Raw genomic sequence first — 144179 nt, 5'->3', positions numbered from 1 at the left:
ACCTATCATCTATAATAAAAATTCCATTCAATCAAGAAAATAACATCAAAATAGTTTCCTTCCTATAATACCAAACAATAGTATCAGAGTATCCTTGTCTTCATAATTCATTCATATACTTTAATTCATTCATAATACTTAACAATAACAATAGTCGAATTTTGTACACGTCTGCTTTTTAACATGTGTTCCATTATACAGTTAATAATTCCTCATCTTCATCATAACAATAAAACGTAAACAGTAATCATTCATCTCCCTCACCTCGTCAACTTTGTTTACAAACAAGGTTACTACTTTTTGTATTATTTACTTCATTCTATTCTTATTATTATTCTTCGTCAATATGTTGTCGTAAGTACTTCCACACAACTTACTGTATATCTCTAATCCATTGTCACTAATCCTATAGGTCAGTCGCAGATGATTTTCTGATGACGAAGGATTGCATTGTCTCACTGCGAGTAGCAAAGATTTTACTTCTCTCTCTATCTGTTTTGAAGGCTGATCTTTCGTCCTCGTCAAAAATCTTCTCATTCAACTAATATAACTACATAATTCTATTCTAATTCATCATCTGGCCAATACCTACTTATAAAGGTTAATTCATGACTCTCATTCATGATATAAAGAAAGACAATAATTGTATGAAGCTTCTCTTACTTTACCTGTGTTCTGAGTATTTCTGTATCTGTGTTCAGAGTATCTCTGACAGTAATAACATTATCGGCATCATGATTCAGAAGACATTGATTATAATAATATGTCTAGTTGATCAGTTAAATGTATGCTTATATTTAAATGTCGGAGCCTATTGTACGATTTGTATCTAATTGCGAACAATAATTATACTCTAAAGTGTGCAAAATTATCTTTGTCTACAGCCGAACGGTATAACCTTGAGTAGAATCAGGAACGTTATAATATTAGGTAGAATCTGTGGAACAAATCGTAGCTGAAAGCTTCACGAGTTCGGCGTTACAGTATGTTTCACTGTGTTTCTAGTTTGTGTAGTTGAAAATGAATAAGGAAAGACGAGAAGAGAGATGCTGTTCCTTCAAAACACCTCGAAAGGGGACCCTTCATTGACAGCCACTCTGTTAATTTATTGCAGTGTTTTCGCTAACCGTTCTCATCCCATCTCACTCACATCTCCTTTCAATCTAGCACTATCTCACTCCTTCTTAAAAAACCTTTCACTGAAGGGAGTGATGCTGACTGCAAAATACACTAAAAGTAACCCACTAACTTGTGAACACTCGGTAACAGAAATGATTAGATTCACGCTGGACAGCAAACACCATTATAGCCGCATTATTTAATCGCACCACTGTCCTACCAATGAAAAATACATCTCAACTCTTAACTTTAAAAGTAAATAACTTCAAACTAAAACCTCCACCACTAGACAGTGGTGAGCTCATACTCTATTCCATTAAATGTTCATACTTATTGCATCTCTGGTTCCTTTTCCAGGGAAAGGAAATAGTTCAAAATATTCTCCCAATCCTTTGATTGGAAGTAATGATAGAAAAATGCTGAAAGCCTTTCGAATTCAGCGACTAAAATTACTTACTGCGCAGGATGTCAAAGTGCATGAGTTATTTTCAAATTGTGGTCCTCAAAAGTCTAATCATCACACAATCTTTCAAATCTGAATAATCAGGTGGAACAAGCATTCTTCCTACAAAAAAGCTCAAGATCAAGCAAGAGCTTACTCATTTTCTATCCATCACAGTCATGATAATTGAAAAATATGCTCAAGATCTTACTTATTTTCTTCCCATGTGAATAATGATGATATAATATACATCGTATTGCTTGAAGTTGAAGGTGCATATAGGTATATTTTGTCGATCATGATTTTAATATCTGTTTTAGTTTCTAATTACAAAGAAATGTCTAGGTTTTCTACCCACGCCTAAGGGTGGTAGGCACAAGGTGCAAGGCTCTGGGGCATGCATTAATTAAGTGGTCGATGTTCTGCACAGCAGCACCACAGTCACAAGCTGGGGAATCAACCCATCCCCATTTGTGTAGGAGGTCAGCGCATCTGCCATGCCCAGTAATTAGGCGATTTCGACGATGATTAGAAAATATAAGATCATTTTTTATCTACACTCCTGGCTTGTGTGTAAGACACACAATTACAATCGGACAGATTAAAAATGAAACAAATATGAATGAATATTCCTATATTATACTCTCCCTGGTTACTACAATCATACTATCAACACCTCAATTATGAGACTATGAGTAACTTCATTATTACCATTAAAAAGGATCTATATCATAATATTTATTCTAATTTGTAATTCAGATTTGAGAGTTTTTAATGGTAATTGAATAAATTTATACCGTACAAAAATTATTGCTTGAGTCAATGGGTTTTATGAAACGTAGGAGATGCAGGCATTAATTAATTTCTCTATTCGGGAAATTGACTGCGATCACCAGTAGTGTGAAATTCTTACTACAGTCTTCTAATTTTTAAACGTGAACCTTCAACCCTGTCATACATTGTCTCAAAGATCCATCCACATACTACGATGTATATTTCAATGCAAAGATTTTGTTCAGGTAATAAGAGTTGAATGGGATAGGGAAAGAGAGAGAAAGGAGAAAGAGTCGAGGAAAGAGAAAAGGAGTGAGAGAGAGCGTGGAGAGGAAAGAGAAAGAGGAAAGCTGTTCTCCTGAAGTCGGCTGTATCAGTTTAGCCTCTATATAGCACTAAAACCCAGAAAAGTTGTTCTTTGTTGCTAGAGCTTGTCGAGAGGATGCATAATGGCTTATGTGTCGGCAGTATCACCCTTAAAGTCTTAAGAAAATTTTGGCAACAAAGACTATACGTGGAGAACAGTTCTATTGACCTTTCTGGGAAGCACGGACCTATTGAATTTGCACCTTTGTTGGAAGGAGTCGAGATGTGGCAAGGGTATCGTAGCTTGGTCTTACAACATGTGTGTCTGTCACCAAACAATGATGTATTCTTATTTCAGCACCAGAGATAGCTTTCAAACCCATGTCAAATGCAATGAAATTCGCCATGCTCGAAACTGAAGGCCAGAGTTAGTGATGGGAATATGTGTGATAGAAAGCAGGGATTGGAATGTTGAATTCCAATACAGGAGTTGAATGTTGAATTGAATAATATAGCATAGTTTCATAGTATTTTGATAGAATATTTATAATAGACCTATTGTGAAAACATTGACAACAAGAAGTTTATCTAACTCGACTAAGACAGTGGACCAACAGAAAGTCAAGGGCTTTAAAATCACTTTCCGCTGCTGATTTAGAACCACTCTTTCTCACTCTATCTCTCTCTCTCTCTCCGCACAAGCTTGCAGCTTTTAGGCTAGCCGCATTTCGAGACGCACGTGACGTGACACGACATGACGCAAGTCTGCTAGATGAGTTAATAGCATTTCATCATAAATGTTCACATTAAGACAATGCTAGCAAGTGTCAACATTATAATATGCTTCAATTCTGCTTTCCAATACGAACTGCTTGTTGATGATCACTTTTTCAATATCAGCCTGAAAAATATCTACTGATGACATTGTTGACTGCAGTGTTGGGTTGGGCATGGCGTCCGAAAGCGCCCCACAATGTGAGTAGAAGCTAATATCTATCTATTTTTCATTAAAATTCAAACTGCTATCTCGTATTGAAAAGGTGATTATAATATATGATCATAATTATATTAACTTATCTAGCAGAATCTCGTGTGATGTCGCGTCGCGTCTCAATTAGCGACAGGCCTAAAGCCGCGTCCACACTTGGAATCGCAGTGTGTGAGTAGGCAGTACAAATCTCCACTAGACTGCCACCAAGTGGTTTTGAATATCTATTAATAAAGTCGGGCCTCAGATAGCCAAGAAGACAACACAATCGTTCGCTGCTCGTGCTAATCTTGCTTTTCACCGTCCACACTACGACTGCGAATCCCTTTGTGTTCGTCCGGGAGACCGAACGAGCAGTTCGGCGACAGTGTCCACACTGCGGACGAGCAGCGAACAAACAATCCGCGGACTGTCGTCCACACCACGAACGAGCAGCGAACGAACAGACCGCGGACTGTCGCCACACTAAAGACGAGCAGCGAACGAACAGTCGGCGGACTGTTCGTTCGCTGCTCGTTCCGTAGTGTGGACGCGGCTTTATATGCATAAACCTCAGTAAAGCTCTCGAACTGTTCTAGTTTTATTCAAGATTTAATGGAAATTTGTCAAATTATTTCTGGTATTTCCACAGGTTACAGCGTTTTACTAGATTTTTTCTGGGGAACAGTTTATTCCAAATTATTTATAAAGGTTCGTTCACTCCACCAGTTTCTATTGAAGTTACATTTTGAGGTTGGTTACATATTGAGTTTACATATTTCTATTGCTACTAAAACTAGACAAAAGCTTAGAAGGAAACAATCGTATAATAGTTTTTTGTGGCAAAAGTTAGCGCACCAGATACTCTCTATATACTTTCCAGATTTTGATGATACTTATGTTGATGTTTATGATGATTTGAGGAAGAAGTGGATTGATGAGAAATGCTGAAAGTTCAAAGTGATTACTCACTAAATAAGATTGTAAAGTTTGTCTCATCACTTGTATATCTTAAATATCACATAGCATAGAAAAGTTTATTGCCGAAAAGAGTTTTGGTAGTCGAAAGTCGATAACATGTTTCAATTGAAGCCAATTTCACAGCCAAACACAATAGTTGACTAGAACTATCAACAGAAGGGAGACAAAACAGCTTGTAACGGCCTCGCAGTACATTATTTTCAGTGAGATTCGCTTCAAGCTTTCAGCATTTCTTATGAATAACACCATTCAATACATGTTGACAGCTTCAAGTGAATCCAACCATTGGTGTGTTGTGGTCTCTACTGGGACTGCTGTGACAAGGGATTTGAGTTAACTACCAAGTGGAAAAGCATTGAGGTGGTGTTTTCATTGACTAGCACCGCGGAAACAGGGCTTCTTTCAACACTCCCCAACCCTCCAAACAGTGAAAGTGATAGAGGAGAAACATATTGTGATCTCTTATTGTGTCCTAAAGCTGTACAAAATGTGCGTCTATAAAAGAAGATACAATAATTATTCCAATTTTCAAGTTGGGCTACAACCAACTTGATTAAGTATAAGTTTAATTACATAAGTTGGGTTACATTTATAATCTTTCCCACACAAATTCTTCGTTTTGTTAATGTTTCAAATTAATTCTATTGAAACAAACCTTTGTGAACCGATAGGAATCTAAAAAGAAGGAAGAAATAGAAGTGCAAATAGATCTTATTCGTATTGAGAAGAAGAGATAAAATCAACAGGAAGATAGCGGACCTGCCGAAAGATCTCGTTGTCACAGTAAGTGAATAAATTCATTTATTGGAAAAATCGAACTGCTATTTGTTCTTTTTAATAACAAAAAAGTGATTAAATAATGAGCAGTTCGTGATGGAAAACAACATTGAAGATAAAATCATTCATGCTATACTGTAACGTTGAGTGGTAGAGTGAATATTACTGTCCAGACTTCTCTACGTCATTATCAAAGATATTCACAGTATAAAGAAGTGCAAGTCAACTCAATAATTTTGAGTAGAATCACAGTGCAGTCTTGCTTTCTGGCTACTCGATTGAAAAGTGTTGTGATGTGATACAGTGGTGAAACAAGCATTAGTAGATTCTTCACATAAGATAAGAGCAGTTTGCTTTGAACACCTGCAAAATCTTTTTTTCTCGGGTGAGTCACATCTCACATACGCAGTAGGGTGTAGAAGCACTAACAGCTTGAAAACTGGAAGTTAATTTCCTCTTTATCTGCCAGCATCTGAGGTGAAAGATTTTCTTGAAACAACTGTTCCATGAATGCATTCGATAGAATGCTAGAGGCTAGTCGCTAAAGACAACCAAGAGTTTCCAATTATTTGTAACGAAATTTTTTTCATTTTTCTATGAGCAATATATTTCCTTGCTTTTTATTGATTGAATTCCACTCAAATTGATTGAATTCCAATTTTTATTGATTCAGTTCCACTCCGACTGCCGATGAAGACGGATCGTTTATCTTCTTGATAGCGATAGCGTGCCTACCTGATCGATTTATTTCTAACCTCTATTGAAACTTCTTTCGCGTACAATATTAAACTTCAATTCAAAAACTTTTGTTTACTATTTTGTGATTCATTTTTTTCATAATGTTGTGCGGAAAGTGTAACACGGACTGTTCAAATAATCAGGAAAGTATCAAGTGCTCAGTTTGTAAGGAATCATTTCATCCGTTATGCAGACGCATTAAAACAGTTGATTACTTCAAGAAAATGAATGCAGACACTAAAAAATCGTGGAAGTGTGATGAGTGTATAAGCAAACCGAAATCATTATGTCCAGAATCAGAATCTCAAGTTAGTGATTTATCGTTAATTCTCAAAGCAATCGAAGGCCTGAAAGACGACAGTCGTGACATTCATACCAGTTTGAATGATATCACTATACGTTTAGATTCTCTTGATAATAGCATCGCTAGTGTGGATAAGAAGTTTGAGGCTTTAAAAGTCGATATTGATAGTATTAAAGAATCTCAAACTATTAGTGACGAAAAAAATAAAAAAACTGGAATCTGAAAATGAACAACTACGTTCTACAATTAATAATTTAAATAACAAAGTCCTTGAGCTGGACCAGTTTTCTCGTGTGCATAACAGGTTGATCGAGGGCATTCCCCATACACCCAATGAGAACCTACTGTTCATGCTGGGTCGCATATGCGAGGCTATTGGATTGGCGTGGTACCCGAGCGTGGTGTCGAAGGCGCACCGCCTGCCACGGAGGACCGGCGACGGCAGGCCGCCGACCATCATCGTCCAGTTCGTGAGTCGCGCCTCCAAGGCGGCGTGGATGGCGGCCAGGCGAGGCACCCCTCGCCTCTCTTCTACCGTGCTCGCCCCTGGCCTACCCGAGCACCCAATCTATTTCAACAATCATCTCACCTATCACACACGCACAATTTTCAACGCAGCTCGGCAAAGTGTGAAACAGAATATACTATTCTCTGTGCGAATTCGTGATTGAAAAGTGTTCGTCAAACGTAAAGAGGGTGAACGTGGTTTCATTGCACGATGTGTAAAACACGTTCAAAACGAAAATACTCAACTGTGAGCTAGTTCAAGGTGGCATTACATTATACGTAGATGTGAGTAATCAACAATCGAATGACTCAAATTTTCTATTTTTTTTATTTTTTTTCTCTCAAGTTCATTTAGATTTCTCCCAGCTTTCTCTTTTCATGGTACTCAGCTTGGTGGATGGTAACAATCCTTGCTATAGCAATTCCAGTCTCTTCTTGCATGAGTAGGCTACTTATTGTACGATTTTGTTTTTATTAGCCTACCTCTTTATCTATTGTAATACTCAATACCTTCGTTAAAATGTTCTTAATTTACTTTTCGTGTTGCATTGTATCTACGAGGCTTATCTTACAATTTCGTTGAATTTTGTATTTTCAATGCAGTTTCGGCTGCTAAGCTCTCCTCATCGTTATCAGCTCTCGAAATGAGATAATCTATTTTCTCTTTCTTACCGTTATCTTGCATGGACTACTACAGAAACTTATTCTTGATAGAATTTTTAATTATAAGTAGTAGAGGTATCTGGTTAATAGGTCAGTATATATATAAATTATTCTGCACAACCTACAGTAAGTAATATATTAAAAATTCATATATAAATATTATTCATTCGGATTTCGTAACATTTTCCACATTCAATTCCGGATAACGTTATCGATTTCGTTTCAATATACTGAGCTATTCTGATTAACGCTGTTTTAATATTATGTCAGAGATAGGTATCTGTTATATTTTTCCCACCATTGTTATGGTTATATTGTTTTTTTTAATTATTCATTTTATGCCTTACGATATCTATTACGATACCTATTGGTTTAATTTTTATATAAAAAGAAACACTTTTATTTCGTAATGAGTTTATATTTTATTTGGATTTCCTTGTTTTTTTTTTGTTTGAGCGGGTGGGCTACGTTTTTCTTCTGAATCATTCGGTGAGATGGATGATAGATCTCTCTGATGAGTTAGCCAATTTAAGAAATTTTAATGCAAGAGCATATGAAGATATAGGAAAATTTTCATTTCTTCTCAGAAGATCAGAATAATTTGGAAAACATAAATATATTAAGTCTAAATATTAGAAGTTACAATAAACATATTGATGAGCTTTTTGTTATTTTGAGTAGTTATAGTAAGAAATTTGATATTATTGTATTAACGGAGACATGGATGGATGCTAAGGGTGTAACTGTGAGTATGGATGGGTATGATGTTTTTGTGAATGAGAATAGTCGTAATCAAAATGATGGTATGATTGTGTATGTAAATAAACGCTTCGGTGTCAGTCATGAGGAGGTAGATCTCTATGGTGCAACATGCCTTAAATTAGACATATCTTTTGGTGGTAAGAGGCTGTGCTTGCTCGCTGTGTATAGAAGTCCCTCGGCAGGGCTTGAGCCCTTCATAGAGAATCTTGAATTATATTTTGGCTAACAGAAGCAAAGATCGATCTCATCAGCTTATGGGCGATATAAATTGCTGCATACTTCCAGGAAACCAGGATCAGATGTCTCAGAGGTATCTCGATGTTATGTACGAGGAAGGTTTTGTGAGTTGCATTGATTTGCCTACTAGGGTAACTCCACAGACTGCTAGTTGTTTAGACCACATTTTCACATATAGTAAGAACATAGATTCAGTAAGGTCTGCTGTGTTAAGATGTGACTTGACAGATCATGATCTGACTGTTTGCCAAATTGGACAAGAGTATTAAAATTGTACGTAATGTGCAACAAATAAAATATATTGATGAAAATTTGGCATCTCAACTCATATCTGCTGATGATTGGTCAGATGTAATGAACAGTAATGATGTTAATGCTAGTTGTAATATCCTCATAAATAAATTAAAAAATATATTATCTCAATCTATTAAAATCAAGAATATTTCTTCAAAAAATCTCAAGGTCAAACCCTGTATAACTAGTGGACTCATCAAATCAATTAGACACCGAGATAAATCAAGTATCAAAGTGAAAAACAACCTTTTAACATTATTCTAAGAAACGAGTTTAAAAATTTCAGGAATGTTCTTTCTAATTTATTAAAAAATGCTAAAAAGACCTATTTTCAAAATCAAATTGAAGATGCACGCGGTAACAATAAGAAACTATGGAAAAGTATATCTGAAATCACTGGTTTACACAGGAAAGTTGAGGGGTTTCCTATCTCTAATTTTTTAGATGGTAATAAGAATATTGAGCCTAATGATATCTTACAAGCCGCCAATAAACTCAACAATTACTACGTGAACGTGGGGGCCAACCTCGCCAGAGCTGTTCCCCATGTAACAGATGAAGTAATCAATGACCTTGATTTCAGAGTTGATGCACACTTCCATTTAAAGCAAATTTCTGTTCAGGAGGGGGTCCACTTAATTCTTGATCTTAAGGGGGGATATGCTCCAGGAATAGATAATATACCTGCCTCAATCATCAAGAGGAATGTGGACATTCTTAAAAAACCTATTCAACATAATTATAATTAATTCAAGTTTTTCCAACAGACTTTTTTCCAGAAACATTTAAAATTGGAAAAGTCGTTCCAATTTACAAAGCTGGACCAAAGAATCAATGTGTTAGTTATAGACCTATAAATCTTGTTAATGTTATCTCAAAAATAATTGAAAAAGCTGTTAGGTTACAGCTTGAAAAACATTTAGTGAATAACAAAGTACTTTTTGAAAATCAATTTGGATTTAGAAGAGATAAAAATATTAAAGATGATCTTTTCCACCTAACCAAAAAAATGCAAGAAGGAATCGAAAATAATAAAAAGGTGCTTTTGGTCTTTATCGACTTGGCCAAAGCCTTTGATACAATTGATAGGCAAATTCTTCTGGAAAAAATGAAATGCTTAGGCATCCAAGAAAAAGCTCTGACTTGGTTTGAGAGCTACTTCAGCAATCGATCCCAAGTGGTATCAATTCTTGACCAGGTGAGTGAGTATAGGAACAGCGAATTTGGAGTGATTCAGGGAAGCACACTTGGCCCCTTGCTGTTTCTCATATACATAAACAGCTTGGGTAAAATCAAGATTGATAATGGTCACATCTTCCTATATGCGGACGACACAGCGCTCCTCTTTGAGGGCGATAGCTGGGGTGAGGTATATGGTACAGCTGAGCGGGGTCTGACCCTTGTTAAGCATTGGTTCGACCAGAATAGACTCACCATGAACCTAAATAAAACAAAATGCTTACCTATTTCTATTCCTATGGTGATCCAATTGATCAATGCTTGAGAATGCATAATTGTCACACTCCAAAAATGATTGTTCTCAATGTGTTTCTATCGAGCGTGTGTCGGAATATAAATATCTTGGTGTAATTTTTGACAGTAGACTAAGATGTAACTCACACATTCAACAGGTTAGACATAAAGTTGGGAAATTCATGTACATTTTTTCAAACCTGAATCAGATTCTTACCCCAAAATTAATTGAACAAGTCTATTATGCCTATATTCAATCACTTCTGCAGTACGGAATAATTGCTTGGGGGTGCATTTAAGACAAATCTTGCTCCTTTACTTATTGTACAGAAACTTATCATTAAAATAGCATTGAATAAGCATAGAAGGTACCCCACCGAAACCCTGTTTAATGAATTCAAAGTTAACAATATCAGCCAAATTTATATTAAAGCCTTGATCATGTACATTTTTAAACACAAATCAACTCTGTTTACGGGTATCCCTCACATGTATCAGACCCGTTCTGCTTTAAATACCGGTACCGTTGTTCCTCGCTTACTAAAAACAATCACCTCCACATCATCCCATTATAAAATCTATATACTTTTTTCCAAATTACCTGAAAATATAAAAAACCCAGTAAATAGAAGAATTGGTCATTTAAAAAAAAATGTTGATGAGTGGATCTCTAGTATCAGTTGTAATGAACTAGAAGATTATGTCATTTCTACATATGTCAATAGATTATGAGTTGTGTGTGTGTGTGTGTGTGTGTGTGTGTGTGTGTGTGTGTGTGTGTGTGTGTGTGTGTGTGTGTGTGTGTGTGTGTGTGTGTGTGTGTGTGTGTGTGTGTGTGTGTGTGTGTGTGTGTGTGTGTGTGTGTGTGTGTGATATGACCTTGAGAGGTTGTGAATGAAAGTACTACATAATTTCGCTCCTGGGTTTTGGAAGATCTTGTGTTATAAATAGTAACGGATAAGTACAAATTTTGTGTTTATTTCATTATTAATTGTTTCTTGATCACGTTTTATCATTTTGTTTTAGATTTTAATTCTTAATTCTATTCTAAAAAGCCAAACACCATTTAGAGGTTAGTTTGAGGTTAGGTTTTCGAGATTTAAAAATAAACATAGATAGTTTACTTGACTAAAATTATAACCAAATTGAAATCCTATCATTTATAAATCAATTATTATTATTGCAAGTAATATAATTTCTTAGATAGGAAGATGAGCTCAAGTAAAACACCGAAGGTTAATAATAGAAATGTAAACATAGCGAGAGTACTTACGCGTTCCCAAAACCAAAATTCAAAAACGCCAAAACCAAAAACCCCAGTTCTTCAAACTACTTTAGCCGAAAAAGTTGCTCAACTACAAAGTAGCCACACTAATTTAAAAAACCAATTAGAAGTAACTTTAAAAACGTCTGAGGAAGAAAGGTTAGGGATGGTAGAAGAAATTAAATCTTTGGAACTGATTATAAAATTACAAGATGAAGACCATAAAAAAGAAATACTAAATCTAAAAAATCAATGTAGTCTAATGTCGGAGGAAATAAAGAAACTAAAATCTAAATTTGATAATACTAAATGTATGATAGAACCTCCGTCCAAATGCAAAAAAATAGAATCTAACCTAAATGATGGGAAATGCTCTGAAAATGGTCGAAATAAAACGTACAGTGAGGTTTTGAAGACAGCAACCAAAAATATAGCTGAGGGAAATAAAGATAGGAAAGGGAGAGTTCTGCTACTGACGTCCAGTCATGGACGTGATTGCAGTGATCTCCTTGATAAAAGATTAAAAAATAAATTTGATGTCCAATGTTTTTTCAAGCCAAGTGCATCAATTAATGCAGTTGTAGAGTCAGCTAGGGAACAAACTAAAGACTTTGATGAAAATGACTATCTAATTGTACTGGGTGGCTCAAATAATATAAATGAACCTAACTTGAATCATCTTCCTCAAGTAACAGAAAAAATCAAGGAAATTGTGCCACTCAGCAAAAAAACAAACTTAATAATAAGTACTATTCCTAATAGGTTTGATAGGCCAGAATTAAATGAAGCAATCAATTCGACAAACAAATCAATCCATAATACAATCAACAGCCTAAAAAATAAGAATTCTAAACAACTGGGGATTTGTTTTCTAAATGAAAGGCTGAAAAGACATAACTTCACTAATCATGGGTTGCATCTAAATCGATCTGGCAAAGTAATCTTTTGTAATAGATTGGCAGAGCTGATTGAAAGCCGTTTGCAATCCTCTGGTTTAAAAACAGTCAAAAAACAAATAACGATTTTTTAGTAAATTGGCTCAAAACAGTGAAAGGGAAATAGCTACAAATGCTAGAGATAGAGTAGCACAAGATGGTAAGGTTTTTAGTATTTATCATCAAAATATTCAGTATCTTCGCAACAAAATTGACAGATTAGAAGTATTTCTTAAACAGGAGGATCCTGACATTGTTATTTTCACAGAGCATGGCTTAAAAATAAAGGAAATAAATCAAGTTAGGATTCCAGGCTATTCACTGAGATCAGAATTTTGTAGAATAGCTCATAGAAGTGGTGGTGTATGTATATTCACTAGCAATGCTAAACATACCCAAACTTATGAACTGGATTTTGTTAAGAGATTTTCTGTTGAGATGGATTTATAGGTGACGGGACTAAGGTTAAAAATTGATGATCGATTTGAGGTAGCAGTGTTAGGTATCTATAGGTCACCAAATGGAGACTGGCAAAAATTTTGTGAGCTGCTCCATACACTTTTGGAAATTACAACCGCTCGTTTCACAAATGTTATAGTAGTAGGAGATTTCAATACCGATTTTGCCAGGCAGGATAAAATGACAGAGGATATCAGAGATATTATTAATATGAATAATTTAGAAATTAAGGTCCACGAATATACAAGAGTAACTCGAACTTCACAGACAATTATTGATAATATCCTCACAAATATAGAAGGTTGTAATGTCAGGTTAGGTAGCTCAGATCTATCAGATCATAACTATCAAATTTTAGATGTTAAGTTGCAGGGCCAGAATCCAAGCAGAAAAAAAACTTTTGTGAAAGAAATTCAGCAATATGAGCTAGGAAATATAAATTGTTTGAAGCAGGAACTGCTTCAAGAAAATTGGAGTAGTGTTTATAACAGTTGTAACCTAAATTACAATATAAGCAATTCATTGATACTCTAAGATTTCACATTAGTGTATGCTGTCCGATAAAAAAAGTCAAAGTAAAAAGTAAATTAAACAAAGTAGATGAATGGATAACTGAAGATATCCTTACTCAAAGAAATATTGTTAGGGAAGCTTATGAGGAATTTAAATTAGTGAGGGATGTTCCGAGTGAGGTCAAATACAAATGTCTAAAGAAAAACTATGCAAAAGAAGTGAGGAAAGCTAAGTGTAAGAAAACAGCTGAAATATTAACAACTAGTACCAATTTTAACTCTGCTGTTTGGGAGGTAATTAATAGAAATAGGAGAGCAGCTCAAAAGGATACAGTTACTAATGTCCCTAGGATAATCGATGAACATGGAAATTATATGGATGATAGTATAGACATTTGTAACTTTTTCAATAAATATTATCAACAGGTTGCATATAATCTCCAAAAGTCACTGAACACTAATACTTATAATACAACTACATTAAATGCTGAGCCAATTGAAAAGGTATTTAAATTTCATCCATTATCAAGAGATGAGTTGTCAAGAATAATAAAAAATTTGAATAACAAAAAAACAGTAGGATTGGATGGGGTCTCAAGCAAAATTTTAAAAGAATGTGAAAATGAATTACTGGACCCTTTATTGCATCTCCTTAATACTTCACTAGAGCAGGGTATTTTCCCTGATGATCTGAAACAAGGAAAAATTTTGCCAATTTTCAAGAGCGGTGATTCTGAAAGAGTTGAAAATTATAGACCCATTAGTATTCTAAATGTAATAAGTAAAATTTTTGAAAGAGTAGTTTTAAATAGGTTATTGATGCACCTGGAAGAAATTAATTTCATATGTGATGAACAGCATGGGTTCCAGAAAGGGAAATCTACTAAGACTGCAATAGTATCCCTTGTTGAAAGACTAATAGATATAATAGATTCAGGTGAGAAGGCAGCCGCAATATTTCTTGATTTATCCAAAGCTTTTGATTGTGTGAACCATAGAATATTATTGGAAATACTAAAAACTGTAGGTGTGAATGGTATAGAACTAAAATGGTTTGAATCATATCTCATAGGTAGAAACCAGTGTGTTGAGCTTACCAAGGTGGATGGGAATGAAATAGTAAAAATTAAATCTCAAAAACTGGAGGTCCAGGCTGGAGTACCTCAAGGCTCAATTCTGGGTCCCTTACTGTTTCTGTTGTATGTGAACCAATTACCAAAAGAGTTAAAAGATCACAGAGCTCTGTTGTTTGCTGATGACACATCGCTTATCTTTAACAATTATTTATTAGATAGTCTAGAAATAAATGCTTTTACTGGAGTACAGTCAATTGTCCAATTCTTGAAGCAAAGGCAATTAACAATAAATAGTAAGAAATGTCAATTCCTACAATTCAAAAGTAAATATAATTCAGTAGAGGATAGAGAAATAAATGTGTTTGTAGATGAAAATGAATTAGACCAAGAAGAGAAAGTAGCATTCTTGGGAATTTTATTGGATAGGAAATTAACATGGCATCCTTACATTGAGAGGATATGTAATAAGATATCATCTGGGGTATTTGTCCTGCGGCAGCTTGCTAGGCTGAATGATAAAAAACTACTGTTAACTGCTTACCATGGACTAATACTATCTCATATTAGGTATGCTATTTTAGTATGGGGTAATTCATCTCAACAAAATATGGACAGAGTGTTTAAGATTCAAAAGAAGGCACTCAGATGTATAGAGAAAGTGAATAGGTTAGACTCTTGTAGGCCTTTATTTAAAAAGCTTGGTCTATTAACTGTGCCATCTTTGTATGTATATGAAGTTGTAATGCATGTGAAAAAGAGTGGTGTGATCCAGAATTCAGATGTTCATGAGTATAATACGCGAAACAGAGCAGATTATCATATAATGGGTCACAATAGTAGGTTATTTGAACAAAAACCAGATTATATTGGTAGGAAATTTTATAACAAGCTACCTTAAATCTTGAAAAGTAATGATGATTTGAAGATTTTCAAAAAACAAATGAAAAAATATTTAGTTGATAAAGCTTTTTATAGTGTACAAGAATTCCTTTCAAACCTAAACTAGGTTGAACTACTTAGTGTTAGAATTATTATGTAATAACATGACTTGTCTTATACTCCATGACTGGAGTCTTTAGGACGTAATCTAAAAAAAAAAAAAAAAAAAAAAAAAAAAGAAAATTTACAGCATTTAATTGGGATTAATAATAAATAGGCCTTATTGTCTCAAACAAATCTTTTGCATAAAATTATATTGATAGAAGTTGGAAATTTTTTTATTCAACATTTTGAAGTCCTGTCGTGATCTACTCCAGTACTCAGTAGAGATTGTAAATATGAACTGAGTGAGTTTGAAATTTTCTTCCATCATTCGAATTGGCTTATTTATCCTTATTAGATTAGTGACTGGCTGACTTTACAAGTGATACAAGTATACTACGTTATAAATGGTTAATCATTGTCTTTTAGAAAAAGAATTTCAAGTAGGAATATAGACTACGGTAAATGAGAAAATGGAGATTGCATAAAATGTTAAATCTATTCTTTAAAACACATATAATAAATGCGAATTAGCAGTAGAAATTAGGAGTCATTAAGTTCATCCGTTTTTATTTCAATGAAGCAAACTTCCAGCAAAGAGGGTCGGAAAAATTCACTCTACTTTGGATGCCAATGCCACACTACTTCTTCCAAAGAGGATCAAAGAAGGAAGTCTTGATTGAGATTGAGACCTTAATTGAGTCATTTCATTTAGCCCTCTCAGGATAGTAATTACATTTTTATACGGTTCCTATAGAAATCTTGAAATCTTGGCTACGCTACTGTCCTAATTTCGTTATGAGAACTGGAAAAGTTGTACCTAGGATTTTGATATGTCCATGAAAATGATAGAATTAACAGAATTTTTGCGTATCTCGTTTTATCGATACGATCAGAATAAAAATGATCAATCTGTTGAACTGATTACAGATTCAACTAAGGGCTACTTGAAAGAGATTCTTTCACGAGGTAATGAATAGGCTATTATTACAAGATCATTGCGATTTATAGTTTTTCTCAATTGCTTCATGTAGGCCTACTAACTTCAATCAGGCAAAGAAAATAAGTTTTCGATGGAAAATTTTTAGGAGAAACTATTTTCTCCTACATAGTTCTGAAAAGTTAATATGAAAGAGAGAAAACATCTCTCACTCACACTCTCTCTCTCTCTCACTCTATCTCTATTACTGCAGCATCGTTTATAACGACATTACTGAGGAGCTGAATTTGAAATTACAACGATCGCTCAACTACGCAATTCGGTTTATTTTTGATGCGAGAAGAGATGACCACATCACTCCATATTACAGGAGGTTAAATTGGATGAAGTTGAAGGAGAGGAGACAATACTTCATGTTGAGTCTTGTTTATCAGCTGATTGTCAAGGGGAGAGGTCCTCAGTATTTGAAGGAAAGATTCGCACTCCTGGCTCGTATTCACAGCAGGAACACGAGACAGCATGAATACTTCCTTCAGATACCTCGTCACCGCACAGTTATGTATAATAACTCATTTACGGTCACGGCCTCAAGACTTTGGAACGATCTGCCCAATGATGTTATTTTTGCGGCAACCTTGGGTACGTTCAGGTCCAGGCTTGTTGCTCTGTTGAATGGGAATACATAGATATGTTTTTAGCCACAATCTATTTGCAGATTTTATTGGAAATTTGCAATAATCGTTGTACAGTAACAATATTATTTTGCTTGTTTTGCTGGAGTATTGGAGCGTTTGATTGACACCTACTAATACCTGTAAATCATAATATCCAATGGCATTTTATTTTTGTTTATTGTATGTATTATTATGCATCTTACATTCTTTGTTAATTTTTTTAGAGTTATATAGAATTATTATCTATGTATTATCATATCTCTTATTATTATGAGAATGTAATAGAATAATTTATGTTATGTAGCTGTGTTATCATTTAAGAATTTGTAATTTTTTTTTTTGTAAGATTTGTAAAACTGTAATTTTGTAACCATGTTACCATAGGCGACAAGCCTAGTAACAATTGTAAAATAAAATCTATCTATCTATCTATCTCTCTTTATCTACGGTTAAGTGCTGAAGGGGAGAGTGTCTTCGATATCCTCTCTGAGAATGGACTTCTTATGTTCCCAACTTCACTGTTTCATGTGAAAACATTACAGAAGTACCTAAGTGTCACATATTCTATCATTTTTCTTGCTCAATATTATTGTAGAACTCATTAGTTTTATATGATTCACCATGTTATTCTACTGCTACTGGTATTTATTTTTAACGCTAGAACGTAAGTTGAATTTTGTATTGTTAAACACATGAATAAAGAAAACTGAATCTGAATCATTCTCTCTCACTCTCTCTCTCTCTCTCTCTCTCTCTCTCTCTCTGAGCGTGTGAGAGAGTCCAAGTCCAAGATGAAGGATCTACTGCATTACAAAACTTGGAGGGAAAACAGGAAACAGCCATACGTTTTTTATGTGATGAGTGAATCTGGCAACACTGTAGGGCTGAAGGGAGCGGGGTTGGTAGGGTTGTGATGAGTGAATCTGGCAACACTGTATGGCTGAAGGGAGCGGGGATGGTAGTGTGAGAGTGAGAAGTGAGAAGCGAATCAAGAATCAAGACATACTTTCAGAGATTGTATCCACATTGCTAGTATGTAGCAAAACCACACTGCTCCGTATCTTAATTTGCTCCGTATCTTTAGATGCTCCGTATCTAATGGGTAGGCCTATAAGTACAGAATCTGGCAACACAATACAGTAGTTCTTTTTCTTTACTCCGTGGTATTACTAGCATGCTCCTCTAGATACACAAACCAGTTCTATTCTATGAATCATTCTCTATTCTGTACTATTCTTATCAAAGTGTTGTTCCTTGCATATAGGAATCACCCTTGCTGTGTAAGTGGAAGTTGTATGGTACCTACTGCGCATGCGTGGGCCAGTTGTAGTGGGGATTCATCAGCGCTCTTGCTTTTCTTTCTTTCTTGTGGCGAAGAAAGAAACTTCGGTAGAACCAGCTCGCCAGCTGAGCCAGAGAGAGACAGAGTTCTGGTTCAAGTGTACAGTGCTCCAGGATACTGCAAGCCCTGCTGACTTCTGTTCTGTTCTTCCTTTCCGCTCATCAAACGTAAGTTTGAAATTATCATAATATCAATTATTACAATTTTAGAATTGCAGTAGAGTATCGATCATCTAAACAGGTGTAGATTTTGGATTCTTGTTTAATAATCATGAATATATTATAGGCCTATATTTTTTGGCGTCATCAAAGAGACCACTGCACTAGTCTTCATTGAATGAAAATAATACCATTTTCCCTAAAAATATATTCTGGATGCTTTTAAATTGTATAAAAATAAAAGCAAAAACTGATTTACTTTTGACATTTTAAAAGAACCAAAATGAGTTTAGAAATAGAGCCAACATTACATTTTCTAAACCAAACTTTTATAAAAACATTTTGAGATACTAGTTTCTGTTGTGGCACCATTTCTCTTGAGTTGTAACTCATCTCAAGTAACTGGTTTGCTATTTTATTCGAAATTGACTATCTATATCATTTTTTATAATAAAATCAATGCTTTAGACTATTTTAAATTTTCAGCATTTATTTCCAATGACCAGGCATTCCTGGATAGATCGATCGCGTCTTCAGTTATAGGTCATAGTTGACTAGGCCCAACTATAGGCCCGTCACAAAGTAGACCCATGCTAATCAATGAAAAGCAACCCACGGCGTGGGATGTTTTGTAAACCATTGCTAGGCTTCTCCAGACATCTGTGTAATACATGCAATGAATAATCCACTTGTCAGCTGATTGATTATGAATAATTCTATATCAATGGTTCTATATACAAAACATCCCACGGCGTGGGTTGCTTTTCGTGGATTAGCATGGGTCTACTTTGCGGCGGACCATATGAGCGTATAATAGAGGTACTGTAAGATATACGCCATACGAAAAACCAAACATGGTGTATTTCAAATCAAAAATTGGTAGATTGTTTGGTTTTTTTTATTAAATTCCAATTTTCCAAAGATTAACATCAACATCTTCAGGTGCTCTTAGAAGTTATAGAAAGGAGAATTAATCAGCCAAATATATAATCATATGCAAATATAAAAATACCTCTTGAGGAGAAAATACTTTTTTCGCCCCACTTGGATGTAATGAGCTGGTTTTCATGTGTCATAAGGAGGCCGAAAATGATTGTTTTCCGACCAGGCCGGTAATTTTTACGGCCCTAGGGCTGTAAAATAACCTTGAAGTCAGCTGATTCTGATTTGATGTGAACGTGTTTACAAAATAGTTTATGAAACGGAATCAGTTTATGCTTATAGAATTGAATAAGTATTCTGCAATAAGACACTATCATTTTATTTGGATGAATGAAATAAAGATAAGATATATATTATGAATGTAGAATATTAGAAATAAATGAGTCTCAAAGATTAATACTCAACGTGTGTAATCTCTATTAAAACATGTAGGATAGAGTGAATTCCAATCAACAAACTATTAAATATTATAACTGATTTATGTCATCTGTTTTGCATAACATCTGGTTTCTGGTATAATACATCTGGCGTGCAGCATACTGGTCTAAAGCCAACTGGTTCAAAATGGCTGCTACAAAGGAAGTGTCACAATGTGGCTTGAATACACAATCTCCACAAATTCCCATTCTCATAAATATTCCCATTCTCATATAACTTAATTACCAAAAATTGAGTAATTGTACATAATAACTTTAAAATCTAAAAAAATAAAAATCTATTTGATATGAAAAATATGTTTAATAGCAATTCTTGTTCAAATTTTAGTTCACAGTTCATTTACAGCTTTCAGCATTCAATTCATTCCAAAACTTGAGAATTAAGTAAAATTCTTATCACATTCAATGATTGAACTATTACTATATCAAATTATTTCATTATAGTATAATATTTGTGAATTATTAAACTTCATTTTTTTAATGAATTGCAAGAAAGAAAAAGTTTACAGATCAGAAAGGCATTAGCATTAGCATTAGCAAGTCCTACGGCCTAGGACTTGAAAACAATTTTCGGTCCTAGGAGCGAAATATACTATTTCATTCACTAACTTTAATTATTTTTATTGAATTCCATACTTTAAATTTGAAGACAGTGGATTTTTCAAATAACAGAGAATGAGAATTCATTAATTTCTAAAAGATACAAATGATTATATAAATTGTGGAAGTTTTATTCTTGTGACAAATTTATAGGACCGACGGCTTATAGAGAATAATAGATTATATATAATATTATATTGAGAACTTACCTTACTGGAATAAAACTAATATGAAATTAAAATTTATATATACAACACTTTTAATAAAACTAAACTAATTATCAATAATATAAGAAAAACTACTTTAAACAACGAAGCAACAACTATGATGAAACCAGGACCAGGAATTCTATGATGATCAAACTTAATTTTGCAACAAGCGAAAAATAACAGAGTAACAACTGCAACATATTGCATTGGTGGTAAAGGTAAATTTTTTCCCCTTTTTTCCCCACCGCTAAAGCTTCAAACATCACTGTGAACTGGTGTTCAGACCATTTTGAAGTTTATCAGCTGACTTAAATTGCTTTTTCCTCCACCTACTGTCTAAAGTACTTACTTTACTCCCTGAAACCTAATACTAAAGTGTCACTTTTTCGCTCTCGGTAGTAAAAAACAGAAAAACTCCCTAGGGAGTAAAAGTGACTCCATTTAAATAACATGGGGAGCATCTCTATTCTGAAACCTACATTGTAATAGGTTAGAAGGTCTAAGCTCAGATGAGAAAGCATAATAGAGGTGTCTGTCATTGAGTCAACTGAATTCAATACCACAACCAGAAATTTGATCAACTCATGAATTATTATATTATATTCTTAATATTAGTAGACGATAAAAATTTATACAATTTTTAAAATATCTTATTCTATTCAAAATACCAGCCAACAAATATTTTTGATCTGCAATTCAAATCTGAACCGCGTGATCTAGAGTCAGCCATTTTTGGTAAACACCCAGCTGATATAATTTAAAGTTACAACTTTAGCCGGTAGATAGCGCAATCGGCAGTGCCAATCAGACGGCCAGTTTTTAGGTTTTAGATTTTAGGTTATGTTGTTAGGAAACATTGTCACCAATACGTAAGTTATTAAAATGATTTTATTTGCAGTTTCTATAAAAAATGTAGATGGAGGAAAAATTTTGTGTACATCACGAGTGAAAAATACTTTTTCTCCCTCAGGAAAATTGTTGCCCTCGGCTTCGCCTCGGGCTTCAAACTTTTCCCTCAGGGAGAAAAAGTCGTACTTTTCACTCTAGATATACAAATAACTATTTCGCCCCACTTGGATGTAATGAGCTGGTTTACGTGCGTCATATGGAGGCCGAAAGTGATTGTTTTCTGACCAGGCCGGTAAAATTTTTACGGCCCTAGGGCTGTAAAATAACCTTGAAGTCAGCTGATTCTGATTTGATGTGAACGTGTTTACAAAATAGTTTATGAAACGGAATCAGTTAATGCTTCTAGAATTGAATAAAGTTTTTGCAATAAGATACTATCATTTTATTTGGATGAATGAAATACAAATAATGAGATATTATAAACTATTCAAATTCAATTTTCAGAGTATAATAGAATCTAACCTCAAACCTCCTAGTACAGCGTTTATCATGGAACATGGTGGATAAACGGAATCATTTTATGCTTTTAGAATTCAATAAAGTATTCTGTAATAATATACTATCATTTTATTTGGATGAATAAAATACAGATAAGATATATATTATAAACTATTCAAATAATTCTATTTTCAGAGTAGGATAGAACTTCTAACCTAAACTTGCATTGACATTCAGATTGGCCAAATTTCAAGTGTGCTAAAACAGCTGATCAAAAACTTTCCATTGACATTCAGATTGGCCAAATTTCAAGTGTGCTAAAACAGCTGATCAAAAACTTTTCATTCTTTGTGTTTATCATTCAATAATCAAAACATTTATAATAATATCATCTTATTGTCATTTGGAAGAATAAAAAGTATAAACTCAACCTCTTACATATAATTGAACATAATCTTTTAGGTTATTTAGACAAATCAGAATAAAAAATAGAAATACTTGGACAATTTCTTGATATTCAGATTACCTCAGATTTGCTAGAGCTATGACCTTCCACTTTTGCTTTCGGAAGTGCTTATAATAGACAATTATTCTCATATAATATATTGTTTATTTTCCTGTGTGGCAAAAAATAACGTTCTCACCATGGGCAAAAATGTTTTTTCCGGCTCTCAATCTTTTCTAGTCCTCGGCCTACGGCCTCGGACTTGAAAACCGATTTCGAGCCAGAAAAGTCCCATTTTCGGCCCTAGGTGCGAAATATACTATTACAGTTTATAGGTAGGGTGTTTCAGAAAAAATCGTCCCCTTCGCTGCTGCAAGCTGAGCTACCTCAGCTATAATACCTAGGTCTAAAGTTTTTCAACCAGTGCTGTGGCTGCTTGTGCTACAGAATGTGTTACTTGCATTCTGCACAATTCAATAATCATCTTCATGTTTGTACAGTTTCGACAGGATCTTCTTCTACTTCTTCTTATGAGTATGGTGGATTAGTATTTTTTGATTCTTTGCGGAATTGTAGGTATGGTACATTTTCAACGTACACCTACTTTCATTTCATTTGTGATTTTGAACTATTTTTTGTATTTTCATTATAATAGAAGGAATTAATTATTTATGAAACTAGAATGTTATCATAATCTGAAATTTTAAATTATGAAGTGCTGTAAACTATTTACTTTGTAATTTTACTTTATAATCCAAAACAAATTTGAATTTGAGTTAAAGTGAAGCACGTACAGTAGTAGTAACCTTACTTATCAAAAGTTTTGGAACAGTGAATACGGTACATATAGTCAAAAATTGAATTAAATTTTCTCAAAATAATAATTCGACGTCATAATTATCACAAATTTTGAATCCAAGAATATTTCTACTTGATAATAGTGTCCGGTCCAGAATTCAAAGCTTTCTCCAAACATAATGTAAACAGGTTGGCAGTACCAATGCTAATGCAAAAGAACAAGAGGTGACAGAAGAGAAAAATGGCTGAAAAAAGAAGATGGCCGTCTGAACGTCTGATATTTGTGCGTTCGATCCTTTCTTTATTGTTTGCCGACTCATAAAGGGAATCCTCCCTCAGCGAATACTCTTTTTCATCTCAACAGTAACCGGAATATCTGCATTCTGAAAAGGTTGAAGTGAAGAAGATAGTTTAAAGAGGTTTGTAGAAATGATAAATAATGTGCTCAGTATTCCAGAACCGGTCCTTCAACCCTTTCGCTTTTCGCTGTCAGCCAGCCCTAGGTCCCTTGTTTTGGATCCTTATGTTTGACTATTCATCCTTTTCTACGTCTCCCCCTCTTCAGTTTTGCAGGACCCTTCAGCAGCTCCTGCTTTGAGAAGGCCATCTCTGTTTACAGTCGATCGGCTCTCCCATTGAACAGTAGATGTTCCCCCGATCTGGTGGATGAACTCAGTGGGTGCTGTGTGGGTGCAATTTCATTTTTTCAAGTTTATTCAAGGTTTTAGGACTTGCAAGATAACTTTGTTTAGAATAATGTTTAGTGATTGACGTACCGATGTGTTTCAAGCTTGTTTTATATAGGCCTACAGATTACCTGGAACAGGTAGGCTAGGATTCTTTTGTTTTAAAGCTTATTTTATTTTATTAAATTTATCATCAACTATTTGTTCAAACTTTCGAGCACGATTTTATGCTTTTTGCAAATTGTTTTATTGAGAGAAGGCTTTTTGTTTATGGTAGTTAGATACATTGAAAACCTAACCTTCATTTTTTTATCTTGTTGGAGCATTTGTATGAAAACCAGAATTTTGTGTTCACTTTTTTTAGATATTATTCAAAAATAACATTGCAATATAACTCTCTGACCGCGTATTAAGTATACTGTATTCACTTTTATTCTCATCAAGGATTTTATTTACTTGGAAATTTCGCAAAGTAACCAATAAAAACTAGGCTATTTGCAATTTTTTAGATCTGACTCAAGGATGCTTTTTATTGATAAACCATACTTTCTATTATGAGTAATGTAGGTATTGCAACTCATGATGCAATTCAATATAAAAATCTTTACCATCAAAATTTATTGTAAACTTTGAACCCTTGAAGGCTTCAACGAGATTAAATGAGAAATTCGAAAAAAAGTCCGAAATTTTGGGGGTGAAGCCGCCTTCTGGCATGTCAGCAAATTTCGGATTCGAATTCAGCGCCCAAAAATACATATAGAACCGTCGAGATAAATTCTTTCGGGGCTGTTTCCTGAAAAACGACCATTTGACTGGACTATAACCTCTACCTCCATAAACAAAGCCATAGTGCATTCTAGTGACGTCAGCACAGTTAGGGCTCACCACCTCCTTCACCAACAAAAACACTACCGTGGCTGATATAGATCAGCTGAAATCAACAAAAAATGTGAGTTAGTGTTTTTATTGGTGTAGGAGGTGGTGAGTAGCCCTACCTGTGCTGACGTCACCAGAATGCACTATGGCTTTGTTTACGGAGCTAGTGGTAGGCCTATAACTGGCTTGAGGGTACAAATAGAACTGTCAGGCCGATATGAAATTTTCAGCTCCCTATTGAACTTCTATATCTTTTATATCTATATCAATGGCTGCAAATGTTTTTATCATTGTACAGCTGTTTAGTGGCATCGATCTCCACCGCGACTTACTTGTTCTAGTATTAAGTTCTTTTCGCAACTTAGTATTTCTTTCATACGTTGAACACTCAATCATAAAATAACCAAACGTGTTTGAATTGAGAACATATAAAAGCAATTTTATGTATTTTCAGTCCTTATTTCTGCAAATTTCTTAATTAGCATTATTTTTTTTGTTCGTATTATCAATTATTTAAAATGTATGATGATTATTCAATGATAAAACATTTAATGCACTACCTATGCACAATACATGTCAAATTTATAGATATTTTCAATGCTCATAAGGTACAAAGTGTTTTATTAAAAAGACTCATATCATTTACCTTGTGTCTCTTTCGGTTGCAATATGCACTCCTGAGATTAAATTAGAATATCAAATAAGGCAGTAAATTGAATTTATAATGTTATACGTTTGATAGGCCTACTAAGGTTTTATATAGTTTGCTTTTTGAAGTACACAGCTCGAGTGCTAGAATAAAAAATTGTTATTCATGATGTAGTCGAATTTGAATTTTATTTCCAGTCTGGGTCTATTAAAATCAGTATAGTTACTACTGCTTGAAATCAATAAAGTGTGATACCATTGAGATAATTTCTTATATTACTGTTTCAAGTGCTTAATAATAACTGTATTGTTTCAGGTTGTTTAAGCCGAAATGACCTCTAATAAAACTATTGGTCGCAAGCCAGCTGTGTCTTGTAAGTATTATTCTCAGATGTTCTCTTTCTGCTTGTTTCCGCCTCAACTATGAATGTTTGCTTAGCATGCTTTAATCATGAGTTTTTTTTTATTTGCACTCATCAAAATCAAAGAGGAACACCCCAATAAAAAGTTATATTCCTAATTAAACTAACTTTGAATTCCACATTAGTACTTTAATGTTATTCACATTTGACAACTATCGGAAACAATTCTTTTCCCGTTACAACAAATTTATGAATAGTTCGAAGGGTTTTTGGCTCATTCCTCCATCGACTAACAATTACAATCATTTTCTATATTGTTCTATCTTTCAAAAGTAGCTTTGATAGGGTGTGTACTTTTCAAAAAAAAAGTTTCCAAAATCGTATAATTGCTCTCATTCAAGTATAAGTATTTGAATAATCATGTTTGCATTTTAATTCAAAACAACCTGACCTTGGGGCTTGATGCTCTTTAATGCTCATGCGCATCATCAAATTGATATAGTCAGACAGTTTCTATGCAACGAATTTATTGTTTCTTCATCAAGCAGCAAATGATTAAAATTGAAGATTTTTTCACATTTTTAGAAAATAAAATGTTTTAAAGATTTAACTCACATAAACGAAATATAGCCTACTACAATTAGAACGTTCAACCTAGATAAAAATCCAATAATTATAATTATAATGTAAATACTATTATCTGTTGTTCCTCTGATTCATCTTCTTAATTTTTCGTAAAAAACATTCATCACAGGATTTCTGGCCATTTTTGAACCTAATAAAATTATCATTAAATAAAAAGACTAAGAAATTGTCATTATTCAATAAAATTCTATTTCTGTCTATTAATTTTTATTTAATAATATGTATGATCTCAAGGTTATGCTATATTTCTATAATCTATCATTCCTGTTTCTATCTATTAATGTACGTAGCTACTGTTTATTTTCAAGAAGACATTTTTGTACTATCAAAGTGGAAGATTCTCTTTAATATCAGTATAAGATTAGTATGAATAATAAGCTGTGATTTTTGCTCTAGCTGGTGGAGATCAGTGTCCTTCGTCTGCAGAGACCCAGGAAAAAGAATCACTTGAAGCTTCCAATTATACGGCAAACTTCAAAGACAAAACACCCATGTGCTTGGTCAATGAACTTGCCATGTACAACAAGGTAAATTTACTATTTTCGTGAAACATTTTTCAGTTCATATTCTACGTACATGATGCTCATGAATCAATATTGTGGTTTCAACTCTATATTATTTATTACATCCCATTTCATTCATAATAATTATTATATTTTATATATTCATGTAAAAATTGATACGTGTAGCTCTTTGGTTGTAGTACTAGAACTTGAAAACTACAATAATAGGTAGTACAATACCTATTATCGTAGTACTGAAATCTTCATAATTAGCAGTAGGCAAATTTAATATCTCTGAAAACTAGGTATTCGCATATTCATATTCTTTATTCAAGTAGAACAATACAAATTTGATGTCTGATAGGTTAGGCTTTAAAATAATTGTATTATTTAAAATTACTGAAATGGATCTTGATGGCATTTATTATTTTAAAAATACCCCATCGCAATAATAACAATTCGGAATGAAATCCTGTTGAGGTTACCCATCTAAATAAGAGTCGAATATTCATCTGAAATTGTTAACAATATCCAATATTGTTTAAGTATATTTAGAAGTTGTTTGTAATTTATTATTTCATCCCATATAGCTTATTTAATTTAATGCATTTCCTAATTTGATCTGTCAGACTAGCGTCGACTGTTTCCGTTCGAACCGAACAATCCCCAGCGTAGATATGAATAGATGAGTGTCTATTAGCCTACAGCAGACTTTATCGGCCGTATCTTTTGAATGGGATTACATCAGCTCGTCAAGTTTTCAGTTCGACAAGTCCCTATCTCTCGAAAAATCCACAGGTCTTTCTGAAAGCATCAATAACTTGATGTACTGAAAACTGGACGTACCGAAGTGTCCTACCTGGGCTGATTATTGATCAACTGAATTTTAAAATGAATGTCACCCTTTGAATCGAAATTGATCGTTTGAAGGATTTTCTTGTGTTGTATTGAATTTGTCTACCAAGGCTGGTTCCTGATCAACTGGATCTTCATGAAGTGAATGTGAGCTTTTGAATGGAAATGGATTTTTTCCTACTAGTATTAATCATAAAAAAGATAATATTACAAGGTTTAAAAACAAACTGAAAAAGTATATTGTGGAATTGGAATTGTACAGTTATGAAGAATTTTGTTTTTTTTGTGTAGTTGAGAAGTTGATATTGTAGTAATTATTCATATTGAATGAAAAAGACTAAGAAATTGTCAAAAAACCACTGATTTATTGATAATTAGAAAGACCGGTTTCGGTTATTACACCATTCGTGTAATTATTCACCATGGTTTAATAACCGAAACCGGTCTTTCTAATAATTATCAATAAATCAGTGGTTTTTTGACAATTTCTTAGTCTTTTTCATTCAATCGTTATGAAGAATATTATAGTGCCAACTCAATATGTATTTAAGACTATCTATTGTTGATGTATTTCTTTTTACTTTTATTTATTTTATTATTTTGTTGAAAATAATAAATAAAGAAAGACGCATTCATGTAAATTTTTATGTATGTTTTGAAGAAAGAGATTGATTGATTGTGTTGTTTATGTAGATTTCACACCAGTACCGACTGACGGACGAACAGGGCCCGCCGCACCAGAAGCGGTTCATGGTGACGCTGAAGCTGGGCGAAGAGGAGTATGCGGCCGACGGAGCCAGCATGAAGAAGGCGCAGCACGCCGCTGCAAGCAATGCACTCAAACTCACCAAGTACGACCATCCGCCGCCCAAGGCATTCAAGTCCAGGCTCACCAAGGGTCAGTACACCTCCAATCAACCAGTCTCACACATAGGTCTATGCTATGAACTTTTTAAAGGGTCAGTACAACTAACTAAATCAAGACCAATGTCCATCAACGATTCTTAATAGGAACTTTTTGAATTTAGATAAATCAACCGTGAAATATTCATATTAACTTGATTAGAATGAAAAATGTGTTTGTTTCCCTTGAGTTATGAAGGTTATTGAAATTGTTGTTATGATGAAACCGACTTAGGGCCGTTTGCACTGTGAAAGCTTCAACTGAATTGAATGCAACTGAACTGAACTAGTGGCTGCAACTAAAACACATTATAACAAACGTGATTTGATATGAATTTATTAATCCAGTTTAAAATGAAGTTTCGTTAAGTTTCAATGCATTGTAGGTTACGGCTTTTGCTATTGGTTGCTATAGTGAGGTCCACGTTATAATGACAGTATTTGATCAACTTTGGTTTTGCTATCCTTGTCTATCATTCGACAAAGCCGGTGGTACTATCCTTTTCTAGGTCCACAACGATACCAATTATGTTTTTGACAGTGTAGAAATATAATTAAATAATGCAGCGAATCGGCATCGCTATTCTTCTATCTTTATCCACTGTCATTATAACGTGGACCTCACTATAGGCAACTAGGCAGGTTAGATCGTACTTGAAAATTGCTTTAAATTACGGTCTATTTTTGTGAACAACATTCAGTTTGGTTGGTTTCTTACCATTTGAGTTGTGTTGTCCTAGCCATGTTGAAGGAAAACTGCTACACTTGCAGTTTAGATATGGTTGAACTGAAATCAACTCTGAGACAAAAAGAAAATAATATTTTCAATTTAATTTATTAATAATTGATTAGTAGATTCATTGATCAAAATGACTTGTTGGATGTCTTCTTTCAAACGTGACACTCTGTGGCAGGATGCTTCCAACGGAGCTAATACAACTCGCCTTCATAGGTCAGCTATTTTATTTGGTGTTTTAATGATTATTGGGAGTGAGTTTTCACAGAAGATGGTGTACCGTACCAATTGTTACAGGAACTGGTCATGTGTTCCCAATTCAATGTTTTTAGAATTAAAATCAGTTGAAAACATGCATTCTAGCTTTTAGTACCTTCATACTTCAAAATGAATGTCTTGATTATGTGTTTCAGGTAATATAACGCCGACGGTAGAGTTGAATGCGTTAGCGATGAGGAGAGGGGAACCGACTGTCTACACAATCATTGAACCAGCTCCGGATGCCCGCTTCAATCAGTACCCTTATGATAATAGAGGATTCTACAATCAGGTAAGCCCTCTACTGGCCATTCATTTTCACTATTTTTGTACTGTAGCTCAATAGATAGTCTAGAAATAAATGTTATGATCGTCATGCTTTTCAAGTCAATAAAGATTGAAGGTTAAATCGATAGAGGAAGTAAGTAAATATTCAACTAAGTAGAACGTTATTCAACTGATTCATCTTTTGGAACTTGAATGCTACATTGATGCAATTAGAGGTGCAATCTCATCAACCTGAAATTATTGTTTATCAACCTTGATTCACGTCCGTGCAACATTTTCTAGAATTCTCCAAGCTCCCTGAAATATGAATATGGATATTATACATTGAGAAAAGGAAGCCTAACATTGTTGATCAAATCAAATTTATCTTTTGTTAATCTCTAATTACTGTGATATTGCTGAAAAGTGTTTTTGTTTTTTTTAATGTCAATATATTCCTGTTTATACTGGATTCACACTCTGACAATGCTAATGTTTATTTATTTAGGTATCCACTTATTTATGTATATTTCTACTTTTTATCGATTTAGTTACAATTTCTGAAGGAAGCAACAGGTAAACCCCAAACGTGCTTCCTTAACATTAACAAAACATACAAATTCAATTCATATTCAAACAACAAAAAATGCATAATCTATGCATAATCTATGCTATCAAATGCATAAATCTTGGATTCCTGATGGGTAGCTGTTTTTGTGTTGAAAATTGATAAAGTCACAATCTGTTTTGTCTTATGATAATCTCAGTATGTTCATCTTTAGGCTACATTGATGCATTTCAACTAGGGATGTCAATCCCGGGACTGATTTCCAATCCCGGTATTTCGGGATTATCCAATATCAATCCCGGGATCCCGGGACTGATCCCGGGATTGGCGAAAATCAGTTTAATTCATTTTTTACCAATTGTTCCTCCTCAATTACATGTTCAGTAACAGTGTGTGTAGATGAAAAAGGGCCGATTAAAGAGGGAGAGGCTATCATTAAAATGAAAAAAAAAACTTGGGAATAATATTAAAATTGAACATTCTATTTCTATAAATGTTTTCAAGATTAGGAGCAACTGTTATATTCCATGTCCTACCTTAAATTTGCTGTATCCTAGATGATAGTGAAAACTGAGGAAAGCAAGATAACTCATCAGAGTCTTTTTTATGTAAAACAAGAGCATTTCTATCCTACATCAGGACGGGATAGAGCTCACACTTTAATTACGTCAAATACTGTAAAGTGAATTAATATCACTTGGATTAATAATATTAATAATAAAATAGAATACTTTTTGTAAGACCATAACGCCATACCGACCAAACAACGCGAAAGCTGCCACTACACTACTAAATGAAATTTCGAAGAGCAAACTAAAATATTTACTTGAACTGGATATTCTACTTATAATAGAGGAAGAGAAGAGGAGAGGAATAATTAGACAGAGAGTGAATCGTTTAGTGCTTTTTTATTTCTGATTTCTGAAGTCTTTTCAAAGTTCGGAATGCATTTCAAGGAAATGCCATCAGCACTATTGCAAATATTGCACCGTCTAGACTGGTAATTGTGGTGCTGTGTAAACAAGTTTAGAGACAACAACCATTCTGCCAATCATGCGAACTGATAATGCGAATTCTATTAAGCCAATAAAGAGTACAGTATACAATCAATATTATGTATATGAAACTGTAGGCTGTGCCTGTAGAATTGATTAGTCAAACACTTAGAACAATAAATTAGTTATAAAAACTCATATTCATCTAAACGAATTCAATATTGAATTGTTTTTTGGAAAAATATGATTCACTTTTTCAGGTTTACAATCCCGAAAATCCCGGGATTGACGCTGAAAAATCCCGGGATTGTTAGGTATCAAAAATGGACCGGGATCCCGGGATCCCGGGATTGACATCCCTAATTTCAACCAACCTGTTCACTTTTCTCACCAATTTCTCTAGAATTAGAAACAACTTTATTTTGAAGAGTTTGAGATTTGGGCTGTGCTTCTTGTTTCTCTCAATCATTGCAACGATTTGTTGATTATAATGTTGAATACATGAATTAATCAATTATTTTGTGGCAGAGGGCGTTTGGAAGGAATGGCGCGACCAGTTTCCGTGTGAGCGTGAAAGTTGGCGAGCGAACGTTTGAGGGCGAAGGCATAACTGTACAGGCGGCCCGCCACGACGCTGCCTCCAAAGCTCTCGACGAACTGAGACATTTGCCCGTCGAAGAGAACCGAGTAGCCAAAGGATCCTCGCCTCTATCTGAATGTGAAGACTCTGGTAAGAATAACTTCCATTTATTACGTACTGATATCTATACTGATTCTATCTCAGATTCAGATATCTAACCTCAGAAGCTGTTACAATAATATATATTCTATTATATCTAGCTACGATTGTCCGCAATCATTGGAGATAATGTTAAAAACTAGTTTATTTTAAATTGAAAATGGCTATAAACATCTTTTATTCATGTATTTATTCAATCATTTAGAATATTACACAAGTTGCGGTAGCTTGCCCAAAACAGTTTCAATTCTAATTCATACAACAGTCGCTACAAATGTAGCGCTAGGTTATGTGTCACTTTCACATTTTCCAATTACACACTCCATTTTACAATCCAAAATAAACAAGAAACATATTTTAATAAAAAATAATACGGCTAAAATGAATTGAAACAATTGGAAAAGTACAAACTTTTAAAGACACTTGGAGACCAGAAAGACAAACACACTATTTAGAACTTACAAAGCTTAATATTTCAATAACTTCAGCATGAGTTATATTGTTTAGTAACATGTCCAATTATTAATTCCATGATTCAAGCAACACCCGGATCTCCTTATTGAATTAATTGGTACTTTTTGAGAGTGCTGGTTAGAATACGTGCTGGTAGATAATTAAGTATCTCCTGTCTGTACTAGAAATACGTGCATCCAACCCATGAGATGAAATGAATTATGAGATGCTGTTAGAATTATGAGAGTACTATTTAGGATACTTGATGATCGAATATCTCTTGTCTGTGCCAGAAATACGTACCAACCTATCCAATCATTTAGATGAAATGAATTATTACGAGATGCTGTTAGTATTCATTTACTAATAAAATCCAAAATCATTTTAGATGTCATGTTCATAATGACCTACCATTACTCGAGATGAAATTAATTCGTGTATCGTAAATCTTAGAATTAAGAAAAGCAAGCGTTCCACTGGATAATTTGGAACAGTTTTTAACGCATTCTCAATATTTAAAAGTAAATAAATTATTAAATTTTCATTTTAAATAATAAAAATTATGCCTTTATAATGTATAGTTTATCTTGGGGTTTCTATTCTTATACTGAGACAATGATTCCCCAGTTATATTTCTATGTAGGCCTACTCATATATGTATTTATTCATTTATTTATCAGGTTAGCACAAACAAATATAAATTCATTAATCAAAAAATTCCAACTGTGATAAACTTGTATGTATATTATGTCCTCATTTACACCCATAAGAACCTATCCTTTCTGCAGTTAAGAAGTGATGTTCATTCAATTAACACTAGGTACAGAAATCGCATTGATATACAGCACCAAAGACTGACAAAATCTTTTAATAGTTTTGAGATCACAGGACAAAAACTGTTCAACAAACTGCCTTCCCATTTACATAATGTGTCACAAAAGATATTTAAACAAAAGATATATAGTTGGCTAGTATTAAACCCGTTTTATAAATTGACTGAATTCGATGAGTGCCTAGTAAATATATGTTAGTAAATAATTAGTACCTGTCTATAAGTGTTGGTTAGTCTGATTATCTTGTTATCTAAATTCAACTTCTCTTCATCACTCAACTGTGATACTATAGTAGAAACGTCCAAATGTAAATATTGTTGTTGTTATTCTATTTGTTAATATTAACCATCATTACATGAGCATTGTGTTATACTACTGTAGAAGTGTGTGACTTGAACTTATCGTTGTTATGTTATATATTGACGTTGTCTATGCTGTAAAGGCTTTTCGACAATAAAATTTTGTTTTCCTCCACCTACTGTCAAAAGTACTTACTTTACTCCCTGAAACATGATACTAAAGTGTCACTTTTTCGCTCTCGGTACTAAAAAACAGAAAAACTCCCTAGGGAGTAAAAGTGACTCCATTTAAATAACATGGGAAGCATCCCTATTTTAAACACTTACATTTGGAATAGGTCAGAAGGTCTAAGCTCAGATGAGGAAGCATATAGAGTAGTCATTAAACCAACTAAATTCAATACCTCAACCAGACATTTGATCGATCTATAAAATTTATGTTTGTATGCTGAAATTATTATTACAAACTTCATATCACTATACTAAAAAATGTATATATTTTTTTCTTTTATTCCATGTTATCCAAAATATCAGCCAACGAATATTACTTATTAACTAATCAAATTTGAAACGGGAACTTCATCATAGCTGTAGTTTTGGCTGTCATTGTTGTTACAACTTTAGCCGACAGATAGTGCTGTCGGAGGAGAACTGTGATTACAAGCCAGCTGTTTCTGTTTACTTTTTAGATTATGTTGTAACACATTGTTTGGTCACATACGTTTTTAAAAATTATTTTATTAGCAGTTTTTATAAAAATGTTGTGTATATCACGAGTGAAAAATGTTTTTTCTCCCTCAGGAAAATTGTTGCACTCGGCTTCCCTCAGGGAGAAAAAACAGCACTTTTCACTCTAGATATACAAATAACTATTATTTATTTTTTTATTTAATACAATGATCGGAAAAGAAATAGGCTAAAGCGTACGTCCAGTGCCAAAATACCTGTCATCAAATTTTTGGTTGGAATCGATTTAGTATGTCATTTTTAACACAAAATCACAAGAAATAAACGGCGGCGACTCATCATAATTTTTTTAAAAATAATTTAGTTTTACTAACCTCACTTTGTTCAGGACATTTCAAACACCTCTAATATATTATAGTTAGGAAAGCTAAGGTTAGGAAAAGCTTAGGTTAGGAAAAGCTTTAGGTTAGGAAAACTTAGATTAGGAATATCACAATTTGATGATTTCGATAATTAAAATGGCTGCTACTTATAGGTTAAATGCATGTAAAATTGTGCCACTTTGAACTTAGTTTATTTTAAAAACAATAGTGACCGCCGTTTAATTTTTGTGATTTTGTGCTCAAAACACATACTAAATCGATCCCAACCAAAAATTTCATGACAGGTATTTTGGCACTAGACGTACACTTACACCAAGAAAAAACAGGCTATTGCCCAAAACTTTTTCAATTTCCTAATTTAGTTTCAAATTGTCCAAATATTATACACAGGTTATGTCCATTTCAATTTTCTACACCAAATCACAATGGCCCGTTCTGTGTACATGGAATGTGGTAAATTGTCCGATTCACAATTTACCAGGTAAAAAGTTCCGCGTTTCATGGGAAGAGTTTTGACAGATTCTGTACCAGATACCAGTTCCAGTTCCAGAATTCTGCCCCACAGGTCAGTCGAAGCGTGGTAAATTGTCCGACCTGGTACAGTTCCAACTATCTGAGCTCTCATTGGTCGATGATTGTAGTCTGCTTGCTTATCTGCGCATGCGCTGATTGTTTGTTTGTTTACCATAGCATAGCCATAGAATACATAACCAACAATATAATGTTTGATAACCATTCATTAAATGAATCTTTCTCTATAGAAAATTTTAGTTTGTAAATTTTTTTCTAGACGGTAAGTTTGTAAAACAGCCTTTCTTCATTCACGCAGCTAGTAAACGACACATTTTAGTGTAAATTAACTTTATATGTGCGCGCCAAAAGCTTGAACCAACGATTTTGAAATGGCGTTCCATGGGAACATTTTGCACTAGTCACGTAATGCAACAATTTACGATTAGAACTGGAACAATTTACTGTACACAGAACGTACACAATCTGATAAAATAGATTAGAATAAAACAGTACATTTTAAATTTGAATAGATTGATAGTAAAACTTTTGTAAAAACATGAAACAAACTTTAAATTCACAAAATAAAGATTAAAACCACTTAAATTTTGTGCTCGAAAATATCACGTTAACCTTAGCTACATAACAGCTGTTTCATGTTGAGATAATATAAAATATTGTAATTTTCTGATTGTTATCATTGTGCTTCATACTACAGGATCCTGTGTTGAAAGTGATTCATCTTCGGACTTGAAATCGCCAATCTCACTCGTCCATGAACTGGCGTTGAAGAGGAATTTAAGCGTCAGGTTCCAAGTGATTGACGCAAGTGGCCCTCCACACATGCGCACCTTTGCCACACGATGTCAGGTGGCCGACTCATTCGTCACCTTTGGCGAAGGAAACGGAAAGAAGGTATTTAACATACAATATCATTCAATGCTCTCATAGAATTGACAGTTTGAGATTGTAAAGCATATTCATTTTTGGCTGTGGACTTGATGTGTGCCATGAGATTTATGGTAGTCATATTGATCGTTTGAAGGGTTCTTGAAGAACAACTGTTAGTTGCTTTTCACTACTGACATATATCATTTGTAACTGTAAGTTCAATGTAACAAATATTATAAGGTTCAGAACCCCGATATTTATTCATTGAATGAATATGATATTCATAATATGATATTTATTCATAAGCACAAAATATACCAGGCGCACACCAACGCGAAAGTTTTGTTGCGGTGCAAATTCAATTCGCAGAACTTGCCGTGCGGAAATTTAATACCATTGCGGTGTAGAATAGAATAGAATAGAATAAAATTGTTTATTGATCAACAAATATAACATAATATATATGGATCGTGTCAAGTTAAAAACTACAAATAAAAAATAAATAGGCTATAATAGGTACAGTCATGCCATGAGAAAATGTCTTAAATTAGTCGCGACAGTAAGTTATTCCGTACAAGCAGGCAAAACAAGGTGAGTAGTTCATTCTCATTTTAAAGTTAACATGTGTAAATTTAACATTGCAATATTTGACTATCGAGATATTCCTCTATTGTATAGAATGCGTTACGTCTCAGCAGTTCTTTTACTATTCTCTTGAATTTGCTGCTTGGAAGACTTCTAAATGTTAAGGGAAGTTTATTGAAAAGAATAACCTGCTGGTATTTATGGCTTTTATAAGTCTTGTGCAGCCTTATAGAAGGTTTTATCAAGTCAAATTTATTTCTTGTGTTGTGATCATGATTTTCTTGCTGTTTCATAAAGTTATCTTCATTTTCCTTCATGTAAATTAGATTTACATAAATATACATACTAGCAAGGGATGGGACGCTAAGTTTCTTGAAAGCATCTCCACATGACTCGTTGAATTTGAGTCCTGCAATGCATCTTATGGCTTTTTTCTGCCATAGAAACACTCTGCTGGCAGAAGAGCAGTTGCCCCATAAACGGAGACCATAATTTAAATGTGAATGGAAGAGACCGTAGTATGCCATCATCAAAACTCCAGGGCTGACTGATAGTTTAAGTTTACGTAGAAGAAAGGTGACTCTTGATAGTTTTTTACAAAGAAACTCGATATGGTCTTCCCAGCATAGCTTACTGTCCAGCATTAAGCCCAGCAATTTGACCGGCTTCGTGTAGTTTTTTAGGCTAGAATCTATTCTGCTCTTCAAGGAAAATAATATCCTCTCAGTTTTGGTCTCATTAAGACGGAGGCTGTTGGCATTGTACCATATTTTTGAGGTTTTTGTTGAAATGTCAAGGTCATGAATAAGATTTTCCGCATTCGCACCAGAATTGAGAATTGTAGTGTCGTCGGCATACAATATTGAAAAGCATGGTATATTACAACTGAAATCATTTACGAACACTAGAAATAAAAACGGCCCCAAAACAGACCCTTGAGGGACGCCTGTTTTCACGGCTTTTGGGCTAGATAGTTTATTATTTACTTTTACCACCTGTTGTCTATTGCTCAAGAAGCTTTGAATCAGAGTCAGCTCGCTACCTTCAATACCATAGTATCTCAACTTTTCAAACAATATTGAATGTGACATGGAGTCAAACGCACGACTCAGGTCCAGTAGATCACCAGCAACCATACATTGGCTTTCAAAGCTCTCAAGAATGTAGTTGACAACCTTTTCAATCGCCATAGTTGTTGAATGATTTGGTCTAAATCCAAATTGATTGGGGTTGAGCAAATTATTTTCTACAAAGTACTCATACAGCTGTTTCAGTAGACATGCCTCAATGATTTTACCTACGATCGAGACTATTGCTATTGGTCTGTAGCTTTCTGGCAGTTCCTTTTCACCTTTTTTATAGATTGGATTTATTATCGACATTTTCAAGCATTCAGGAAAAGCTCCAAGTATCATAATCAAATTAATTACACATGTCAGTGGACGGAGAATCGAATCGATAATGTTCTTCACCGTATAATTTGAAAGACCAAAGGTATCCTCACTTCTTGAGGAACTGAGATTTCCCACTATGGACTTCACCGTTTCAATGTCAACCTCTTTCCATGCAAATCTTGGTGCAGCCACATTTTTTAAATTGATGAGATTACATTTTTCCAGCATATCTTCCATTGTAACTGATGTAGAGATAGACATATCCTGAGCATGAACTCCTGCACTAAGAAAAAAATCATTCAGTTTCTCAGGAGGAATGTTGATTGTAGTTGATGACTTATTCTTGTGTTTAGATTCATTGTTGATGATTTTCCATGCTGTTTTACATTTATTGTTAGATTCTGTCAACAGCTTGTCGTTGAGTGACAACTTTGCCCTAGCAATCGCTTCAGTGTAAAGTTTTTTGAAATCTTTGAATCTCTCTTTGTCTTCATTGGCACCTCGGATCTTCCAAATTTTATACAAGACTAACAGGTGGTTCTTCATGGTCTTGAGTTCAGGAGTGTACCAACTATTAACATGCATGTTTGAGTCCTTGGCTCTATTTTTGTGGGTTTTCATAGGGCAAAACGTCGTCAGGTATTGAGACAGTATATTCATAAATTTTTGTACTACCTCGTTCACGTCCCATACATAGAATATCTGTGACCAGTCCAGACTTGAAAGGAATTGACTTAGGTTGTATAACCTACTAGGAGACACTACTCTTATTAAACAACAGTTGTTTTCGTCATCCTGTCGGTTAGGCCCTTTGAGAAGAAAATCATCTTGACGAATATGAACCAAAACTCCGGCATGATCTGATACAAGGTCTTGCTTATAGATTTCACAATCATATGAATTAGTATCAATGTTAGAAAAAATATTATCTATACAAGCATGACCTCTTGTTGGATGAGAGTGCATGCTATACAAATCAAACGATCTTAGAACATTTATAAATTGCTTTACGTCTGTCTTCTCATAATCAGATATGTTAATGTTCATGTTGAAATCACCAGCTAAGACAACATACGAATATGGTTTAGAAGTAATATATATTAGTAGCTCCTCCAGCTTGACAAGGAAATCCTTAACATTGGAGTCTGGTGCTCTATACAGACATAGGATAATACAATTCACTGGCAATAATTTAATGGCAGACAATTCAAAGAGGCTGTCTGATGTGAAATCTGATACGTCCATTCTCTTGAATCTCAATGAGTCTCTAATCAAAATAGATGAGCCACCATGCGTTTTTGTATTCCTACAATATGAGTCGGCCAATGTAAAACCAGTGGGCACATAAAATGATACTTCATCTTCATGTAGCCAATGCTCGTTTATGCAGAGGATGTCAATTTGTCTACTTTCAGCTATCAGCTCTATCTGGTTTACTTTGTTCCGCATTGAACAGATATTAATAAGAAAAAGATTCATGGTAGAACTGTTTCTCAATTCTGAACAAGTAAAATCCACTCTGAGTCATTCTTGTCTGTTGTCAACGAAGTGTTATCGTCAAAATCAAGCTCTATGTTCAATTGATTGTCGTTTATTGATAACTGATACTTGCCGCCATCCATAACAAGTGAGGCCTCATCATTTAGAACAGTTTCAGTTGCTTGTCTAAAAGAGGCAGCTTTCAGCGAAGCCTTGTCGTTTATTTCAAGTTTAAAGGTATTGAATCTTCCACTTCATTGATTGCCTGCATGGATGCTCCACTTATAAAATCAGATATGTAGCGCTTTCCCAGCGAGTTGAGGTGTAGCCCGTGACGTGTATGGAAACGCCGACCTATGTTACTAATATCTAAAAGCCTAACATTTTTGAATTGTCGACAAATCCTAGCTATCTCTAAGTTTGTTCTCTCTATTTGATGATGAATGTTAGAAGAAATTGGAAGATCATATCTACGAGGCACATTCATGAGTATGATATTCACATGCGACAGGTCATATAAACATTTTTTTAAAGAACTTAGAAATTTTTTTGCACCAAATTTTTCCATATCATTTCCTCCTCCCATCAGGACGACCAAGTCGCGATCTGACATATTTTTGCTCTCATGCTCACAGCTTGAAGCAACATCTTCGAATTTAGCACCTGGTTTTATCATTCCTGTCACCTTACAGTCTACTCTTTTTGCCGTGAGATTCACTATATTTTTACCATGACTGTCCGCAAATATTGTTATTTTCTCGAAATTTATTTGACTTGAGCTGTTTCTAATTGCTACTGGGGGTGACGTAGTTTTGTGAGACAAGAAACTTGAATTTTTGAAGTCTCTAACCCGGTTTTTCACAAGACGATGAACTTTGGCCTGATCCGGACGTGAGTTTGACACATTGAATAAACTTCTTCTATTTTGTTTTATAGTTTTGTATGTGCTGGCGCAAACCAATGCGTTGCGAAATATTCCCTTGCGAATAATTCGCAGCTTTTGGTACATGCAGCATTTGCAGCGCTTTTTCGTGTTGCGAATTTTGTGGCGAGTTCTGGAACTACACTAGTTTCGTCTGCCTTGTAAACAACATAAGTCAACTCGAATATTCCCGCGCTCCACATTGCGATTATTTCGCTTCCCAGTGTGCGTGCCCCAATATTTCGCAACGAAAACTTCGTTTGGAAACCGCAGTCTGAATTCTTGAAAATTCCGCAACGAATTTGTACGCATCGGTGTGCGCATACCTATACCCTGTACAATTATTAAAAATCTGTTTATTAAGTAACTAATGGCGAAGGTACATGACGCGTTTTTCCAGGCGTTTTAGGAACTGGCGGCGGACAGGTCTGCAAGGTAGGAAGCTCTACGATTGGCTGATTATCAGCTGATTCCCGAACACCAACTCAATCAGCTGATTATCAGTCAATCTGAGATTTTCCTGCCCTACCGACTCATCCGCTTTCATTGCAAACACGCCTGAAAAAACGCTTCTTGTGGTTTGACCCTTACATTTCTTTTAAAATTAACCGCACTTATATTGACCCAATATTAGAGAATCAGTGTCTGGCATTATCTTAGTTTTGTATTTCAATATGCATGAAGAAATTGCCTTATTGGATAAAAGGACCCCTCATATTTATTGGATTACGAGTGTTGATTACGAGTGCTGTTTGAAATGTATGGTAGCGAAATCGCACTATGTCCGACTTAGTGAAGCCACCAAGTTTTCCTGCATCAGAGCAAGAAGAAAGGGAAGCCACTAACGAGAGCATGGACACCAACAACATGGCAAATACACCAGAAATCCAGTGCTCACCGGATCAATACATAAAAGCAAATAAACTCAAATCTTCAGCCGAGCAGGTACTTTTCATCGCCTGGAAGGAATCTGATGAGAAGAGGAAGGAGCTAGAGAGAAGCAACGCCGAACTCTTGCAAAAAATGCAGGATTTGGAAAAAAGATTTCTCAATATTGAGAAAAAGATCCATAGCCCACAGCCTACTAGCTCAGCAGCCGAGAACTACTCGACAAATGAAGAAGAATGGGCTAAAGAAACTGAATGGATCAGAACTCGTACTAAGCGGGCTACCAAGAAGAGGAAGCTTAGCACCCCATCACCAGAAATCAAAAATGAGTCTGCAAAAAAGAAGCAACAAAATTTGAATAATAAAATCACTCCTGTGGAAAAACCAATCAGTGAGGAGGAGAAGAGGAAGAAGAAAGAAATGCCACCACCGCCAATCATTGTGGATGGTATTAAGAATCTGAATGTACTTCTTACGAGTTTGAAAAAAGTGTCACCAGCTGACAAATTTAGGATTAAACTGTTAAGTAAAGAAACATTTAAAGTAAATGCAGTTGATTCGGAAACTTATCGGAATATTACCAAAGAATTGATTAAAGATGGGCTCAACTGGCACTCCTATGAAGATAAACAGTCGAGACCAATAAGAGTGATGATTAAAAAGCTTCATCACTCTTGTAGTACAGAAATGATTCTGGAAGATTTGAAAGTAAGAGGATTGAAAGTTCTAGAAGTTGTAAACAAGCTGAGGTGGAAGACAAGAGAACCATTAGATATGTTCATGGTATCATTCAGCGCGGAAGAAGATATAAAAACAGTATTTGAATTGAAAAATATACTTGGCTGTAGAGTGGAAGTTGAAGCATTGAAGAAGGCCAATCTGATACCGCAATGCAAACGTTGCCAAGCATACGGCCACACTCAAAAATATTGTAACAAGGAGCCTAGGTGTGTTAAGTGTGCAGGTAAACACCAAACAAAGGAATGTTCGAAACCCAACGATGCTCTACCAAAATGTATTCATTGCGGTGAAGCACATCCAGCCAGCTATCGAGGTTGCACTGTTGCAATCGAATTGCAAAAAATCAGGAATTCTACTAAAACAAAAACTATTGCAGATTCACGAAAGAAAATCATTCAAAATATCCCACCAAGAATCACGGAAAATACAGAAGCTCACAATCTAAACAATGGTAGTGCAGTTAAGAAATTGACTTTCGCCCAGATTGTCTCAAAAGAAAATAGATCGAAATTGGAAGAGCCAAAAAGTGAAGTAGAAGAAGGCACCAATAATATTTTGCAGCTAATCTTGGCAAAACTGGATAGACAAGAGCAAATAATCACCTCACTACAATCTAAATTTCAGAAGTTAGAACAGAGTAGACTACTGAAATTCAAATGATTCATTCACTAAAAATAATGGAATGGAACGCGAATGGATTGTTACAACGGCAACAGGAGTTAGAAGCAGTTCTAGACATAGAAAAAATAGATATATGTCTTATATCTGAAACTCACTTTACAAATCAATCGTTTATCAAATTCAAAGGCTTTAAGATCTATCATGCTTTACATCCCAGCAATGTCGCGAGGGGTGGGAGTGCCATCATTATCAGAGACAATCTACAACATCATGAAGAAGTGAAACATGAAAGTGATAGAATTCAATTGATAGGTGTAGCAGTTCAAGCAGTAAATTATAACTTTGTTGTTGCAGCTATTTACTGTCCTCCCAGATATTCCATCAGAAGAGAGGAGTATTCGACATTGCTTGATATGTTAGGAGAAAAATTCATTCTTGGTGGTGATTTCAATGCAAAGCACGTGCATTGGGGATCGCGCTTAACAACTCACAAGGGAAGACAGCTCTTCGAAGCAATGAAAGAGATGAGGTGCGAAGCTCTTTCAACTGGTAAACCAACCTACTGGCCCACCGATACGAGGAAAATCCCAGATCTCATAGATTTCTTCCTGACAAAAAATATATCAGTTAATTATTTGCATTTAGAGGATAGTTTCGACCTTAATTCCGACCACTCACCCATCATTATGACTCTGAGTGATTCAATTCTACGGAAGGAAAATACTTGTCCAGCGTTAGCAAATAGCCGCACTGATTGGGATGGCTTCCAACAGATGCTGGAGGAAAGAATAGAATTGAACTCACCATTAAGGAACGAAGAACATATTGATCGGGAGTTGGAGAAGTTTGTGACTGATATCCAACAGGCAGCATGGTGTAATACCCCACAAATCAGAAGAAGAACCACTGGAAATAATTACCCTGCGGAAATCAGAGAATTGATTGTTGAAATAATGCTACTGAAGCCAGGTAAAGAGCCACATGAAGTATCATCATATAGGCCAATATCATTGTTACCGGTCCTATCCAAGTTGTTTGAAAGGATTTTACTTAGTAGGCTAAAACCAATAATTGAGAGACAGCACATAATTCCAAATCACCAATTTGGCTTCAGAGTGAAACACTCAACAATAGATCAAGTGCATCGGATTATAAATGTAATAGAGAAGTGCTTAGAAGAGAAAAAAATTTGCTCAGCAGCTTTCCTTGATATAGGGCAAGCTTTTGATAAAGTATGGCATGAAGGTCTCATTTTCAAGCTCAAAAAAGTGCTACCAAAGCAATATACAGATATATTACAATCCTATCTCACTGACAGATACTTTAGGGTCAGGCATGAAAGTTCATATTCTGATTTGAAGGAAATTAAAGCAGGAGTTCCTCAAGGCAGTGTTCTGGGACCAGTTCTTTACCTACTCTATACCAGCGATATTCCCAGCCTTGATGAGAATACTACAGCAACATTTGCAGACGACACAGCCATATTATCAGTAGACAGTAATATACATATTGCAACAGAGAAACTACAGAGATCCATCAACAAAATTCAAGATTGGACTAGAAAGTGGAGAATGAAATTGAATGAAACAAGTTCGATTCACATCAATTTTACCAATAAGAAGGACCTGCCCATACCAATAACTATCAACAACCAAGTTGTACCATATGCTAATGATGCCAAGTATCTAGGTATGACCATGGACGCAAAGCTTCGCTGGAAGGCCCATGTCAAGAAGAAGAGAAAGAGCTTGGAATCAAATATAAGAAGCTGTATTGGCTGATCGGAAGAAACTCTGTCCTTTCAATCCGAAACAAAGTACTTCTGTACAAACAGATATTAAAGCCAGTATGGACGTATGGTATACAACTTTGGGGGTGTACCAAAGAAAGCAACATCAATATCATTCAACGTTTTCAAAACAAAGTGCTAAGAAACATTGTGGATGCTCCTTGGTATGTCAGGAACAGCGATCTTCATAGAGACCTTCACGTCGATCTGGTGTCCACCGAGATCCAGAGGCATGCGGAGAGGCACGAGGGGCGACTGCACCAACATGACAACGTTGAGGCGATCCAGCTGCTAGACAATGGAGGGTTGGTGCGGAGGCTCAAAAGGAGGAAACCGTTTGAACTAGTGTAGTGCTTGTTCAAGTAGTGTCCAGTGAAAGAGCAGAGCAGTGATTGAGTGAATCTAGCTTCTATAGTGCAGTCAATAAGTGTACATATTAATTAAACAATAGCAGTAAGAGTTTCTAATGAGAAATTCACTGTTCAATTTTTCAAGTAGTAATTTAGGATGGAAAAAATTAGCTCATTAGTCTTTAGACTAGATGGCTATAGTATTGACCAATAGAATGAGTGTATCCATGAATCGGATGAAGAGGAAAACAAAACCAACCAAAAAGAAATCTAGGAACCTCATCCGAGCTGTCAACCCTACCACAACTCAGGTTACTATTTTATTGACTTCCTATATTGGAATCGTTACTGTTCATAGAACAATCCTTGAAAATAATTAGAATAACCATATTCCAATTATTAAGGCTTCTTTTGACATAAAGCTGTAAACCTCCATATGTTGTAATTTTTCTATTGATGTAATAAATAGATATAATGTAGAAATGAAATAGAATGTAGTCATACGATTTATTTTCATAGAGAGAGTACATTTCTCTCGCAAATTTTCATAAATTTTCAGTTATTCCTGTAGACATTGTAATATTATTTCGCAAAACTCATGAACTGTTTCTCAAATAATGCACACGCATTCAGAATTAAATGTGGGAATGAAATATTCATTTGAATTATATTAATTCCATTCAATTAAATCTGGCCATGCTTATTATAAAATAGAAAAATTAGTTTCGTTTGAAAACATGATCTAGAAAATCTTGAATTTTCTCTATGTAAAGTTTCAATTTTCAAAGTTTGCCAAACTGCTTTCTAAAATCTGTATTAAGTCCCCTTGAATGTTGATGTGAAACTGTGTAATAAAATGCCTAATAATTATTTTATATTTTCAATCAGGAGAAACCAGAAACCGAAGTAGCGGACGAGATAAATCCTATTTCAAGACTAATTCAAATACAGCAAGCGAAAAAAGAGAAAGAACCTGTATTTACGCTGAAAGAAGAAAGAGGAGGACCTGAGAAGAAGGAATTTGTTATCGAGGTAAATTACTATCAAATCATTTTAATACATTGTCTAGTAGTCAATCATAATTATTTTTGTCACGTATTTCAGGAAATTTGAATTGATCTCAACTCAATGTTATACTATACAGTTTTTATGATTTTTTCTTCAGAATGTCCACATTCTAGCGTATTTTTCCATTACTTTCCACTAAACTTAGTTAAACATGCTAATATACTGTGAACCATTTCATAGTACTAGGAAGTCAAGATATCTTTCTTGCTACTGAAAACAGAGATTAATAGAAAAGTTATAGATAGTCGGTGATGAGAAATGGCTTTAAATTCCATGCGTCCTTATAAGCGACTCAACCATCTTGAGCTGTATGTAAATATTCTGTTTTACCAAGATAGTCTGCTTGTGAATAGCTGGTTGCAAGGTCAACATAGATAGTGAGAAATTCATTTTAATTTTACGAAATTTAATTTTGTGATATGGAACCCACAATTTGCAGCTAGCAGGTGAGATATAAGATACTCAATTTTTTTAACGATTTATGTACTACCCTTCAATTATTATTATTATTATTATCATAATATATTTCAAGAAAGCAGAAGGAGTTGGAAACATGAAATTAACAACATTGATCGGAATAATTAGATATTTTTTCTAAACCTCAGAGGAAATAGAACCTCTATAGTAATAGAACTAGAAATAGTGCCTCTTGCTATTAGAAACATTCTAAATAATTTCTAGAATGTGTTGAATTTAATGCGATGTGTTGCAGGTGTCCGTTGGAGAGTACTCTTACAATGGAACGGGTCCTAACAAGAAACTAGCCAAAAGGAATGCCGCTGAAGGATTATTACAAGAAATGGGATATTCCACTCCAACAACGCAACCTGGTTATAAGAAAGTAAGTTGAAGATGATTCCACAAACCAAACGTTTTCGAATGTCAATGAAAGGGAAAAATTTACACATAATGATGACAAGGTTGACCGAAGCGAAGCTGAGGTCTTAGTTTTGACTCGATCGGCTATTGTCTGTTTGTTGGTTTGTTTGTACCGCAGTTACAGTCGCAGTTATTGTCCGATTTGGATAAAATTTGGTATACAAGTTCTTTGAAACAAGGCGCAGAAACGTATGTGTAACGATTTTTGATAAGACCTCCGATTTTTTTGTAATTTGAAAAACCGCAGACCAACCTCCTTCCAGAAAGCTACTTTTTCGTATCTAGCGCCGTTATTTTGCAAGATACAGCAATTTTTATTCTTTTCAAAATGAAAGATCATTGTATTTACAATATGTTAAGAGTAAATCTTGTCCAAAATAAATATAAGTAAAAAAAATTGGCTCTCATTTTTATAATAGAACTTGTGCCGCTCTAAAATGTGCTGTATTTATTAATTGTAGAAAACGTCTCGCTTGACTGCACAATTTTTTCCCTTTCCAACACGAAATTTCCCTGTTTCATAGACGAATAGTTTCTGGAAAACTATTAGCTTTTTTTCCTTCTAGTAAGAGATCGGAAAGATGGAAACCGAGTTGTGAGCATTTAACATTCTGCTTCACAATATACTGTACTTTCATAATGGCCCTTCTCATTAATTTGGAAGTTGTATTCATGAGTAAGGTCTACTGTTCGCAGAACTACTAGTTATTATATATAATTTTTCTCTTGCATTCAATAAATTCAATCATTTATATATTTCACTCATCAACTTGAGTTATTTAGAATTAGAAAATTAAATTGCATTATATAATTATAATCATATAATTCAAAGTACCGAACGCTATTTTCTATAATGCTTTATCCTTTTTACTTGAAAATGCTTATTACCTTAGGACAGCAGGGAGACACAAAATGAGCGAGTCGCGGGATGTTAGCTCTTATTGCGCTCGGAACACCAGATTTTGACAGCCACAAGTGCCTCAAATGGGTCGTCAGCCCTACATAATACCTTGCTGGTGTCCCTGCTTACTTTACACATATGGACACCACTTGTGTCCCACTGGCAACCCCGCCTTGTCTCCTAAACTAATATGGGCCTTATTCTACTTCTATTCTATTAAGTTGTACAGATAAAATTTATGATTAGTTGATATTAACTTTCTCTTTTTAGTTGCCTTGCCCTATTACCATAGGTAAGGAAAGTATTGCTTTCCGAAAAAAATTAAGGTACCCCAATTTCTAAATTTCTATACGTTTCAAGGTCCTCTGAGTCCAAAAAAGGGGTTTTTGGGTATTGGTCTGTATGTGTGTGTGTGTGTGTGTGTGTGTGTGTGTGTGTGTGTGTGTGTGTGTGTGTGTGTGTGTGTGTGTGTGTGTGTGTGTGTGTGTGTGTGTGTGTGTGTGTGTGTGTGTGTGTGTGTGTGTGTGTGTGTGTGTGTGTGTGTGTGTGTGTGTGTGTGTGTGTGTGTGTGTGTGTGTGTGTGTGTGTATGAGTGTATGTGCGTCTGTGTACACGATATCTCATTTCCCAATTAACGGAATGACTTGGAACGTAAGGCCCTTACAATATAAGGATCCGACACGAACAATTTCAATCAAATGCGATTGAGGCTAAAATGGCGAAAATGTTGTCAAAAACAGGGTTTTTCGCGATTTTCTCAAAAACGGCTCCAACGATTTTGATTAAAGTTATACCTGAAATAGTCATCGATAAGCTCTATCAACTGCCACAAGTCCCATATCTGTAAAAATTTCAGGAGCTCCGCCCCATCTATGCAAAGTTTGATTTTAGATTCTCAATTATCAGGCTTCAGATACAATTTAAACAAAAAATTTCGAGTGGTAAAGATTCAGCATGAGAATCTCTACAACTAATGTTCAGTAACATTTTCACCTAAAATTGAACGTAAGCTCGAAATTCGAGAAAATGTGATTATCCAATTGCGAACTGTTGGCAACTGTTGATTCTATTAAATGATCCACTATGAAGATATAGCACACCTCGTGTGTCTTCAGCGTTATTGCCCTGTCACCAGCTGGCTCAAATCTTTGAATAGTAGACTTGAGATGCGCGGGAACACTAGCGTCAGGTGATCAATTTCCATAACGGCAAGGAAAGTTGTGTGAGTGCGCCACACCAGATTTTTATTTAATGTCATGTGCTAGGTGACATTGGTTGTTCAAAAGGTTGACGGTGAATTACAGAGTGATATTGAAATTGCCAAACCCTAATGATTCGACACTATCCCATCTATATTTTTGTTCCATTAAAAACGGTATGCTTCAACTATATTCATTATTGGAAGTTCCGGATTTGAAGTGCTTTTTCCACAATACTTTACTGTCATCAATATACTTCCAAGCTATCAACTGTTCAAACGGAAATATATTAATATATTTAAATGGAGAATCGCCAATTGAATTTCACTCCATTATATAAATGACTGTTATTACTTTTTATATCATGTAGTCAACTAAAGCTCCTGGAACTTGTCTTTGCAGATGAACATGTATATGAACCAAGAAAAGCAGGACGGGTTCATGAATCAGGATAAGCAGAAAAGCGAAACAGCTGGAGGGAGTGGGGGTCGACAGTTGGTGCCGGGAGTTCTTCTCATGACTGACAATACTAGAAGTTCATCCACTGGCAGCAACGGAAAATCTGGTTAGTTTATTCAATTTTGATTATTCTTTATAATTAGTCTATTTATTAACAAATGAATTTAGTCCAAAAGATAGATTTATTGAAAAATAAGTGGTGTGAAAGCTGTTGTGTCAAACTTTTTTGACCTATTTTTTTACAAACCTCACCTCTTTTAGTTTGATAGATGAAACCTTTCCAATTTAAATAAAAAAGAAACATCCAAAACAACTTTCTTCAAATGTGTACGCAGTTAACTGAATCATTTTATAGTTTCATAATATTCATGAAGTTTATTGTTTTATAATCTGTCACAGTATTCTTGAATGATGATAATCAACAAATATGGTGTATTTTTCGATTTATGAATTCATTACTCAAGCCTCCTCCCTCAAAACTTTTACAGCATATGCCTGTTTGGAAAATCTACTTTATCAATCCTCCTATTTTCGATTATTCTTTGAGTACCGACTTACCGACACTATTTCAATGTACTACCTAAAAATCTACAATTTTTCGAATTTTTCTAGTCCCAGCCATCCTTTTTTTGACGTTCTGTCAACTCAGCTTTAACTTAGAAGACGGTAGAGGTCACTTTCATATTTTCATCCGTTCATTCATTTATTGTTGAATTGATACACAATTATTCATTACATCATTAGAATGATTGGGGTAGGACCAACAGGCACAGCCCAAAACTGTCCCTCCCTCGAATTTCGATTCATACTGGTCTTATAAGTAGGTTAAGCCTAGGTTAAAACTATATTTGATGTGTTTTGACTTAATTCCACATTTAATCATCTGTTTTACATTAAAGTAGTTTGAGCCTATGTCTATTTCGACTATATTTGATGTGTTCTGACTCAATTCCACATTCAATCATCTGTTTTACATTAAAGTAGGTTGAGCCTATGTCTATTTCGACTATATTTGATGTGTTCTGACTTAATTCCATATTCAATCATCTGTTTTACATTTAAGTAGGTTGAGCCTATGTCTATTTCGACTATATTTGATGTGTTCTGACTTTATTCCACATTTAGGGCCATTTGCACAGACAAAGCTTTAACCGAATTTGATCAGCTGGTGGCTTAAACTCGAAATGAATCACATTATAACAAAAGAGACTTGATATAGATTTAATTTAGTTTAAACTATCACTGTGCAAACCGGACTTAATCATCTGTTTTAAATTGAAACTCTAATATATTTGCTAAATGGAGTTTGAAAGCCCAATTGGTTAAGGTAACATTTAAGCAATATTACTGATCCATTACCAATTCATTCCAGATCACTAGCGTGTATTTCCATTTACCGTAAGTCAAGATATCCTGTTATCCGCAATTATTCGTGGGTATGTTGGATTTTACAATGCTCTTGTATTTTTCCAGGCTCCTCGAACCTACAAACAACTGCTGCCCTCGCCAAAGAGTACATAAATGGAGGCAATCAGAATCAAAATGAAGTTGGAAGTAATTCGGGTGATGGGATGTCAGGCGTCAGACCCAAGGACCAGCTCACGTATCTCGCCAAGCTTGTGGGTTTCACCGTTCAGTACTCGGATTTTCCAAAGGTCGGTTGTCCTTCTCTTTCAATCACTTTCCATTCATATTTTGTCAAGTCAAATCAAAGCATGATTTGAGTAATATACTACTACTTGAGTAATTCTGATAGCTTCTTATTCTTAACAAATCGACCTAGGTATTTTTGCCTGTTATTAAAGAAAACTGATATGCTAATTTTATCAACCCAATTCCAATTGTTGCCTTCACCGCTATTTTTTATTATGAACTCTGATAAGTTATTTAAAGTTGAAATAATTTTCGTACTGTTTCATTCCTCGCCCACATCACTTTTAATATTGTAAAGTGTAAATCAAAGTTATTTATCTATCTATCTCTTCCTATCTTTACAATTTGTGTTGGCATTATTAGCTGTTTGCAATTTTTTTTGTATACATTCCAATAAAGCTTACGACTTGATATTGTTTGCTTGCTTACAATTTAATCATTGTACTTTTCAACTCCAAGAGCAATAATGCAATCTGCAACGTATTAATAATTTTCCAATTCGTATCTGTTCACCTAAAATAAAATTGTATTTTTACATGTATTTTATCTTTGTTTTTAGGCTGCTCTAACAGCGCTAAGGGCACTATCGAAGATGGGACTTGACACAGTCGCTCCAACCAAGAAAGGGAATAATATTCAATCTGGAGACGGGTAAATGTTATTTTACTTTTTATAATATAGCTGTTATTTGAAGTTCAATCATTAGAATAACATTCAAGTTTACTAGAATTCGTCAATAAAAATGACTAAATCCAGTTTTCAAAATAAAAAATTAACCAACAATCGCATTAGTTATTTGCATTTCTGTCCAGTCACTATTGAATAATTAGTCTGTTGCAAATAATTGATGTTGTTTTCCATGACGAAACACTCCTGACAAATTCAACAGAACTCTTATAAACTTCAACAGAGTTATTTAAAATAACGTCATGTTTATTCATCAAAAGGAATGGACGATATCTTATCCCCTAAATGAGTAAGCATCAGAGAATTTGCGATCATGCTACCGTATAAAGAGAAATTAATTTAGTCAAGTCTACCACTAAATCGCCACCTCATGCTGGGATGCACCAACTAGGATCAACTGTCTTCAATCAGATTTGGTACTGTGCTCCGGTTTCATTGACAAGGGTTCAATCGATATGCATCTATAATTGAGAGCATCCTCGAAATTACTTTGTATAATATGGACTGTTGATGTCAAAAGAAAAAGCGTGGCTGCCTTTACGCCGCTGCAATTAATTTTTTTTTGGGTTGCTTAACAATCTTTATCATTCAACTTTTGGTGATTGATATCAAAGAGTGACATTGGTCTATTAATTGTTAATTCGAATGGAATAGTTATTTGTAGAATCTGATATGGTCGATTCCAATATGATCGTGGTCAGTCTACTCATTTTTCTTAATATTCTTGAGGCATTTTGAAACCGGTCTTCAATTGTCTTATTTCTTTTGTTGTAGACTTTTCGGATCGAATATATCTCCTTCAGCGGAAACAAAAACCAGCTACGTCAATGGAGCATCTAGCAAATAAGGTTCTTTCTCAAAGAATTGACGAGACGTTCACGTTTATGCAAGTATGAAAAATAATAAGTTTGTTGTACTTGAAGTTTACAAAAGATGCATAACTTCAATTTACTAGAAAGTTGAGTAACACGACTACTTAACTAATAGAAAAGTCACGGAAAATTGTGAAAGTTTGTTATAGTATGGCGTTACTCATAAATTATTACAAAAGCAAAATTGCTATCAATTTGTCATGTTTAAAAAACTATTTCAAATGATTAATAACATTTAGCTGTCATAATTTTATCTTTGTTATACTGATACTTATTCATTACTACTAGTCAAATAAGCATTTTGAAATAATAGCAAATAAATATGTTCTTGGAATTAAGAAATCTTCATTTGCTACTCTTCTAATAAGCTAATGTTATTACATCATGTTTTTGAGCTTGTAATGATTTTATGAGTGTGAGTTGAATTTTTATGTAAGACGCACTTGGATTAGAATAGTTGTATATTTAAGCTTCACCGATAAAGCATAACATCGTATTATCGCAGTGCTAATGCCCTAAGCCCTAATGCCGTGTGATGTTAACATGGAATTGATTTTAACAATTCACACATAAATTTTGGCTTTTAAAGAATTACTACTTTACTGGTGTTGTGTCTGTTTAAACTATTTATATTGAAATATCTCACATACTTTTAAATTTCTATAAGTTTGTTTGTATCTGTCCAATATCAATGATTCACTTTCTTCTCTATTAGAATGTCTATTAATTGAATGATAACCAATAGAATACCTAAATGGATGGAAATTCTTGTATAGGTTCATAATAGCGAAGAGAGTTTAATATATTTTATGAAATTGGGATGAAAAGAAGTTTTGGACTGTAGTCTGTTTCTTTGTCCTTAAGTTGATTGTAAATGATAAATACATAAATAAATATCAATGTGTGACGAAGGAATCGTTCATCATTTTAATGAAAATCAATAGTGAATACTTATAAATCATCACAGTAACATTTTCTTCCAGTTCTTACAACATTTGTCAACTTGTATTTGAAGTAGTTCTAATCTTATTAAAATAATAATTTTATTCCAGAATTTGTAATAGTTGGATATATTTTGAATGTTAATGGTTTTTTTAGAAGATCGAAAATCGTAGATCCACTTGAAGAGTAACGGTTTTTTACTTCTTGATGTAACCGAATTTTAAAATTGAAAATAAACCTCTTGGATAGTAGCTGTTGTCAATATTTGCTGTAGCAGAAGTCTTCGGGGTGGTTTGCAGCATTTGATTGCATTTTCGTTTAATAATTTAAAATACAATTTATTGAAAACAAGAGTATTCTAGAAAACATATTAATACACAAACTATAAGGATTATTTAATATTATATTATTCATTTAATGTTAATAGCTTTACAGTCCTATTATGAAGGCTGAATACCTATTTGGTTATGTACTTACTGCATCTATATCTCAATTATTCTGTTATTGATTTTGTTGAAATTTGAAAAAATCTGAAGTAATAGACCATTTAACCTTTTATTGTCTTCTCCACCGTGCCAGAAAATGGAAATCATTACAAGCCTAGTAATCGTTCCCTTAACTGCAAATAGGTTGCACTGGATTCAAAATGGAAACAATTTTGGTGATAACATTTTAATATCAAGTAGCATTTATATTGTGCAGTGCAGATTATCATTTCAGCCTGTAAAATCATTGCGAACTAAAGTTTTATTAAGAAAAAGTTCTCGACTTTTGAGAGCATTTTTTCTCAGTTCAGACTGACCGATTTTATCTTTTGTGCAATATTCACCATTTTACCCCTACCATATTTGGCTGTTATGTTTGGATTTGTTTCGCGAATTGGATAAATAGTAGCATAACATTATTTTATATTTACGAGTTGGAAAGACTTGTGAATGAAAACGATTGCCGACCTTATCTTTCACTATTTTCGACTTGTGAATTGAAATTAATTTCAAAGGAAATGCCATTTAACTGAAATTATCGTGGTTTGTTAGACTAATTAATGATATTTTTGGTTTACTCCACTTCAATTCCCAAGCTTCAACTTCTATAATATATTGCCTAAATATTCTGTACAACATGGAAGCTGAAAGTGACTTTAAAACTTTTATTCAGGTAATTTTTATCAAACCTGATGAATTCAACATATATCTTGAAATTTATAATTTGTTGTTCAATGCTTATTAATTTCTAATATTTCAATTTTTCTATTTGTATCTTTCTTCAAATTCACAAAATGTTCAAAATAAAATTACTAACCTAGTTAGATTTTAAAATTTTTTCAGGTTACCTTCTCCATGTACTAAAATTCTTCTTAGAGTTAGCTTAATATTTTCCAAAGTTCTCAGACTGATTCATTTTTGTAGATCCCTTTCGTGATATTTTATTCTCATATTAATAAAAATCATTGTTATTAAAGATCGAATTAACAATATCAAAGAAGTATCCAATAATACAATATTATAGGTTTTTTTTCTATTTATACGCAATCACAGAAAAAAATCATAAAAATCAAGTTTTTTGATCTTTTAGTGATTAATGGCTTTTGTTTTGATTTTTAATCAATTTATCTTTTGTACCTTCTCAATTGCATGGCAAGATTGCAATGGCTTGATAAAATGGATAAAGTTTTAGTTTATTTATTATTTATTTGAAAATATACATACTTGAGGCTTATTTATTAAAAAAATACCAGTTACAAATTTGTCATTTAGTGGATCTGGCCACAAGCGGTCATCATTCTAATGGGAGTGGAAGAACACGCCACCCATTTTAATTGAATAGATTCGTCCACTTTTTAATGTATTTATTTATTTGTTAATACAATTACAAATCATATGAATATGATTGGGAAAGAACAACTGGCATAGGGCATAGCCCAAAACTATTCTGTGGCCAACAATAACACCTAATGATAGATTTTATTAAAACCTCACTCAAGAGAGCTTCAAATTGAAACACTATGGTGCACATAACATTGGGTGCACCACTATGGTGCACATAACATTGGGTGCACCACTATGGTGCACATAACATTGGGTGCACCACTATGGTGCACATAACATTGGGTGCACCAATAGTGCGCTTTCAATTAGTCAATTCTTGATTATCTTGCCATGCTTTTATGTTTTTGTATTCCCACTTTCTTTCAGCTTTGTTAAATCTTGAGTCACTTAACAAATTTTTGAATATTTTTTGTTTAAAAAATTCCAGCAGTGTTTGTGAAATGAGACCATGTCACACCAGACATCTATGTGCGCAGTGCATTTTTTCCAGTAGTATTGAGTCCAGCATGGTGTGACATCACCCTAGATCGCGTTTGTTCAATGTTACTTCATGCTCGCAGTGCTTACAGTGAAGCAACCTTTTGCCAGAGAAAACTTATACGATTACAATGCAAATGACATTGAAAGATAAAATAATAAGATAGTCCTTGTGCTATTTTTCTTCCAAATTTATAGGTGAAAAAGTCCGAAATAAGGTTAGAATTTCACGTGTACAATTTTGATAAAATTTCAGTCCAAAACAAAAATGAAAACTATAAATTTTGAATTTAGATGGCTTGAATTAATAAATTAATTAGAAATATTACACTCAATTACCACTTGTAACGAATAATATTGAGTTATTTAAGAAAATTTGGAACCATTCAAGCAACACAAACTTGTAAACACTAAAGCTCAGCTGATAATAAGATTTATAAGATTGTTTTATTTTCTCTGCTTTTGCTTGTAGCGCGTCTGCCGCGGTCTTGCTATAGTTAAATTCACTTCAAACAGTCAGCATTCCTCTATTACCATCCTCGGTTAATTAAGAAGTATCTATATGAAGAATTTCAAGTTAATCAGTCCAGTAGTTCAGATGTGATGATGCGTCAAACATAATTTTCCTATCAAGTTCTTTCCTATATTATAGTATAGATTATGAGTAGTCAGACCAGCGTTAAAGCTATTAATTCTTCGAGACAATTATAATTAGCATATTCACATGAAAGTTTGAAAATAATTAATAGCAGAGGCTAAAGATAAAGAGGTTGTGGCTAATAATGTAATACAAGCAGAGGCCAAAGAGGTTGGGAGTAATAATGTAATACAAACTCTTTGTGACTAATATCACAGCCTCCTTCAATAGAACGCCACGCCTTGGGAGAATGACAACGTTTCAAAGGTTTAACTGGTCAGCCAGAGTTGGAAGCAGTGAAAAGTCAGGAGAATAGAAACAGCTGATTGATTTTGATGAATTCTATAGTCAGCATTGATTAATGGGAAGCGATGACGCTATTATAATAAGAAATGATGACACTTGAAAGTGAATCTTGCTAGCAAGATTAATTTTTATATCACCGCTTTCCAGTGATGTCAAATTTTTGGGGATAACATTAGAGGATGTAATAATATTATGTTATATAACCTCTTTGACAGAGGGAAAACTCAATCCATCAGAGCATGTTGAATCACAGATTACAAAAATCAATTCTTGGTTTTTAAAAATCTATTCATAGTCCAGTCAAGGAAAGGTTATAGAGGGAAAAGTTTGGAAGACAATTTTTGACCCCTCAGTTCTGTTTAGGGTAGTAAGGAGTTAAACATGTCAAAATTCCCCACCCCTACCCATTGTGCTAAGAGGGTGGGGGTGGTTCAAAGGTACCATTTTTTGGTTTCTCTCATATAACTCGAAAACTATGTATTTTACGGACATAACTGTTATATACAGAATTAAAGCTTACTTACATAATTTCCTGCAATATTTATCTCACAACTTTTTCTATATCTTCTCTAGTTTTCGAGATATCCGCTCTTAAAGGTACGACATTTTTTAAAGAAACACGTTTGCCTCCATTTTTTTCTATTTTTGCTCTTATAACTTTTTAAAAATCGATGGAAAAATCCATGCTGATTATGAGCTTGTAGAGCATCTAATTCTCTTCAATTTGATGTATAATTTCACACTTATACGCATTTCCCTACAACTGTTGCAGCAGACTTAAGTGTTGAGTGTGAAAACTCTAATTTTGCAACAATAGACCAATTGACAAAGGAATTTGGAGGGAATGTTTTGAACACAATTTTTGACTTTGCAGCTTTGTTGAGACTAGTTAGGAGGAGAACATATCAAAAGTCCCTATCCCTAACTCATGTGCTAAGGGGATGAGGGTGGTTTAAAAGTAGCATTTTTTAGCTTTTTGCTTCCACGCTCATATCTTGAGAACAATGCGTTGAACCCACATAACTAACATCTCCAAAATGAAGCTTGCTGAATTCTCTACACTTTTTGTTTAGTGTAATTTTGAGATATTCCCAACAGTTCCCGAGATACTCGCTCTTGAAGGTGTGTAGGTAATTGTTAAAATAACAGGTTTTTATACCATTTTTTGCTCTTTCAGGGCTTATAACTCCTCAACAATGCATCTTATAAATCAATGCTTATCGTAGGTTTGTAGAGCATTAAAGTCTCTTTGAAATGATGTATTATTTCACTATTCCAAGTTTTCTTTTCATTTTTATAGCAACTTTGGTGTAGTTGGTGAAATTTTCAATATTGCAACAGTTGATCATTTGACAATGAAATTTGAAGGGGTGTGAAGCTTGAATTCTCTACACTATTTGTTTAGTGGAATTTTGAGATATTCCCAACAGTTTCCGAGATATTCGCTCTTACTACTCCTTACTACCCTAAACAGAACTGCGGGGTCGAAAATTGTCTTCCAAACTTTCCCTTTTATACCCTCTTCCGAGCATTGCCTGGACTATCAGAAAACTACTGGTGATAGCTTCTGTGATAGTTTCTTTTGCTCCTTAGCAACGTAAAGAGTGCTTGTAGCTTTGCTATGACCGCTCTATCAACACTCTGCATACCCACGCTCATTTAACTTTGTATGTTCTAAAATAGCAACTTAAGTTCAAGTGGCATTGCTATATATGATTCAGTCACAAAGAAAGGTTGGCTGGAGTGTTATCGATGGTTATGTCACGAGAAAAAAGGCTAGAGAAGAGGACATCACATTGGTTGGACACCCTGCGGCTAGTGCAAAAAGATTACAAGAGAAATAGAGCGCATGCGCAATAAGCTTCACGCCGCTGCAAATTCATATTTTTCTCTTCTCATCTCACTAGGTTGCTCTATGTATGAATATTGAATACTCAGTCTAAAGAGGAGCTATCAGAACTAAGCTCATTGAGTACTGCTGACCAGTAACTTAATTTCAGAGAATATCTCAACGAAAAAATTTAAATCTTGCACAGCAAGTTAAAAATTAGAATGAACTTAGCATTTATGAATTGGCTACTTTCACAGCGGGATTGATTATTTAGGTGAAGGGTATTTAGGTCAGCCAATCCACCGATTCACAGTTGTTAGATAGAAAACTGTGTATTAAATTATAACAGCTACGAGGATTATGTAATGATTCACTCATTCAGAAGATATCATCTTAAAATCCATTTCGTATTCAAGTAAAAACAATACAAGAGTAAAGTCGAGTAAAACCAATACAAACAATTCAATTTAAACCAATACGAGTTATAATCATATTTGATCATGATTCGTATTTGTTATGATCATGTACCATAATGAATTTGCATGAATCGATAATTATCGATGATGCCCTTGTCTACGGCAACATTATTTTATTTATTTTGAATAGCCTCGTTCTGGGAAAAATATTATAGACTTTCTTCACTCTCACACAATCATCATTTTATTCATATTAACGAATCGATTTGACGGTCATATCGAAGTATATTATTGTTATCAAGAATAAAATAGAGCGTATAAATAGTAAAAAAAATATAAAAATATAGATTTTATCGATTATTACACCTAAGATCGATCACTTTTTCCTACCAAGAGGAATAAATTCACTAATTGATTCTAGTTCCCTACATCGTTGATCCAGTCGCTTATAGAATTTAAGTACATCAGGATTCGCCCAAATTTTCTGGATATCAAAGTCGATGACCCGCAAGCAGTCGAGACTCTTGGCACGGGAGAGCGCCACATACGCCTGCCCAGCTTCGAACACTTGAGACAGGTTCATTTCCACACAGTCCAGCGTTAGTCCCTGTCAAAAAATTAATATAGAAATTGAAATATAAAAACGAAAAACTCAATAAATTGTCTAGGCATGATAATATTATTAGATAATAATCCATAATCTAATTGATGGATATTTTTAAATACCGTACATTCATCTAAAAGAAGTCAATGGGAATGATAGAGATGATTTAACATTTTAACCAAATTCAAGCACCTGTGCAGTTGAAAGTAGTCTCACGGCCAAAAACATGCAATTATTTTTGTTTTTTAGTAAAAAATCTCACTCGATAGTAACTGCATTCGATATGATAACATTCCCTCGGACTAGTATTCAGTATATCACAATAATATCAAATAGGTACAAACATTGCGAGCGATGTCCCCGCTGTTCAAGGCCCCCGCTTCACAGACAGTTTTTACTGCATTAATTAGTCGGAGTTTTACTGCAGATAATAAGCTGTGCGATAAAGGCTTCAATTTACTGCTCAATATGTGCAGTAAAACTTCTTTCATGAAGCGCCGCCGCACATGTAGAAACAGATCGGCACAAATTTGCTACTCGAAAAATCGGACCATTTACAACCGCATGTCCTTGACACTGTCGAGTCTTTTCAACTGTTGCCGGAGAATCACTGCACATCTAGCCTCCTTTCATTCACCGCAATAGGATCGATCTATTTCTAGCAGTAAAACTCCTGCCGATGCAGTGAATATTGCTAGTGGAGCCGGGTCTAAGGCTATAATATAATCTAGCGTCTAGAACCAACCATAGACTAAAATTACGAGCATTCAATGAAATATCAGATGGAACAAGTTTCGACTGATAGTAAGTTAACTAGTTAGCTAGTGATAATTTGGAATAAAAACAATTTATTCCACTCATGGGCTGTTAATTGGTTGTTAACGATTAAAACAGTGATGGACGGATGCCTGTTGAATTTTCTCGCTTTATCTGTATCAATTAATAAAATAATGATAAAGACGGATCGTTGGCAATTTGAAATGGCTTTAGAATATACTTAAAACAAATCTACTCCCAAGACTCATTCAAAGTAAGAGATCGTCCAATTTAATAAGTTCCACCACCACAACTATCTCTAGGAATGCTCAAAGCAACGAACTGGCAACGCTCTTCACTAGGTCTATCAATCCATACTGGGCCGAGCTTCAACTTGTCTGCTAACCAAAAACCTAAACTAAGTTGAACCAAGTTCGGATCTAAAGAACATCATTGCCGGTACGTTGGGCATTGCATTCCTAGAGATGACTGTGTTGTACTGTACTGTGTTGATGAATAGTACTGTAATATTGTACCTGGGATTTGTGGATGGAGAATGCCCAGGCTAGCTTGAGAGGCAGTTGAATCCTGGTGAGCATCAGACCTCCAGCTGCGCGGACAATCCACTTTTCTTGTTTCACCGTGTATTCCACTGACAGAAATTTCACTACCGGTAAGCCTGCAAATAGATTCAGAATAACAATTGAACAAATAACCAGATTCATTTGAATAACAATGAATAAATTGGTATAAAAGTTCAAGGAAAAAGCTTACATGAAACATAAACATGGATATTTCTATAGATTGTATGTTAAAACAGTTACTATTAATGTTGAATATATTTATAGTTATTTATTCACAATGACATACACACAATCATAGAAGGAATGGACTTGAAAATTGTCATACAATCCAAATCGATAACACATATAAAAACAATTTGAATCAATAATTCTATGGTGTCTTATAACTGCCACCATACCAGCTAGAATGCTAGATGCATTAACTTTCATAACTCTTGAAATGTCAAGATAAACAACTAAAACTATTTAAATTTTTGAAACTATTCTATTTTAAGCGAAACTTCACTTCAAATTGATCAATTGATTGACATGACAGACTAAGCACCAGGCTTAGTTTGAAAAAAGTTATTGGCTTCAATGTACAAGCAAGATTTGGTGCTAAATATTTAGATAAAAAAATACTAAGAAAATTAATAATTGAATAGTAGCCTACAAACTTAATTTTATTTCATTGTTTCCTAAAACTTTATGTATTGCACTTCGACTAATGAAAAATGTAATTGTGGAAATAAATAAATAAATAATGAATAATTACCGCTTGAGAACTTAGTGACGACTCCTCTGGCACCATTCACAAGGCCTTTGCTGACGTTGATATTTTTGACAAGCATCACTTGAGCCCCGACTTTCAAGGAGATTGTATTTTCGACCGGAGTGTATTCATCGAGTATCTTGCTATTCCCTTTGTCGCTGTCTGACGCTTCAAAATCTTTTGATTCCCCTGCAAAATGTAGTAATATGTATAGGTATTATGTGTGATCAGGAGACCTAAAGTGCATCAGAATCATTCTAATAATAATAAAATGGAGGTGATCAAATCTAGAATAAAATGCACACTCCTAATAGTATAGTAGAAGGTAATTCAAGGGAATATGGACCATATCTCTCAAAAAAGGTAAGAACTTTCAAGAATAGGCCTATACTGTAATTATTGTGAATTAGATGAAATAGCCCAAGGTTTGTTGAAATTTTTTTAGCGATGCAAATCCCGCCGGAAGGCATGGACTTTTGATCATTTCATCAATCACCCAGCATTCCCATTGTCCACTACCCTTCCCATTACCCACTCACAGGCAAAAGCCTATGTGGGCATTTATCCGCATTAAAAAATCTATATAGAAAGGTTTCAAATCAATTCAACATGAAACTCATTTTTGGAACGCTACAAATTTTTCTGACTATTGCTTCCAGAACCCATGTTTTGCACATCGGACCAAACACGAAGCTTGTTTTTCAATAGTATTTATATACATAGATGAAGAAAATCTTATGAGATTAGATAGCTTTTATTATATGAATCACAAATTTTACACGAGAAATAGTTCAAGAATCCCTCATTCCTCGAGAATGATGAAGAATATTCCTTGATAACCCTTCAAATCCAGAAGCATTCTCAATTTTATCAGAAAAACTAGAACTCTGTATCATTAAATTTATAAAGCAAAATAGTAGACCATACAGTACATGCCAGTACCGGCAAGGTTTTCCAAATTAGTTTTGTTGATAGTATTTGCTTCATTGGTGTAGCAGCACAATCTGGTCGCCTGAATGCCATTGCCTCCAATCACCTGACTTCTCGTCAAATTCAGACGATCTGCAATCTCATTTGTTACTCTGCAAACAATAATACATTTATGAATCTAGTTAATTTCTTGAAGTATGAAAATGAGACATCATGGAGCAAAACCAATTATTGTTATAAGATTTACAGGGTAGTAGAGCATTACGCATAATGTTTATTCCCTTATTTATGGCACTTGCAAAGACAACACACAGTTGTCAATTTGAATATATCCAGCCATATGGGCTTGTATGAAAGGATTGAACTGTCGTACAATTTTGGCAACACAAATATTTTCTCCAAGTTTCAAATTATTTTATACAAACTATTTATCAAAATACTTCACTGTGAACTGTGTCACGAACACGCAAATTTCGCTGATGCTGTGCTTATTATACAGAGTGGGTGAAAAGTCCGAGAACGGCTTAATATCTCATACACAAAGGTAATTTGACGGTGGGTGTGATTGGGGATCCTAATTGAAAATACTACTTTACTATGACTTTAAAAATATGGTCCGCCATCTTGGATCTGCCATTTCGAATGTAACTTTATTTTTTAAATAGGAAGGTGGTCATGCGATACACGATTTCGATGCGGAATTTCAAGAAAAAATGAATGACGAAAACCGCACATCGATATCTCAAAACGTTCAGAAGATATTCACATTATTAATCAATACCACTTATGTATTTCATTTCTGATATGCATGATATTGATTAATAATGTGAATATCTTCTAAACGGTTTGAGATATCCATGTGCGGTTTTCGCCATTCATTTTTTCTTGAAATTCCACATCGAAATCATGTATCGCATGACAACCTTCTCATTTAAAAAAATAAAGTTACATTCAATATGGTGGATCCAAGATGGTTGACCAGATTTTTAAAGTCATAGTAAAGTAGTATTTCCAATTTGAGTAGGATTCCCAATCACACCCACCTTGGAATCACAATCTTTCATGAGATACTAAGCCGTTCTCATACTTTTTTCTCCTCTTTCTGCTTTGAATAGTATTGATTAATAATGTGAATATCTTCGAAACTTTTTGAGATATCGATATTCGGTTTTCGCCATTAATTTTTTCTTGAAATTAGTATTTTCAATCTGAGTAGGATCCCCAATCACACCCACCGTCAAATTACTATGAGTAATTAATTACGTATTTTTTTTAATATACACGAGTGTAGAACCTGTGACACGGGGGACGCGTCCCCCCCCCCAATATTTTATGGCGTATGCTGTGTCCCCCAGAAAAATTTATTGAAGATTCAAATTATGGCTGGTAATCGAAACAAACAATACAACTAATGCTGTTTTATTATGCTGGTTTTTTTGTAAATAATTTTCATCTAGTAAAATTAAGACTATTAGGCTAACTCAGAATTTTATTTATTTGTCCACTAATTTACCACTGCCGAATAAGAGGATTTAATACAGATTTGAAGTGAAATATGCTCTAAAAACCACCATTTTAATAAGCTATTTTCCAAAAAAACCTTTGCTTGGGGGCACTCCCCAGACCCCCAGTACGTCCCCCCAATGTCAAACAGCAATCTACGCCAATGGTTGAGGCTGTTTTTATTCATAACTCAAAACAAAATCAGAATTCTTTTCAGTTTTTACGTGATAAATTAGTGTCATAATTTAAAAAGATGAGATATTATGTTCTGATAATTAAAGATTATCGGAAATAATTTTGTTATAATAGATACTAAAACAGCCTTACTACTATGAAACAAGCGCGAAAAATTTACTTCGATTATTATTTTATGGTATTTTGAATTTGAAAATGCCGGAATATTTGAGAAAGTTCGGAATTTTACAACGAATATTTCAGAAATGTTATCCAGTGATGGAAATATTAGGCATAAGGTTCTGGTTACATCCTGATCATACCACAAGCAATATTTCCCTATTTTTCAATTCAACTCTGAATCTTAATGAGATCAATAATACTAATATAACATTACAATGGTAGGTAGTATACGTAGAACATGCTCAAAAATAGCCTGCTATTCTTCCTCACCACATATGGCTCTCGAAATTGAATTGCAGATTTCGAGGAGGAGAATATAATTGAAAAGTTACTTAGATGAATGGAAATATTCTGTAAGGCAATCAATAATGTAATGTAAGATATGGAGCGAATGAAGCAATAACTCCATTCGTAACACCCTGCTGCTAGAATATCACAAACAGCTCAAATTGGCATTCAAAATCGACTATACCGATAGAGAATTAAAATAATGGGCGCTCTTTGGGTGATAGAACTCTTTAAACTGAATAGAACTACTTGCACATAAGAACAAAATGATATTTTGTTATATTTCTCTAAAAATAAAAATTATATTCCTACAAGTATTTCTTTAGTTTTTATTGAGTAACCAAAGAAGAACCGAATGTGATCCAACGGGATTACACAGATGATTAACACACATCTGGATTAGCAAATAGCAGTATCAGTTTTCGGGTACAATCTAGAACTCGAAAATTCTTCCTATCTCCATTGAGTACTAAGAAGACCAGGCCTATTCCCAATCGTCACCGTCGGTCGTCACCGCTGAGTGGGAATAATCCCATTGGGAACAAACCATATTTTGACTGAACTAAACACGGACACTGATACTGATACGAGAGAATCTAGCTTTATTTTCTCTCATTTTCTCGTTAGCAGCTCTCTTTAAAAACTTTCACAAGATACCTAGAAAGGAAACACATCTTTCCGTTTTTTTTGAACCTATAATAGTTTCTTAAAAAAAACAAACTTAATAATAAGTACTATTCCTAATAGGTTTGATAGGCCAGAATTAAATGAAGCAATCAATTCGACAAACAAATCAATCCATAATACAATCAACAGCCTAAAAAATAAGAATTCTAAACACTGGGGATTTGTTTACTAAATGAAAGGCTGAAAAGACATAACTTCACTAATCATGGGTTGCATCTAAATCGATCTGGCAAAGTAATCTTTTGTAATAGATTGGCAGAGCTGATTGAAAGCCGTTTGCAATCCTCTGGTTTAAAAACAGTTAAAAAACCAAATAACGATTTTTTAGTAAATTGGCTCAAAACAGGGAAGGGAAATAGCTACAAATGCTAGAGATAGAGTAGCACAAGCTGGTAAGGTTTTTAGTATTTATCATCAAAATATTCAGTATCTTCGCAACAAAATTGACAGATTAGAATATTTCTTAAACAGGAGGATCCTGACATTGTTATTTTCACAGAGCATGGCTTAAAAATAAAGGAAATAAATCAAGTTAGGATTCCAGGCTATTCACTGAGATCAGAATTTTGTAGAATAGCTCATAGAAGTGTGGTGTATGTATATTCACTAGCAATGCTAAACATACCCAAACTTATGACTGGATTTTGTTAAGAGATTTTCTGTTGAGATGGATTTAGAGGTGACAGGACTAAGGTTAAAAATTGATGATCGATTCGAGGTAGCAGTGTTAGGTATCTATAGGTCACCAAATGGAGACTGGCAAAAATTTTGTGAGCTGCTCCATACACTTTTGGAAATTACAACCGCTCGTTTCACAAATGTTATAGTAGTAGGAGATTTCAATACTGATTTTGCCAGGCAGGATAAAATGACAGAGGATATTAGAGATATTATTAATATGAATAATTTAGAAATTAAGGTCCACGAATATACAAGAGTAACTCGAACTTCACAGACAATTATTGATAATATCCTCACAAATATAGAAGGTTGTAATGTCAGGTTAGGTAGCTCAGATCTATCAGATCATAACTATCAAATTTTAGATGTTAAGTTGCAGGGCCAGAATCCAAGCAGAAAAAAAACTTTTGTGAAAGAAATTCAGCAATATGAGCTAGGAAATATAAATTGTTTGAAGCAGGAACTGCTTCAAGAAAATTGGAGTAGTGTTTATAACAGTTGTAACCTAAATTACAAATATAAGCAATTCATTGATACTCTAAGATTTCACATTAGTGTATGCTGTCCGATAAAAAAAGTCAAAGTAAAAAGTAAATTAAACAAGTAGATGAATGGATAACTGAAGATATTCTTACTCAAAGAAATATTGTTAGGGAAGCTTATGAGGAATTTAAATTAGTGAGGGATGTTCCGAGTGAGGTCAAATACAAATGTCTAAAGAAAAACTATGCAAAAGAAGTGAGGAAAGCTAAGTGTAAGAAAACAGCTGAAATATTAACAACTAGTACCAATTTCAACTCTGCTGTTTGGGAGGTAATTAATAGAAATAGGAGAGCAGCTCAAAAAGATACAGTTACTAATGTCCCTAGGATAATCGATGAACATGGAAATTATATGGATGATAGTATAGACATTTGTAACTTTTTCAATAAATATTATCAACAGGTTGCATATAATCTCCAAAAGTCACTGAACACTAATACTTATAATACAACTACATTAAATGCTGAGCCAATTGAAAAGGTATTTAAATTTCATCCATTATCAAGAGATGAGTTGTCAAGAATAATAAAAAATTTGAATAACAAAAAAACAGTAGGATTGGATGGGGTCTCAAGCAAAATTTTAAAAGAATGTGAAAATGAATTACTGGACCCTTTATTGCATCTCCTTAATACTTCACTAGAGCAGGGTATTTTCCCTGATGATCTGAAACAAGGAAAAATTTTGCCAATTTTCAAGAGCGGTGATTCTGAAAGAGTTGAAAATTATAGACCCATTAGTATTCTAAATGTAATAAGTAAAATTTTTGAAAGAGTAGTTTTAAATAGGTTATTGATGCACCTGGAAGAAATTAATTTCATATGTGATGAACAGCATGGGTTCCAGAAAGGGAAATCCACTAAGACTGCAATAGTATCCCTTGTTGAAAGACTAATAGATATAATAGATTCAGGTGAGAAGGCAGCCGCAATATTTCTTGATTTATCCAAAGCTTTTGATTGTGTGAACCATAGAATATTATTGGAAATACTAAAAACTGTAGGTGTGAATGGTATAGAACTAAAATGGTTTGAATCATATCTCATAGGTAGAAACCAGTGTGTTGAGCTTACCAAGGTGGATGGGAATGAAATAGTAAAAATTAAATCTCAAAAACTGGAGGTCCAGGCTGGAGTACCTCAAGGCTCAATTCTGGGTCCCTTACTGTTTCTGTTGTATGTGAACCAATTACCAAAAGAGTTGAAAGATCACAGAGCTCTGTTGTTTGCTGATGACACATCGCTTATCTTTAACAATTATTTATTAGATAGTCTAGAAATAAATGCTTTTACTGGAGTACAGTCAATTGTCCAATTCTTGAAGCAAAGGCAATTAACAATAAATAGTAAGAAATGTCAATTCCTACAATTCAAAAGTAAATATAATTCAGTAGAGGATAGAGAAATGGACAATAGTGTTTGTAGAGGAAAATGAATTAGACCAAGAAGAGAAAGTAGCATTCTTGGGAATTTTATTGGACAGGAAATTAACATGGCATCCTTACATTGAGAGGATATGTAATAAGATATCATCTGGGGTATTTGTCCTGCGGCAGCTTGCTAGGCTGAATGATAAAAAACTACTGTTAACTGCTTACCATGGACTTATACTATCTCATATTAGGTATGCTATTTTAGTATGGGGTAATTCATCTCAACAAAATATGGACAGAGTGTTTAAGATTCAAAAGAAGGCACTCAGATGTATAGAGAAAGTGAATAGGTTAGACTCTTGTAGGCCTTTATTTAAAAAGCTTGGTCTATTAACTGTGCCATCTTTGTATGTATATGAAGTTGTAATGCATGTGAAAACGAGTGGTGTGATCCAGAATTCAGATGTTCATGAGTATAATACGCGAAACAGAGCAGATTATCATATAATGGGTCACAATAGTAGGTTATTTGAACAAAAACCAGATTATATTGGTAGGAAATTTTATAACAAGCTACCTCAAATCATGAAAGTAATGATGATTTGAAGATTTTCAAAAAACAAATGAAAAAATATTTAGTTGATAAAGCTTTTTATAGTGTACAAGAATTCCTTTCAAACCTAAACTAGGTTGAACTACTTAGTGTTAGAATTATTATGTAATAACATGACTTGTCTTATACTCCATGACTGGAGTCTTTAGGACGTAATCTTAAAAAAAAAAAAAGTTTATAGTTGTTCAGAAATAGCTATCAGAGAAAGCTTTTGATAAATATTCCTAAATCTTGTTAATTATTTTTCCCATACATGGTATGTTGCAAAACAAACATTCATCAATTCAAATGAATATGTACTGAGTTCATTAAACTACAATCAACAGACAACCAAATCATAAATTACAATTCAATAATAAGATAGTGAATAGAATTTCAAGTAGCTCAGAAGAAGAACTGCTGAACAAATAGAAATGATGCAAATATTATGTATACCTGTTTCCGAGTTTGAGACTTTATAAGTTTCTTCCTCGTAAAATAACGTGCCTTATAAATAAAGTCTTTAAAATAATATTGATTTGAGAACTTTTGCTCTTAGTCCAGTCAATGAAAGACTATAAAAGGAAAAGTTTGGACCAACATTTTTGGGCCCGCAGCTCTATCAAGGGGGTCACTATAGGGGGTAAATATCAGTTTTTGACTTTTTACATATATCTCGACCAACATGCGTCTTAGATTAATTTTCATCAAATACGAAATAAAAGCTTACAAATTTGCCTACAAGTTTTATCTGTAACGTTTTCTCATATCCTCCATAGTTTTTTAGATGTAGGCTCTCGAATATGTGACATTTTAAATGGCTCCGATTTTTCATCTTTTTGTTTTTATAACTTTTTTACGATAGATTTAAAAAAAATCCATGCTAATTATCAGCTTATAGAGTATCAAATTATTTCCAATTTCAGGTATGTTTTCATTACTTACGCATCTCTCTACTCAAAGTAGTGCTAACAGTTGCAGCAGTTACAGTGTTGAGTGTAAAATCTTCAGTTTAAAAAGAATAGATCAGTTGACAGAGAAATTTGGAAAAAGGGATGTTTGAAACACAATAGTTGACACCTTAGCTTTTTTTGGACTAGATAGAAGTTAATCATATCATAAAATCCTCATCCCTAGCCCTTGTGCTGAAGGTTGATGTAGGTGGAATGAAGGTGGTTTAAATAGTGTGTTTTTTCATTTCTGGATTATACGCATTTTTATCGAAAACAATGCTTTTCAGCGACATGACTAACTTAACAAAAATGAAGCTAAATAAATTTCCTACAAGTTTTGTATTAATTTTTTTTTTGAAAATTGAAGAATCAGAGAGGTATCATTCTCATGGAAAAAAGCCGGAGGGATTTTACTAGAGGAAATTAAAAAAATCATTCATTATTTTCAAGTAGTCGGCTAAAATAGTTGACTGTCTATCTCTATTAAACACACAATTCAAATGCAACAATAACTTGAAAAATACGATGTCATATAATAATTTCATTTCTAGATTTAAAAGATCTCCACAACGTTTAAAATGATAGCATTGATAATGGTATTAGCCAGCGAGCTAGCCAACGTTATTGTGATCAAATTAATGTGAGATCTATTAATAAAACACTTGAAAGAGTGGATGATTCTCGGAATATTTATTATAAAATATCTCAGATTATCTAAAAATTCCTACTAGATCAATTTTTCAAACTTTTTTTTTAAAATCAAACTTCTTAGTTCCATCTTTTGATGGCTCTTATGTGATTTTCCAATTTTCATCAACAGGATAAATATAAATGATTTCAAATAAATCTCATGGGCCACCAAATTTGATACTTTTTTGATGTATCTCAAAAATGTTCATCCATTTGATTGTGATTATATATTCATCCAATTCGTGAAAAACATGTTTAAAACTTGAGCCGTACCATAAATATCAATTTAGAATGGTCTCAATTTTAAAATTGAGTCACCCAGATAAATAAGAAAAAGAGTAATATGCATTGATTATTGCTGGAAAACATGAAGAAACTTACGAAAATGAGTGAAATGATGATGAATCTCTAAAAACATGATTCAAATAGAACAGAAAATGATAATAATATAAATGAGTACAATAAGAAAAACAAAGATTCAGAATCTGTAGATCTTGCTGAAGAATCTTATTGTGTATGCAGAATAATAATGTGCTTTTAAGATGCTATGAAACGCTCTTTACTAATGTTATCGAATTTGAGCATATCTTCAACTAGAAATATACAATTTTGATCGTCTACATCAATCATATTCGAAAATGAGCAAAAATTTCCAAAAAAGCCCATATGAATCAACTAATACACTAAAGACAACAGGGGTTACGCATAGCAACAAAATAGTTATTTGTATATCTAGAGTGAAAAGTACGACTTTTTCTCCCTGTGGGAAAAATTTTGAAGCCCGAGGCGAAGCCGAGGGCAGCAATTTTCCTGAGGGAGAAAAAGTATTTTTCGCTCGTGATGTACACAACACTTTTCCTCCATCTACATTTTTTTATAGAAACTGCAAATAAAATCATTCTAATAACTTACATATTGGTGACAATGATTCCTAACAACATAACCTAAATCTAAAACCTAAAAACCGGTCGTCTGATTGGCACTGCCGATTGCGCTATCTATCGGCAAAAGTTGTAACAATTATATCAGCTGAGCAGCTACCAAAAATGGCTGACTACAGATCACGCGGTTCAGAATTGAATTGCAGATCAAAAATATTTGTTGGCTGGTATTTTGAATAGAATAAAATATTTTAAAAATTGTATAAATTTTTATCGTCTACTAATATTAAGAATATAATAATTATCATACAAACATATATTTCATGAGTTGATCAAATTTCTGGTTGTGGTATTGAATTCAGTTGACTCAATGACAGACACATCTATTATGCTTTCTCATCTGAGCTTAGACCTTCTAACCTATTACCATGTAAGTTTCAAAATAGAGATGCTCCCTATGTTATTTAAATGGAGTCACTTTTACTCCCTAGGGAGTTTTTCTGTTTTTTACTACCGAGAGCGAAAAAGTGACACTTTAGTATTAGGTTTCAGGGAGTAAAGTAAGTACTTTAGACAGTATAGGTGGAGGAAAATATAATGATCTGGGGTTACGCGTTAACCCCTGTTGTTTTTCTAGGGCCACCCTAGAATACGATACTTGTAAACAAGTATTGTAACCACTTATTGTACACAAGAAGATGATTGGATATCATAAATAGAAATAAATAAAAACAAAAAGTCCATTAGGCTCAACGCAAAAGAGAGTTATTTTAAGATTGAAGGGAAAACAGATCACTAATACTAACCTGTTCAACAGGTTAAGTTGTCAATATTTGCTGTCGCATAAGTCTTCGGGGTGAATCACAGCATTTAATTTGGATTTTCATTTGATAATAATAATTAATTCATTATCATTTGAATAATTGTAATATCTCAGTAATTTCCATCTGTGCTTTTGATAGGTGAGGAAAACTCTAATTACAATTTCAAATTTATTAAAATTAATGGATTGGTAAGCCATTGAATTTCTTGAAGGGCTAAAACAGATTTTAAAGGGGCTATAGACTGTAGGGTGTAGGACTTTAGGGTTCTCCTATAGGGTCACAACAGCCCCAAAAGCCACGCCCTAGGTCTATCAATTTATAAGGGCAGGGAAAGTGAGGAAGGGGATAAATTGGTCTTGCGCTGTAAATCCCTCTCCCCAAAGCGTACAGCTCTCTCTCTCTCTCACTCTCTCTCTCTCTATTGGTTCTCCATGGACTTAGTTGAAAGATTCGAGTTAGAGGTTCATTACTCAGCTTTAACTACTAAGGCCCTGTTGCACAAAATCAGGTTGAATATTAATTTCAAGAGAACCAATCAGAGAAGGTTTTTTCGACAACCTCTCTGATTGGTTCTAGTTGAATTAATCACGATTAAAATTTAACAGGCTTTTGATTGTTTGCAGTTTGTGTATGTATGGTATATGTGTATGTATAGTATGGTTGTTTGTGCAACCGGCACTAAATGGCTAACTTTAATAATAATACTGAGGGTGATGCCCACGTAAGCTCTTAGGCTGGTGCGTGAGTAATGAGTGAGACGGATGATGATGAGAGATAAAACTTCTTCTTAGGTAGTCGGGACCGACAGTTTATCGTCTCCTCCGAAAGACTTGGTGCTGTTTGCACAGTCAAAGTTTAAACTGAATTTCATTTTAAACTGGATTAAATCCGTATCAAGTCTTGTTAGTTATAATGTGTTTCATTTTGAGTTTAAGCCACCAGCTGATTTAATTTCGTTTAAGCTTTGACGGTCCAATACACAGGCGATTTCGTAACATAAAAAAATTGAGATGTAACCTAGAATAAACATAATAAATTCAGATGTTGTTCATCCATGTATTTTCTCTTCTGTAAAATATGATATACTATATTCTGATAATTCTTAAAAAATATGTTTTATTACAAATAGTGAGTACTGTAATCGATTTCTACTAACAAAGAATCTTTAATAGTACTGTATAGCACAAATTATAGATGAATAGCTTTATGGCAATCAACATAACATTATTTTTACAGATATATTATGATTCTGAAAATTATACAACCGAATATGTGATTTTATTACAGATCTCATTAACTACCTACCTTATAGCATTAGCAATTTGGAACTTATCACCACTTAATGGCTGTGGAGATAGATAGGACAACAGCGTTGTTGATTCTCTGCCTTGCTATTGCCGTCTATAGAAGACAGCTGATACCTGTACATCTGATGTAATAGTATTAGCTGTTCATTCTTGTTTAAAATAATCAATTATATCTTATTTGTCAATAGAAGATATTATTCTTCAATGATTAAATAATTGAGATTGTATTTCTACATTGTTAAAAAACGATCTGGCAACATTGCAGAGCCAGAAAAGGACAGCGCTACCTGCTTTGTCGAATGATAGACAAGGATAGCAACACCATCCATCTCTAATCAAACATGGCCTTGTAGAGCCTTGGCCTCCTCCACAAGCCTTTTCCATGAATGTGTGTCCTGTGCTGGCTGTCTCCACCTTGTGACGCCCAAGGATTGAAGGTCTGCCTTCACGTCGTCCAACCATCTCTTGAGTGGTCTTTGTCCCCCTGGTTGCTGATACAGAGACATACGGGTTTCCGGCATCCGTTCCACATGGCCCAACCAACCACTTCTAGCTCTTCTAATTTCAGTAACTATGCTCGGTTGCCCTAGAGCTCATCATTTTTGCTGAGTCACCACCTATCAGCCTATAGCACTGGCCCATAAATTCTTATTAGGATCTCCCTCTCCCATCGATTCAACAGCATCTTATCACTACTTGTCAACACCCATGTTTCACAAGCATACACCACCACTAGTCGCAGCACTGTCCTATAAATGTTAATTCTACTGCTCCAGCTTAACAGCCTTGATCCAGCTTTCTGTAGGCTGAAGTATGCCCCATTTCCAGCGTTCAATCTCCCCTCACTATAGTGGATTGAATTTCTAATTTGATTTGAGTAATGGAAAATTTCCCAAGCACCACGCCATATCGTAGATTAAATTTTTTTCGTAGATTAATTATTATCTTTTGAATATGTATTTATTGTATGGCAAATAAATGATTCGATTTGAAAAAAAATCACGAGCTCAGCTGTCTTCAAAGCGATCACGTGATAAGCCGCGAGGTCGAGGTCGAAGTAGATGTACCTCGATGTATTTGTGGTACATTGAGGCATAGAGAAAAAATGGCATAAGTAGATATCCCTAAATTTCTGACCGAATCAGGATAGAGAGGAGAAACAGTATAGGGAAGAGATTTGTTTCTGGGTGAATGCTAGCACGTTGCAACTCACAATATTTAAGTGATGGATCTTCAGGAGAAGCGGTGAGAATCTCTTCGTTCATTTAAAACCTGTGAAGTATCTCATTGATTGGTCCAAGACAAGTAAGAAAGCTTGAAGCGGTTCCTGATTAACTACCAGATACATCCGAATTTTGTATTCAATGCATGAGGTCCAGAATAAAATTTTATTGTGGCATGCTACATAAAGTTCTACATAATGGCTTCATAAAGTTCAAGTATTGATGAGCGAGTCAATTTGGATCGTTCATAGAATTCTTCATCAGCCAACCTCAAATTTGAGAGATGTTTAAAGTAATCTGCATTTGAACTCACGTCAGGTTGAATACAGGTTATATTTGACAAAATTGTTGCGGTAGTATTTAGCTTAAAATCTTGATGCAACTCAGAAGGAAAACACACATCTACGGTTCCATGTATATTCGTTGACTTAGTCTCAATTCCGACTAGCCTTCTGTTGAAAGTATTTGGTTTCAGATGAAACTTATTCACAAGTTCTTCCCTAATAGCGGTTACTTGTGATGCAGAGTCAATAAAGGCACGAGCGGTATGAGACAGAGAGTATAGAATGTAACATACAATATGTTAATGTATACAAAGAGGGCCGTATATAATGTTGTATTCGATTTTCGATACTCTCTGGTGTGAGGGCGTTTGCGTTTGCGTATATCATAAGGTGCGTACAGATATACGCTCCGCGAACATGAGCAATTCACTTTTAATCAGCTGATTATATCTGTATTTTTACAGGAACGGTAAGATACAGATATAAATTCCACGAGAACCAATCAGAGAAGCCGTCTTATCAAAAAGGTCTTCTCTGATTAGTTCTCGTGAAATTAATCACGGTTAAAATTCAACCGGATTTTGTGCAACCAGGCTGTAAATACAGTGTTTCGCTGTAAATGCGGAACACATCAAGAGAAATGCAAAACTGTCAACTTGAATCTTGGACCTCACTTCGCTCGGTCAATGAATAATATTTTATAGTCTCATTATTTCTTTGATCAGAAGTAGATGATGTGTATAGTGATATTGGAGTATGAAGGGTTTCACTAAAATTACTATTGCCCAGGTCAGTAAAATCATTGAAAACGTGAATCTTTTGCTTTGATTGTTTTTTATTATATGGCAACAGGAATTTATTTTGGTTGTTTCTCTATAAATTTTTTTTATTGATATTACTAGTCTATATATCAATAATATTTTTTATTGATTTAAATACTATTTATATCATTAAATATTATTTATTAGCCCGACACATTATATTATGATGAAGTGGGGTATCATTTTTCTAAGATTGTGCAAAAACAGTAGGCCTAAAACTTTTTCTGATTATTACTTTTGTGAGATAATGGAATAAGTAGGTAATCAATAATTTTAAATATAAATAAAAATACTAAAATTTTTTTTTTTTAAACAAATAACTTTTTCAAAAATTGATATTTTTTGAGAAAAATTCTCTATTCAAAAATACCATGAAGAAAATATCAATTTGAGTCCATTATGTCTGATGTACATTTACTGAATCAAAGCTCGTACTGTATATGTCCAATCACATTTTTTATATCACTTGTGGCTTCAGTTCCATAATGAAAAAATGAATTCTCTATCTGACATTGCAATTGGATTATAATAATGTTGTTTATCCAAGTTAATAAACATTTGGGAAATATTTTGAAAAGATATTAGGGAAATAATTTGGGACTGTGACATGATACACACCACAAAATTGAAAATAAACTTTTCATTTTTTTCTAATTTTCTAAACATTATTATTACTGGATTTTTGTTTTGTCTTTTTTATTCATTTTTATTCATTTTCATATTTAATTTTACATACTGCATTGACTTATTGATTTGATAAAAATTGATGAACATCTGAAAACAAACTACTCTATTTCCTTCTTAAAATTTTCATATTATTGCATATAATTTTTGTTCTGTCGTTTCTATAATGAGACTCTTCCTACATTTGTTTCTTACAAATGTTGATAATGATTGTAATTTTATGCCTTGGTATTATAATATTACTCAAGAGAATATACAAAATCTATCTGATTGTTTTTTCATACTACATTTTTTACTTATTTTTGGAGGAAAACATAAATATCTATTATTCTGATTTTAATTTTATATATCATTGACTTATTCCTGGAAATAAAATAAAAATGTATTATGCTGAATTTATATTTTTCAGCTCATGATCTTGGTACCTGATCTGATTTCCCAATAGTAAACCGTTCCTAAACTCGTTATGTCCAAATTACAGTTCCAAAATCCATCAATCCAAACTATTTTTCTATTTTCTCACAAAACTCGTGTCACTAGATTTTCACTTGAAATTTTTTGTTTAAATTGAATATGAAGGCTGATAATTGAGAATCTAAAATCAAACTTTGCATAGATGGGGCAAAGCTCCTGAAATTTTTACTGATATGGGACTTGTTGCAGTTGATTGAGCTTAACAATGACTATTCCAGGTATAAATTTGATCAACATCGTTGGAGCCGTTTTCGAGAAAATCGCGAAAAACCCTGTTTTTGACAACATTTTCGCCATTTCAGCCGCCATCTCGGATTGCTTTTGATCGAAATTATTGTTCGTGTCAGATCCTTATAGTGTAAGGACCTAACGTTCCAAATTTCAAGTCATTCTGTTAACTGGGAGATGAGATATCGTGTACACAGAAGCACACACACACACACACACACACACACACACACACACACACACACACACCACACACACACCACACCACACCCACACCCACACCCACACCCACACACCCACACCCACACACACACACACACACACACAACACACACACACACACACAACACACAACACACACACACACAACACACACACACACAACACCACACACACACACACACACACACACACACCACACCACACACACACACACCACACACACACACCACAACACACACACACACACACACAACACACACACACAACACACACAACACACACACACACCACACACACACACACACACACAACACCACACACACACACACACACACACACACACCCACACACCACACACACACACACACACACACACACACACACACACACACACACACACACACACACACACACACACACACACACACACACACACACCACACACACACCACACCACACCCACACCCACATCCACACCCACACACCCACATCCACACCACACACACACACACACACACACACACACACACACACACACACACACACACACACACACACACACACACACCACACACACACACACACACACACACACACACACACACACACACACACACACACACACACACACACACACACACACACACACACACACACACGGGTCGCTAGAATTGGCTAACTCGGGACTTGCTGACTCAATGTTAAATCTGCCATATGAAACTTAACTGCGCTGATCGGAATTGACTAACTGTGGAAGTGGCTGTTTCTGCATCGACCGGAATTCGTTGACTGAGAATTCACTGACTCTCCCTCTTTTCAACAGCAGTTGACAAAAATGGCTAAGTCTGGAACTGGCTAACTGAGGATCCACTGATTACTACGTCGTCTGCTTCGTCTGCTACTCATTCCCTCGCACTCGGTCCTGTTCACTCTTTCACACTGGGACAGATAACAGATTGCGGCACACTAAGCTCGTATATTTTTTGGTAGCTTATTTCGGTATATAAATGATTGGATCTTATGTAAAATTTGCTAATAAATCCAATAAAACTAGTAAGTGGTTAGTAACTTTGATGGTTATTGAAATAACAGGCATAATATTATGCCGAAAACCATTATTTTCTCCCGTTAAGAGTTGTTCAACTTGATTATTTGATTGTTGAACCAAGTATTTGAATTGGATGAAACTTAAATAATGAATATAACATTTTCATTCACCCAATAATAGTTTGAAATGCTGCAATACTTCCATACCTCAGGAATCAGGATTGAAAGGAGGCAAAAAAGAAAAAAATACTATCAATTTTGAAGAATCAGTGTTTTGATTAAGCCTCGTTTTTACTATTTAACTGTTATAAAACAATTTTATATCACAAAAGTTACAAAAAATTATATAACTTTGTTATAAAATAAAAAATAAACATTCTCAAACAAATAAATATAATATTGTCATATAACATTACTGACTCAGAGTCTCAGTCAAGATGGATTATGGACTCAATGTAGTCTCTCATAAGAGTATCTAGTATACCCATATCCGTTCACAGTAGAATTTTTAGTATGGCATATTTTTCCGAAAATGAATTGCTACAAGAATAGAACTTTCCACTATGAATTTACGCAATCCAACACCTGAAAAGTGAATGTAGCCTATGCAATCATAAGGGGAAATTTGTTTGAAAATGATCTGTATATAACAGAGTTTTCAACATTCAAAAATACAAACCACAAAAAAAACTCGTTACATCATAAAACAACAGACGATGCAAACTATAACACATTTGTGTAATTCAATACTAGTCCAGTCAACGAAAGATTATAGAAGGAAACGTTTGGAATACAATTTTTGACCCTACAACACTTTTAAGGATAGTAAGTAGGTAAACATTACAAAAGTCCTCACTCCTACCCCCTGTGTTAAGTGGGTGGGGGTTATTTAAAAGTTCCATATTCTGGTTTTTTGCATCTATCTTAAACAAATTCGTCTTTCGGAAATTTTTGTCTAATACAAAATTAAAGCTTACGAATTAGCCTACAAGTTTCATCCTTAACATTTTTCCATATGTCTCATAGTTTTCTACTTTCCTAGATATGAGCTCTTGAAGGAGTCACATTTTTAAGGAAACCCTTCCGGCTCAGATTTTTTTCATCTTTTTGGCCTTATAACTTTTCCACGATTGAATGAAAAAATCTGTGCCAATCATGAGCCTATAGAGCACCTTATTCTCTTCAATCTCATGAATCTTTTCATTATTTTACGCATCTCCCCACGATTGTTGCAGCCATTATAGTGTTGAGTGTGAAAACTTCACTTCAACAACAATAGATCAATTATTGACAGGGAAATTTGGAGGGAATGTTTGGAACACAATTTTTGACTTCGCAGCTTTGTTTTGACTACTTAGAAGGTGAATATATCAAAATTCCTCATCCCTACCCCTTGTGCTTAAGGGATGAGGGTGGTTTGAAAGTTTGGTTCTTTCATTCCTGGCTTACACTCATGTATCTTGAGAATAATGCATTTCAGCGACATGATTTACGGAACAAAATTTAAGCTAGATAAATTTCCTACAAGTTTTGTACAGTGGAGTTTTGTGATATCTCCTTTAATTTTTTAGATATTCGCTTTTAAAAGTGTGAAATCCTTGAAAATACAGTTTTTCTTACAACTTTTTGCACTTTCAGGGCTTATGACTTAACAAAAATGCATTGAGAAAATGAGTACTGAACGTTGGGTTCAGCACATCTCAAGTCTACTATTCAAAGATCTGAGCCAGCTGGTGACAGGCCAATAACGCTGGAGACACTCGAAGTCTGCTATCTCTTCATAGTGAATGATTTAATAGAATCAACAGTTTGAAATTGGATAATCACATTTTCTCGAATTTCGACCTTATTTTTAATTTTAGGTGAAAATGTTACAAAACATTAATTGTAGAGATTTTCATGCTCAATCTTTTCCACTTAAAATTATTTGTTCAAATTGTATCTGAAGCCTGATAATTGGGAATTAAAAACCAAACTTTGCATAGAAGGGGCGGAGCTCCTGAAATTTTCACAGATATGGGACTTGTAGCAGTTGATAGAGCTTATCAATTACTTATTTAGGTATGAATTTGATCAAAATCGTTGGAGCCGTTTTCGAGAAAATCGCGAAAAACCCTGTTTTTGACAATATTTTCGCCATTTTAGCCGCCATATTGAATTGCATTTGATCGAAATTGTTCGTGTCGGATCCTTATAGTGTAAGGACCTGAAGTTCCAAATTTCAAGTCATACTAACTTGTACAAAGACGCTTTTGAAAAAAAATCACTTTTTTGAACTCAGGGGACCTTGAAATGTGGATGACATGTCAATAACATTCAAAGATTGACAAGATTGACTAAATTCTATTGATGCCAAGTCAATTGTGTCAGTTATTGTTAGTAGGGACACATTTTTATCTAAGCTTGAAAGGCGGGCGACGTGAGTGGTAGAGTTGTTGAAAGGGAAGTTTCTTCTACTCTCTCAAAATTCAAATTCAAATTTATTTCTTCAAATTGAAAACAATACAATGTAGACTATGCATCATAAAAATAATAGACAAGCAAAATTCCAATAACACATAAACTCTTAAATTAAAAATAACTCGTATTCAATCTGTCTAAGCCCTAAAACCTAGGCTCTCCTTATCAATGTATCTCAAAGATGTTGTTTCTAATATGAATTTCTAAAATAATAATCTCCGTTTTTTTCTGAAGTATCTGAAGTGTTGGACCTCTAGTTGATCCAGCTTGTCCGACTAGACTTCCAACATTCGATCCAACATCCAAAAAACCCTATTCACGGAAAATAAATCGGATAGTGAATGGCCTCAGTTAACAGTTGTGTTGAGTGTGATGTGGTACTTTCCATCAGCTGATGTGGCTGGTAAAGCACGAAACCAGGCTCTGTCTACATTATAGTATTATATAATTATAAAAGTGGTTGACAATATATTTCAATTTGTGTTTTCAATAAGTGAATGGCCTGCTTCAGATCAAGTGTCTCATTAGATTAGATTTATTGTAGAATGAGAATCATCTTGTGTTTCACATGTATAAATTCAAGAGTTTGGATGTGATTTGTAAGATTGAAATTTATTTAAAGGAGAATAATTGTAATCAGGCTTAGACATTCAGTGGCATCAAATAAAATATTCTTCGAGCCTGGAACCAAAAAAGGTTTCAAGTGATAAGAAATTTTTCAATTCAAATACATTGAAGCTTGAATTGAAACTCCATAAAACAAGTCTGACTGATATATTCTATTTTGTCGGATTTAGGATCTGTAGTACTTCATCGAGATCAAATAATTGAATGAGTGAATCTTGTAGAATCTCTTGAGGGATGAAACATAAATTATTCTTGCATTAAAATGTTTCCTGTTTGCTGTTTGCTTAGATAGTGAATTATTACAATGATACCGTTTGATATGACAATGATTTTTACTCAGTCTTGGTGATATAATTACTGATTGTAAATTTTGGCGATAAGTCTATCTCTTCTTCTAGTATCTACCATGGCCTACTCAACTCATGGCCAGTACATACAGCCGATCAGCTGTTCAAAAGCGTACACTTCAACCCGTGTTTACATTGAAATCCCTATGTCGAATGGAATTTTTCATGAATAAACGTTAATAATTCAACTGATAACTACTTTTTCGAATAAAGGGTTGTTATTTTATTTTACCAATACAATTTTTATCTCTCATCATGAATTTCAAGGGTAGTAATCATTGAGTTCTCTTAATATTCTTAGTTATTGGTTAACCAAATTGTAGGTTACCCATGTTTTAAATTAGCTTTTTCAAATTCAAACACGTATTTCAATTATTGTAAAAAAATATAGTAATATAGTGTAAAGTTGAGTTGCTTGAGCTTTGAATTAGGCCCACCTATTGTTTTTTTTCAATTTTGATTACAGTATTGCTCAATTTCTACGAGAGGAATTACAACCACAGCTTTTGTAGTATGCTAATATTTATAGCTTTATTAGATTTAAGGAATTTTTAGATTGAACATAATTTTTTGAAAAGGTAAATTGGTAGGCTATCACTCTCAAATCATAACAAGAATGGCTTGAAATAGAAAAATTTTGCAGTGTAGGTTATCTTTAGTATTAAAACAGAACATACATTACGGTATCTCTAACAATATTATTATAAACGAATATATGTGATCAATGATAATACTGCTAGCTTACTCAGTAAAGGATTTCAATATTCAGCCTGATCCAGTAACTTACATGAATCATTTTTATCTAATCTGTTTCTACTCTTAACAAAGTGAGTTTGACACAATTTGAAAATTTGACGATTCCCCGATCCAGGACCGTGAGGAATACAGTACATCTTACTCATCGGAAGTAAGTACTGTACCGGTAAGTAAGTAAAGTGTTCTTTATGGGTTATGGCTGATCGATACAGTGTAAATAATAATTTATTGCAGAGTGAGATATCAGAGTTTTTATATTTATATCATATGTAAGACCATGTCATATCATGAAAAATCTATGCATATTCTTCGATAGCGCTAATGATATGTCTATTGACGCTCTGGTAGGATACTACTTGAAAGATTTATTCTTGGTCACAACAGTAATAATATGAATAATATCCTGATACATGAGAATAATTGTATGATCACATTGAATGGATATGTGCAAATTTACGTAGAATCATGCATGACCCAGAAAACAAAATTTGAAAAGTGCTATTGAAACAAGTTGTTTACACTTAACGCAACCAAGCACGCTTTCAGTGTGAGCTAGTGTTCCTTTTGCTCTTTTCAGATATTGTACGTTTCTTGTCTGCACGCTTGGTTATGAATAATTAAGCGCGCTCTTGCACAAATTATATTAATATTCATGATGGTCTCTTCTAACATGCAAATGCTAGAGTCCCCCAGCTGAGTTAAGATTATCTGCTAAATGGCAGGGGAATCATAGCGCAATTAATAACCCAATTCAGTGTTGCTATAAATTTGTCATTTTATTCATTGAACTGTTATTTCATATGCTAAAAATGTGTATAAAATTTGAACATTTTCTGCTCATTTGGTTTTGAAAATCCTGATAAAACACAGATAAACACTGGAAACGCCAATTTCTAGCACACCTTCTAAGCCCTTTCAATAGCCTACATAACTAATACACCTCAAGTTACCTGAAATTTTGTACCAAACGTAAGAATTTTCTCTTGAAAGCTAAGAAAACGCTGGTAAAAGCAGAAAAATCGCCTATTCTGGGCGATATAGAAGTCAATAAGGTTTAGTTATTTTAAATTTCTAGACCCTATAACTGAACAACATTAACAACATTTTTCTGTCAATTCTTGAAAAAACGCATACCGTATTGGTCGTCTTTGAAATTTTTTTCAATTACGGTCTCAGTCACTACACCTCCGAGTTTACGGAGGTAGTGTCTTAGTGCGCCACTAGAAGGTTGAACATTAACTATATTTCATTTTGATAACTTTAAAGGGAAAAAACACTCACATTCTTTTGGTGTGGCGACGACCGTTTCGAGTTTCTGTTTGGCTTGAGAATGTACAACACCAGCACTAAACGGTCGTCGTTACACCAAAAGAATGTGCTTTTTCAGTTTAAAGTTATCAAAATACAATACATTGTAGTAATAAATATGGATAATCAACAACGAATCAACTGAAACACGACTTTCTTACTTATCCGGGTGAGTAAATAGATTAATGGGTGAAAGAATGAGTGTCATTTTACTTCTACCTAATATATATTAATATAAAATATAATGTCAAAAACTGATATGTTCATACTTCATTCAGTTTTGAAGCTCTGCTATTTGAATTACAGCACGATCTTCAATAACTTCTCCTTTATCAATTACCCACAGTTGTGGGGTCAGAGGAAACACATACCGTAATCCAAAACACTACTGGCAGTTTAATGATTCTAAACTTTGAAGAAAGTATAGGTATATACAGTAGTTCAATTGAAATATTATTCATGATTGTAAATGTCATAATTTCAATAAAAAAATTACGGTGTTAAACTATACAGTTAATTTTGTAGACCTACCAGGGTACACTATTTTATAAATTGTAACTCATTCTCTATTAAATGTATGCCAGCCATGAATCATATAAAGTAGAATTTATATTCCAATAATAAGCTCTATAAGAAAAAGAAATACTTATTATATTATATGATGACAAAAAACTTACAAATTTACTTTCGCCTTACTTTCTAATAAGACTTATTTGTGTATTTCATCTGAAAAGTTATGAAATCAAATAAAGTTAGATTGCCATACTACAAGATTTCAAATGGGGAGTCTGAGTTCCTCTCTGGAAATCAAGGTGTATTGTAATAAAAATAAAAAAACAATCTGTAGGCCTAGTTCTTAAAACTTTCAGCAACTCAACTATAATCTTTATTTCATGACAATAAATTATTAGACTACGTGTTTTGAAATTTAACGTGATTATAACTCAAGTACAAATAACCTACAAATTTGTTGACTAATAAATAGGAATTTTGTGAGAACTCAATGATTGCTGCCCTTAAAATTAATGATAGATGTTGAAATATGTATCGGGAAAATAAAATAACAAGCCACTATTCTAAAAAGTAATTAACAGTAGAATTATCAACGTTTATTCACGAAAAATTCCACTCGACATAGGGATTTCAATGTAAACACGGGTTGAAGTGTACGCTTTTGAACAGCTGATCACCTGAGTGTTCTAGCCTTGTAGTTCCGTAAGCAACGTATCTACTTATTAGTGTTAAACAAAGGCACATTCGAGAACTGGTCTTTCCACACGTTCTTTCCTTGAAAAGGTCGTTTGAAATAGACGCTGGACCGCCAGTCCCATTCACCTCCAACACAATACACCTACTAGAACACAGTCATCTCAATAGTGAAAATATTTTTAGCCTGTCTGTTCCTTTTGACAGATGATGACAGTCAGAGAATGTAGAATGTTTAGGTGCGTACAGATATACGCGCCGCGAACATGAGCAATTCACTTTTAATCAGCTGATGCCAAGCTTTTTATATCTGTATCTTACCGTTTCTGTAAAAATATAGATATAATCAGCTGATTAAAAGTGAATTGCTCAAGTTCGCGGCGCGTATATCTGTACGCACCTTTATATTCTATACTATCGTACATCTATTCATTCGATGACAGTATTGTAGTTGTATTTCAGCATCTTTAGTTCTACTTCAACCAAAAATCAAAAGCATTCCTTTCACGCATCCTCTCTATCATTTTCATCAAACATCTTCACCCTTGCTCTCTCACTCTGTTTCTCTATCCACCCTTTCTCTCACACACCTTTCTCTGAAGGGGCTCATGCAAGGCCACTCTAGATGAACTAGAGTCACAGAATAGGTACAGAATGGAAACTTGTAATCAATCGCCTATCTAACCAATGCTTTTTACATGACGCAATACTAAACACGTCACGTGACCTTGGGAAGTTCCAATCCTGGTCTTCTGATTGGCTCGTGGCAGTGAATGAGATCAATTGATCCGGATCATTAAAGTGATCCGAACCTACCATCAATACTATTACAATGCGGCGCTTCCTAACAAGATGGCGGATTTTAGCGTTAGGGTACTAGCCAAGTTTCCATACTGTATGTATAGGCTACTGTGCTAGAGTGGCCTTGGCTCATGAGCGGGAAGGGGAAGCCATTTCACCGGTTACTACAATGAGGGAGGTTTGATCATGCATTGCCAGTTTCCGCTCTCTCTCAGTCAGCAGTTTACTTACTCTCTCACTCTCTCTCTCTCTCTCTCTCTCTCTCTCATACTCTCTCTCTCATTTTTTGCTCTGATCTGTTTTTTGCTTTTGGCCTTGTCAATTTTTGGGGTAGAATATTTCTACTCACTTTGACTTGCAAAATAATTACTAAAACTAGAACGATTCCTTATTCTACCTGTACTTACCACTCATCCTCGGCTTTGGAATATCTTTTCAAATTAGATGTATTCAATGTATTGAAGTAATTAGATTGAATTCAATGAACATGATAATTTCAAGTAGTGATACTATAATATTATAATACACAATATTATCAATAGAAATAAAAATCTCAGTACCCTTTTGAATTATTTAATCACAACATGTTTCGGACATTGATGCCATTTTCAAGTGATTTTTATTTGAAGGTACTGAGATTTGTATTTCTATTCATATTACAAGTAGCCCTAAACAGAAAAGATACAATATTACCATCATGATTGACTTGAAAATGTATATACTCTTATTGATTGTTGTTGAGATCTTACAAGTAATGAAAACATGATGTACAATATCAATATATCGTATACAGAGCCGTGGGGTCCCATCTGACCGAATCCCAAAAGGTCGAAGAGTATAGTTTCCCATATAGTCGAATCTCATCTAGCCGATGAGATTCGATCAATTGCGACAAACTACAACATTTTTCTATCAAATGGGATTCGACTGTATGAAAATCGGTCAGATGGGAAAATCAAATTTTCGACCTTTTGCGACAGTTGAGATTTTTGGCCAAATGAGATTACTATTAAAACTTTTCGATCATTTGGGATTCGACCATTTGGGAAAGTACAAGTTTCAATTCTACCATTTGGGATTCTCCAATTTTCGATCTTTTGCGACGAAAAATATGATTTTCCCAACTGACCGATTCCTAAATGGTCGATTCCTATTTGGTAGAAAGGTTTTATAGTTTGTCGCGAATGATCAGATCGAAATCGGGATCTACTGATTGCGCTCACAATGTGTTGAACTGCGCCCAACTGAATGTAGAAGCCCATAGCACTGACTAGGGAACTCCGACGGCTAGATTCGTAGTTCAGCCGCAGCAGGCCTTTGCTCCCGGCATCCTTCAGTCTCCCTTCTCGGCTTTAGGGGTTGAATTTTCTGGCGCTCTCTAAAAGTTGTTGAGTACTGTATATTTGAATACTGAATAATTTATAAATTAAAAATTTTATTATAGATATTTTAAAAGTAGGCTACTGTAGTCATTTTTAATGAGAATTTTGTTATGAAAATACTTAATTTCTGAATAAGACTATGAAAAATTTTAAATTTAAATCGAATAAATTTAATTTTAAATTTAATTGAAAGTTTTGAATTGAAAAATTAAGATTATAGGTCCTTATCATTAATAAAAAAAATTAAATTGAAATATCTTTTAGTAGAAATGTGTCTATTCTCCACTTGTGGGATGAAGTAATATATTTATTACTAGCTGGCCCGGCGAACTTTGTACCGCCAAATAGTTGATGCATCTCATGACAAACTTTAGCTGGATGCACACCTCAAAATCTATAACCCATACAAACAATCCTCAAATCTAGACCATCCTATAATTTTTATTGACCAAATAATCAGTTCAGCATACTCTACCATGTGCGTGTACGATAAAATCATAACTGACAGATTAATTGATCACGCATATCATTAGCATATAATCGACGTTTCAATCACGCATTTAAACATTTGAACATTAAATCATTTAAATATTTAAACATTTAAACATTAAGAAAAATTCCAAACCGTCGACTTGAATCTTAGACCTCACTTCGCACGGTCAATAAAAGAATAATCCACTACTTCATGTAGGGAATTAGAACTGTGTGTTTGAACTCAATGAGGCATTGCAGTATAAGTTATGTCTGTGCTACTATGAAACTCAAAACATCTGTTATGTTTTCTAGTAGTATGAGAACCCGGATACTGGGAAGCTTTTTTATGACTTTTACCCCCTCCCCCCCTCCCACCGCACCCATCCTACCTTCCCCCCTTCCCCCCGCACCTCTACCACTCCTCTCCCGCCCCCGCCCCCTTAGAAGAACCTCACTCTCTCTCTCTCTCTCTAGAAGAAGAGGAAGAAGAAGGAGAAGAAGAAGAGGAAGAAGAAGGAGAAGAAGAAGGAGAAGAAGAAAGAGAAGAAGAAGGAGAAGAAGAAGAAGAAGAAGAAGGAGAAGAAGGAGAAGAAGAAGGAGAGGAAGATGATACTCTCTCTCTCTCTTGTCATGCTCTAGTTAGAAGGAGAGGAAGATGATACTCTCTCTCTCCCTCTTGTCATGCTCTAGTTAATATAGTCATGGCTAATTACATTCAGTCATGCTCAATTACATTTAGTCATGGTCTATTTGATGATTAATAGTAGAGAGAGAGATATGTGTGAGAGAGAGAGGCAATCTACTGACAGATTCAAGTGAAACGAACTTCTGTCAAATTTAACTGAAACATGTTCTTGACAATGGGTTGTACACACAACGAACACTGCCAGATTTAAGTGAAACGAACTTCTTGTGAAATGAATATCTTACTCTCAGATTTAACTGAAACATGTTCTTGACAACGAGTTGTACACACAACGAACACTGGCAGATTTAAGTGAAACGAACTTCTTACTGTCATAAATTCTAGATGTACTTGACAACTAGGATGAGATTTTATCATTCTTCCAAGAATATATGTCCAGCAGTAACATTCAAATCCCATCTTTTCAAAACTCTTTATGTGCCAAGCATAGTTGAATATTCTTTGGAAGAATAATAGTGAATTCAAAGTTCTTTTCTGAATCTATATTGATATAAATCATTCTCACCAAATCTCACATTCTTAACATATTATCAAACTGAAAAACATTGTCATTTCTTGTTGTAGTTTTCACAACACTATGTAGCAACGTTTGCTTACCGTGAGACAACCTTGGGCGTTATCATTACGCACCAATTCTGCTCTTGGTTGATGATTAACATGTTTCAAAATTTCACTTCAGAGAGCTTACAAGGACGAATGCTGTTGCGGTCTAATTCAATACTTGACTATTGTCACGTTTTGCAATTTTAGTTCACATAGCTTACAAGGACAAATGCAGTTCCGGTCTAATTCAATACTTGAGTATTGTCACGTTTTTGCAGAATTCACAAGGACGAATGCATCTCTGTTCTAATTCATCTCGAATTCGAGCATTAACACGTTTCATACATAATCTTGTTTCAGCTTGGAAAAATGCATGTGAACGTTGAAATAGAATGTAGCTATTTCTCCCAAGCAATTTGCATAGTGAAAATCGGTTAAAGATTGATATGATCCTAACTTTAGGGTTTTAGAACATCGGCGTAGATACTTAAACCCATCTTATCGGTGATTGAATCACCTACTTGATCTTCTGTCAAATTATGTGATTTCGCCTCAATCCAATTCATATGGAAACTAACTTTTGCATAATTTCGCACTATTTGGTATGCTATTCGATGTATAAATAAAGTGAGATAATCGGTGAATGCAGCTGAACATTGTAATCTTGTCACTTCATCATTCTCTGTATTTTTAATTGAAGTTGCTATTTCCTCACGAATTGATTTGAGTGTAGCTTGTAATTCATCTTTCTTAATAAATGCTTGCATTTCACTACTCAGATCATTTTTCAATACATAAGTTTCGCTAAACGTAGTTAGCAATGTATTCAAATCGTTTTTTGAAACAAATTGTTCAATCCCCTCCATAAGATTTGTCTTTATCGTATTAGTCATTGCAGATAATTGATCTTCTAACTCTTGTTTTGTTATAACAATGTCATTCAATGCCTGCACAGTTTTATCCAAATATTCCTTATCAACCGATAATGAATAAGTTTCATTTACTCTAGTAAAAAGTTCTGTGCTAAGCTGTTTCAATCTGGTATTTAGATAATTTCTATCTAATACTTGCAAATCTTTAATCTTGTCTGAGATAACTTTCAATTTCTCATCCAAATAATTCTTGTCAACTTTATTATCGTTTATCGTATTCAAGTGCGATCTGAATATCTCTGTTGTTGATTTGAGATCATGAAGAGAATTCTCCAAATTGATAGATTTCTCTTTAAGTCCCCTATCGATATTGTCAGATAACTGTTGTAATGTACTGAAGATGTGTTCCTTTTCGATCTTGTTCAATCCAATATTCTTAACTATATTAGATAATTGTTAATCTAAATACGAATGCAGAGTTTCACTAACACCCTGTTGATTAATTGCCTGTATTATTCTCTCACTAAAACTGGTAAGATCTGGTCCATTCCATACAATGTCTTTCTTCGCAGCGACTCTCTCGCTTTTACCTCCGAATCTGTGCACACTCATTCTGCAACTAAACAATAATTTTACCTTCACGCAATTCCTCTATAATTGATGCAATCTCAACATCATGAGCTGAGTGCCCAGCAAGTTTTGATGATTTTAATAAATGAAGTATCTGAACCAATTCGTCATAGTTGTCATAATATTGGTAAATTCTATTGCTAGAAGTATTTTTTGCAAATTTCAATAACCCAGAACCTCTCTTACTTGTTTTTTTAACAGGAAACAGCATTTGAATTAAGCGAGACTTTACACCACTGTTACGTTTCACATATCCTCGTCTATCCAAATGAACTTTTGTTATTGATAAAATCTTCTTGTATTTATTTAGATCTTTTTCATCAAAGAGATATGAATTGGTCTTTGCGCAAATAACAGTTCTAATAGTCCATGTGTAATTCGGAATTTTTCGTTATCAATATAAAAGAAGTAGTTATCAAAGCTAACAACCATCTCACCCATAAAATATAATTTTCGGTCAGAATCGTAGGAAATTCCATAAGGAATCGAGTTATCCAATTTTTCACTATGAAATGTATACAAATATTGTGCAAGCACTTGATTCTTTATCTTCTTTATTTTGCCGCTTGTATCACTCTCAAGCCTAGTTGAATTAAATATACTTGATTCGTTCATGCTTAGATCTTTTTCAGCTGCTGATGGTGATGCAACTTCTATTGTTTCATCATCATGTTTTTCTCCCAATTCCATACTTTCGTCTTCTTCTTCTTCTTGTTCCTCCTTTTTTGGTATAAAACTCTGATCAGAGTGGTGAGAAGATTTAGTTTTCCCCATTTCAACTAAAGGTGTGATAATCGGTTTAAAAAGTTTTTCTCTGTAATTGTCAGATTGCTTTTCAAAATGTACAATGCTTCTATGTTTATCTCTAATAACTTTCCTCAATTTCTTAATCTTATCGATTAGAGCAACACTAGCGTTTTGTCTTCTACGAGACATCCTCATTCTTTCACTGCTACTCACTCTCTACTGAATGTCAATAAAGTTATCCAGACCCTGTCTATATTTTCCACTATTAGCTGTACATTCGGTCATAATAGTAAGAAAACTATGCTTCTTAGAATTCCACACATTTGAACACAATTTACTGAAATCTCTGAAGCAAATATCTTCACCCACATAGTCTCTATGTATTAATTTGAGTGATAATTGATCAATTTTGAATATAACAATCATATTTGCATTATCTCTGGTGAAATGTTTTTGTGTTGCACCATAACTTTGAATTAAATATGCTGTATCAATATTACGATGTCTACCCATAGTAAAATAATCTCTTATTTGAGGTGTGTGACTAAGTTGTAAATCGTCGAATATGACAAGAGAAAATTGTTGAATTTTATTCGGGTGGAGAATTCTCTCAGGAATATCATTGACATGAAATTCAATACCTTTCATTTTTGAAAAGACTTTTCTTAAAAACAAGTACTTATCTTGATATTGGCTTTTAGTATTTAAATAAATATGTTTAAATCTCAATCCATTTTTGGAAAAAATCAAGTTGAACAATAAATTCGTTTTACCGCATGCAGACGGGCCTACAATGAGAATTCTAGCGTTATGCGGTATCAATGTACCATTCTTACACCATACAGGCTTTTCCTCTTGTGCAATTAACTTATCGAAATTTACAATGTCGAGTTTGTTCATGTTGAGAAAGTGAGATATACAAACAGAACTGTTTCATGTGTCTGGTTCACTCGGTAATGAAGCGTTTCTAGGTGACTAGATGTACTCACCCATTCAACATCTAGTCACCTTGTGCCACATGCTACTAGCACTTCTCTATGACAAAAATGAGAAATGAAAGAGCGAACATTCAATTCAAGTTGTTTTTATTTAAAAAACACACAATGTAAAGAATATTACAATGATTATCATTGGTGTGGATCGATAATGTACATTATTTACATCATATGATCTTACTCTAATTATTTACAACAAATGTGGATAGATAATGTACATTATTTATATCATATATGATCTTACTCTAATTATTTACAACAAATGTGTTTCGATAAAATTATACCATGTGATCTTACTCTAATTATTATTATTTACTCTAATAAGTTCTCTCGATTTATGAATGATGGTTGTGGAAATCCAACCCATTTCACAAGCAACTTATCCTTATCTCGTCTCAATATTTTTTCTATCAAATAAACATTTCTTTCAGATTCATTCAAAAGCGTTTTTTAATTTCTTCTTGATAAAACCTACCCTGTATTATCTCACCACTAAGATCTTCTAATGAGTAAGTGATAGGTCTTGTGGGATGTATGCTCACAATTCGGAAATATTCGGATGACCAATTCATTAGATATTTTTTATCAAATATCTGTTTCTTTTTAGAAATTCTCACAATATCACCTAGCTTATATTTTGGTTTCAACACTTTTAATTTGAATCGTCTATTACATAAATCTTTCACATGCTTATTAAAATACTCCTTCCCTCCATCTGTCTGGAAAAAACGCATATGTTTATTCTTACAAATAATGGGTTCGAGTGCATTATAAACACTTTGTGCAGTCTTATTCTTTAAAGGTATACAATAAGCGTACTTAGTAAAACAATTAATAACAACTAAAATATAACGATATCCTTTATTGAATTTAGATAAGCTACCCATCTCAATCAGATCTGATTGATAAAAATCGTTCTCATTCTTCAACTCATATCTGCGTGTGGGGTAATTTACACGTGCAGCAGAGTGAAGCTCTGCTGCTAATTTTGCTCTAATATTACTCATTCTTCTTCTTTGTGTGAAGACACGCTTGAAACAGAATTTGATGTGTTGGTCACTAGCTCGTTACACACACACTGATCTGTGCCATCAGTTTGCTATTTTGTAGTGACCGAATGGTAATGTATCGATTCCGTTCTCTGCAATAAAGCGCTTGTCATCGAACGGGCTTAAACAAACCTTTGCGCATTCAATTTGATGCATGTTATGATTGAAGGATCTCAACATATTACATTTTTCTATATGTTGGCATCGTTCAATCAAACATTTCTTATACAAGTCAAAACTAAGTTTTCTATTTTTCACATGTGTCTTCACACCTTTTGCTACACACTTATTTACAGTTTCCTCCTTCTCATTATTTACAAGATATGAATATAATTTCGCCCGTAATCCCAGAAAAGATTTTAAAGGAATTGAAGCTGCCTCATCCTTAAATTTCCCTACAACTTTATTCCTCTCATTGGAGAAGCATTCGTGCTCAGCTGGGTAATTTGAAGTGTCAAACAATTCTAGATTTTCTCTTATCAGTTGGTAGACGTCGGGTGTCTCCAATGATAAGAGGAAGCTATCTGTATCAGTCATACAGAGCTGGATGCGTTGCCATGGTATGATTTTTTGCAATTACAATAGAAAAAATCATACATGTGCAGTTTACTCAAATCCAGGATGCAGAAACCTGAATAGATTGGCTTATTCATTTTTAGTTCCAACTTTCGCGAGAAAACCGCAATCACATCCGAACTTATTATCTGCCAGCGTTTACATAGGGGATTTGAAATGTACTTATCTAGACGCTTGGCGTCTGTGATAATTTGAACATTACAATGATGACGAGTATTCTGTAACGACTTCCCATAAATTAAGTTACTCATCTGTTTAAAGAAGGAGACTTCAAATTTATTTTTCGCGGCTTGCCTATTACAGGTATTGAACTCAATGTAGTTCTTCAACCAAGGCGATTGGGAAAAGCTAATGACGCGATGTACCTTTGTTAATTGCAATCCGAGTTGAAGGTACAGTTTCAAATTCATGTAATGAACAATGTACCTCTCTCGATCAAAAAGTGTGTTCATGAGTTTTTTAGTCAGAGTTTGACCGTTCTCATTGGTTTGGTACTCGGAGAACAATTCGCTAGGAGGAATTTGATGAAGTGGAGCGAGAGGGAAATTGGCATGCATATCATGTAACTCCTGTGGGTACTTGAGATCACATTCAATTACATAACCAGTTTCTGATTCACTCTCCAAATTTGTAAAGTCAAGAGCATGGATTTCTTCCTCTGAGAGGAACTTGAAATTTCCATAAGGTAAGAATTGATTCATAGAGTGCGCATACAAAGAATTACAATCTATATAAAGCAAATAGTTACTTGGTTTTGTGGGATCGTATGTGTCAGGGATGTGTTTGTTATTGGCTTCGCAATAACGCTTGCCAATAAACGAAACACCACCGCGCATTCCTGATTCAAACAATAGATGTATATCAGGATCGCTAATCAATTGGAGTTCAACCCGGGTGAACTTTAACATACAATTCCAAGTGTAATGAGCAAGCGAAAGAAAATGAGTCACATCGAGGCCATATGACCTAAAAAGCGTTGACCTCATTTCTTCGAAAACCTCAACTAATAGCATGACGTCTAGGCACAGATAGAAATCATGATACTCGCCGAGAGATTTCAACTTGAATGTTGAGAACACTCTTTGTGCATGCTCATATTCTTTGGGGGAGAGGGGTGTATCGTTAAGATCATTATAAAAACATTCTATCGGAGGGAGAGAAGTCTCAGCGAATTTTTCAGGGCAAGATATGTACGAATAGGGATATACTCCTTTTTTCAACAAGAGTTGCCTTTGTTCGAGATCGGGGTCATTAAATACTGAAAACAGACGTTTGAACTTCGATTCCATATCTGTACTATCTACCAAGTTGCGCACTAATACTTCTAAAGATTCATTCATAAATTTATATGAATCTAAAAACTTGATTTTTCCCACTGTCAATGTCAAAAATCTTTCTGATGTATTGGCGATACAGGAAATTTCTTTTTTACATTTTCCGAGAGCTTTTAGAATAAAATGACTGTCAAATCCGCTAAAATTATGGAAGTAACAGCTAATCGTATCGTCAGTTCGAGTATTTAAATTACACGACACATGAGCAGCACACAAAAACTTTCCATTTTCATGTGCATGATGGCGTACCTTTGTGTCTGTTTCGGTAAAAACTTCATCGCAAAGGCCGCACTTATCAGCGTTTTGAAATTCGCGTTGCTGACGATCACTTAAATGCTCCATCGGAATTTCACATTTTATATCTGCACTCAATAAATCGCCCAGTTCGATTATTTCCTTGAGAAATTTCTCCATGATCTTTTCATTGATATTACTCGATCTATAGAGTACTGGGCCGTACGCGATATCTCCATTCACATCAATTACAACGAAACAATACCCGCATGGAATATGACGTGCCGTTTTCTTGGTGTAACTTCTGGTAATAGGTACATCCTCAGATTCATTACCATCCATATTCACAACAAATGTTTCCAAATCGGCGTAAATTGTATACTTTTTCTTCAAAGTCGAACCGAGTTTTTTAAATTTGATTGTCTCACCACGTTTTGGGTATGAAGTTCTCTGAGACTGGAACTTTGAACAAAGCTCTAGATGTCTCATCAAATTTGCTTTCCCATCCCGGTTTACTCTTTTGTCTGATGTAAATCTGTGAAAACAGAAATTACAAACAGCTATTTGACGATTATTTTTCGAAAGGTGAGAAAGAAGACGCGACAATCCGTTTTTCCCATTCGCGGTGTTAATTAAACAAAAATGAGTTTTTCCTGCATCGCCTTTCAACATTAAAGATTAATTTGGTATTTACGCGTACAGAATATGCTTGTTCGATAGGGGAAAAACTTTTTGTTGTCATACGCGATAACATGAATTGCAATGTCTGTATTGAGAATTTCAAATTTCTTTATGTCGCGATCGGTGGTTGGGAAATTAACTCCGCGAGTGTTCAGCCTGTGAGCAAATTTGCTCAAATACTTCACCGTTAATGTCTGTTATTCGGTTTCTGGTGAAAATAGGCTAGAACACTCCACAGAAAACACTTTTTATCAGAAAGATTTTTGATATTGATAACACATTTCTTATTGTTGATGAACTGGGGTGTTTGAATATAACTGCTTGTGTATATTGGATTATATCTAATCACATTTACATCAAGCGAGTCGATCTTCTTCAACACCCACCCACTCCCAAATCGAACAAAGTTATCGAATGAACTTAAAATTTTCCTAACTGCTAACATAAATTGTTCATTCAATTCGTCATAACTCTCCAAGACATTCATGCCTATGGCCGAGTAGCTATGAAGATTCACAATGGATGAAACAGCTTCGGATTCCTCTGATTCTAAAACTACCATCTTATACAATAATACATTTAATACTAAAAACCATTTAACATTTCCTTCGAAACGTGCAGCGTGTTCTCTTATTATCTCGAAAACACGAGCTTTCGAGTTTTGAAGCACATTTTCAATGTCAGGTGCTACGTTTTCGAAGGAAATGCGATGGCGAATTGCTCGCGAACTCACGCCTCCAACTCTGTGTTCTCTGCTATGCTCCATCTCTGCTACTAGCGGGTTACTGAAAACAAACAAAGAATATATTACTATGGCACAGAATTAGATATAAAAACAAGTAAACATTAATCTAAAAATCAGTTGTGATTTAACAAGCTGCAAGTACAGTGCAAAAAATGCTATCACAGGATCAGATTTTCATGCACGAACGATTGAGGTTATTAACATTTGATAATCGTTGGAAATTAGAATCGAGTCTGTTGTCACCTCAAAATATGGCTAAACAGGGTTTTAAATTTGTGCGAGCACCTGACGTTGTTCAATGCGTGTTTTGTTCAGTATATTTAGAAAATTGGTTGCCAACAGACGATCCTAGTAAGGAACATGAACGATGTAGTCCAAATTGTGGATGGCGCAAAGAAGATAATATTTCATGTGAAGAGGAGAATTTCGATAATAATATTCTACGGCAATATGAAGAACGAGTTTTAACTTTCCATCGTCCAGAACCATTCAAGCTCTCGGTATTTATTAATAGAGCAGACTATTTTGCAATAAATGGATACTTTTTGCATGAGAAATCATATCTGCAATGTGTATATTGCAAATATATTATTGAAAATCCTTATGAAAAAGTGATACATGTTCCATTTTGTATATATAAAAAGATGAGCTATAATGGAAAAGAAACGACAAATGATGAAAAAGAAGATGCTGTGGGAAAACAAGCTGGATATTGTACAATATGCACTCTGTTGTAATCGAGATATTAGTGATTCCTAAGTGCATTGTAGTAGTAGTATCAGGAAAGAAGTAACTTCTGAAAAATCATGATTAGAAAAATAAAGAATTGTATCATACTTACATGCAATGAATGATGTGCTGTACTGTCTCTCTCTCTCTCTGCTTACACTAGTTCTTCATACGTCTTTCCTCCTCGAAGAATGGAGTGATTATGCACTCTCGAACTCTGTGAAATCAACGAACATAATGAAAATCACAATAATATTGAGAAGAAATTTAGCAAGTCAACATGTGATGTTAATTATGAAAATTAATGAGGAGATTACATTCGAAATATTGTTATTCGAGATATGTGGAAGTGAGAATTCGAGTGCATTGTGAGAATTTGATATTTTTTCTCTGAATGCAACTTGCTGTACGTGTAAGAATGCATTTGTATGTCAAGGATGTGACAAGCGGGAAAATGCACTATCTCTCACTCATCCTAAAACAGAGAGAGAGAGAAACGAATGAGTATATAAGCGGCGGTCATTGGATTTGCCAGCTTCATTCGACCACTAGTCACGTTTCACACATATCCTCGCTATCATCATCATGGAGTCCACACGTGAGCAGTACATCCTTCCGGATACACCTCCTCAACAAGAACCATCATTCCCATCTTACTGGGCAGCGCAAGCTGCGCGGAAGAAGAAGATTCCTTCTACCAGTGCTGCTCCCCCTGCTGCTGTCGCTGTCGCATCCGACCCCGAGGAGTCGCCCCTGAAGAGACGTGGAGTCTTCGTGGAGAGAGGGATGAGCAGCGATGAGCTCATTATACCAGACACACCACCACCATCTCATCTAGGATGGGCACCGAAGCGAGTGCCGCTAACAACAATTACCACCAACAGGCAGCAGGGGAAGAGAAAACTGCAATTTCTGGAGGAAGAGGAAGAAACCAACTTCGTACCCTCAAAGGTTAGTTATTTCAAATATTATTAACATGTAATGTGAACAGATAATTTTAAATCTTTATATGTTGTCATCCAAAAGCTTGCTAGTATCTGATAAATTTCTTACTGAGAAAAACTAATTTCCAATGTTCACATTACATGTACTCACATTGGAGTTATTGATGAATCTGATTTGAAAGACAATTTCTTGATAACGAATATAGGAACTTAATTCAACTTTAGAGTTCAGTTGAGATGTATATTCGACTACATGAATATGATGATTACATTGATATATTCATTTGAATTGAGCATAAATTGTTTTATGAAATCAAGAAATATAATTATTTGAAGTGATTAGGTTGAATGCATGCTACTATCTAATAAGTGAGAAAAACTAATTTCCAATAGATGTCTTTGTACAATGCACAATGTGATATTAAATGATTAGAGTTCAGTTAAGATGTGTATAATTTTATTTTTGAACTGATCAAGCTTACTAGTAGTTCAGTCAAAAATTGAATAAGATGAATATTTTGATTTCATTATTATGATGCTTACATATTATTTGCTATAATATTGAAGTGATGTGTTAAGAAAATTACTGATTTAGTTGATAGTTATATTGTGATATTAAATGATTAGTGTTCAGTTAAGATGTGTATAATGATCACTTTTTGAAATTGAACTGATCAACCTTACTAGTAGTTCAGTCAAAAAATTGAATAAGATGAATATTTTGATTTCATTATTATGATGCTTACATATTATTTGCTATAATATTGAAGTGATGTGTTAAGAAAATTACTGATTTAGTTGATAGTTATATTGTGATATTGAATGATTAGAGTTCAGTTAAGATGTGTATAATGAATACTTTTTGAAATTGAACTGATCAACCTTACTAGTAGTTCAGTCAAAAATTGAATAAGATGAATATTTTGATTTCATTATTATGATGCTTACATATTATTTGCTATAATATTGAAGTGATGTGTTAAGAAAATTACTGATTCAGTTGATAGTTATTTGTTGCAATGAAAGAGTTTGCTTATTAATTTGATTCACTATTGGATTCTGCAAGAAATATTATTTCAATAACTGATATTACTCACTTTGTGTAGAGAATGTCTTGTCAATCCGATGATATCAAGTTGAGATTATGACAATAATCTGTTGATCACAAGTAGTTGATAATCTGAAACAAATTATAATAAAGTTACTAATCATAGATTTTCATTTAACAGAAACGTATGTTTGAGAACACCTCCATGGCTCCGCTACTGGAGGAGGCAGCCGCGCGGGATGATGATGATGATGATGAGGACTTCATCACACTCATCAATAAACCATCACCAGAACCGTGGGTACCTCTCCGCGAGCTGGCGGAGGATGTTCCACATGCTATAATCTCAGTGCGGGAGGAAACGAACCATCATGGCAGACGAATTATTTTGAAAATTAATATCGCTTCTACGAAGAAAATCTCTGAGGTATACCTGCCTCAGAGATTTTCTTCAATAATTTCACCTTGTAAAGTTGTTAAATTTAATTCTAACTGTAAAAATTTAGGAATAGTAGTGAAGCATATAACCGCTACATGGAGCGACATTAAGATTGTTAAAATTTAACAATCTTATTCTCATAGCATGTAGCGGTTATATGCTTCACAAGTAGTATATAATGAAAATATTGTAGTGTTTGATAATAAATTGTAGTATTGTTTTTAAAAAATTGTTCTTAATTCTCACCTGTCAAAGAAGATGTAGAATAGTACACTGTTCATGCAAGAATAGATCCTCTTGTAACTGAACACTCGATGACTGTAGAATAGTTCATGCAAGAATAGTAATGCTCTTGTATAGTCATTGAGTGTTCAGTTACAAGAGAAGCTATTTTATAGTTGCTGCTGCGCGCGCATGCGCATGCACCACATGCCAGTCTTGACCTTGTTGCGAGATTCTCCTCCATCTGTTTGTGCTATACACTCACTATAGATATAGCAATCTATTTTTATCAGTATGCTTACAACACTTGAATGGAGAAGTTGTGCAATGAAGATAATCGTATGGAGAGTTTTATTTGTTCTTCTCTCTATAATATGTTGTGTGAATATGCTATTACTTTTTCATATTGCTTTGAAAAAATATGATTCAATGCAAAATGATAGTAAGAGAATATTGGAATCTATACAAAATGTACGAAATAAGATTAGGGATTTGGAAACACCTCAATTGATGCAGGAATCACTGCTAGTAAGAAATCATACATTATCTTATATCAAATCATGTGTCAATTCATCAGATGCTTCTCTCGATGTTAGTCTAAGACATTGGTATAGATTTATGATTGATGAACGTTCAATTCTTTGCAATTTCTACAAAACTTACAACATACTTAACAAGTGTGTTAATAAGACACATCATGATGATAGAAAATTGTATTCCCTATTGATTAAAACATACCAACTTACATTACAAGTCTCTAACTCTCTAGAGAGCGAACTATGATCTTTTACATCTTTTATTGGCAATGTCATATAAGCATTTCCAGAGATCATTAGAATTATTAACAATAGCTAATGATTCATCATTATTTGAACAACCATAATGGAAATGACCGGTTTCTAATGCATCCAATAATTCAAAAATTTCAGATAGAATTGGAAAGTGAAGATTTTCTGTTTTTGTTAATGCAAGATCACTCACCTCATCACCCGTTGAAAATTTAATATTCTTTGCAATTAGATCAAATTCATTGAATGAAATTGTCATCAAGAGACGAGATAGTTTCTTGAACTTTGAAAAGCTATAACAATCAACCATATTTTTCAGTTGAGTGTATGTACAGGTGAAACGTGATAAGAAACTACTTGTATCTGCACACTTATAGCATTGAGCTTCAACGCATGTGAGATCTTTTCAGCTCAACTAACAAAGCAATACTGAAGGATTAAACTTAGACATTGTAGGTACAATGAAAACAATCGAGTATACACTAGAAATTATTTACACAATTCACTACAATTGTTCATCACTTCCTCTTCAATTTTTATTAGTTTACTAACAGACAGTTTATGAGGTCTGTAATAGCATAGATAATCATTTATATCGTTCAAATTCACTGTGTTTAAGAAAATGTCTTTTAGTTGTTTCACCAAATGATGATTTTCATGAGTTGAATGTTTAATTGCAATTTCACAGGCATCATACCAATCAATACACTGTTCTAACCTCATTTCCAATTCACTATCAGCTTGCATCCACTTGCACGGGTCCATGATGAGCAAATGAAGAAACTATACATATGTCGGTACTAATATAGAGAAATTAAACGGTTCCTGTGCCTTCCCTCCAATGCAACATACACGAGCAGTATAATATTTCAATGCTTGCTTACAATAAAAACATTGAATTTCTTGTCCGTTATAGAAAAAGTCATATCTTGCAAAGTTTTTCTTTTCTGTATTTGAATAGAATTGACATTTTTTCATGCTAAGCATTCTATTGTTTTCACACATGAAATTTGGAGATGAGTCCATATTTTTCATTATCAAAGTATTGTAATGAACCGCTGCGAAGAGGGCACATCGGCCGTGCGGATTGCGATGATGAATTTCACAGGCATTATAACACCAAGAACTTGTAAAGTAGTTGAAATTTGGTTTCTCAATTTCATCCCGTAAACAACATACGTTTTTGTGTAACCTTCTAAGAAACTTAGCTTTCTCTGTACCTTTTGTGTAGATTTTATCATATCCTTCAAGATAAGATATCAATAATTCGTCTGTATAAATAAAATTACCATCTTCCCAGCGTATTTTGTGATAATTGTTCTCAGCCCATGTTACTTGCTTACGCAATTTAGCATTCAATTCCGACTTTGCAAATGGCGACTTGAAATGTAACACAACAAAGCTATTTAGCTGATCTACGATTCCGATTTCTTTCACGATAATTTGATTAGAAGTTCCCTTGAACCAATGCATGTCGACTGTTGCAAATTTTTTACAGGAGGATTCCTCCTCTTGTGCTGTTTTGTCCTCCTCCTTTGTCCTCCTTTCTCCTCCTCCTTCTCCTCCTCCTCCTCCTCCTCCTCCTCCTCCTCCATTCTCCTCCTGTGGTTTAGGTGTACTACATCTTGAGTGATAGTAGAAGAAGTCTTGTTCGGTGTCAAGATCACACTGCGTGTCAAGATCACACTGCGTGTCAATAGATTGTGTTTTCTTCTCAGAATTATAAGACATTATAGGTGTACTACATCTTGAGTCATAGTAGATGCTGTCTTCTTTATCAAGATCGTACTGTATCCCGATAGAGCGTGTTTTCCTCTCAGAATTAGAAGACATTCTAGATGTTAACCGATCAAAGCTAAAACCTCAAATGAGTAAAATTTGAAAAATGCAATACTTATATAGCTTGTGCTCTATCGAGAAATTACTGAACTTCCTTCACCATGGAAGTAAGGGGAGTGTACTCCATGATATGATCACTGATTAAAATGCAATAAGCGGAAGTATTTGGAGGTACAGCTTCCTTAAATTCCATATCTATTCTAATATCTGTGGAGGATTTCAAATGAGAAGATTGATGTGAACAGTCAATTACAATCAGGGGTGTTTTAGTACAAAATGTGTCAAAATCAATCTCTGTTCCAAGCTCAGTATTGATACTATGGTTATAGTACGCCGAGGGAAAATCCAAAAACATACGGTACATCAATTCTTGTTTACCAAGCAGGTTTTCATAAGGAAAATAGTCAGAGTTCAAGTAGACCTTTGCATTTTGAAGATTACAACTATCAAATTCCGAGATTGATTTATTAATTTTATTCTTACGATCTGTTTGAAACGCTAAAACAACATACTTTGGTGTGTCGAGATGGGATGCGGTTTTTACTGCCCAAGAATGAACAGTGCTATTTTGTAAATTTGGTAATTCTGAAATCTCCCAATGACGAAAGCTCAGCTTCAGCGGTGTATCAGCATCAAGCAATCTCAAAAATTTCAATCTCACATGATCTTCTAAAGTAATATAGGGAATTCTCCATTGAAGCTTCGTTATTTTTATATTAACGTTTGTTGCTTCTGTAGACTCAATGCAATTGAGATCTGTTGGCGATCTTAATAATACAAGTTCTTGTTTCAAGTTTAAAATTATTCTTTGAAAGTCTTCAAAAAATGGTAAAACTAATTTAAGAGGTACACAGAATGTAAACTTATTATCTTTCAGTGTATATCCTGCTCTGTCAAACCCGGCCAAGTGATATGTGTTCTTATCAAACATATTTTTCACTAGTATAGCTTTAATTGTTGATGTTAATCCAATTAGTCTTGATTTAGAAATTTGTTGTCCAGCCAATTCATATCGAATTTCATCAAAGAGATTTCCAATGAGGTTACTGGATAATATATACTTAGCTTCTACCCAAGTAGCACACTTTGTTGGCCAACAGTAGGTTTTTGGTTGGCAGTGTTGGCAAGAGAAGGGAGATGGTTAGTTGGCAGTCCCTACCATAATCCACGTTGGGCCACTGGCTACTTTGGTTGGTTCTCCCACCTTAGAAATTGGCACCATGAGAGCTGTTGGCCCTCATGTCACTTTGGTTGGTTCACCCTACAGTAAAAATGGAACCATAAGAAACATTGGCCCTCATGTCACTGTAGTTGGCTGACCCAACTTTTTTCTTTTTAAAAGTATTAATCCTGATAATCATTAAAGGACTTGAAAACAAATATAAAAATTTAATTTTACGCAACTTTTGTTCAGTACAATTTTCCCGTCAGGTGCACCATTTAGGAGATATTAGCGGTTTGCACTATTTCCTTTAGGACTTTGAAATAATTTTCAAGTAAATATTTATTTCGCGTGAAATCACTTTATGATCACTTTATAATATGTATAATTGAATTGTAAGCAATATTTGTTCAGTACGATTTTCCCGTCAGATGCACCATTTAGGAGATATTAGCGGTTTTTGCGCTATTTCCTTTTAGGACTCTGAAATAATTTTCAAGTAAATATTTATTTGGCGTAAAATCACTTTATGATCACTTCATAATATGTAAAATTAAATTCTAAGCAATATTTGCTCAGTAAGATTTTTCCGTCAAATGCACCGTTCACGAGTTATAGACGTGTTATGATAGATTGTTGGCCGTAATATAACTTTGGTTGGCTAGCCCAACAATCATTTTTTTTTCTTTTCATCGATTTTTATTTCAAAAGTCATTGAAGGACTTGAAAACTAATCAAAAGTTCAAAAAGAGTTTTGTTATAAAACGTCAATTAGTGAGTGAAAATGAAGAGACAAAATTTATAAAAATTGTATTTTTATAAAATGAAAAAAATTGATACTACTATCTAATAATACTATGTGAAATTAGTCTTATCATAGAAAATTGTAACATAATAACAATAAATAGTCGAGTTATTGCATTTCTAAGTTGAAAACATTCTCCATTCTGTCAAAGTCTATCTTTCCTTTTGAAATTCAAATAGCTGAAGCTTTCAGATTTTGATTTTTGTTTTGAAAGTCATACATTATTTTGGTGAACATGAACTTGGATTTCAAAATAATTATTTTTTAATGTGGAATGTGATAGATTGTCATGTAGCTTCACTATATTATGCTTTTAATATGAAAATTATTTAAAAAACACAGAATCTGTCAACTGATGCATTCAAATATCGCGCAGAACTGTATTCACGCATGCGCACGGAGCAATATATCGATATTAGTGAAATATCGATATATCTACTACGCCATCATTGACGCCATTCCATTTTTATCCTGTTGTACTTTGTGTTGTGATGAGAAGCGAACAAATATAACCGTGTATGGTTTCGTCTTTGCTGCAAAGTTTGCTGCAAGATAAGGTAAAGTTACAAATATCTATTTCAATTCATATTTGATAGATTGAATAATTATAATTATTACTTATTCCCCCTTTAATTTATAGTCTACTTTTACAGCTTATCTTTATGAGAGCATCCCTAAAAACGTTTCCTCGTGGTAGGCTATATAGCTTTTATTATTTATTTTAACTTTTTTCTTGTGATAAAATTTTAAATATATGCTCCCTGTTTCTTATTTTACACCTTGTAAATCATTTCCTATTATTTCCAGCCTACATTAATTTCGTATAGGCCTAATAATGTACTTCATTATCTTATAGATGCAAATAGGCTAGACTACAATAGAACTTTATTGTTATCAATCACAGTTAAATAACTGAACTAGTACCTAATTAATATTCCATCTTTCATATAATAGGCTAATATAATCTCAAAAATTGACTGCGTTTTAGTAGTTTACCACAAGCATTAAAAAAAATAACTCAACTCACTCGTATCACAATATGTTGAAGATATAAATTTCTTTAGCCTAATCTTTATTGACTAAGCTCAAGACATTTTTCCATTTCATACAAGTGTCCGCACAATACCTGGCTCAGAGCCCAAAGTAAAATCTTTCTAAATGCAAACTTGAAATAGAGCCTATGCTAGGTTAGGATAAATATGCTGTTAGTTTTATTTATTTTGAACTTTCCTTTTTCAGATTTCTATTGATTATTAACTTGAAAAATCGTCTTTGCTGCAAAGTTTGCTGCAAGATAAGGTAAAGTTACAAATATCTATTTCAATTCATATTTGATAGATTGAACAATTATAATTATTACTTATTCCCCCTTTAATTTATAGTCTACTTTTACAGCTTATCTTTATAAAAACGTTTCCTCGTGGTAGGCTATATAGCTTTTATTATTTATTTTAACTTTTTTCTTGTGATAAAATTTTAAATATATGCTCCCTGTTTCTTATTTTACACCTTGTAAATCATTTCCTATTATTTCCAGCCTACATTAATTTCGTATAGGCCTAATAATGTACTTCATTATCTTATAGATGCAAATAGCCTACAATAGAACTTTATTGTTATCAATCACAGTTAAATAACTGAACTAGTACCTAATTAATATTCCATCTTTCATATAATAGGCTAATATAATCTCAAAAATTGACTGCGTTTTAGTAGTTTACCACAAGCATTCCAGCAAAACTTTACTTAATATATGCATAACCTTACTTATAGGCTAGGCTAGTTCGTTTTTGCATTTTTGTTCAAGTAGGCGCGTGTTACTGGTATGGTATTCTTTGCTTTCTGACAAGAAAATCATAAAATAAATGCAGCAGTCACTTTTATTGCTCATTAAAAAAAATAACTCAACTCACTCGTATCACAATAATATTGTGATATATCTTCAACATATTATGTTGAAGATATAAATTTTTTTAGCCTAATCTTTATTGACTAAGCTCAAGACATTTTTCCATTTCATACAAGTGGCCGCACAATACCTGGCTCAGAGCCCAAAGTAAAATCTTTCTAAATGCAAACTTGAAATAGAGCCTATGCTAGGTTAGGATAAATATGCTGTTAGTTTTATTTATTTTTAACTTTTCTTTTTCAGATTTCTATTGATTATTAACTTGAAAAATCGTCTTTGCTGCAAGATAAGGTAAAGTTACAAATATTTATTTCAATTCATATTTGATAGATTGAACAATTATAATTATTACTTATTCCCCCTTTAATTTATAGTCTACTTTTACAGCTTATCTTTATAAAAACGTTTCCTCGTGGTAGGCTATAGCTTTTATTATTTATTTTAACTTTTTTCTTGTGATAAAATTTTAAATATATGCTCCCTGTTTCTTATTTTACACCTTGTAAATCATTTCCTATTATTTCCAGCCTACATTAATTTCGTATAGGCCTAATAATGTACTTCATTATCTTATAGATGCAAATAGCCTACAATAGAACTTTATTGTTATCAATCACAGTTAAATAACTGAACTAGTACCTAATTAATATTCCATCTTTCATATAATAGGCTAATATAATCTCAAAAATTGACTGCGTTTTAGTAGTTTACTACAAGTATTAAAAAAAATAACTCAACTCACTCGTATCACAATATGTTGAAGATATAAATTTCTTTAGCCTAATCTTTATTGACTAAGCTCAAGACATTTTTCCATTTCATACAAGTGTCCGCACAATACCTGGCTCAGAGCCCAAAGTAAAATCTTTCTAAATGCAAACTTGAAATAGAGCCTATGCTAGGTTAGGATAAATATGCTGTTAGTTTTATTTATTTTGAACTTTCCTTTTTCAGATTTCTATTGATTATTAACTTGAAAAATGTATGCTGTGATAGAGTTTGGGGGCAGTGAGGAGAACCAGACAGCCGTAGTGAGGGAGGAATGGCTAACACCAGCTAAGAAAGAGGTTTTCTGGCCACCCTTCAAAGTTTCTACACAATTCCATAAGGCTTTGGTTGAAGGCGCAACACCTGACGAAAAAAAGTGGACATTATTTCCGGTCAGGCGATGCCTATACATTTGTGGTGAGTAAATGATATTGCATGTAATTGAAATTTGAATACTGCTGTTCACTGATTTTTAATTGAGACACTGTACTTTACTGCCATTTAATGAAACTTCTCTATTAGACAAAAAAATGTTCTTGAACGGTTGCAAATTAACATAATAAATTTTGTCATGCTTAATTTAGGCCTAAATTAAATAACTAATTTGTGTAGTTTTAAACGAGACAGTGTAAAGCTGTATGTGGTGTATGCGTGCTCAAAGAGAATTGCTTTACAATACCTGCTTTATGTGCTTTATAGCATTGTAATTTCACTGTATAATTTATTGATAGAGGAATTAATTGAGTAGAGAATTGCTAATTATTAGATATAGATTGTCATTGACAATCAGATAAATGATTGATTGAGAAAACTTTCATTTTTGTGTCAAAACATTACCTTTAGGTAGTTAACCTTAGAAAACCCCTGGAACCGCTGCTTTCTCACTAATTTTTAAAAACAGAAAACTCAGTACCCTTTTTTTAAAAAATTATTTTTATTTGCAGACATGTTTCGGAGCATGAGCCCATTTTCAATCATAATACATTAGTAGTACATTAATAATATATTGTCATTGATTACAGATGATCTACTGAAGGCTCGTGAGAAAGAGAAATTGGCGGAGAAGGAGTCTGACATACAAACGGATGGTGATGAATTACTTGATGGGAGAAGAAAGAGACGAAAAACTAGCAAGAAACTATTCATCAGCAGTGATGATTCATCTGACGACTCCTGCAAAAGAGCAAAAAAAAATCTTTCCTACAAAAACAAATGTCAGTATTACCCCCGTCCGCCTTCACCACCAACAAATCAGCTACGGGAAGACTGTTCTTCACAATCATTAGTTTCCACACCAAAGTCATTAACTGCAACACTGACACCGACAGACTCTTCAATTGAAAAAACTGTCACTGAATCTGGTAAGTGTATTTTTATTATGGTCTGTTCATCAAAGCAAGTCAGTGCATGTATAGAAAGTATGTGTGCGTGAATTGGAAAACAGCTGGATGACCTAGTCAAAGGCATTTATAACTAAATTTCTTTCTCAACCCGTACCAGCTGTAGGCCTATAACTTACGCGATTAATATTATTGCAAACGCTGAAATGTGAATATGCTGTCATGCAATACACTCACAAAAGACACACACACAAGCTCACTCAGCTGTTCCATTCACTGACTTGTTTCAGTGAACAGTGTATAGTGCAATTTCACTCTAGCTACTATAATCTACAGGGTGTTTCAGGAGTAATGTGCCAAACTTCTCAGGCTGATTCCTGACATCGAGTAGTGAAAAATGTTCCACAGGACATACCCCCAGAAATGCATTGTTACCGAGAGAAAACATGGGCGGAAGATTGTACATTTGTCATCAGATCTATATATGTTTTTTATTTTTCAGAAGCTTTATGGAGACACCAAAATAATTGAATCTTATATAAAATTAGCCGAGAAATAATTCAATGGAACCAAGTAGAAGTTTGTAACTTCAATGGTTATTGAGATAATTGGCAAATATACTGACAAGATAACTTTCCATTTAGGCTATATATTTATTATTAGTTTTCAAATGGAGTTCATGCACAGGCCATGATATACAGAGTGTCCCAAAAAATAGTAACACCCTGATTGTAACTTGGTAATTAATTATTGGAAATATTATGAAAAGCTTGTTAGAAATGTTTATGAACAGCTGATCTTTGATTTTCTGTAAACAGCAATTTACCAAACGACACATATGATTGAACTGTTGTCGATTACATACTACTATGACAAAAATAATATTACTTTTGTATGTTACGGTATGTGTTTTATTTGTGGAATTACCGAGATTATGATTGATTGAATCTTTCAGGATTTGCTGTTGTTGCAAGAAAACTTGCAAAACTTGAAAGTGAAGTATTGTCTTTGAGACAGTATTTGGAAGAGTATCTCCCAAAAATCGTCTGTAATGCCGCTGGGACTGAAAATTCGTCAATGATTCCAGATTCCATGCCAACACTACCATGTTTGTCGCATGAGGATGTACTGAAACTTGAAGAGTGGATTTCAGTGGAAGGAAACGAACAAATATTTGTAAGTAGATTATTGTATTGAAAACCAACTAATGTGTACAACAAGTTATACAGGGTGTTTCAGTACTCCCTACCAATATTCTGGGGCAGTATTAATCTGGGCCACTTCAGTAATATTTCAATGAAAGTAGGGGCCGCACACATAAATTCATGAAAATTTGGGCTTTTGAAGATAGTTGTCTGTAAGGCCGTTTTGAAATTGATTTATTTTTCTCCACTAGAATCTCCACTGACGCTGGCGTTCTCAGTCTGCTAGTTAAATCTTCTAGTTAAATTTTAACCGTGGGGTTAAGTGAGTAAGGAGAGATTATAGTAACAAAGATTAGCAGCTGGAATTGGGGAAATCGATATTTCCATAAAAGCTGCCATTGTTATTATTATTCATCATGAATTTATTTGGAAATAATATTTAATATTTTTAAAATTATTTTTGATAATCATTTCAATACATATTTTCTCTTTACTGATGAATTTGAGAAGTTTCAGGTTGTCACGACTGAATTTCAGTGGCACTGCAACTAATGCGAATTCTAAATAATGGCATTGCTGGATTGCCCGGGAATTTTAAAATCTGTTCATGAATATTTGGAAGATAATTATTTTGGAGTGTACTTATTGCATAAAATGTTTCTATAATATTTACCCCACCTTTTTTCAAACAGGTCAAGTTCTTGGCACGAATAGGTGGGAAGAAGTTGGATCACGTTGTAAGAAGAATTCTGGAAAGAGTTATCAGCAACAACCTTGCAAATGATTACAACTGGACTGGAAAAAAACAGAAAATAGCCTTGAGAGAATTCAAATTCATCGATGTAATTGTCTGTAAGTATAGTAGACTATAATATGTAGATTTTTTTCAAATGGGATTTTTTTATCAAATGGGAGGGTGAGTAGTGGTGTCACCTCTACCCACCTCCCGTTTGATAAATCAGTTGCAAGCGTTTATCACAGACTACACTTCCAGTTGAACTTCTTTTTAAATCAAACTTCTCTGATCACCTTCAGCTGCACTTGCTTGTCATAACCGTGCACATAAGAAACAATACATTTGATCTTATTAGAGGTGACTTGCACTTACACCTCCTTGACATAATCGTACCCTTAGGCGGAACCCAGCTTTTTCGATCAGTGATGTCTCCAGTTAGTTAGATATCTCTACTCCATTTGCTAATCTCTTAGACAACGTAATCAAAACCGAAAAAATAACACGTCACAGCGTAGGTGAGTTGAATGTATATTTCTTCGTTTCTCACTTACAGCTGTCGGTGCTTAACTATTCTTCCCAAAACATAAATATGTTCATCTTTTGTTTTGGTTGTCTCAGTAATTAGCAAATAGAGTATAGCTCTATGTTTTACAACGGCTCTCATCATTAACAGACAACGGTTTCGATCTGTTTTTCTCCATATCTCTGTGTTTTTTCATCCAAGATCATACTTTAAACATAATATTATGGTATTATGAAACACCTTTCCCATTTCTTCAGGCAGCTGGTTCTTAAAAGATCAATTTTTGTTTTCAGGCGCAGTACAGAACAACAAGTGTACTTCCAGTGCTACAGATGAAGAAATTCAGACAATAATAAGAAATTGGTTTCGATTTTCCAAAGACCGTGATGGAGGTCAAGAAAAAAGAAGAATGGCTCCACCACCTAATCACATGTAACCATAAGTACCGTACCAAATATGACTACCTATTACTTGGTGTATTTAGTATCTTGATCTTTTAAAAATGATTCCAGTCAGGTGGAGTAGTGGCATCAGTATTTTGGTAACATGCATTATTTATAACATACTATATTTTTATGCATATGAATTTTAAAAGTTGATAACTACTAGATAATTCAATGTTTTTTTATTACTATTAAAATGAATGTCAACAAGAGTCTTAGAACACAACAACGGTTTTGCAAGAAACGCGAAGAAGCAATTGTTCATGAGTTGAAAGAATCTATTTATTCAGAATTGTCAACGCAACCTGAGCCCTCATCTGGAGATGACCATTTCAGTGCTACTACAAATAGCGGTTTTTTTCCTTCCCAGACTGGTCTGTCAGTTGATGACTGGAATGATTTTGGAAAAGATTATGATTCTAACACCTCAATCACTAGTGCATCCTCTGTTGAGGACAACAAAAACCACTGCCCTTCTATTTTGGATTTGTTAAGAAAGTTGGTATTATGGTCAATACAATACAACATACCTAACTCTGCAACTACAGCTTTGTTGCACATTTTGAATCCTTTCTTGCCTGGTCTGCCTCTTGATGCTAGATCTCTGTTAAGCACACCTCGAAGCTGTGGAGTTGAGTCATGTGGAGATGGAAAATTCAAATACTTTGGTATTAAGAGTCACTTACTTGAAAAAATTCCAAATTTTATTCCATCTTACCACCCAATAATGGAACCTGTTGCAAAAGATTTTCTTGAGCAGGGTACAAGCTTAATAACTGTATCAATTAATGTTGATGGACTCCCCATCTCATCCAGCTCAACCAAGTCTTTTTGGCCTATTCTAGGCGTGGTTGATCAAAATATTGAACGCCAACCTTTTTTAATTGGTATTTACTGTGGAGATTCAAAACCAGTTTCTTCTAATACTTTTCTCTTAAGTTTGTAAAACTCGGTTTATCTATTGAACTAAATTATGACTTTGGATATAAATATTCAACACAGTTATTTTTACTGTTGTGTGAAAATCAAGTTTCGGATGTGACATTTCTCAAGTGAATTTTGATAGTGGCAACTGCATGTTGTCATTTCTTTAAGAATTTTATTACTTATGCTTAAGAATATTATTGAAATTTCTTGATGGAGATTTTTCTTTTTCTCTACTATTGTAATAAGAGTAGCCTATAGGTTAATTTGTTTGATACTGTACTTACGATTATTACTACTATTTTATTATAACGGTAGCCTACTTACAATGTTTTAGTAATAGGTACAAAAAATGAGTACACTGCTCTGATAGTGTATCAAACCAAACTTGGGAAGATAAACGTAGTGTGGAAAGTCAAGTTTTGGATATAGCATTTTTCAAGTGAATTTTGATAGTGGCAAATTTGAAATAACTCTTCTGGCTCTGCTTAATGAATGCATACCTCATCTATGATCTTTCTTAAGTCCTTTCTACACGGAGCCTTCTGATACAGAAGAATAATACGACAATTTGATACAGAGTCAGATGATTGCTGCAAAAAGGAAGCTTCTTCGAAACAAAACATTTGCATGATGCAACAGACTCAATTATTTAATTTGAAATTGGTCAGCTGATATATCTGAGAATTTATTATTCCATCTAAAACATTTTTGGGATATATCAGCTGACAAACTTCAAATAAAATAATTGAATCTGTTGCATCCTGCAGAAAATGTTTTGTGTCAAAGAAGCTTCCTTTTTGCAGCAATCATCCGACTCTGTATCAAATTGTTGTATCATTCTTCCATATCAAAAGGCTCTGTGTAGAAAGGGCATTGGAAACTTGAAGATAATGTTGACGTTTCTTTAAGAAATAATTTTATTACTTAAGCATATGAGTATTATTGAAATTTCTTTATGGAGATTTTTCTTTTTCTCTACTATTGTATTAAGAATATACTAGGTTGATTAATTTGTTCGATACTTATACTGTACTTATGATTATTACTATTATTTTATTATTAGCCTATATGGTACTTACAATATCTTAGTACATAATAGAATGTGATTTTCTTTTATTTTATCATATGGTACTTTGTTCTGGTTTTCTTTCTGAAAACTCTAACAATAGAATTTGATTTGTCTAATACAAGAAGTGAGTTCACTTTATGAATTTCATTACTTATTGTGTGAGACTTACACATGTGAATATTATTTAAATCTCTTACATATACTGATAGTATGTGTAATAAGTCTAACACATGAATATTATTGAAATTTCTTTATGGAGATTTTTCTTTTCCCTACTATTGTATTAAGAATATAGGTTGATTAATTTGTTTGATACTTATACTGTACTTATGATTATCACTATTATTTTATTATTAGCCTATAAGACTGTGTTTTGTAATAATTTTACAATATACAGGATTTTTCATGTAGTTTATATTTGTTTCCTTTATTTCACACTACAGAGTATAATTACAGTGTGCTTATTTGATGTCTCAATTTTGATTACTTAGCTTCTTTGAATGCACCATACTTTTTCCATAATTTGGCTTTTTCAAACAAATGGCCACACTGTGATTATACTGTCTCTGAATTCTACACTATTCATATAAACAAGCCTCTTTGTTACATTTAGTTCATGTTCTATATTACTATATTACTGCTAGTGCTTCTTCAAAACAAAACCAACTTTTTGAAAAGTTTCAAACTATTTATTTTTGCTCCAGTTGACAAAACCCTAGCTGTTATAGCTTTTATAGAGAAAAATAACTATAATAAACAATATATCTATCAAATGCTACCTGCTGCCATGTATGCAACAGCTGTTTCCCTTTTCATTGAAACCCATAACAATAGAATGGTGTACCTACCAAATTTCACAGTTTTCAGCTACAAAAACTGTGATATTTGGTAGGAAAACCATTCTATAATTATGGGTTTCAATAGGAGGGAAACTGCTGTTGCACTATGGTTGGCATTTGGTAGGGAAACCATTGAATTGAAGTTGGCATTGAGTAGGGGAATTATTGTACCATTGGAGGCTTTAGGTAGGGGAACTGTTGTATTGAAGTTGGCATTGGGTAGGGAAACAGTTGATTTGGTAGGGGAACTGTTGGGCAATGGGTGGCAAAGTTGGCATTGGTAGGGAAACAGTTGATTTGGTAGGGGAACTGTTGATTTGGTAGGGGAACTGTTATGAGCTGTTGGGTAATGAGTGGCAATAGGTTGGGAAACAGTTGAGTTTTGTACAATGGCCCCACAGAGCGCCAACCGCCATCTCTAACGGTTGACCAACTGTTTTGACCCACGCTTTGCCAACGTTGGCCCATCAAATTGTGCTACTTGGGTATCAGAGCATCCCCAGCCTTCACAGCTGGTTTTGTACACTTCACCACCCCCTCAATAAATATAAATGATTTGCATGGAAGGCTGTACTGATCCATAGAAGCCACATGGATGCGAGCTTCATCTGAGGGTTTAATTTCTTGTCCCGAATATACTGTATGAGTATGGAACTGAAATTTAGTAATATCATTATAGAACTCGAGTTGAGATTCAACATCGAGAATTTCACTAATTGCTGCGCCGTACATGACGCCAATCTACTATAAATCCCAACTTTTCCAATATTCTTGCGCTTTTCGCCGATATAGCACGTAGCTTTTTAGGTGTAGACTCTATCACGTTCGAGTCTCTAATGAGCTTCTGTGAGCAAATGCTAGTGCAAGGTTTGAAAACGAGGAATCCCATTTCAAGTTCCTTGTTTTTCACGAATGTGAAGTCTAATTGTAATTATATCTCCTCGGAAATCAATAAACGATCCTTCTTGATCGGTTACCTTTACATTAATGCTTTGAATTCTATGTGTGTTTAAAGGCATATAGATTATCGGATTAGGCGTTTCATTTATCAAATACCCGCTAGGTACTCTAGGTGAGAACTCGTATATAATATGTTTCTGTTTGCCATCGGAGTAACTCCCACAGGCTATATTGCACTCAACTACAATGGAGTTAATATTTGTTATGCTAACTAAATGCTGAGAATAATACCATTTATTCGGTTGTAATATAACATTATCAAAACCAAGCATTTTTCCTATTGAAGTAGATGATGTAAAGTCAATAGGCTTATCAGAACGAATTTTGAGCTTCATAGTATTCGTGTTAGCTCTTATATTAAGTTTCTTTTCGTCACTATTCAATTTACTCTTTAAAGCTAATATAATGTCATCAACTTCATATGCACCCGTATCAAGATCAATTAATTTATCACCATATTTGAAGCTAGAATTTTTACCTTTTATAACATTTGCAATGCTATTGTAAGTACAGAAATTAATCAATCCAATTTCCCATTCTTTATTTTTATCCAAATCAAGAATTTCTTGTAAATGTTCATAGAGATCACTTGATCTAGATCGTAATGTAATAACAACCATCTTATATGTTTTTGGTACAAATACTGGATTACAACTGGTTCGCAAAAAACAAGAGCATAAGGTGTCCACTTATATTTGTATGTAATGGTTGCATGTGCTCAACATTGTAAAAAATATTTACACCTGTTTCTTTTTTCCAATATTTATTCAATTCATAAGGTGGTTGTAAATTACCAATTGGATCAAAATAGTAAACATTTGATCCTCGTTTCTTATAACCAACCCAGTGTGTACCATGTCCGGATTGAGTGTCTAAATTAACAATACAATTCTCATTTTTTAGAATTTTATTAGGTAATGTATCTATCATGTATACACCTTGTAGGGGAATTTGTAATAATTTACACCATTTTATTAGATCGTGATTGGACAATTCACCATTGATATTCATTTTTTCACCTTCTTCGTCGTTCTACATTTTTTAACTCTTTTTTTCTTTGGGAATAAACTTACACCATATGGTGAGGAGGAGGATGTGGGGTTGGGCCCAATCAAAATACGACCACCACTCGAGATTGGAGGGTACGGTTTCAAATAGTAACCTCTACCTGCAATATGCTGTTTAACTGAGCAATAGCTTTTTTCCTTATCGAGCTGCTATGAGTTTTCCCAACACTTGTGCTCTTCTTCTTCTTCTTCTTCTTCTTTCTCAATCCACCGCCAAACGCTGCTTTAGCTTTCATCACGTTTGTTACAAGATAACTAAGTGCTCTTTCACTTAGAGATGATTTTGGATTCTTGAATATTTTCCATGCTGTGTTTGCAAGAGCTCTGTCTGCAATCGCTCGCGACTTATTATCACTATTTTGAGTGTATGCTATATCATGTACCTTACAGGCCCTATCTAATGAATTTATACCTTCATCCCCCCTCTTTAACCTTTCATTAACCTTGGTGCCAGGGCCACACCACTGGTAGCCCCCCGGGAGGTAAATTTCAGGTGATGCGTTTATTAATTTATTTATAATAGTTGATGTAATGTCCCCAGCAGTACCCGCTATACCTTTGACAATTTTGCTAGCCGAACTCAAGATTCCTTTACCTCGTTTCCTAGAAGATAACTTTCTTCTACATACCATTTTTCATTACCTTTCAACTCAATAGTTGAACATCGACTGAGGTTAATTAATCAAACACTTAACCTCAATCAAGAGACAAAGAAATTGTCTCACTATGTGCTTTATATATTACTACAAAGTTGGTATGTTTTAATCGATAGGGAATACAATTTTCTATCATCATGATGTGTCTTATTGACACACTTGTTAAGTATGTTGTAAGTTTTGTAGAAATTGCAAAGAATTGAACGTTCATCAATCATAAATCTATACCAATGTCTTAGACTAACATCGAGAGAAGCATCTGATGAATTGACACATGATTTGATATAAGATAATGTATGATTTCTTACTAACAGTGATTCCTGCATCAATTGAGGTGTTTCCAAATCCCTAATCTTATTTCGTACATTTTGTATAGATTCCAATATTCTCTTACTATCATTTTGCATTGAATCATATTTTTTCAAAGCAATATGGAAAAGTAATAGCATATTCACACAACATATTATAAAGAGAAGAACAAATAAAACTCTCCATACGATTACCTTCATTGCACAACTTCTCCATTCAACTGTTGTAAGCATACTGATGAAAATAGATTGCTATACCTATAGTGGGTGTATAGCACAAACAGATGGAGGAGAATCTCGCAACAAGGTCAAGACTGGCATGCACGTGCGCGCGCAGCAGCAACTATAAAATAGCTTCTCTTGTGAGCGGACACTCATTGACTGTACAAGAGCATTACTTTTCTACATTCATTGAGTGTTCAGTTACAAGAGGATCTATTCTTGCGTGAACAGTGTACTATTCTACATCTTCTTTGACAGGTGAGAATTAAGAACAATTTTTTAAAAACAATACTACAATTTATTATCAAACACTACAATATTTACATTATATACTACTTGTGAAGCATATAACCACTACATGCTATGAGAATAAGATTGTTAAATTTTAACAATCTTAATGTCGCTCCATGTAGCGGTTATATGCTTCACTACTATTCCTAAATTTTTACAGTTAGAATTAAATTTAACAACTTTACAAGGTGAAATTATTGAAGAAAATCTCTGAGGCAGGTATACCTCAGAGATTTTCTTCGTAGATGCAATATTAATTTTCAAAATAATTCGTCTACCATGATGGTTCGTTTCCTCCCGCACTGAGATTATAGCATGTGGAACATCCTCCGCCAGCTCGCAGAGAGGTACCCACGGTTTTGGTGATGGTTTATTGATGAGTGTGATGAAGTCCTCATCATCATCATCCCGCGTGGCTGCCTCCTCCAGTAGCGGAGCCATGGAGGTGTTCTCAGACATATGTTTCTGTTAAATGAAAATCTATGATTAGTAACTTTATTATAATTTGTTTCAGATTATCAACTACTTGTGATCAACAGATTATTGTCATAATCTCAACTTGATATCATCAGATTGACAAGACATTCTCTACTTGTGATCAACAGATTATTGTCATAATCTCAACTTGATATCATCAGATTGACAAGACATTCTCTACTTGTGATCAACAGATTATTGTCATAATCTCAACTTGATATCATCGGATTGACAAGACATTCTCTACACAAAGTGAGTAATATCAGTTATTGAAATAATATTTTTTGCAGAATCCAATAGTGAATCAAATAATTAAGCAAACTCTTTCATTGCAACAAATAACTATCAACTGAATCAGTAATTTTCTTAACACATCACTTCAATATTATAGCAAATAATATGTAAGCATCATAATAATGGAATCAAAATATTCATCTTATTCAATTTTTTGACTGAACTACTAGTAAGGTTGATCAGTTCAAAAAGTATTCATTATACACATCTTAACTGAACTCTAATCATTTAATATCACAATATAACTATCAACTAAATCAGTAATTTTCTTAACACATCACTTCAATATTATAGCAAATAATATGTAAGCATCATAATAATGAAATCAAAATATTCATCTTATTCAATTTTTTGACTGAACTACTAGTAAGCTTGATCAGTTCAAAAATAAAATTATACACATCTCAACTGAACTCTAATCATTTAATATCACATTGTGCATTGTACAAAGAAATCTATTGGAAATTAGTTTTTTCTCACTTATTAGATAGTAGCATGCATTCAACCTAATCACTTCAAATAATTATATTTCTTGATTTCATAAAACAATTTATGCTCAATTCAAATGAATATATCATATTCATGTAGTCGAATATACATCTTAACTGAACTCTAAAGTTGAATTAAGTTCCTATATTTGTTATCAAGAAATTGTCTTTCAAATCAGATTCATCAATAACTCCAATGTGAGTACATGTAATGTGAACATTGGAAATTAGTTTTTCTCAGTAAGAAATTTATCAGATACTAGCAAGCTTTTGGATGACAACATATAAAGATTTAAAATTATCTGTTCACATTACATGTTAATAATATTTGAAATAACTAACCTTTGAGGGTACGAAATTGGTTTCCTCCTCCTCCAGAAATTGCAGTTTTCTCTTCCCCTGCTGCCTGTTGGTGGTAATTGTTGTTAGCGGCACTCGCTTCGGTGCCCATCCTAGATGAGATGGTGGTGTGTCTGGTATAATGAGCTCATCGCTGCTCATCCCTCTCTCCACGAAGACTCCACGTCTCTTCAGGGGCGACTCCTCGGGGTCGGATGCGACAGCAGCAGGGGGAGCAGCACTGGTAGAAGGAATCTTCTTCTTCCGCGCAGCTTGCGCTGCCCAGTAAGATGGGAATGATGGTTCTTGTTGAGGAGGTGTATCCGGAAGGATGTACTGCTCACGTGTGGACTCCATGATGATGATGATAGCGAGGATATGTGTGAAACGTGACTAGTGGTCGAATGAAGCTGGCAAATCCAATGACCGCCTCATTCGTTCCTCTCTCTCTCTGTTTTAGGATGAGTGAGAGATAGTGCATTTTCCCGCTTGTCACATCCTTGACATACAAATGCATTCTTACACGTACAGCAAGTTGCATTCAGAGAAAAAATATCAAATTCTCACAATGCACTCGAATTCTCACTTCCACATATCTCGAATAACAATATTTCGAATGTAATCTCCTCATTAATTTTCATAATTAACATCACATGTTGACTTGCTAAATTTCTTCTCAATATTATTGTGATTTTCATTATGTTCGTTGATTTCACAGTGTTCGAGAGTGCATAATCACTCCATTCTTCGAGGAGGAAAGAAGTATGAAGAACTAGTGTAAGCAGAGAGAGAGAGAGAGACAGTACAGCACATCATTCATTACATGTAAGTATGATACAATTCTTTATTTTTCTAATCATGATTTTTCAGAAGTTACTCCTTTCCTGATTACTTAGGAATCACTAATATCTCGATTACAACAGAGTGCATATTGTACAATATCCAGCTTGTTTTCCCACAGCATCTTCTTTTTCATCATTTGTCGTTTCTTTTCCATTATAGCTCATCTTTTTATATATACAAAATGGAACATGTATCACTTTTTCATAAGGATTTTCAATAATATATTTGCAATATACACATTGCAGATATGATTTCTCATGTAAAAAGTATCCATTTATTGCAAAATAGTCTGCTCTATTAATAAATACCGAGAGCTTGAATGGTTCTGGACGATGGAAAGTTAAAACTCGTTCTTCATATTGCCGTAGAATATTATTATCGAAATTCTCCTCTTCACATGAAATATTATCTTCTTTGCGCCATCCACAATTTGGACTACATCGTTCATGTTCCTTACTAGGATCGTCTGTTGGCAACCAATTTTCTAAATATACTGAACAAAACACGCATTGAACAACGTCAGGTGCTCGCACAAATTTAAAACCCTGTTTAGCCATATTTTGAGGTGACAACAGACTCGATTCTAATTTCCAACGATTATCAAATGTTAATAACCTCAATCGTTCGTGCATGAAAATCTGATCCTGTGATAGCATTTTTTGCACTGTACTTGCAGCTTGTTAAATCACAACTGATTTTTAGATTAATGTTTACTTGTTTTTATATCTAATTCTGTGCCATAGTAATATATTCTTTGTTTGTTTTCAGTAACCCGCTAGTAGCAGAGATGGAGCATAGCAGAGAACACAGAGTTGGAGGCGTGAGTTCGCGAGCAATTCGCCATCGCATTTCCTTCGAAAACGTAGCACCTGACATTGAAAATGTGCTTCAAAACTCGAAAGCTCGTGTTTTCGAGATAATAAGAGAACACGCTGCACGTTTCGAAGGAAATGTTAAATGGTTTTTAGTATTAAATGTATTATTGTATAAGATGGTAGTTTTAGAATCAGAGGAATCCGAAGCTGTTTCATCCATTGTGAATCTTCATAGCTACTCGGCCATAGGCATGAATGTCTTGGAGAGTTATGACGAATTGAATGAACAATTTATGTTAGCAGTTAGGAAAATTTTAAGTTCATTCGATAACTTTGTTCGATTTGGGAGTGGGTGGGTGTTGAAGAAGATCGACTCGCTTGATGTAAATGTGATTAGATATAATCCAATATACACAAGCAGTTATATTCAAACACCCCAGTTCATCAACAATAAGAAATGTGTTATCAATATCAAAAATCTTTCTGATAAAAAGTGTTTTCTGTGGAGTGTTCTAGCCTATTTTCACCAGAAACCGAATAACAGTCATTAACGGTGAAATATTTGAGCAAATTTGCTCACAGGCTGAACACTCGCGGAGTTAATTTCCCAACCACCGATCGCGACATAAAGAAATTTGAAATTCTCAATACAGACATCGCAATTCATGTTATCGCGTATGACAACAAAAAGTTTTTCCCCTATCGAACAAGCATATTCCGTACGCGTAAATACCAAATTAATCTTTATGTTGAAAGGCGATGCAGGAAAAACTCATTTTTGTTTAATTAACACCGCGAACGGGAAAAACGGATTGTCGCGTCTTCTTTCTCACCTTTCGAAAAATAATCGTCAAGTAGCTGTTTGTAATTTCTGTTTTCACAGATTTACATCAGACAAAACAGTAAACCGGGATGGGAAAGCAAATTTGATGAGACATCTAGAGCTTTGTTCAAAGTTCCAGTCTCAGAGAACTTCATACCCAAAACGTGGTGAGACAATCAAATTTAGAAAACTCGGTTCGACTTTGAAGAAAAAGTATACAATCTACGCGGATTTGGAAACATTTGTTGTGAATATGGATGGTAATGAATCTGATGATGTACCTATTACCAGAAGTTACACCAAGAAAACGGCGCGTCATATTCCGTGCGGGTATTGTTTCGTTGTAATTGATGTGAATGGAGATATCGCGTATGGTCCAGTACTCTATAGATCAAGTAATATCAATGAAAAGATCATGGAGAAATTTCTCAAGGAAATAATTGAACTGGGTGATTTATTGAGTGCAGATATAAAATGTGAAATTCCGATGGAGCATTTAAGTGAACGTCAGCAACGCGAATTTCAAAACGCTGATAAGTGCGGCCTTTGCGATGAAGTTTTTACCGAAACAGACACAAAGGTACGCCATCATGCACATGAAAATGGAAAGTTTTTGTGTGCTGCTCATGTGTCGTGTAATTTAAATACTCGAACTGACGATACGATTAGCTGTTACTTCCATAATTTTAGCGGATTTGACAGTCATTTTATTCTAAAAGCTCTCGGAAAATGTAAAAAAGAAATTTCCTGTATCGCCAATACATCAGAAAGATTTTTGACATTGACAGTGGGAAAAATCAAGTTTTTAGATTCATATAAATTTATGAATGAATCTTTAGAAGTATTAGTGCGCAACTTGGTAGATAGTACAGATATGGAATCGAAGTTCAAACGATTGTTTTCAGTATTTAATGACCCCGATCTCGAACAAAGGCAACTATTGTTGAAAAAAGGAGTATATCCCTATTCGTACATATCTTGCCCTGAAAAATTCACTGAGACTTCTCTCCCTCCAATAGAATGTTTTTATAATGATCTTAACGATACACCCCTCTTCCCCAAAGAATATGAGCATGCACAAAGAGTGTTCTCAACATTCAAGTTGAAATCTCTCGGCGAGTATCATGATTTCTATCTGTGCCTAGACGTCATGCTATCAGTTGAGGTTTTCGAAGAAATGAGGTCAACGCTTTTTAGGTCATATGGCCTCGATGTGACTCATTTTATTTCGCTTGCTCATTACACTTGGAATTGTATGTTAAAGTTCACCGGGTTGAACTCCAATTGATTAGCGATCCTGATATACATCTATTGTTTGAATCAGGAATGCGCGGTGGTGTTTCGTTTATTGGCAAGCGTTATTGCGAAGCCAATAACAAACACATCCCTGACACATACGATCCCACAAAACCAAGTAACTATTTGCTTTATATAGATTGTAATTCTTTGTATGCGCACTCTATGAATCAATTCTTACCTTATGGAAATTTCAAGTTCCTCTCAGAGGAAGAAATCCATGCTCTTGACTTTACAAATTTGGAGAGTGAATCAGAAACTGGTTATGTAATTGAATGTGATCTCAAGTACCCACAGGAGTTACATGATATGCATGCCAATTTCCCTCTCGCTCCACTTCATCAAATTCCTCCTAGCAAATTGTTCTCCGAGTACCAAACCAATGAGAACGGTCAAACTCTGACTAAAAAACTCATGAACACACTTTTTGATCGAGAGAGGTACATTGTTCATTACATGAATTTGAAACTGTACCTTCAACTCGGATTGCAATTAACAAAGGTACATCGCGTCAGTAGCTTTTCCCAATCACCTTGGTTGAAGAACTACATTGAGTTCAATACCTGTAATAGGCAAGCCGCGAAAAAAAAATTTGAAGTTTCCTTCTTTAAACAGATGAGTAACTTATGCTTCGGAAAATCGATACAGGGAAATCGGCATCAATGTAATGTTCAAATTATCACAGACGCCAAGCGTCTAGATAAGTACATTTCAAATCCCCTATGTAAACGCTGGCAGATAATAAGTTCGGATGTGATTGCGGTTTTCTCGCGAAAGTTGGAACTAAAAATGAATAAGCCAATCTATTCAGGTTTCTGCATCCTGGATTTGAGTAAACTGCACATGTATGATTTTTTCTATTGTAAATTGCAAAAAATCATACCATGGCAACGCATCCAGCTCTGTATGACTGATACAGATAGCTTCCTCTTATCATTGGAGACACCCGACGTCTACCAACTGATAAGAGAAAATCTAGAATTGTTTGACACTTCAAATTACCCAGCTGAGCACGAATGCTTCTCCAATGAGAGGAATAAAGTTGTAGGGAAATTTAAGGATGAGGCAGCTTCATTTCCTTTAAAATCTTTTCTGGGATTACGGGCGAAATTATATTCATATCTTGTAAATAATGAGAAGGAGGAAACTGTAAATAAGTGTGTAGCAAAAGGTGTGAAGACACATGTGAAAAATAGAAAACTTAGTTTTGACTTGTATAAGAAATGTTTGATTGAACGATGCCAACATATAGAAAAATGTAATATGTTGAGATCCTTCAATCATAACATGCATCAAATTGAATGCGCAAAGGTTTGTTTAAGCCCGTTCGATGACAAGCGCTTTATTGCAGAGAACGGAATCGATACATTACCATTCGGTCACTACAAAATAGCAAACTGATGGCACAGATCAGTGTGTGTGTAACGAGCTAGTGACCAACACATCGAATTCTGTTTCAAGCGTGTCTTCACACAAAGAAGAAGAATGAGTAATATTAGAGCAAAATTAGCAGCAGAGCTTCACTCTGCTGCACGTGTAAATTACCCCACACGCAGATATGAGTTGAAGAATGAGAACGATTTATATCAATCAGATCTGATTGAGATGGGTAGCTTATCTAAATTCAATAAAGGATATCGTTATATTTTAGTTGTTATTAATTGTTTTACTAAGTACGCTTATTGTATACCTTTAAAGAATAAGACTGCACAAAGTGTTTATAATGCACTCGAACCCATTATTTGTAAGAATAAACATATGCGTTTTTTCCAGACAGATGGAGGGAAGGAGTATTTTAATAAGCATGTGAAAGATTTGTTAGATAAGTATAATATCAAGCATTATTCTGTTTTTACTGATAAGAAAGCTAGTATCGCTGAGAGATTTAATCGTACAATAATATCAAAAATATATCGATCTTTAACTGAACGTGGAGGGTAAAAACTGGGTTAATAACTTACAAAATATTGTAGATGATTATAACAATACAGTACACAGTAGCATTGGAATGCGACCTAAAGATGTAACTAAAAAACATCGTAAACGTGTTTTAGAATCACTAAACTCTGCATTTAATAGACGATTCAAATTAAAAGTGTTGAAACCAAAATATAAGCTAGGTGATATTGTGAGAATTTCTAAAAAGAAACAGATATTTGATAAAAAATATCTAATGAATTGGTCATCCGAATATTTCCGAATTGTGAGCATACATCCCACAAGACCTATCACTTACTCATTAGAAGATCTTAGTGGTGAGATAATACAGGGTAGGTTTTATCAAGAAGAAATTAAAAAAACGCTTTTGAATGAATCTGAAAGAAATGTTTATTTGATAGAAAAAATATTGAGACGAGATAAGGATAAGTTGCTTGTGAAATGGATTGGATTTCCACAACCATCATTCATAAATCGAGAGAACTTATTAGAGTAAATAATAATAATTAGAGTAAGATCACATGGTATAATTTTATCGAATCACATTTGTTGTAAATAATTAGAGTAAGATCATATATGATGTAAATAATGTACATTATCTATCCACATTTGTTGTAAATAATTAGAGTAAGATCATATGATGTAAATAATGTACATTATCTATCCACACCAATGATAATCATTGTAATATTCTTTACATTGTGTGTTTTTTAAATAAAAACAACTTGAATTGAATGTTCGCTCTTTCATTTCTCATTTTTGTCATAGAGAAGTGCTAGTAGCATGTGGCACAAGGTGACTAGATGTTGAATGGGTGAGTACATCTAGTCACCTAGAAACGCTTCATTACCGAGTGAACCAGACACATGAAACAGTTCTGTTTGTATATCTCACTTTCTCAACATGAACAAACTCGACATTGTAAATTTCGATAAGTTAATTGCACAAGAGGAAAAGCCTGTATGGTGTAAGAATGGTACATTGATACCGCATAACGCTAGAATTCTCATTGTAGGCCCGTCTGCATGCGGTAAAACGAATTTATTGTTCAACTTGATTTTTTCCAAAAATGGATTGAGATTTAAACATATTTATTTAAATACTAAAAGCCAATATCAAGATAAGTACTTGTTTTTAAGAAAAGTCTTTTCAAAAATGAAAGGTATTGAATTTCATGTCAATGATATTCCTGAGAGAATTCTCCACCCGAATAAAATTCAACAATTTTCTCTTGTCATATTCGACGATTTACAACTTAGTCACACACCTCAAATAAGAGATTATTTTACTATGGGTAGACATCGTAATATTGATACAGCATATTTAATTCAAAGTTATGGTGCAACACAAAAACATTTCACCAGAGATAATGCAAATATGATTGTTATATTCAAAATTGATCAATTATCACTCAAATTAATACATAGAGACTATGTGGGTGAAGATATTTGCTTCAGAGATTTCAGTAAATTGTGTTCAAATGTGTGGAATTCTAAGAAGCATAGTTTTCTTACTATTATGACCGAATGTACAGCTAATAGTGGAAAATATAGACAGGGTCTGGATAACTTTATTGACATTCAGTAGAGAGTGAGTAGCAGTGAAAGAATGAGGATGTCTCGTAGAAGACAAAACGCTAGTGTTGCTCTAATCGATAAGATTAAGAAATTGAGGAAAGTTATTAGAGATAAACATAGAAGCATTGTACATTTTGAAAAGCAATCTGACTATTACAGAGAAAACTTTTTTAAACCGATTATCACACCTTTAGTTGAAATGGGGAAAACTAAATCTTCTCACCACTCTGATCAGAGTTTTATACCAAAAAAGGAGGAACAAGAAGAAGAAGAAGAAGAAGAAGACGAAAGTATGGAATTGGGAGAAAAACATGATGATGAAACAATAGAAGTTGCATCACCATCAGCAGCTGAAAAAGATCTAAGCATGAACGAATCAAGTATATTTAATTCAACTAGGCTTGAGAGTGATACAAGCGGTAAAATAAAGAAGATAAAGAATCAAGTGCTTGCACAATATTTGTATACATTTCATAGTGAAAAATTGGATAACTCGATTCCTTATGGAATTTCCTACGATTCTGACCGAAAATTATATTTTATGGGTGAGATGGTTGTTAGCTTTGATAACTACTTCTTTTATATTGATAACGAAAAATTCCGAATTACACATGGACTATTAGAACTGTTATTTGCGCAAAGACCAAATTCATATCTCTTTGATGAAAAAGATCTAAATAAATACAAGAAGATTTTATCAATAACAAAAGTTCATTTGGATAGACGAGGATATGTGAAACGTAACAGTGGTGTAAAGTCTCGCTTAATTCAAATGCTGTTTCCTGTTAAAAAAACAAGTAAGAGAGGTTCTGGGTTATTGAAATTTGCAAAAAATACTTCTAGCAATAGAATTTACCAATATTATGACAACTATGACGAATTGGTTCAGAGACTTCATTTATTAAAATCATCAAAACTTGCTGGGCACTCAGCTCATGATGTTGAGATTGCATCAATTATAGAAGAATTGCGTGAAGGTAAAATTATTGTTTAGTTGCAGAATGAGCGTGCACAGATTCGGAGGTAAAAGCGAGAGAGTCGCTGCGAAGAAAGACATTGTATGGAATGAACCAGATCTTACCAGTTTTAGTGAGAGAATAATACAGGCAATTAATCAACAGGGTGTTAGTGAATCTCTGCATTCGTATTTAGATTCACAATTATCTAATATAGTTAAGAATATTGGATTGAACAAGATCGAAAAGGAACACATCTTCAGTACATTACAACAGTTATCTGACAATATCGATAGGGGACTTAAAGAGAAATCTATCAATTTGGAGAATTCTCTTCATGATCTCAAATCAACAACAGAGATATTCAGATCACACTTGAATACGATCAACGATAATAAAGTTGACAAGAATTATTTGGATGAGAAATTGAAAGTTATCTCAGACAAGATTAAAGATTTGCAAGTATTAGATAGAAATTATCTAAATACCAGATTGAAACAGCTTAGCACAGAACTTTTTACTAGAGTAAATGAAACTCATTCATTATCGGTTGATAAGGAATATTTGGATAAAACTGTGCAGGCATTGAATAACATTGTTATAACAAAACAAGAGTTAGAAGATCGATTATCTGCAATGACTAATACGATAAAGACAAATCTTATGGAGGGGATTGAACAATTTGTTTCAAAAAACGATTTGAATACATTGCTAACTACGTTTAGCGAAACTTATGTATTGAAAAATGATCTGAGTAGTGAAATGCAAGCATTTATTAAGAAAGATGAATTACAAGCTACACTCAAATCAATTCGTGAGGAAATAGCAACTTCAATTAAAAATACAGAGAATGATGAAGTGACAAGATTACAATGTTCAGCTGCATTCACCGATTATCTCACTTTATTTATACATCGAATAGCATACCAAATAGTGCGAAATTATGCGAAAGTTAGTTTCCATATGAATTGGATTGAGGCGAAATCGCATAATTTGACAGAAGATCAAGTAGGTGATTTAATAACCGATAAGATGGGTTTAAGTATCTACGCCGATGTTCTAAAACCCTAAAGTTAGGATCATATCAATCTTTAACCGATTTTCACTATGCAAATTGCTTGGGAGAAATAGCTACATTCTATTTCAACGTTCACATGCATTTTTCCAAGCTGAAACAAGATTATGTACGAAACGTGTTAATGCTCGAATTTGAGATGAATTAGAACAGAGATGCATTCGTCCTTGTGAACTCTGCAAAAACGTGACAATACTCAAGTATTGAATTAGACCGGAACTGCATTTGTCCTTGTAAGCTATGTGAACTAAAATTGCAAAACGTGACAATAGTCAAGTATTGAATTAGACCGCAACAGCATTCGTCCTTGTAAGCTCTCTGAAGTGAAATTTTGAAACATGTTAATCATCAGCCAAGAGCAGAATTGGTGCGTAATGATAACGCCCAAGGTTGTCTCACGGTAAGCAAACGTTGCTACATAGTGTTGTGAAAACTACAACAAGAAATGACAATGTTTTTCAGTTTGATAATATGTTAAGAATGTAAGATTTGGTGAGAATGATTTATATCAATATAGATTCAGAAAAGAACTTTGAATTCACTATTATTCTTCCAAAGAATATTCAACTATGCTTGGCACATAAAGAGTTTTGAAAAGATGGGATTTGAATGTTACTGCTGGACATATATTCTTGGAAGAATGATAAAATCTCATCCTAGTTGTCAAGTACATCTAGAATTTATGACAGTAAGAAGATTGTTTCACTTAAATCTGCCAGTGTTCGTTGTGTGTACAACCTGTTGTCAAGAACATGTTTCAGTTAAATCTGAGAGTAAGATATTCATTTCACAAGAAGTTCGTTTCACTTAAATCTGGCAGTGTTCGTTGTGTGTACAACCCATTGTCAAGAACATGTTTCAGTTAAGTTCGTTTCACTTGAATCTGTCAGTAGATTGCCTCTCTCTCTCACACATATCTCTCTCTCTACTATTAATCATCAAATAGACCATGACTAAATGTAATTGAGCATGACTGAATGTAATTAGCCATGACTTTATTAACTAGAGCATGACAAGAGAGAGAGAGAGAGAAAGAGTATCATCTTCCTCTCCCTCTTCTTCTCCTTCTTCTTCTACTTCTTCTTCTCCTTCTTCTCCTCCTTCTTCTTCTCCTTCTTCTTCTCCTTCTTCTTCTCCTTCTTCTTCTCCTTCTTCTTCTCCTTCTTCTTCCTCTTCTTCTAGAGAGAGAGAGAGAGAGGTTCTTCTAAGGGGGCAGGGGCGGGAGAGGTGCGGCAGGAGCGTGGGAGGTGCGGGGAAGGTAGGATGGGTGCAGTGGGAGGGAGGAGGGGGGGGAAAAGTCATAAAAAAGCTTCCCAGTACGTACACTTGGCATCTATTGTCAACTTTTGTTCAATATTTAATCCCATTACACATCAAGGTGAATCACAATTCAAAATAAATTATGTAGTTAGAACATTGGCAAAATGATACAACAACGTCAGCTCACATATCAATATCAACAATATAATAACACATAATCAAATCAAATGAATCTTGAAATGATTCACATGATGCACAAATTAAACTATAAAAACAATATTATTATAAATAAAAATAAAACTCCTTGATAATTAGTTTTCAATAGTACAATTATCACAATAATAAACCATAAAAGACGACTTATCTGAATAATTATCCATTCATAATAATTCATATAATAATCCATTGAAATGCTCCCCAAGAAGTGGAATTCTCTAAAGAGTAGCTAAGAATTCAGTCATCTCAGGATAAATAAACTGGGAATCCATAACGCTCACCTGATTGATAAATAAGTTATTTTTCTGATTGAGAAATAAGTAGTTAATATATGTAGTGTTTATATAAATTTCTTTCGCGAATTTAACATGCGATTGATGGAGTCACTATCCTTCCCCACGATTATAAATTATTTTTATTCTTATTCATTGTCGGTTATGATTGTGACTAGTATAGGTGAAACAATTCATAAACTGAAAATTCTAAATTAATAATTTGGCTTATCATAATAATACATTTATAACATTCAAATAAACATTCCACGTAAGGATATAAGCTACTCAGTACTGGGATTCAAGAAAGTGCACGTTTCACAGTGCCTCCCAACTCTTAATTGCGAGTTGGTCCTCGACATTGCTGGTAGGTGAGGGAGTCCGTAGAAACATTTTTTTTGGGAACCCCTGGTCTACATTGCGTTTTTGCTATTTATGCTTATTTAAAAAAATAGAGATTCCGGAACTGCTATATCTTTCTGATAGTGATAGATTACCGTACTCCATTTTATGGTGCATTGTTGAGAAACTTTTAGCTACCCAAATTGGATTATTTAATAATATGAACTGGAAGGACTCACTGCTCACACAACTCTGATTTCTCATTCTTCATTTTCTCAAAGATAAATCATTTTGGAATGCCTTGACTCTTTGAGTAATAGCCTGCGCAGTCACCCTACCTATCTGAGAACTAGTGACTACAATTTTTTTGAGCAGGGTATGATTACTAAATCTTTTCTCCGGAACAAAGTCTTTTCACACGAAGTGAGCATATCATACACAAGCAAATTATTCAATCTGAGGTTCACAAAACAGTTTTAGCAAGGATATTGACAGACACAGAAGGAAATGGCAATATGTGGAGAAGCAAAGAGACAAATTTCATTTTTTCATAGGCTATCCTGGTCTTGAGATACAAACTTTTATAGGTTACCAACTTTTTACTTCTCTGTAAATCAGTAAGTGAATCCTCAGTGAAGCCTGTTCGAAAATAAACCTAATTTGGCGTTGAGTTGTAGAGGATTTTGTGCTCTTGGAAATGGTTCTGGATTTTTTCACTATGAATGGTTCTTGAGTTATATGGAGAAAACAGGTATTTTTAAAGACTGTGAGGTTAGCAGAGGGTATTTTTTAGCAGAGACTATTTGTACCAAATAACTAAAAAATCAGTACTACAATACATTCTGCGAGCATGTATCCTCCCTCCCTTCTCATGTCACAAATGAATGAACAGAAAAATGAACTATGAATTCGCTAAGCTGTGAATCGATGAGTCTGAACGAAACAGGAAATAAGCTGCTGATTCATGAATTCACGGCAAATCCCATAGCAAACCAGTTACTTCGAACAGTGGGGGAGACAATGGAGATTTGCAGGGTTTTCAAGTACCCCGCATTGTATGCTCAATCCGTAAATGAGTTTTGTGTGAGTGTGTATTAGCGATCGTAGCACACCGTGGTGGCAATTTTGGGAACTGGAGTGTATCCCAATTAGGTAGAGTACTAACAAAATGGGGAGATTTTTTTTTATTACGTTTTTACATGGTTTTAAGCATGTAGAAGTGATTTTTACTAAAATTGAGCAGTGACAATACGGGGTCTCCCTGTAGTGTACACACCTCCCCTTAATGTGCTGTGTATACTTGATTGTCTCCCCTTATTATACGTTGTTCCAACACACACACACACACACACACACAAACACACACACACACACAACACACACACACACACACACACACACACACACACACACACACACACACACACACACACACACACACACACACACACACACACGATAGTTTCCTGAGATGGTCTCTCTTTGATAATAATCTCATGATTATTATACGTGTACAGAAAATTGAGAGAAACCTAGTATATCATCATTGTATCATTGAATTCTCTTCAGCTTGATCGATTTTAAAGCTACATTGAACTCAAAAAATAAGCGACTTGACACAATCATTGTACAATGGTGAGTATGCAATACATTGATTTCCATGATCAATGTACAGAGCTATTCTGAAGAATAATTAACATCTGGAGTGATCCGTGGTCTAGTCTATAGAGTGACACTCATATCATTTAGAGATCCGTCAATAGGGAACTAACTCGGGATGAATAAGTAATGTCAATAGGTTTTCAAATTTCCGATAGGTTCAATTATCTCAATCTTCAATAGGTTTTCAATACTCTTCAATAATTGAGAAAGCTCATTATGATTAGAAAAGAGAGCCAAACTCCAGCGCAATTTGAATGAGATTTGAGTCTTTCACATTCCATATTTTGTAAATGAGAACTACTCCCATTCAAATTCAAATTCAAATTCTTTATTTTCTGCATAAATACAATAACAAGAAATGTCTGTATATCGCAGTCGTCATAAGTACAATTTTAGATGAAGTTCACGTATGTTAATTTCTATCATGTAACACAAGTTTGAAAATATTCTCAACTTCATATTTTCTAGTCAATGAATGTAATATAAATGAAATGCAATTTCTAAGAGATTTCTTCAATTTCTTTTGTGGAGGGTAAATTCTCCTAATTTTCAGAAAACTTTCCTGGGCTCAAATAATTTTATTCTATTCGGACAATATCATCTAAATAGAGAATTCTTTCAAATTAAAGGATCTCAATCCGACTTGAAATGTAGACAATTTCACCTCTCACAAGTTCAATAATTTGTCTTCTACATTATATCAATCTTCAACGGCATTGATCAGCTTTAGAATCCAAGCAAGTTTTTATAATTCTTATTGATTACTGAATAATAATCACTGAGACTTCACTTGAAATGTTAACATGAGAGAAATTTCGTCAATTCTATGTATTTCAAAACAAACTTCTCAATTTGAACATAGCCTACTAATCCGAATAAAAAGAAGATGCATATATACTCTAGAAATGATCTCTTAATATAATAGACAACTCCTGATACATCACACTATTATTATACAAGCTCAAGTATATCAAGCTCTTGATATTAGTATCAAGTTCTACAATTATAATAGAGTGTGAAGTTTTCTTGTTCCTCGAGAATTATTGAACTCTCATTTTTATTAGTTTAATCACAATTGAAAGTTCATAATTTTACATAGTATGATCTATCAATACTGAGGGTTCCTCTTTTGTTAATTCTCCCCTATGTTTTCTTTCACATACATAATTATTATCTATTTTAACTGAATACTCTCAGTAATACAACTTTATTACAATCATGAGTAGAGGGGATTAGACACTTTAAGGAAGCTTTTTTGCGCAATCTCCCACCTCCCCTCCCCCACCCACTGAAACTCCCCCTCCCCCCTCCCCCTCTCCCTCTCCCTCTCCCTCTCCCTCTCTCTCTCATCTTATCTTATCTTATCTAATCTAATCTCTTATCTTATCTTATCTTATCTTATCTAATCTAATCTCTTATCTTATCTTATCTTATCTAATCTAATCTAATCTCTTCCCCTCCCCCAGTGAGGACGAGGGGGATGAAGAGAGAAAGAGAGAGTGATCTCTCTCTCTCAGTGAGGGAAAAAAATAATTTCCCTGAGGAAAAAATAATTTCCCTTTCTACTGACAGATTAAAGTGAATCTGTATTCTCTACTGTCAAATTAAAGTGAATCTGTTACATCTAATGAAACTTATACTGTAAAATTAAATTGATTGCAAATTAATACAATTGGTTTGCTTTCCGCCCGACAGTTAAGAAAAATTTCACAAATTTATATTGAAATTTTCTATGTGCTGTACAAACCTGCGGGCGTTATTTTTTTGTAAAGTGTTTCTCCGAGAATATCTATAGTAAATTTAGAATGAACAAGCATATCCAAAAATAGGTATAGATATCCTCAGACCTATATCACTTGGTGTGGACAAATCATCAATCCCTGCAATCACTGTACAGTTCTCTTAGGAAAATTCTATTTCCGCTAACATTTAGTTCCCACGAGCGAGAAAGAAAACTTTTAAGCTTATGCTTGAATGAGAATACTCATTTGGCAATTTGATAGTATGCTATTACCTTCGCTATCAATATCAATAATTTTAATGTGAATTTCTCCATTATCGGGAAATGTAACTTTTGTTACTCTAAACCAATCAAAAGGGTAACAATCAAAACCCCAATTGACTCAATTGCATCAATTGAGAATTCATTAAAACTTGTGCAATCAAAATAACCAGTCATTTTTTCGTCTTATCAGCTCGAACGATTAGAACCAAATGACACACCTCCCGCAATTAACTTAATGGAATTCGACGCATGCTACACTTTCCTTATCTAATGATGATACATAGTGAAATCCAGCGCACGCGTCAAGGTTATAGAGAGAGAGAAATTGTGATACGCCTCCTATGTGTTTCTCTCTCACACAAGCAGCAGACTGACTTGCACCCAAGTCGAGCCCCTGGCACGTTGCCATATCTACCGCTTTTCCTCTATTGCGAAAGCCATGTGAAGAGAGAACTCAGTGAAGTAACTGAGTTCCTTTTTAATCCGCCATTCATATACTGCCAGATTTAAGTGAAACCATATGCTTCTCTCCACGCAGCAATCTCTGCGCTACGAATGACGAGTGAAGGAGAGAACACTCAGCTCTTGACTGTTCTCCCCTTTGATCGGGCATATGCTACTGTTTACAAGATTTTATGTTTTCGGCGCCAATATAAAGTCTTTATATTTGGCTAAATCCATTTTTTCTGTAATAATTTGCACTACCTGATTTTCGGAAAGGTTATGTTGTTTGGCCTCAATCCAGTTCATGTGAAAACTTACCTGGGCGTATTTGGATACAATGTCGAGGGCGATTCTGTGAATGAATAAATTTAGATAGTCAATGAATGGAGCCGAACATTGCAGTCTCATGACAGTACCCTCTTCCGAATTTTTAATTGCCTCAGCTATTTCATCACGAACGCTTTTCACAGCGACTCCCATCTCGTTTTTCTTAATAAAATCTCCTATATCATTTTTAGTTGCATACTTTTCTGCAATTTGCTTAATTAGAATAGCAATAGCATCTTTTGTAATGAACTGTTCAATACCTTCCATAATATTAGCTTTTATTGCACTCGCCATTTCAGATAATCGTTTTTCAAACTCTTCCTTTGTTAATGAAGAACTAATCAATTTCTGCAAAGCAGATTCTAAATATTGCTTATCAATTCCCGATGGCTGTGTTTCATTTACTTTAGTAAAAATTTCTGTACTAAGTTGTTTTAATTTAGTATTGAGATAGTTTCTGTCCAGCACCTCCAAATTCTTAATTTTATCTGATACGGCTTTTAATTTCTCATCTAAATAAGCTTTATCAACTTTATCGTTGTTAATACTGAGCAACTGAGATGAAAAGCTGTCTGTTAAAGTTTTCACTTCTCCTAATGCACTCTCTAGAGTTTGAGTTCTCTCTGCAATAGCTTTATCGATATTAGCACTGAAATTTTGTAATGTACTTAGAATATGTTCTCTTTCAATTATGCTCACTCCAATATTCTTTGTATTTTCCGAAACGAGTTTGGTTATTTGCGAATCTAAATAAAATTTCACAGCTTCGCTGATTCCTTGTTGATTTATCGATTCGATTATCTTCTGTGTTATCGAGTCAATATCACACGTAAGATTAGCAACAGCTCCGCTAGCACTAGCCGTATCAATTCGTCCGAATCGATGTAGAGTCATCGTAACACTAAACAATTAATTTTGCTTCTTTTAGCTCTTCAATTATAGACGCGATCTCAATATCATGCCCGGTGTTGCCACTAGCTTTTGAGGAATAGAGTAAATTTAATCTTTCCACTAATTCGTCAAAATTATCAAAGTATTGATAAATTCTATCATGAGAATTATTTTTTGCAAATTTCAATAAACCCCAACCCTTCTTTTTACTAATTTTTTTACTGGGAAATAACTTTTGAATCATTTGCGATTTAATTCCCTGATTTCGTTTAACATAGCCTCTTCGATCTAAATGTATGCCTGTAAGTGTTAAGATTTTTTTATACTTATCCAGATCTCTCTGATTATAAAGATTTGAGTTTGGTCTCGCACTGAATAATAACTCAAGTAGACCATGTGTTAAACGGAATCTTTCATTATTAATATCTATATAACCGTTATCGAATATTACTTGCTGATTTCCAATATAATACACGTCATCTTTAGAATTATATGAAATTCCATAACTGATTGAATTATTCAATTTTTCCGCATGAAACGTTTTTAGATATTGTGACAGCACATCATCGTTTCTGCTAGAACCAAGTAAACTGTTTTCAAATTTAGTCGAGCTTAAAAAATTGTCTGTTGAACTCTCATAACTCTTTTCATCCCCCTCCTCATTATCATCAATTTCCATACTCTCTTGTTCCTCTTTTACTTCTTCCTTTTTAGGTGTAAAATCATGATTAGAGTGCAAACTAGATTTGGTTTTTCCCAATTCAATTATAGGTTCTATTAATGGCAAAAGAGATTTCCTATTGAATTCCTCCGTTCGTTTTTCAAAATTAATCAAGCTTTTATGCTTGTCACTGATCACCTTTCTCAATTTCTTAATCTTTTCTATTAAACTCTCCTTCTTGTTATTTACTATGCTATTTCCTCTCCTCTTCCTCCTCCTCCTATGTGTTTTAGACAACATGACTGTACAAAGAATTAATCTCTACTGAACGGAAAGAATCGTGTCCAGTGAATCCCGATATTTTCCTTCCTTTATATTACATTCTTCTAAAATTGTAAGAAAATTATGCGGTTTACGATTCCAAACTGTATGACAAAGTTTACTGAAATCTTTATAAGACATCTCCTCCAACATGATCTCTGTGAATTAATTTCAGACTCAATAAATCCATCTTAAAAATTATTATCATATTTGCATTATCTCTAGTGAAATGTTTCTGTGTAGCACCATAACTCTGAATTAAATATGCAGTGTCAATATTACAGTGACGCCCCATAGTAAAATATTCTCTTATCTGTGGGACATTACTCAGTTGCAAGTCATCAAAAATTACCAAGCTATATTCAGGGATACGGTTTGGATGGGGAATTTGGCTCACATCCTCTTTCATGTGAAATCCGATATTTTTCAAACCTGCAAATACCTTGCTGAGAAAAACATATTTTGGTTGATATAAACTTTTGCTAAATAAGTAAATGTGCTAAAATTTTAAACCATTTTCAGCAAATACTAAATTAAATAAGAGATTTGTTTTTCCCCCAGCACTGGGTGATATAATTAACATTCTTGCATTGTGAGGTAGTAGCTCTCCATTTTTACAAAATGCAGGCTTTTCTTTATTTGTAATTAATTTATCAAAGTTAACAATTGGTAATTGACTCATGATTACAAACGTACAGAACGTGATCTGATAAGGTACTGAAAATTTTTACAATAGTTAGAACAATGCCGCTAGTATTTAGAGCAATGACCGAGCGCATGTTGGCGCTACATGTATAGAGAGGCGTTTCCCAGAGATTGGAATGCAGGCAACACTCTCCACCTCCTCTCCTCATCATCATCATCATCAGACAGATTATGGATGTTCAAAAGATTCTTATATTACGAAATGAGAACCAATGTTTGATGAGGAGCTATTATATTTTCAACGAATGTACATCATGATATTTACAATAAATGTACATGTTATTTACAATAGATTATTTACAATAAATGTACATGTTATTTACAATAGATTATTTACAATAATGTACATGTTATTTACAATTGATTACAAAAGATTATTTTTCATCTAATAATTGATCTTTACTAATATAACTAGGCGTTGAAAACCCAATCCATTTCACTAACAATCCTTTTTTATCACGTTTTAATATTTTTTCAATCAAATACACTTGTCTCTCCATTTCGTTTAATTGTGTTTTTTTAATTTCTTCTGCATAAAACCTACCACTAATTACTTCTCCATTTAGATCTCTCAGTGAGTAGGTTATAGGTTTAGAAGGAATATAGAATGAATTACAAAATACTCTGCGCTCCAGTTTATGTTATAAGATTTATCGAAAAGAACCCTTTTCTTTGAGATTCGTACAACATCTCCTAGCTTAAATTTCGGTTTTGAATTTTTCAATTTATATCGTCTATTGAATGCAGAATTCAAAGACATTAAAACATGATTACGATCTTTTTTCCCCACATCTTTAGGTTTCATTCTTATGGATGAATGCATTGTTGCATTATAATCACGAACTAAACTGTCTAGTTGTGATATCCAGTTTTTGGTTCCATGTTCAGTTAAATATCTATAAATTTTTGCTTTAAGTGTTCTATTAAACCTTTCAACTATGGAGGCTTTCTTATCGGTAAAAACATGATAATGTTTAATACTATATCTATCTAATAACGCTTTAACTTTTGAATTAAAGAATTCTGTTCCCTGATCTGTTTGGAACAGCTTAACTCCCTTATTTTTAGAAATAATTGGTTCGAGAGCGTTAAATACAGATTGGCTTGCCTTGTCTTTTAATGGTACACAATATGCAAATTTTGAAAAACAATTAATAACAGCTAAGATATATTTGTAACCCTTATTAAAACGCGATAAACTCGTCATCTCAATAAGGTCGGCTTGAAGCAAGTCTTTTTCACTTTTCAACTCATATTTGCGAGTGGGATAGTTCACACGCGGCACGCTATGAAGCTCTAAAGCTAGCTTAGATCTAATAATATTCATGATATTTACAACAGTCAAATCAGTGGTGTTGGATGATTGTCACGGAACATACTGAGCAATCAGTTCACAGTTGGCACTCTATAATGTCCAAATGGGAGAGTATCAACACCATTCTCAGCAATGTACCTCTTATCATCATAAGGGCTCAAACAGATTTTTGCACATTCAACCTGATACATGGTGTGATTATAGGATCTTAACATATTAAATTTTTCAATGTGTTCACTACGTTCAAACAATGATTTCTTATATAAATTAAAATTAAGTTTTCTACATTTCACTCCGCTCTGTACACCCTTTGCTATACATTTATTTACAGGTTCTTCATTCTCGTTACATACTAAAAATGAGTAAAGTTTCGATCTAAGGCCTACAAATCTATGGACAGGTTTTGAGGCGGTCTCATCCTTGAACTTTCCTACAACTTTATTTCTCTCCATGGAAAAGCAAGGGTGGGTAGGTGGATAGTTAGAAGTATCGAAAAGGGTCAAATTTTCTCTAATCAACTGATACACATCTTCGACTTTTAGGTTTAGAAGAAAACTGTCGGTGTCAGTCATACACAGTTCTATACGATCCCACGGTATAATTTTTTGTAATTTGCAATAGAAAAAATCGTACATATGGAATTTACTCAACTCCAGTACGGAAAAGCCGGAATAGACAGGCTTGTTCATTTTAAGTTCCAACTTGCGAGAGAAAACCGCGATCACGTTCGGACTAATTATTTGCCAGCGTTTACATAGTGGATTTGAAATGTACTTATCTAACCGTTTTTCATCCGTGATAATTTTAACATTCATTTGCTTACGACTACTTTGAATAGTTTTTCCAAATATCAAGTTACAACAGGCCTTAAAGAAGGATATTTCAAATTTATTTTTCGCGTTCTGTCTATTCCGGATATTGAAGTCGATGTAGCTTTTCAGCCAGGGAGATTGGGAAAAGCTAATGACGCGATGCACTTTCAATAATTTCAAACCGAGCTGAAGGTAGAGCTTTAAATTGACATAGTGAACAATGTACTTTTCACGATCGAAAAGTGTGTTCATGAGCTTTTTGGTTCCAGTTTGACCGTTCTCATTTGTTTGGTAGTTCGACAGCAATTCGTGCGGCGGCGTTTGGTGGAGAGGTGCGAGTGGGAAGCTGGCGTGCTTATCATGTAACTCTTGAGGGTACTTGAGATCACATTCTATTATATATCCGGTTTCTGAATTGCTGTCCAAATTCGCGAAATCAAGGCTGGAAATTTCTTCCTCTGAGAGGAATTTGAAATTTCCAACAGGTAAGCTTCGGCTCATAGCTTCCGAGTATAAACTGTTTGCATCGATATAAAGCAGATAATTAGACGGTTTTGAAGGATCATATGTTTCGGGTAGATGTTTGTTATTTGCTTCGCAATAACGTTTACCGATAAATGACACCCCACCCCTCATCCCTGCCTCAAACATAAGATGCATGTCAGGATGAGTAATCAATTCTAGTTCGACTTTAGTGTGTTTCAGCATGCAATTCCAGGTGAAGTGCGCGAGAGAAAGAAAATGGGTCACATCGAGGCCGTATGAGCTAAAAAGCGTAGACCTCATGGATTCAAAAACTACCGCTAATAGCATTACGTCCAAACATAAATAAAAATCGTGATATTCACCCAGATTTTTCAGCTTGAATGTTGAGAACACTCTTTGCGCATGCTCATATTCTTCGCGAGACAGAGGTGTATCAGTTAAGTCGTTATGAAAACATTCGATGGGAGGGAGCGATGTTTCCGCGAATTTTTCGGGACAGCTCATGTACGAGTAGGGATATACTCCTTTTTTCAACAAGAGCTGTCTGTGTTCGCGAGGTGGATCATGAAACACCGAAAATAATCGTTCGAACTTCTTTTCCATGTCTGTACTTTCTACCAAATTACGCACCAATACTTCCAAGGATTCAGACATAAACTTGTAGGAATCTAAAAATTTAATTTTGCCTACTGAAAGTGTCAAAAATCTCTCTGACGTATTTGCGATGCAGGAAATTTCTTTTTTACATTTACCGAGCGATTTCAGAATAAAATGCGAATCAAAACCGGAGAAATTATGAAAATAACATGATATGTACTCCGGAGTACGAGCTGTTAAATTACAAGAAACATGTGCCACACACAAGTAATTACCGGTTTCATGTGCGTGGTGACGACATTTAATATCGCTGTCTAAAAACGGTTCAGCACAAAGCCCGCAGTTTACTGAATTTTGAAATTCGCGCTCTTGACTTTCGGATAAAGCTTGCATCGGAATTTCTCGTTTCATATCCTCATACAAAATGTCGCCGAGATCTGTAATTTCCTGAAGAAATTTCTCCATGATTTTTTCGTCTAAACTACTCGATCTATGGAGTACAGGCCCGTAGGCGATTTCCCCATTAACATCTATAACAACGAAACAATAGCCACAGGGAATATGACGCGCCGTTTTCTTTGTGTAACTACGAGTAACTTCATCGGAATCGGAATCATCATCATCTGTGATATTAACAACATAAGTTTCTAAATCCGCGTAAATGGTGTACTTTTTCTTCAACGTCACGCCTAGTTTCTTGAATTTAATTGTCTCTCCGCGTTTAGGATATGAAACGCGCTGAGATTCAAACTTGGAACAAAGTTCCACATGTTTCAACAAATTTGCATTACCATCACAATTTTTAGTTTTGTTTGATATGAACCGGTGGAAACAAAAATTACAAACATGTACTTGACCCTTGTGTTTTGAAAGGTGGGAGAGAAGACGAGATAGCCCGTTTTTCCCGTTCGCGGTATTTACTAAACAGAAATGAGTTTTTCCTGCATCGCCTTTTAGCATTAAAAGATTAATTTGGTGTTTACGAGTGCGGAAAATGCTTGTACGGAAGGGGAAAAACTTTTTGTTGTCATACGCGATGACGTGAATTGCAATGTCCGGATTGAGTATTTCAAATTTCTTAATATCGCGTGTCGTCACCGGGAAATTTACACCTCGCGTATTAAGTGTGTGAGCAAACTTGCTCAAATACTTTACAGTCAGGTGTGAGTCCTTTGGCTTCTGATGGAAATACGCGAGCACTGACCATAAAAAGCATTTTTCGTCAGAGAGATTTTTGACATTTATAATACATTTTTGTTTTTCAAAAACTGGGGTGTTTGAATGAAACTGGATGTGTATATAGGATTAAATTTAATCACGTTCACATCCAGTGATTCAATTTTCTTTAGCACCCATCCACTCCCATGTCTTACGAAATTTTCGAAAGATGAGAGGATTTTTTTCACAGCCAAGAAAAAATGCTCATTAAAATCTTCATAGTTCTCAAGCACGTTTAGCGCTATGTTGGAGTAACTATGTAGATTTATTAGAGATGAGACAGTCTCACCAACCTGCTTGTCATCCATCACCACTAATTTATACAGCAAAACATTTAAGACTATAAACCATTTAACATTCCCATCATGGCATGCCGCATGTTCCCTAATTATATCGAAAACTCGACGTTTCGAGCTCTCAAGCACGTTGGTAATGTCGATATCCTCATCCTCGTCATCGAGGGTGATGCGATGGCGGACTGCGCTTGAATTGATGCCACGAAGTCTGCGTTCCCTCGGCATGATGCTGAAAAACAAAAGAATAATGATCAGGATGGCATAGGCAATAGTGTGTGTGTGTAAAGGAGTACAACTACAATTCACAATCAGTTGTGAATTAGCATTCACGATGTTATCACAAGGACAGATAATGTTGCATGAAAGATTGAGATTATTAACATTCGATAAAAGATGGACAAAAACTAGTCAGAATTTGTCGGCAGAAAATATGGCGAAAGAAGGTTTTATATTCGCGTGTGAACCGGACATTGTGCGATGTGTATTTTGTTCAATTTATTTAGGTGATTGGGAACAAAATGATGTAGCAGCCATAGAACATGCAAAGTACAGTCCGAACTGTAGAAGGAAAGGAAATATAACAATTGAAGAGGAGAATTACGATAATAATATTCTGCGAGAATATGAAGAAAGATATTTATCATTTACCAATATGCCAGAAGATTTATCTGTTCAAGGAGAGTACTTTGAAAAACTACCTCCACACCATCTACATTGTTACATTTGCAAACCATTAACTGATAGAGCAGACTATTTTGCAAGAAATGGTTATTTCTTACATAACTATCACTATCTGCAATGTGTATTTTGTAAATATATTATCGTTGAACCATTTGAAAAAGTAATGCATTTACCATTTTGTTTATATGCTGATGAGTGTAAGAAAAAAGAAGAAGAAGAAGAAGCACATCATACAGATGAGCCGAAAAAATCACAAGCATGCAGTATGATGTAGAAGGTCAATTTTGTCCTCGGAGGACAAAATTGTCCTCGGAGGAGAACAAT

At 34.2% G+C, this 144179-nt stretch overlaps 3 protein-coding genes and 1 long non-coding RNA gene across 8 annotated transcripts; 3 read left to right on the top strand and 1 right to left on the bottom strand.

Moving 5' to 3' along the window:
- The first annotated feature begins 24146 nt into the window (after positions 1 to 24146).
- Positions 24147 to 51559, top strand: LOC111058891 (double-stranded RNA-binding protein Staufen homolog). Its single transcript, XM_039442129.1, has 11 exons — positions 24147 to 24289; positions 25990 to 26047; positions 27077 to 27207; positions 28732 to 28936; positions 30091 to 30227; positions 32294 to 32495; positions 36388 to 36584; positions 46218 to 46361; positions 47110 to 47238; positions 49779 to 49941; positions 51309 to 51559. Exons 2-11 carry the CDS (start codon positions 26005 to 26007, stop codon positions 51557 to 51559), a joined length of 1602 nt encoding a protein of 533 aa, XP_039298063.1. The 5' UTR covers positions 24147 to 24289; positions 25990 to 26004.
- Positions 51560 to 52040: 481 nt separating this feature from the next.
- On the top strand, positions 52041 to 55295 carry LOC120354848. Its single transcript, XR_005573251.1, has 2 exons — positions 52041 to 52139; positions 52950 to 55295. It is a non-coding gene; the product is annotated as an uncharacterized LOC120354848 (long non-coding RNA).
- A 4406-nt stretch (positions 55296 to 59701) lies between these two features.
- On the bottom strand, positions 59702 to 89461 carry LOC111056988 (ATP-dependent DNA helicase PIF1-like). The gene is made up of 5 exons (XM_039442128.1): positions 89436 to 89461; positions 63123 to 63262; positions 62184 to 62369; positions 61382 to 61524; positions 59702 to 60092 (listed from the first exon to the last, which is right to left on the bottom strand). The coding sequence occupies exons 1-5, from the start codon at positions 89459 to 89461 to the stop codon at positions 59862 to 59864; spliced, it is 726 nt and encodes a 241-aa protein (XP_039298062.1). The 3' UTR covers positions 59702 to 59861.
- A 14867-nt stretch (positions 89462 to 104328) lies between these two features.
- Positions 104329 to 113589, top strand: LOC111054549. Of its 5 annotated transcripts, XM_039442773.1 has the most exons (8): positions 104329 to 105777; positions 107373 to 107420; positions 108084 to 108314; positions 108920 to 109258; positions 110193 to 110413; positions 111075 to 111234; positions 111935 to 112112; positions 112234 to 113589. In XM_039442773.1, exons 3-7 carry the CDS (start codon positions 108110 to 108112, stop codon positions 112075 to 112077), a joined length of 1068 nt encoding a protein of 355 aa, XP_039298707.1. In that variant the 5' UTR covers positions 104329 to 105777; positions 107373 to 107420; positions 108084 to 108109; the 3' UTR covers positions 112078 to 112112; positions 112234 to 113589. The 5 variants fall into 5 exon arrangements, with proteins under 5 accessions (XP_039298707.1, XP_039298703.1, XP_039298705.1 ...); XM_039442769.1 differs by having other exon boundaries at positions 111935 to 113589; XM_039442770.1 differs by lacking the exon at positions 104329 to 105777 and adding an exon at positions 106487 to 106519 and having other exon boundaries at positions 111935 to 113589.
- Positions 113590 to 144179: the final 30590 nt, after the last annotated feature.

The sequence above is a fragment of the Nilaparvata lugens genome, chromosome X (assembly GCF_014356525.2).
Source record: "Nilaparvata lugens isolate BPH chromosome X, ASM1435652v1, whole genome shotgun sequence".
In the NCBI taxonomy this organism is placed as follows: domain Eukaryota; kingdom Metazoa; phylum Arthropoda; class Insecta; order Hemiptera; family Delphacidae; genus Nilaparvata; species Nilaparvata lugens.
Note: the sequence above shows the minus strand (reverse complement) of the source record. Positions and strands in the feature narration are given on the sequence as shown.

Coding starts and splice junctions, on each gene's coding strand:
- LOC111056988 (XM_039442128.1), bottom strand. CDS start 89,461: ATGATAACGCCCAAGGTTGTCTCACG. Junction 63,263..89,435: donor ACGCCCAAGGTTGTCTCACG/GTAAGCAAACGT, acceptor TATTGTTTGCAG/AGTAACAAATGAGATTGCAG. Junction 60,093..61,381: donor TCTCCATCCACAAATCCCAG/GTACAATATTAC, acceptor ATTTTTTGACAG/GGACTAACGCTGGACTGTGT.
- LOC111054549 (XM_039442771.1), top strand. CDS start 108,110: ATGTATGCTGTGATAGAGTTTGGGGGCAGTGAGGAGAACCAGACAGCC. Junction 110,414..111,074: donor AAGGAAACGAACAAATATTT/GTAAGTAGATTA, acceptor TTTTTCAAACAG/GTCAAGTTCTTGGCACGAAT. Junction 111,235..111,934: donor ATTCATCGATGTAATTGTCT/GTAAGTATAGTA, acceptor TTTTGTTTTCAG/GCGCAGTACAGAACAACAAG.
- LOC111058891 (XM_039442129.1), top strand. CDS start 26,005: ATGACCTCTAATAAAACTATTGGTCGCAAGCCAGCTGTGTCTT. Junction 27,208..28,731: donor AACTTGCCATGTACAACAAG/GTAAATTTACTA, acceptor TTGTTTATGTAG/ATTTCACACCAGTACCGACT. Junction 30,228..32,293: donor ATAGAGGATTCTACAATCAG/GTAAGCCCTCTA, acceptor ATTTTGTGGCAG/AGGGCGTTTGGAAGGAATGG.